The 144,179-nt window shown below is 42.3% G+C and overlaps 5 protein-coding genes across 13 annotated transcripts; 3 read left to right on the top strand and 2 right to left on the bottom strand.

The window, feature by feature from the left end:
• Positions 1–53,716: 53,716 nt before the first annotated feature.
• On the top strand, positions 53,717–78,212 carry fndc5b (fibronectin type III domain containing 5b). 4 transcript variants are annotated; one of them, XM_037094018.1, is made up of 7 exons: positions 53,739–54,265; positions 59,228–59,346; positions 61,347–61,545; positions 65,770–65,859; positions 68,778–68,970; positions 70,513–71,002; positions 77,470–78,212. In XM_037094018.1, the coding sequence occupies exons 1-5, from the start codon at positions 54,187–54,189 to the stop codon at positions 68,915–68,917; spliced, it is 627 nt and encodes a 208-aa protein (XP_036949913.1). In that variant the 5' UTR covers positions 53,739–54,186; the 3' UTR covers positions 68,918–68,970; positions 70,513–71,002; positions 77,470–78,212. The 4 variants fall into 4 exon arrangements, with proteins under 4 accessions (XP_036949914.1, XP_036949913.1, XP_036949912.1 ...); XM_037094017.1 differs by having other exon boundaries at positions 74,677–78,212; XM_037094016.1 differs by having other exon boundaries at positions 70,513–78,212.
• Positions 78,213–84,472: 6,260 nt separating this feature from the next.
• Positions 84,473–97,884, bottom strand: ldlrap1a (low density lipoprotein receptor adaptor protein 1a). Its single transcript, XM_037093743.1, has 9 exons — positions 97,669–97,884; positions 91,236–91,378; positions 90,678–90,790; positions 90,383–90,497; positions 89,572–89,644; positions 89,278–89,373; positions 88,207–88,334; positions 87,556–87,590; positions 84,473–85,387 (listed from the first exon to the last, which is right to left on the bottom strand). The coding sequence occupies exons 1-9, from the start codon at positions 97,751–97,753 to the stop codon at positions 85,243–85,245; spliced, it is 933 nt and encodes a 310-aa protein (XP_036949638.1). The 5' UTR covers positions 97,754–97,884; the 3' UTR covers positions 84,473–85,242.
• Positions 97,885–99,019: 1,135 nt separating this feature from the next.
• Positions 99,020–117,874, bottom strand: maco1a (macoilin 1a). 3 transcript variants are annotated; one of them, XM_037092361.1, is made up of 11 exons: positions 113,559–113,638; positions 112,041–112,182; positions 111,199–111,325; positions 110,916–111,039; positions 110,601–110,779; positions 108,422–108,959; positions 108,146–108,304; positions 104,941–105,123; positions 104,674–104,794; positions 104,156–104,330; positions 99,020–101,232 (listed from the first exon to the last, which is right to left on the bottom strand). In XM_037092361.1, the coding sequence occupies exons 1-11, from the start codon at positions 113,636–113,638 to the stop codon at positions 101,030–101,032; spliced, it is 2,031 nt and encodes a 676-aa protein (XP_036948256.1). In that variant the 3' UTR covers positions 99,020–101,029. The 3 variants fall into 3 exon arrangements, with proteins under 3 accessions (XP_036948256.1, XP_036948258.1, XP_036948257.1); XM_037092363.1 differs by lacking the exon at positions 113,559–113,638 and adding an exon at positions 117,767–117,874 and having other exon boundaries at positions 101,030–101,232; XM_037092362.1 differs by having other exon boundaries at positions 101,030–101,232; positions 108,422–108,956; positions 113,559–113,780.
• srfbp1 (serum response factor binding protein 1) lies at positions 113,793–116,718 on the top strand. The gene is made up of 3 exons (XM_037092364.1): positions 113,793–113,934; positions 114,456–114,911; positions 115,066–116,718. Exons 2-3 carry the CDS (start codon positions 114,456–114,458, stop codon positions 116,332–116,334), a joined length of 1,725 nt encoding a protein of 574 aa, XP_036948259.1. The 5' UTR covers positions 113,793–113,934; the 3' UTR covers positions 116,335–116,718.
• On the top strand, positions 117,082–125,527 carry e2f3 (E2F transcription factor 3). Of its 4 annotated transcripts, none has more exons than XM_037092367.1 (7): positions 117,082–117,427; positions 118,988–119,099; positions 120,470–120,710; positions 121,055–121,183; positions 121,391–121,505; positions 122,143–122,329; positions 122,448–123,257. In XM_037092367.1, exons 2-7 carry the CDS (start codon positions 119,069–119,071, stop codon positions 122,723–122,725), a joined length of 981 nt encoding a protein of 326 aa, XP_036948262.1. In that variant the 5' UTR covers positions 117,082–117,427; positions 118,988–119,068; the 3' UTR covers positions 122,726–123,257. The 4 variants fall into 4 exon arrangements, with proteins under 4 accessions (XP_036948262.1, XP_036948263.1, XP_036948264.1 ...); XM_037092368.1 differs by having other exon boundaries at positions 117,082–117,480; XM_037092369.1 differs by lacking the exons at positions 117,082–117,427; positions 122,448–123,257 and adding exons at positions 118,420–118,573; positions 124,789–125,527.
• Positions 125,528–144,179: the final 18,652 nt, after the last annotated feature.

Here is a 144,179-nt window from a genome sequence, read left to right as displayed (position 1 = left end):
GAGCGAGACAAGATGGGACCAAATGAATTGGGAATAGCCTGTCGGTCTCTGTGGATGTGAGGAGGAGAGAAAGACAAAGGGTGTATGAGTGTGTCCTGCTCGTGATGAAGGGGGGAAGAGGGGAGGAAGCAGAACGAGTAATGAAAAACCAAAAGAGGAGGAGGAAAGAAGTGCTTGGATTAGAAATATAAGAGTGTTTTTTGTGGTCGCACATTCATTCATTCTTTCGTTCAGTGTTGTAACATAAGGCCTTTAATGGCAGCTGTTGCTGAATATTAGTTCAAACATATCAGGTAGTATAGGTACATTACATTTATCATGAAATGTGTGAAGATGTTTTGCCTAGCAACTTGTAAAAGTCAGTGTAAAAGAGATGATACTCCATTTTTCAATTTGTTCTTTTCTTTGATGTGATTTAAAGCACTGTGATGACTTTAAAATGGACGACAGCATCCCTGATAATGATGTAGTACTCTGTGTTCTCTTGTCGTGCAATGCCACTCATTGTTTACCAGAGGAAGATTGTGGGAGATTACAATTGAAATTCACATACCATGTAGAGAACTTCACTTACACTGATAAGTGCTGTTAGCGGTGTGATGGTACACGCATCGGTCGCAACACCCTCATGGTACGTCACATTTCAGTGGTTGAAATCATACGAAGATCTTCCTTATGGCAAGTTCAGATAAGACACTGGAGCTGGTGATTACATCCACTTCTTTAAGTGATTTTCAGTGTTAAATATTCCAACAGTAGTCACTGTTTGGTCAGAGTGTTTGGCCAGTAAAATATGACCTTTGCCAAAATGTACGTTCACTGTTTCCTGCTTTTGGGTGCCTCCCATTCAGTTGCAACCACAACCAACAGCAAAGACGTGCGTGGTTGACCCTTTTACTGGACTACATTCCAGCAAACTTCTGTATGTCTCCCATCATGCACTGCTCACCTTCAGCACCTGCACCTCACTGTCTCAGGTGGGACTGGGTGGAACAAACTCAGACTTATCCAAGTGTCTGTTGAAAATAAATGAAATAAATAAATGAATAAAAAATGAAAAGAAACCCAGAATTTTTAATTTGAGATTTTCTTTGTTTATTTTTTTCCTGTTTTACCGAATTCGTACCAAAACCGAGGTACTAACTGAACTGTGCCCTCTATCATTACATCTGTTTAGTCTAATTTATCTATGAAGCTCTATTCATGATAATGATTTGGCAATGCCAACAACAACGTACATGTACAGAGTTTAACACATTGGTTTATTTGAGAAAATCCTTCTCAGACTTGATTTGTACGGGCACTACTGACACAACTTGAAAGAATGTGAAAGCAGCCAGACAGACAGAAGAGCAGAGCACCTCACTTCACGCTGCATTCAGCTGCTGGGGGAAAAAAAGTAACAAGAGATGTCAGGATGAAAGAAACTCTGGCTCCATCCTGTTACTGAGGTCGCACAAGATCTATGTGTACGTGCTTTTCCCCATTTATTCTCAACTAGCGTCCCGGCGCAGACTCGATCAATATGGCCTATTATGTCCCTGAGGACAATACATCGAGTGTGTGGCTGCCATCGCTCTGTGCGTGTGTGTGTGTGTGTGTCACTAAGTTCTGTTGTGTGTCCATGTACATGTGATTGTGTGTTCGTAAGCACAGACATGACGTGACTTGTATATATTCATGTAGAAATCTTACATAAATGGACGCATGTAAGATCTCTTGTGGTAATGCGATGTAGTTGGAATGCTCGCTGCAGCCACAGTTAAACATGCAAAAGGTGAAAACAGCTTCCACATCCTGACATGTGTGCAGCATTTAGGAAAAAAAAAAAACACAAACAGAAAACACAAGACGAAGCACAGCTAGCTGCACATGTGTGTTTTTATGTCGATGCTAACCAGCTAGCCTGGGTGCATTCTGGTGTTAACACTGGTGCTAAGGGTGTTAACACCAACACACACCTGGGACTACTAACTCCCAGTCCAGACTGCTACCTGGACAGCTAATGGAGCTAACTAATTCCAGGCTGCTACATTTAGAAGCAGTTAGAGGTTCGATGTTTTGAGTATGAATTTGACAGGTGGCCAATTTTTAAATTTTGCCCCTTTAAGCACCAGTGCATTGAACTCTAAGACCCCCACAGGTATGAGTACAAGCATGTGTGCGTACTTGCACAGAAGCATCATAATTTGCACACAAACTGTATGTGTGCATTCGTTAAATTCAACACTAACGAAGTATGCTCAGTGACACTTGCAAAATGTCAGCTGTCAGTGCAGGGCCGGCTCCCTTATTTCAAACTGAACCTCGACCAGCTTTACGCTGTATATGAGTGTTGGAGAAATATTGTGACAGCTGTTCCAGTGCTGCTGGCTGCAGTCTAAAGATCTGATGGAGCACATGGCTCACGGCAATGTCACACCGAACACAGAAGCTGTTATCTCTTTTTACAGAAAATAGAAAGTCAGATATGATATCTGCAGAGCGAAAAGGGACAAATCCATGAAAACAAATAATTTACACAAACTGCTTTTTGTGCTGTCGCAAGGGGGAAGCTGCATCCGTACGGCATCTTTTCGTATGCCCCATGTCATGGCTGTGACGGCTGGCCTGCTTTTACCCATCACCCTCCCTCATCCACACTGTGAAAAATTCATGTATCTTCCCAGCAAAGAGCTGGGAATGATTAAACATTCAGATTCCAACTCTGAAAATGGAGGCTGAAGTGGTCTCTCTCTCACACAGTGTGTGTGTGTGTGTGTGTGTGTGTGTGTGTGTGTGTGTGTGTGTTGTGTCCCGCTCTTTCCTCTTTCTCCCTTGTTATTGAGAATCATGTTTTTCCTTAAATGAGGCTCAGTGTAAATTAGTTTGTGTGTGCGCCCAGAATGAGGAAACAGTGAGGCGGAGGGGAAAATAGGTTGACAGAAAGAGAGTGAGACAGGGAAATGGAGAGATTGAGTTAAAAAAGACGAACAGGGCCTCTGAGAGGAGAGGACCGACTTGAACTTTGCCGGCTCCGGAGAGGGTGAGCGAAGTCGACAGCAGGAAGGAAAGAGAGGTTAAACTCACACATCGCACACTTCAGCTCCTTTGAACAGAGGTCGATGCAGGGATGACACACGGGGCGACACACACTTCATATGCAGCTACACCTGTCCACAGTACTAGAGGAATCTGAGGCGTTCACTGATTTCTATTGGTTACCGAGAAACGGCAACATCTACATCTCTGCCACTGTGTATTGTGACCAACGACTAACTGGTGCAAGATGCATAAATGATTAAAACCGGCAATGAATGCACGCTACCAACAATTACTGTCAGCGTAGCCCAATCCCGATGCATCGTATTCCTCTGAGCTCCATTGTCGTCCAAAATCTCATATCAACATATCAATGAGCCACACTGGATTCCTTCAATTCAAAGACCAGGGTGCTGGAGTTTATTTCGAGATGATCCCGCATATACAGTCCTGCTGCTGTAAATACCCACTGGTGCGCCAAATCCGCGTCCCTAAATAGTCCCAAACAAATGTGCATTTTAAGGCCTGGATCAGCCATTGGAATTCTAAGGCTCAATCCCACTTCTAAATTTTAACCCCGACCCCCTTGTTGTCGGGTGCCCCCTTGTCCCTCAGAACAGAGTTAAAAGGGGTAGTGGTTGCAACTTGCCCCCTATGAAATTAGAAATGGGAGGACCCTTCAGGACACTCAGGTGTCATGAGTAGTCATGCAACACTGTAATGCTTGACTGTCGCCTGTAACCGTCGTGCGCACAATTTAAATGTTTGCCGGCTCGCTAGTTAGTTACCGAGATATCAGCGAAGAAGTAGCGATTGTCCTGGGTGTGTTTCTCATGAGTTACTGCGGCAGTCCTGGTATAATCACACCGCCATTTTTCTGAGGGTGATGGAAAAAAAATGGATGCTCGCAATTCATTCAACTTCATTCAGCACTTTAAATTAAGTCTACACTGATATTAGAGGGATGGTACCATGTGCACTGACGTCACTGCTGGGCTTTAGTTTAATTTTGGGCGTCATATTCCAGAATGCAACATAGACATACTTCAAAAGGCAGGTCTGTCATTCACAAATCAGCAACAACAACGTAACATTAACTAGCTAGCTAGTTTGCCACAAAGTCATCAGCAACACATTAAAACAACAAAGTTCTTTTAACCCTCAGTTTGGAGGGAGAGTTGAGAGGCATGAAGAGAATTCGTTTGTGATTCGTGTGTCAGTTAACGTTGAATTACAGACATTCAAATTCGCCACTGGCCGTTACACTTTCCAGATTCCGTCTGTGTGTTAATGGACTGTCTTCCTCAGCCCCAGATGTTTGTGTTCTTCAGACATCGCAGCTTACCCATTCCCTTGCTACAAATTCTCTGGATGTTGACCTGCACAAATCACACATGGGCTCAATAAGATATTACATTAAGTTTGTTCTTGGGAGCTGGCAAGGTTGAGTTAATTCAGTGTCCAGTCCAGCTGATTGGGACATTCATATTCTTACAAACAGCTCCTCTGGTTATTGTCTAGATAAGTGCTGTGCATTTGTGAAAGGGACTTGCGGTTTCAGGAGATTGCTGAGTCTTTTTTTAAATTTTTTTTTATGAAACTATATAAAGTAGATACAGAGAGAGAGACAGAGTAATGCACTTTGGTTTTTTTTTTTTTAGTCCTTTCGTGGGATTAGTTGGCAATAACAGTAATTCCTGATCCTTCAATGGATTATGTGGGTGGTTTTGCATGTTTTAGCCCTGTTATTAGGATGCTGATATTAGCTGATATTTCCCAAGGCGGATCAAATCTTTCCAATTAAATTCTTTCCACGAGTCCCGTGTACATCCATTAGTAGATGCAGGCGAAGACTGGCAAATATGAGAACTGAAAAAGAGAAAAAAAGTTCAAACGTTTTCCAATTCTTCTTTCATTTTCTGTTGACGTTTCAACCACAAATGACAGCGAGGACGCTCCGACATCCGATACCTGAGAGCTGACAAATGTACAACAATCTTTGCTTTTTGTTTGTTCACTGATTTTTTTGTACAACAAACTGTAGTTTGCAGATAAAATGCCCAATGTGACCAACACTAAGCGTCTTTCTACACAATCACTGTTTTTCTTTAAATCTACAAGTTGTAAAGTTAAAGATAGAATAGTTGAAACTAAATTCAGCCTATAAAGACGTTTCGAGTGAGTAGATGAGTCTCCGTGTATAGCGTAATGATGTCTAATGGTCAACCTCTATAGTGTCATTTAGCCACTTGTTAGCAACCACTGTTTCTTTAAGACACATTAACGCTTCATAATTCAACTGTGGGACTTTAATTGATGTTTTTTATGTCATAGAACAAAACATGTAAATATCTTAAATCTGTGGTGACCACAGACCTCATTTCATGCATTTATCGAAAAACCCATTAAAAAAAATTGACTGTGAGACAGGAACTGGAAGCTCAAATATTCTAACTGCTTTCTGGGTTTAAGGACTCATAACTACAACACTTTATAGTCTTCAGCAATAGTCTAGTCTTGAAACCGCACTACCACATAATGATAATGTAACAGGTTTAAAGTTTAAAGTCACTGCAAGTGTCATAAACTTGAATGAGGGCTCTCTGGACTCAATCTCAGCTTTTGGAACACAATGAATGTAATGCAATAAACGCACAAGTAGTAAAACAGTTGTACACTGCAATGATTAGTCTGCTTTGCCATGTAATAAAAACAGTCTCAAAACCTCTGGCACTGACTGCTGAACATTTGGTTGTTACAGCTGTGTTGTCCTCCATATCAGCCGGACTCAAGATAAAAAATAAAAGGAAAAGAGGCTGACTGAAGGGCAGAGAAAAGCAAAATCAGGCACAGCTTATGTATTTGTGGGTTGTGGGATTTGATCTGACATGAGAGAATTGGGTAATCTATTAGCGGGCTGGTGCTATTTATCAGCACAGTATTAAACCCTGACGTCACATGAGCTGCAGAATAGTCTCAGATTACTGGGAATTAAGATTAGCCTTCAGAGTTTAATCTCATACAGGTGTAAGACAGTGGATAAACATTCGCTCTGATATGTGGCTGCGCTGAATGACATTCTGACAAGATGATCTGTAGTGCACACACACACACACAAACACACACACACGCAAACACACACTAGCACAAACTAAGACACTGCACTTTATGCATGGGATTTCATCCTGATGGTAAAGAGGACAAGTGCGCTCCCATACAGCAAACAGATGAACACTGATGTCACAATAAACTGAACATGCAAAACACACACATATTCTATCATGCATGGTCACACACACACACACACACACACACACACACACATACTGTATGCACAGGGTGGAAATGGACAAAGCAGCAGCCCCCAGCTGGAACACTGCGGGACAAGAGCTGGTTCTGAGTTAGTTCAACCTGTGAACCTTTTAAGAACCACTTAGCTTTTCCACAGGCATGAGAGCCACTGTGGAGTCACATAATTCGTCACTTAATATGTCTCCAATTTCCCTGCATTGTTCGGAACAACTATGGCGGGCTACATCGGCTCTTTGCTTCTTTCTTGTACCCCTTTCTCCCATAAGGATAAGAAAGAACACGTTAGACCAGTTCTGGCTGTTACAAATGGCGGTTGTAAATGGTTTTACTTGGTCCTCGGTTACATTATTACATTTATTCTTGCATTTTTTAATGGAAAGATCCAGTTCCAGAGTGCCACTGGCTCCAAACCAGCGCCTGAGGTAAAAAGGGGTGTGTCTGTGTGGATGTTGGAAGTGAGGTGATCTCGCACCACCACATCTTGTTAATCAGAATCTCGGCTGGTGTGATCCTGTCATAAGATGATGTATAGTTATCAAGATGAGACTGAGATCAGGATCTTACCATAACTTTAGCAGAAGTGCATCCTGGAGATTGAATTTGGCAACCGCCTCACATATGCGAATGTGTTTTCATAACCTTAACGAAACGGCTTAGTGGCCTGAAGCTAACCACGATCCTCCCTGACCACCTTCCTGTGACGGCACTGCGTTCCAACATGGAATGTTTCGGACGGTCACAGAGACATGGTGCGGGCATTAAGGAGAGTCGTGATGAGAGTCATGAGAGCACAATAAAAAAACAATGTACACAAATCCTGCAGATTATATTTCGTGACATTTTCATGAACTGCTGTCATCCTAGGTTGATGCATTTTGAATTCAGTTCAGCTTCCAGATAAGACAGTGGTGATTTTTTCGATGCATTCTCTTTTATATGATAGAGTAACCGCCAATTTCACACACTGCTGACGATGACTCATCAATGAATCAAACACCTTAACACATTTGTGAGAAATCTGTTTTTTTTCAGCAGCCGTTGCAGGAATACTTGGAAAAGTCTCCTGTATTTCTGTCTGAAATGAAAGTGCTGGGTGTGTATTTGCTGTAATTGGTGCAAATATCCAGGAAAGGACTCCTTAATAGTGACAGCGGTTCTTTGTACTGTGTACTTTACGATGTTAGCAGGTGTGTAATTAGTTTTCCCTGCAACAGATTACGTCGAGGTTAAGATAGTGAGAAGATTATGGTTCCCCAAAAACGAAAAACTGAGATGTCTAAAGGATGCTTTTCCTCCAGTTTCACATTGTTTCTTCTTTTCTCGCACTGTTCTCGTCCTGTCACAAACAAGCAGATGATATATGTAGGCCGTACTACAGTGAAGCTAAAGACAGAGCAGTCGCAGATCATAAAGTAATGAAACTGCTGTGATGGTTATGAATAAGTTATACAATCCCATGGAATCCAGTCATAACCCTACGCAATAACATCCTCATAAATCAACCATGTCCTACAAATCCTACATGTACAATACAGCTTCTGAGCGCCCTTCCCGTTCCCCGTGGCTGCGGCTGATAGAGTAGTGACCGGCGGCTGAAAGCGGGGGTGAATCGACCACTGTGGCGCGTAGACAGGGCTGCATTGTTTGTCGCTGACCGTAACAATAGGACCTCTGTCGGAGGGGATCATCTGTTTTCTTGGCAAGTTGGCCCGTTAATAGGGCTACTTATGCTGTGTGAATGGGCCGGAGCCAGGTCAGAAACAAACGGACGAATAAACAGACAAACAAGCGGGCTGGTGTGGGCGTGTGTCGCAGCAGCGTGTGTGTGTGTGTGTGTGTCTGTGTGGAAATGAGGTTTAAAACACAGAGGAAGTGTGTGTGTGTGTGTGTGTGTGTGTGTACAAGGATGGTTGGATGTGCCGGGATATATGCTAATCAGTAGAAAGAGAATGAGGCTTAAAGGCTTTGATTGCGCTGCACAATCACCTTTAACTGTCTGACAGTCTCTGGAAAAACACTTAGAAGTCTATTGACAAGGTAAGGGGGAGATGAAGTGAGGGAATAAAAGAGAGACTGATGGATAGACTGAAAGAAAGAAAGAGAGAATAAGCACACGCCCAACATTTTCCAGGTCAGCCCAGACGCCCCAGGCTAAACTCGCCGTTCTGTTACTGTTTTTCTTCTCCCTTTTTCCTCCCCTCCATCTCTCTCTCTCTCTCTCTCTCTCTCTCTCTCTCTCTCTCTCTCTCTCGCCTGGGGGCAAAGTCGAGCTGCAACAGGATTCAGCCGTTCCCACGGAGACCGGAGAGACGGTGCTGCCATGGCAACGATGCATCGCTTGCTCGCGCGGAGAGCTGCGCCGTCTCTCCGTCGTCTCCTTCTTCATCGGCACTCCACCTCTCACCCTCTCATCTTCTGTCAATTTGGGAGCCTTCCTCCCCCTGATCAGTCGTTCTGTTTCTCTTCTTCTTCCTCTCCACCTGTGTCTCTCCGCTCGTCCCGCTCCAGAATCCATTCATTCGCCACACTGGAAATGTAATTAGGGTGCTGGCGCCTGTCAAACTGCCATAATTAAACACCTCAGACAACAGCACTTCTCACAGAGATAGGGCCAGGCAGTCACTTCACACACCTCACCTCGCATCGTGCCTTCACCGAGTGGCTTTAAAGAGGAAAACATTGGATTGGACTCTCCAATCTCCATTACACTCTCCAGGTGCCAGCGGAGGTTAGAGCCTACAGGAAATGCTCTTTGAGAGGCTTTTCCACTCTGCCAAGAACTGCAAATCTCTGCAAATCCCTCAATTCTTTATGAATTTTTTATAGAAATATTTGCCCAAAAAAATGTGACTATTGTGAGGGCATCAGCACAAAAAGTGTCCAGCTACAGTGAGATCAGTTTCGGCTCGGTTACCCACCGAAATGAAATGCGTATCGCACACCTGACTGACTCACATTGAGTTTTATGTTCTTTATGTGCTGTGGGTAATATATTGCTGATATGCTTCCCGACCTGCACGTTCCTCACACTAAGTACATTTTAATGTGAAAGCCACAGTGTAGGTAATGGGCTGGCTTTTACTGCAGTAATCAAAGTGCTGACTTGTGACTAGCAAACATTACACTGCACTGACCCAGTATAGTGTTCCTATAAGTATATTTATATAGTTGTTTTTTTTTAAGAGGAAGTCTTATGAGGTCATGCACAGACAAGTTAATGTTTAACAAAGCTCAGTGAAAGAGAAGAGCTCGGATACAGAGGACTGGCTCCCTTTGTAATACAATTTAATGAGATTTTAGTCTGTGCGTCTTCGATCTGAGGTCCTAGATCAGGGCAAGAAATTCAGATATCTGACTTAAAGTTCCCAAGATGTCAACATCAACGTTTAAAGGGGCTCCGTGGAACTCTTTGGTTAGCTACTGTTCCCCTCTGATCGTGGAGTGGAGAGCTGCACTGACATGAGGCGCTCCGGAGTCGTATCCATCCAGTCCCTCATAAAGAAATCCACAGTCCAGCAGCATTAAACCTCAACAAATCGTCCACATATGTGTTTGTATAGGGAACTGACAGAATTGGGGGAGGTCTCATTTTCCATGAGAAAATACACTGTGTGATCGGTACATGTAAACCACTACAGACTGTTACATAGACTACCTTTAAGTATTTTGCATCACAACAGTCATTGCGCTCTATCTGAGCTACATGCAAGAATCAGGCCCGACAAATTGCAAAACATCTTGTGCAGGTATTTGAATGGTGTTTTTCGAAAATGATCTGAAAAGGCTGATGACTCATCTTGCATGGGGGAGCTTGAGCTCATTTTGCGTCCAATCCAATAAACGCTCTATTAATTCTTATGATGCGGCCACGGATGTATAAAAAGCAGGACGTTGCCAGAGCAGAGTGTTTCCGGGGACCGGGGATGGATTTCTGCAGTAAAACACAACTTAATAACTCGAGAGAAAAACAACAGTAGAAGTGTAATGACTGATTTGGGGGATATTGGATCATATTCTATGGAAAACGTATTCTCTGATGTCCTCCTACATGTAACTGCTGATGGCTGGTTAGCGTTCCTATTTGCTGACTCAGCCGCTTCGTCTTCTCAGAGCTGTGCTGTTGCATCCAGGTCGGGCCGTGTTTAATGGGAGCTGCCAACTGGGGCAGAGTCGGCTGACTGCAAGCTCCATGGCACATTTAGTACTATTGGCTACTGTAAACACCAATCAATATACACGCCAAGTCCCTCCCTAGCTGCCTGTTTTTGCAGGAAACATGAAACTATACAGAAGCAGGCCATTTTGTGGCAGCACTGCAGTTAAATTGGTCTTGATTATAAATCTCTGAGATTCATAAGGTCACAGGTTTTGAAGGATGCGTTCGTATAAATAAAATATCATCCGGAGGGGCTGCAAAACCTCAGATATGTCACGTATTTAATGCAAAATGTAAACTGTGGCCGAAAGTGTTACTACAAAAGCGATGAAAGGTATTTCAATTGAGCCCCTCTATCAATCTGCATCATTTGTAAATCTAAACTGAATCAACGGAGAGAGGCAGTAAACTGCGTTTAGGTTGACAGCCAGATTGATCCGCCTGCAAGTGGTCGATTGTGGTAGGTGTCAGTGATGTGTGTGATGTGTGGCTGTCTGCCTGCTATTAGCTTGGCTGTAACCCACTCACACCACCGTCGACGGCAGTAAAAAGCTATAGTAAAATGATGTGAGGTTGAATCACCGCTGTGCCGTGGCAATGTCAAAGAGGAGCAGGCATTTATGGAAATGTCACAGCTCCACCTGTGACACAGGGGTTGTATTGATACTAAACTCAGAAGACTCTCATCGACATCACTTCATCAAACCCAGCAGTCGTTCCCTCGCTCCACACCTCCCCGCTGACATTTCATTCACCTCGCCCTTTCGAGTTTGTTGTTTTGCTTCTCCTTACACGTGCCGTATATGAAATCCCTCCTCTGCCATCACTTACTTTTTTCCCCTCATCCATCACAAGTCATTAGCTGACTGACAGACTTGACAGAGGCGCGAGGTGTGTACGCTGATGCAAGTTGCCATGTAGACATTTGAGGGTGACACTTCATGTAAGGTCACTTAAAGGAGGTTTTGGCGAAAATGCGCACGACAGTGGGAGTCTGAACTTATAGATTATTTATATGGCTGTCAGGGACTCTCAGCGTCACACACAGCGGGGTTTGTAGGGTTTCTGTGTGAGAGTGTGTGTGTGTGTGTGTGTGTGTGTGCCTGAGATGGGAGCGCAAAAGTGAAAGAATTGGAGATCAGATGAAAGACGAGAGTTTGAGCTCTTCCTCAGAACTCGTATCTTAACGTTTGCTTGCAGCAAATATTGTCTGTAGCTTGTCATTATGTGATATGTGTACTGACAAGCCCCGTAGACGCGGCATGTGGTCTTCACACACACACACACACACACACACACACACACACACACACACACACACACACACACACACACACACACACACTCAGGTGTCGCTGAAAAGGTCGACTTTCTCCCCGTCGGTTCCCATCCATCAACCCTGAAGCATTTTGCTCACTCAAACACTCACTCTTCCTATAGCTGATACAGTATAGAAGTCTCTGTGGTGAGTTTATTTTCCCCACGAAGCTGCGTGCACTGTCACTCACCTACACATACATCGCTAATGGACTCTATGGATCTTTACATAAATAGAGATCTTATTGACCGCGTCCTATCGTAGCCATTAACAGGAACACAGTGACACATTTATGGACGGGGGTGTGAGTTGGGGGGCTTCAACGGGACTCAAAGGATCACTGCTGCCCCGGGACACCCTCAGAGGTCCCGTGACCATGCCTTGACAGGTCCGAGTCCAATCCACAGATGGTCCTCCACGGATCAGGCTTTGCACAATGCTCGATCTGATTGAGATCTGGGGAATTTGGGGGGCCACGTCGATGCCTTGAGCACTCTATCACATTTTTGGGCAGTTCCCGAGCAGTTTTTACAGTGAAGGCAGGACGCGTTGTCTTGCTGTGGGGGCCACTACAACTGGGGAGTGCCGTTGCCATGGGGGATGTACTTGGTCTGCAACTTTCAAGTGGCATCCACATGAATGCCAGGACCCAAGGTTTACCAGCAGAACCCTGAATTTTGTCAAGACAGAGTGTTTCAGTTCATTTTTTAAGACTCTCTTTAAATGTAACGGTTGGTAAGTGGAAAGGGACCACAGCAATTCCCCATGAACAGCACTGGGAGATTTTGCCATAATCACCACAGTCTGAATTGCACCCCCTGGCAGGGAAAAACAGTTGTGAAAACAATGAATACTTGTTGTTTTGTCAAAGCGTTTGTGTTTTAACCATTTTAAAATGTCAATTATTTTCTTGACAAGCCTCAGGATGTGAGCGTGATGTTAAAACCAGATAAGGCCTCTTACACATGCTATAAAAGACTTTAATGCGCATGGTCTGTGGGCCCAAGAACAAGAAAGTCCAAAGAACTTAGTCGGAACATGCGCCTGCAAGCAGCCTTTGGTGGCATGTCAGCAGAGTAATTGCTAACTGTAGCTGCTGTTAGCTAGTTAGCTTAGTTAGCCCTGCAGCTAGCAGTTCAGACTGGGAAGTAGGAAACCAGGATAATGTTAGTTTTATCAACCCTAACACAGGGTTTTAGGACTCATAACTCAACAGTGATATAAATCTGATATCCCTGTTGGTGGTCTTACTGCTACATCGGAATGAGTGTTTATCCAAGAATGTAAATGCATCTGATCAGTCCATGTTTTTCGTGACATCATAGCTTTGCAGCTCTGGGAAAAGACAGTTATCCTTGTAAACCCTGATCAAAAAGCAACCAAAAACCGAAAAGACACGGAAAACAAGTTAACTAATAAAAAATAATACATTAACAGCATATTACCCAATGTTCTCAATAGGACCCACATCTGAGTGAAAGTTCATCAGACCCACGGAGCCACAACAGCCACTTTTTCGCTCATTATGATGTTTTCTTTGAACAACACCGACACAGCTGCATTACATGAACTTCCGCAAGGTTGTCCTGTGTTGGGCGACGGGATGATGCTTGTTCAAAGCACACTACCAATTTAGCAATGTAACATGCGTTACATCAATGATTACTCATCGAAATGGCATTTCAACACGTCATGACACAAGCATACATTTGTCGACTGAGAGAGTGCAACCATGAGTCAATAAATATCTATTAATGGATTGCAGCAAGTGTATGGAGACCCCGTTACAATACAGACTAGAGACTCAGATGCACACTGATGTGAATCTTAACTCCGCTGGCATTAGCTTACGTTAGGGGCTATGTAGTCACGCCAAACCAGGTTGTATATAATAAGGTTGTAGCAGCAAAACCAATGAGTCTATTGAGTTGAGCAGCAGTGTATTTTATAGCTTTTGAAGCCAACATTTAATATTTCATGTGAATAGACTGCTTTATATTGTCTTTGGAAAGCATATGTAGTTTCACTATAAGACAAACTTTCATGAGTTTTGGTTCTCCCTTCTTTCTTACAAATGAACTTTCAGTGCTTCCAGTTACCAGGCACGTCAACACTCCTCGTCCCTTGTGCACCTCCGTGTGCAAAATCGATGCGCACAATCACAAGTACGCCGTGCTCAAACACACGCGGGCGTTCGCAGGCAGCACAGCACAATCACTGTTGTATGCAGTCACACATACACACTCACACGTTTACATACACACACACATATCCATAAACACACAAATGCCGCCACACGGCCCCCTGCTAGGTGTCTAAATAAAAATCCACCGACCACACCGGATGTGCATCATCGGTTGTCATGGCCACCGAGGAATATTCTTCAGGGTTGCCGAGGCAACAGCTTGGGGAACTCTTTGCCAGCCTGTCACTTGTCTGATGAGACGATGATTATATATGTGTTTTTTATTGCTACATCAGGGTTTGTGTGTGTGTGTGTGTGTATGTGTGTGTGTGTGTGTGTGTGTAGTGAAGGGTCTAAATGACAGTAATGCAGTAAGTGGGAGAGCTGTAGTGAATAGTGATGGGGGAGCGAGGGGATGAATGGATGGATTCTTGAGATGTAAAGTAGCAACAATCAAATAGGAATGACAAGAATTTCATGTTTGCTTCGTATTCATGGAACGATGCTCACACACACTGAGACGTCTCTGTTCCGAGGTCCCATTTTACGAGTTTCCACGTGTATGCCTGATGAAAAAGAGTGAGCGCGTGAAGGTGCTTATGTGTGTGTGCGACAGCGAGATGGGAGGCTCACCATAGCAGCAACTCGTATCAAACCAGCCGCCACTCAAACTGACGTAGACGGGGGGGGATGAGGCAAAAGAGAAAGTAGGACCCAGTTGCCATGGCGATGCAATCAGCTTTCAGTCGAAGCGTTCGTCTCCTGGGTGCTGTCAGCGGTCGATCTCACCTGCATAATAAACACATATATGAAACACACGCACACATACATATGCATACACACACAGCAGAGGGACAAACATGTAGGATCAGTGGAAATCAGCGGAGAGATGATGGAAACTTGTAGCTGCAAAGAGGAACCTGAACATTTCTGGTTGATGGTCATCACTCTCAGTTTCCTGAAGGGAACTCCCAGAGGTCTACAATCTTTGTCACTCAGTTGTTTCACACATTTCAGCCAAAATGAAGCTGTTATCTTTGCTGCTGCCTTCCACTCCTCATCACCCCCTCTGTCATTTTGTTTTCACTGTTCCCTGCTCTTCATCATCCTCCATATACTTCCCTCTCCTCCTCCCTTTCTCTTCCCCGCTCTCTTTCCCTTTCTCCTGCCCTATATTCATACTCTCTAATCCAGTCTAGTCGGACTTCTTGTCTGACTCCAGTAATCTTGTCAGGACAGATGGCACACACACACACACACACACACACACACACACACACACACACACACACACACACACAGATGCACATTCGCTCTTTCTCTGACCCACATTGGCCTGAAACCCACGGTGCGTCACGTTTCACACCGTCAGATACTTGGATCTCGTATTCCTCCCATCCTCCCAGCACACACACGGCCAGTCATGTGACCCATTTGGGGATGGGCTGCCGGCGATCAACAAGTCAGCAGAGCAGCAGATCAATTGTGGAAAATAACTGTGTGTTTACTTCCTCGGGAGTTGAGAAACATATCAGATTATTGGTGTTTCATGTCAAGGGTGATGAGCAGGGTCAGAATTAAAGTCTAGTCCCTGATTTCTTTTTTTTTTCTTTTAGATTGCAGCTGTTTTTAGCTGATTGCTATGCTGAGAGATGGTTCTTTAACTGTGTCTGTAAATTTGTTGTTGCCCCTACAGCTTCTAACTTAACCATTTGGTGAAGTGGTATAAAGCACAAGAGAAGTCCAAACATCGAACCCTCCTTCCGGAGACCGACGTTTGTGTCTCGTACGTGACCAAGAGTCATGGTTGATTTGTTTTTAAGTAAGTTAAGTGATGTGATGTAAGAAACAATGCAGTTATTTTAATCCAAAGTATGATCTTTTCCTAAACTTAACCAGGAAGTTTTGGAGCCTAAACCAAACCAAATTATTGTTCAATTGACTGCAGAGCGCTTTTTTTGTAACTCAAGGCCACTGGCTGCTGTATTTGATGTATGCTCTATGTAAGAATGTGTTGATTGTGGTTTTGGCCAAGGTGCCAGTTTTTTTCCACTGTTTGTGTCTCTGTCTCTCACAGTTTTTCTGTGCTGACATGCATCTCTGGGCATGCAAATCCACTCTGCATCTCACCAGGTCCACCCCACGCCTCCCTCTGATGATCAGCCAGCTCACCCGCACCCCGTCTTTCCTCAGTGTTCCTCAGTATTTAAACCCAGATTCCCCAGTTACTCATCGTCAGGTCATTCAGTCCACATTTGTGGTACAAACATTTAGGTCTACTCAAGCTTTTTGCTCAAGCTCTTAGATTCCTTTTGGTTTTGCCTTTTTTGCTTTTTTGCTGACTGAATATCTCTGATACTCTTTCTATATATATATATATATATATATATATATATATATATATATATATATATATATATATATATACATATATATATATATATATATATATATATATATAAAGAGTATCAGAGATATATATATTGGGAAAAGACAGTGAAAAAAGACTCCAAAGCCGTCACCTGAGTGGAAGCAGGAGCAGCAAGTTAGCAAGGTAAAAGACATCGCTAATGGATGACAGACTATTAGTCTTGTGGCTACACCATCCAGACAGAGCTAATCAATCTCAGGATCATTTGTGTGTCCTCTGGTGATCTGTCACACATTCCTAATGAGCTAATCCATTCAGCAGGCCCAGTAAAAGGATCCCATGTTAAACCAGAAAAAACTCAACACATGACTGAGGGGCTTTATGTATCCCATCGATTACCTTTGTGTGAGAAAAAGATTTCAACCTTAACAAAGCTGAACCAGGAAGTAAATATGAGTCTGCTTGTAGATATGTTTAGCTAACGTAGCTTTTTAGTCAGCAGCCACACCTGCACAGACCTTTACTCTCATGTGCTGGATTTAAATGTTTCTTTCCATTCTGGCAACACTCTCATTATACATTTTTTTTCTTTAACGTTTAGGCATCATGACAGTGAAATAAAAACAGGTAATTATGTTGTTGGCTGTATGACGGAGTGTCACGATTCTGTCTACCTGCCTCTGCCTGATTCCCTCTAACCTTCGGGGGGGGGGGGGGATGAAAGCAAGGTGGAGTGTGATGGAGAGGAAAGGTGAAAACGCAGATGAAAGAGGAGTGCCAGAGGGTAGCGATGGCCTTTAACACGAACTGTGATGGATCAGGAAGCTCGGACCAGAGCAATAAGACGATCAGGTCGGACAGAGCAGAGGAGAGGCGGCGGGCTGTGGTATCTGAGACGACTGGAGATGATGGCAGCTTTATGAAAATATCTCCACTCCAGAGGATTGCAGCAGCTGGTTCTAACAGCCAGGTGGTGTAATACCCAGTCAGAGTGCTAAAACATGTTTAATTCTCACTGCCAGGAACAATTACTTATCACCTTGTCAATGTTTACCACCTTTAATGAAGGTGAGGAAGGTCTGTGCTATAGCTTGAGGAGAAAATCTGCCTGAGCTGCTAACACACATGCATGAAGCATATAGGTAGTCAAAAAATGACATTCAGGTAATCCTGGTTAGTGTAAAAATGTCTTACATCACACAAGAAACACAATAACTCATTGTATTATTAGGCGTTTTAACACATGTGAATCACTGGGAGCTAAATGTCTTACATTATAACTGCAAGGATCTTCTTATTTGCTTTAATCACCATTCAAATACTCTCTCTGGCATCCACACAAAAGCCCGATTCAGAGTCCAGCTGAATGTTGTGCTGCTATGCAAATCAAAACCACAGTAAACATCAGATGCCTCGTCAAACAGACGATGACAACACAGGTGACTACACTTACCTCTTACCACCCCGTCAGGGTAAATGTCACAGTAATATATTCACAGTTAGTCAAATTCCAGTCACCCTACGGCAGATCAAACAACACATGAGAAAAGAGTCAGAGCCGTCATTAATGTTAGCAATTACACACTTATTACTTCTTGCTAGGGAGGGAAACATGGATGCGATGTAAGAGGTGAATCCCACGATCAGCATGTCCCTGTTGGTCTCTGTCTGACAGGAACTGAAAAGCCACCCCAAGCGAAAGATTTACAGGTCAGTCTTTGGTCTGGTGCTGCACCACCAGACTCTGAGCTGACAATATGAATTCAAGCATATGAAAAAGAAAAGGTTTGAGTGGAAGGAGCTGCAGGGCGACTCAAAGGGAGCCGCTCGAGTTGCACATCCAGATCTCCCTTTGAAGCAACACTATACAGTATGGGCGGGAGACTACAACTCCCAGCATGCCGTTGGCACAAGAAGAAAGCGGCTGGGGGAGAAAAGGGCACTACCAACAACTACGTTCTGTTGATTTATCGCCTGATTATGAGCGCAGCGTAATACTGATCCGTAAAAATCAATGAAGTCAGTAGAATAAGAGGCAAAGAACGGGGGAAAGAGAGGAGAGAGGGAGAGGTGATGTGTGATATTTGGGTAATTCATATCACGCCAGTCTGTCTTGGCAGCCCATCCCCCCCCTCCATACACTCCCTCTCTGTTGGATTTCAACTCTCACTTTCTGTCTCTTACACAGACACACACATGCAAACAGAAACGCACTCATGGACACGAGGGGTGGGGTTGCGTGGTGGTGGGGGGGTTCTGTTGTGGAAAAAGATTAAATGTGGCATAGTAACAGCAAGATACGATAAAAATAGATATATAGATTTGATGAAATTTGGTGTACGGCAGAGGATGGAGAGGAGAGAGTGGGGGGGTATTTTGGGAAGATGGATGATGTTGGGAATGGGAAACAGGAGGAGGAGGTACGGAGGAGCGTGAAGACGGGCAGCAACAGAGAGGGAGAAGTGGGGGCTGAGTTCATATTGGGGAGGGGGGCGGTGGTGGTGGTGGTGGCGGCGGCGGCAGCGGTGGTGGTGGTGGATGGTGGGAGACTAGGCTACATGACGTTTGTTTCCATGGTGATGGTCTCTCTGTCTCCCACACGCAGGGAGATGGTGCTGTAGTGTGTGTGTGTGCATGCGTGTGTGTATCTCTGGATTTGTGTAATGGCATTTTTGTCAATAAATAACCAACCTCTTGTTTGTTGGCATAGTGGCCATTTTACTGATACAGTAGCCTAGTACAGTAAAGCCACGGCTATGAATGATCCCAGTGTGCTCGCGGGCTTGACGCTGTGGCATACTGCACACCCTTGTTCTCTTTTGGTGAAGTGAGAGATGCTCTTTAGAAGCAACATACAGCTAATTCTAAATAAGGACAGCCTTTATGTCTAGTCCTGCCCCGGGAGAGGCTCTTGTGCCGGTCACAAGGCAATTCTAGCGGATGCAGCGAGGAGTTTTAACACATTTTTTCCAATGGAAAACTGCATAAATTCGCAAATTAACAAATTAAAATTAGTGGATTAACACTAATTCGCAAAGTGCTAATCCGCCGAGTCTACACTCAGGAATGCAACATTTGGGGCAATGAGATTATCCACGTGAAAGTATGCGTTCAAGTGCATCTTGTGCCACCAAACCTATTCAGCATTTTATTTTTTGGGGGGGTTTGGTTTCAGTCGGCACATCAGTTGCCATGAATCCTCTTCCACCTGAGCTCTGTGTTGTTGCCATCCAGTCTTTTTCACACACTGATGACAGTAATAATGGTTAAAAATAGGACTGAGTGGGCTGATGTCTTACCATTTGGCTTGGAAACCGTGCGATACGATGGGAGCCTTTTAACTTTAATGAAAATAGATGTATATAAGCTGCAGCGCGCTGTAGGACCCCGGACAAGGATATTGAATTTGTGTGTGTGTGCTGGTGGAGGGGTTAAAATGCAGGACATTGAGCAGGCTTGGAGATGTCTGTGTGTGATAGACGGCGTGCATGCGTGTAGGTGTTTATGGGAGATGTGATGTGTGTGTGTGCGTGCGTGTTGGAGAAACAGGCTGATATCTGTGTGGGGCGTGACCAGCATGGCGAGAGGATTCGACTGTCGCGCCGACTCCACCGAGCTGGAGAAGGAGGAGGAGGAGGAGGAGGAAGAGGAGGAGGAAGAGGAGGAGGGGAATGTGGCTTGGGAATGGTCTGGAGTGCTGAGGGCAACATCGCCATCTGGTGTCAGACTGAGATGAAGCGTGTTGATAATGAATGTGCATCGAATGAGAGTTTGAAAGACTGTAATGGTGTGATGTGTGTTTTAGTGCTGAAAAACATGAGGACTCTTATTTTCTGGATTCGAACAAAACACCTTGAAATACGTCGGTATCTCTGTATCCACCTGCAGCATGCACACACACACACACACACACACACACACACACACACACACACACACACACACACACACACACACCTTCATCCACATTCAGGCAGACAACCAAACAGTCAGTTGAGCATGCCGGACCAGCATCATTCATTCGGAGGATTGGCAGATTTCCATGCCAACACTGGAGCAGATGATTCAGAGTACACATCCGTTTCACTCCATTGACTTGATATATCACTGTTAACACCCGCAAGAGTCTCTCTCCCTCTCTCTCTCTGTCTGTCTGTCTCTTGGACACACACACACACACACACACACACACACACACACACACACACACACACACACACTACATAGATATTTGTCTCAGATTTTTAATTGGGTTTTTCCCCCCATTCTTTTCCAATCAAGCTCTGTTTTATGAGACGTTCTTGAATAAAGATACGACAAATTAAAAATGATGTTTTTTCATGTCCTTTTCGAGAGAATACATTAACCAGCTTTGGGGGACGGACGTGTCAGGATACCGCTGATTCTCACCTAAAGGGTGCAAGGATTACGGTTGAATTTCATTGGGAAAGAAAAAAGAATCGGCCTGATAATTGAACTGATGTGACGTTGTCGGCAGGGATGCGGAAGTCTGGAAACAAGCCAAAGAAACATTATACAATTTGTATCTGACCACACAGCAATGTCATTAGAGACCCCTGAACTCAATTCCATGTCCCATTACAGCAAGCAATGGTAGCTGGTTTGTGTTCCAATTGTTTGCACTGGCACTAGACAAGCTCTTGCTTTACCTGCTGATTATGAAGATCATGTTGACTGCACAGTGTCATGGCCAAAGAAAAATGACACCATCAGTGTTTAGATGGGTTCCCTATAAACTTCGCTTTCACTCTGCTGTTTTGTCTGCTACCAGGCACAAACTCTCCTGAGGACATAAAGGCTGACAGTCAGGCTTGCAGCCTGGCACCATTTCTATCTGCTCTCACTTCTCCATTGTAGATGATGGAACACAAAGAAATCACATTTTGTCCTGTGTTGGTGGTAGCTGCTGCTCCGAAGACAGTGGAAACAATCTGGTCGTCTGCGACGGCAGCGCCAACAATACTGCTTGGAAACTCTGAGGGTGGAAAGTTGTCTGTTTTCCATCTGAATTAAAACTCAAAATGTGTGCAACATTTCAAGCTGATATTCAGTATTTCTATCAGGACAATTAATCAAATGACGACATGTATGATAGGTTGATTAATTAATTCCCCTCAGATCTATGAAGCGTTTCAGCGACTTTGAGCTCATTGTTTTGGTTTTTAGGTCCCGCACCTCTCATCAGGGTTGTTTTTAGTATAAAAAACAAAACCAAACATTAACACAAGGGCAGACAGACAACACTAAGATCTAACAGGTGAACTTAGTTGAGCATTTGGCAGCTGGTTGAGCCCAAAGTATAGCTATAAGAAAAATGAATATTGGACTTAGATTGCGCAGGTCGACAGAAATACAACATAAATGCTGATGTTGTGTCTTTTAAATGTAATTGTTTGCATATTATATTAGACTGAGCAACCTTATAAAGCTGTAATATATCGATGTTTTGTTTACAGTATATGTTGCTTCTCAAGACTGGCCAAAAATCTACCTTATTACAGTTAGTGTACTATTATCATAATGGTATTCAGTATATTCAGTTTAAATGCAACGACACATCCTTGTTTTTGGTTCCATCATGTTGCAGTAAGTCAACTCGACTACGATCGGTGACGGATGACCAGTCAACGCGGCAGAAACTACTTTATAACTCAAGGTTTTCAAGCTCAAAGCCCTGCTGTGGCCGTCAGAACAGAGGAGGGCCCCAGAGTGGCAGCTAGAGGGAGCTCTCAGTCAGTGAATGTTTTCAAAGTGACACCCCAAGTCGGGTGCCCGCTCCTCCTCAGAGGCAGCTCTGTCCATCTGTTTAATGGCCTTCAGCACTGAGATTGAGCCCATCCATAGCTGGAAGCTGTCAGCTTTAACTCATCGGACGAATGGCTGAGATCACCCAGGAATTAGAGGTCACACACTGACATTTACCATCTGCCCAGGCTCAAGTACAGATATTAAAGGCCCGTCCAGTGTGTCTGATGCATGTACAGTCAGAGTAAATGTAGATGTATGTAGGTTAGTGTACTCACTCCACACCTGGGTAAAGAAAACACACATAATAAAAGAAGCAGGAGAGGAGTGAGTAAACTAATATACATTTTCATGCATCTTCAGATGTTTAAAGGGAAAAGACATACCTGTACAGTATTGTTTTGTTGATTTATTATGTATTTTGATCAAATATAGTACATTCGGTGTTATATGTTCTGTTTTACTGTATGTATGACTGGTACTCGAGCAGTGTTGCAGTGGTTGTACACTGTCACCTTTAGTTTGCTGACATAATAGTGTGAATGACCCCTGAGCCGAAGGTCGCACGCTTCATTTCACCAACTGATAGTGCATGAAAATTAGAGTTCAAGCTCTGTTCTCATTACGAATGAGATAAAGACGTTGGTTTTACATAACTGCGTTAGGATTTCCTAAACCAATGACAGACAAAATATGAGAAAAACAGCAGATGTTGGATGGATCGTCTTTAGCTGAGATATTTGTTTGCTGTTAAAACACCTTCAGAACGCCTGACCCACAGTGACATACAGTTTAAAGAAATTAAAATACTCGCTGTGATGAGGTTGCATTTGTCAGAAAGGATCGTGACTTTACTGATGCAACATTGCACTGCTAACACGATAGTGGTGAAATGTATGGCTAAGTGTATTCACTCAAGTGCATTTGAAAAAAATCGAGTCAAGTAATAGCATTACAAAATAAGTAAATTCTTCAATAAAAACACATGCTTTCATACAGTTCTTATCCAGTTAAAACCGTGTTTCTCCACATTAAAAGATTTTTTTAATGTTTCTGTAAACTGAAGGGCCAAAATTCTCCAGCTCCTAAAGTTGATAAAGTGGAGCGACGCTACAAACGTATGCAATCCTATGATGTATTTATGTCGATGAAGCTACTAAACGATATATCAAGAACTTAAAATACCTGCAACCAAGAAGGTGTACAGCAGTAAAATGCAACACACACACATCATGAAAACAGCAGTAATATTTATCCAAAAACATCATGTTTAATGGTGAGAAACTGACAGAATGAGTTGAATTTTTAATCGTTTCATTCTATTACTGAAATACATCTTTGAATGAGAAGCTTTTACTCGTCATTTTTGTATTATAGTGCCACTTGTGCTGATTCACTAATATCGATGATCATGATGAAGATTTCTACCAAACATCAGGGTAAAGTCTGACTGTGTAACGATTTCATAGAGCCTGATGATATATCAGTTCACCTTTATCATCCTGATTCCTGATTTGTTAATTTAATTTTAGATAGATTTTAATGTGGAACAAGATGTGCAGGGTAATTTCTAATGATTAAATTCCTAATAATTTCTAATGATGTAATTTTAGGAGGTGTGAGACAGGAGGTGTATACATACATTTTTCATGCAGGTCAATTTAAGGATTTTCATGGTGATTTCCATTAGTTAAATCTGTCAAAAATAAAGAAAAATAATGCTTTTTACAATAAGTATCTGTAAGTGAATGTTTTCTCAAAAAGTTTTTTTTAACACTTTGAGCCTAAAATCTCCACTTCAATAGCACCCAAATCCACCAAACTTTACAGTTTTTACCTTTATTCTGAAGGTTTTTACAGAGAGATTCAGAGCATGTTTTTATAAAACATCTCATTCCTAAAAACAATGGTGAAAATTTGTATTTATATTTAGTTTTTTTCTGATATATGGAGTGATAGAAAGAGATTTTTGTTAAAACTTTGTATATGTCAACAATATGATGCTTCTGAACCCGTGTTTCAATTCCTTATGCGTAATCAAACATACAATTTCTGGAAACTTGTAACACAAAAGTAATTACCTCAATGTAAGTTATCAGCTGGGGAAGTTTCATTGTATATGGTACATTTTTTTACCCACTTCACCTGCAGTTGATCCTTTATGACCGAATTAAAGGTCACATCACAATTTCACCATCTTGATTTGTATGTTTCCACATCCTGTTTTCTGGAGTCAAGAGCAAACGAGTGGCATTGAGTTTGCCTAATGACATTGGAGAGGGAGGGAAGAAACCGATAAAAGTAAGTGTATACGTACTAAATGTTTGAGAGAAGTCAGCACAAACCACGGAAACAAGAGCTGGAACTTTTCCCAAAGGTAGGCCTCTCTGACCCCTGTAAAGACCGATGATCTTTTACGTCGATGACCCTCAAGCTATCATACTGAGATTCAAAACAAATCTTTGCTCAACACTATTCCAGTGGACGTATTTAATGATCCAATCAGTGAAATTATTACCATTTTTTTCCATTACTGGTCCTCCAAAATAAAAGTCATTCTTTGGTATGTTGCAGAGAAATGAAGTTCTGCATATTTCTATTCCCAGGATGAAGAAGACACTACTGTTAGTGCTCACGCTCTCAGGTCAGAGACATGTCTGTCGAACACACCACCTCAAACTGCTGAATCACATTATCTCTAACTTTCTCCATAGGAAGGACTTGTGTTTGTTGCAGAGTTGTCGTATTGCATTAGAATACATGAGTGTAAATTAAAAAAAAAAAAACTTTTTTCCCCCCCATCAGGGCTTTCTGCTCTGTCTCCAAACATGTACAGATGTCAAAGACCTGGGCTGAGGCTCAGAGCTACTGCAGAGAGATATTCGCTGACCTTGCCACTGTAGAAAATGAGGAAGAAAGCAACAGGCTGATGAGTATATTGCAGGGCAGTAGCACTAGTGCGTGGATTGGGCTCCGCGATGACCTCACCAGATGGAAGTGGTTGCTGGGAAATGCAGATTTCAGCACCGGTAGAGATTTCAACAACTGGAGATCAGCAGAGCCTGACAATTACAACTCAGCGGAGAACTGCACTGTGATAACAGCTTATGGGTGGTGGCGTGACCTTGAATGTTCGACACCATACCCTGCAGTCTGCTATGATGGTGAGAAGAATTCTTGGATTACTTCTAAATGTCTTTATTAGAATTTCAACATGAGAATAGAAAACGTTCTGCAGGGGCAGTGCAAGGGGAAAAACTCTTGAGTATAGTAAGACATTTAGTTTGACTGCTGAACTAGTTTCAGTCTCATGGGACCTTCATCAAGGTGGATTAATGACGCGGTGTTTTATATTCACTCACGTGGTAAAATGACCAACAATCGCAATTAAAAGAGGCATCATATGATACCAAAACATTTAACAATGTAGAAATTAAAATTAAATGTTGTCAAAGTTCTATAGCACAGTATGATGATGTTAAAATAAAACTAGTTGCCGAGCTATTTCAATACGTTGTGTTGATGATCCGTCAGGTGTCTACCAGTCAGTGGGATGTATTTTATTTATGTTTTAATGTCACAATGAACATGAAAAAAAAAAAATAATTCAGATGAGGTTGACTGATTTGGAGTGAATAATCTAGGCTACGCAATCTAGGCAAAGTGTAGTTTTGTTTAGAATTGTCTGTCATTGAACTTGAAATTAGCTTGCCAGTTTGATTGGTGTGTCTACCTTTATTTGCCTTTATTATCACTGTCATTCTAGGTCAAACTGCCAACCACAGCTCAACCCATTTCCCCTTTTTTTCCCCTTTCTGTTCACTCTCAGAACAAGGTCCTTCCAGCTTCATTGTCGTGGCCTCTGAGATGACTTGGCACCAGGCTCAGAGTCACTGTAGGTCCATGTACACGGACCTTGTCACTGTGAGGACCGAGTCTGAGAATGATCAACTCACCAGAATGGTGTCGAGAAAACACTGGATAGGTCTTCACAGAGAGAGGTGGGCTTACTGGTCAGACCACAATCCCACCAGCTTCACTAACTGGAACATCGGTCAACCCGACAACAGTGGGGCCCCTGTTGCATCATGTGCCATGGTGGATGCGACCACAGGGAAGTGGCTGGATACTGACTGTGAGGAAAGCCACTTTTTTATCTGTCAAAGTCCACTTCTGCACAGGACCATGTTCAAACTGAAGTTTGAGTCTGACGCTGACCTGAATGATCCTGCGATCCAGCAGCAGATTTTGGAGCAGGTACTAGAGGTTTACTTTTACACTGAGTTATGTAAGGAGTTCTGGTAATAGGTCTGACAAGTGTTGGGCTGTAAAGTTCCCCAGAGAGCCTTACGTCCCCTTCCTCACAGTGGATGATCTTGCCATGAATGGGGCTTTTTCATGTATGATGTAACTCCTCAGAATAACATAGGAAGATAGTGATGTTCTCCTTGTCACTCCTGGTAACATTTGCAGCATCCATTACAGCAAATAAACATGTTTGAAATAGACACGGCTCCCACCCTGCTGTTTTTCAGTTGATCTAAAATTGATTTTCACCAAAGAAAACATTCAAATCACAGGCAAGTAAGTCATCTTTGGGCTTCATGTCCAACATTACATGCAGAGGAAGCACATAGGCACCCATGTGTCAATGGTTGGTCTCTCTATCTCTCTCTCTGTCTCTCTGAAGCTGCATGCTACGCTGGAAAAACATGGATTACCAGACGTGAAACTGCGCTGGATTGAGACGTAAGGTCAGACTTTTCACAGGGAACAAAAGGGCGAGGAAGAGGAAGGTATTCCACTTTGCCTCCTATATTCACTCTCTTAATGAAAGTTAGCCAAGAACATTGAAAACACTCCAAGATCTGTTCAGGCAGTAAGCAGCCCGTTAGCTTTCCTTAGATAGAGAAACAGCTCACATGTAAGTTGTTAATTAAACAGACAAGATATGACGTGTTAATTACTGAGATCGAGATGCTGAGAGGAAATTCTTTAACCACGGGACAGTGCCAGGCTAGCAGTTTACCTGTTTCCAGTGTTTGTGCTGACTGTCAGCTGGCTGTAGCTTTATATTTCCCAGACACATCAGAGTGGTATCAATATTCTTATCCAGCTCTCAATTAAAACCATCCAAGATGTCCCCAAACTACTCAGTTAAACTACACATGACTTCCAATTTCTGCTTTTTTTTTTTTTTTAGGATCAAGTGGCTGAGTGGTGATTCTGCAGAGGACGTCATGGTTTTGTCACACATTTACACGCAGTAAAGAGAGAAATTCTACTTTAAGTTTGAGTTTAGCTACACATTGTCTGTGCAGTCACTGCTAATAAATGGCTTTTGTTAATGTGTTTGACACAGCTACAGTTTCTGTTGCTTAAAATGCTGAATTGTATGTTTTGAGATTTTAAAAATTCAAACACACATTTCTGCTTGTGAATTGCAAAAAAAAAACTGTAGTGAGGTTTGAGATCAGTTTGAAAAATATTAATATGTTTTTGTTAATTACATATTTTATATAATCGATGAGTGTAGCTGAGTCCTGTGAAATTTCAAACCCTACAGAGATGCTTCATGTTCAGCAGTCGTTTTCTGGCTCTGTGATCCTGTTAATGATCAGCATCATAGTTAATAGTCAGTTGTGATTCTTAGCAATTAATTTCTTATTGATCTTTTATTGGACTGAAGGCCTAGTTTTTGCTTGTGTGTGGTACTTCATTAAATATGGAACTTTAAACCAATGTGTTGTGTTTGCTTGATAAATACCTAGAAAAATGAACTTGACTTTTAGAAACAGCTGCCACGTTCACCCATTCAGACAGCATGGCAACAATAAACATGTAACATGTATGGACCATTCACTGAGCGGCTGCTTCAAACACTAAGCTTCCACTGTTATCAGTTAAAGTGGCCACTCAAGATGTGACAGCAGCGCACAAGTGCTGTTTAAGTGTCATGGAAATCCACTCTACATGTGTAGAAATATGTGTCTTCTTTCTTTCTTTCTTTCTTTCTTTCTTTCTTTCTTTCTTTCTTTCTTTCTTTCTTTCTTTCTTTCTTTCTTTCTTTCTTTCTTTCTTTCATTTCTGTTATTAGATTCCACAACCTTACATTATTACAAGTTCCCAGTTGTTTCATCTAATGTAATGTTATCACTGCAGTATCATTTAAAAGATTTAAAGATAATAATAAAAAAACTCAATCTTACTGCCAGCGCTCATCACAGCCTCTACACCCTTTGTCCCTTTTTGTTTGCACTCACTTGTTCCTTCTTCATTTCATCCCTTTGTTTCTCTCCCTCTGTTTTAGTCTCATTTACCATCTTCCTTTCCTCTCTCCTGTCATGTTTCCCTTCTTCCTACCTAGTTCACTGCCTTTTTTTTCCATCTTAATTCTGCGTGTCAATCTGCCAGTAAAGCTTGGTGTGGAGTTTAATTAATGTGGACATTCTCTCAATAATCAAGTGGAATGGATTTAATTTCTAATTAAGCACAGACACTGCACTCTGTAATGGGCATCGAGTGGACGTACCGATGCATTTTCAACATAGTAAAAAAAAAGTCTGTTTTCACTTGTTACTGTGTGTCTTTGTGTTTCGGCTGCTTTCCAGAGTTCCTGCAGATCCTTGAAATCTTTGCAAGTTTGTGAAATTTGGGGGAAAATGGATGATAAATGAAGAGCTATATATGACCCATGTCTGTTTGTGTCTATAAACATAGACATGGGTCATATCAGAGATACCATGATTGTTACATGATAAATACAGTCACATTTTATTGTTATACTAATATATATATATATATGTATGTTATTTTTCTATATGTGTAATCGTCCTGCTGGATATGAATACAGTTTTACCTCATTTATCTGCTTACTTTAATGACAGAGGGCTTGTGATGGTTCTAAACTACCTGTCACCTTTAGTTTGCTGACATAGTAGTGTGAATGACCCCTGAGCAGAAGGTCGCACGCTTCATTTCACCACCTGATAGTGCATGGAAATTAGAGTTCGAGCCCTGTTCTCACTACCAATGAGATGAAGGAGCTGGGTTTACATAATTACTCTAGGATTTCCTAAACCACTAATGGAAACCAAATGTGGCTCCCAGTCTAAGACAAAAAAGTCAATTTGAATCGGATGCTTTTTGGCGAAGATGTTTGTTTCGTGTTAATGCGACTACAAATGCTTTGCTCACACTGATCATACTGTGCGGCATTAAAATTAGTTGCTCTGACTAATTAACATCCGTCTGAAAAGAACCCAGCTTTATTCATGTAACGTTACATTACATAACGTTACATGATTTTGAATGTTTCCTATAAAATTATCCTACCTTGTAAGTTAAATAAACTATTAACAAACCCCCAACACTGTACCTGGATTAGATTTGATGCTGAAAAATCCTTTTACTCTCACAAGACAGCATGGCTACAAACATAAGATGATCTTACAGAGTATGATGCATCGCTGTAGCTTAAATAACCCAGCAGCATTAGCACAAGCTAACAAACTCACAAAGCTACATACTTTTGTTACTAGTACCATCTATTTTTAAGGTCCCTCACTTACTTAAGTATTCCAATATTATGCCACTTTACACTTTGAGGTGTACTGCCATGTGTTTGTAACCATTTCGAAGGTTTTGTCGCAATTATATGGTCTTAATTTTGCATATATCAATCGATTAGATTGACACTTTAACTTGGATACTTGAGGTAAGTTTTTGCTCTTTATAGTTATGTATTTTTACTTGAATACAGTTTTGAATGCAGGGCACTTACTTTAAATTTTATATAGCGGTATTGTTTTCGTGTCAGGATAAGTTGGACAGATGCATGGGTTGTAAAGTCTTTAACGATCGACTTAAAGGTCACACTCACGCTCAATTTCCCCATCTTCATTTGTATGTTTCTACATCCTGAGCACAAAAATGAAAATGGCTTTGCATAATTACCTCAGAGAGGGAGGGCAGAATGGGATAAAAGTAAGCGTATACTGACGGAAGGCTTGAGAGAAGTCGGAACAAGTCACGGAAACAAAAGCTGGATCTTTCCCCAGAAGGTAGGGTTCACTGACCTCTGCCTCACAGCTAAGATAGTTTAATAAGTTTCCCTGACTGTGTAGAAAACAACAATTAGACATTTTATCTGTATGAAAAATGTGTCAAATTTGGATGTTGGATGTCATAAAATAACATTTAAGTGATGATGCTGAGTTCCAAAACTTTTCTCCAAATTGGCTGAACACTGATCCAATATTTAGATATCCTGTCCTTGAGATTCTTCTGTTCTGCAAAATCCATTCAGCTTTCTTTTTCCAGGATGAAGAGGACACTGCTGTTTGTATTCACTCTCTCAGGTCAGAGACATGTTTGTGTGTTACATTGTGTTTAAGTGTGAGGCTGACATACATAAGTACAGACGGTTGATGCACCGTATGATGAAATCCAAAGCAAATGCATGGTTTCTGTTTGTTACTGTGTTAAATTATGTTTTTGTTTCCCCCATCAGGGCTGTCAGCTCTGTCTGTGAACACCGTCAGAGAGTACCACTTTGTACACATGTTGAAGACCTGGGCTGAAGCTCAGCATTACTGCAGAGAGATGTACACCGACCTTGCAACTGTAGAAAATCAAGAAGAATACACCAGGCTGAGTGCGTTGCAGGGCAGTGGAGAGAATGCATGGATTGGGCTTTACGATGACCTGACCAGATGGAGGTGGTCGCTGGGAGATGCAGACTTCAGCAACAATACAGATTTCAGCAACTGGCATGTAGATGAGCCTGTCACGAAGGACTACAAGCAATACAAGAACAGCTGCAGTGCGATGGATCCAAGTGGGCTTTGGCATTCCTCCTTATGTATAAAACTACGCCCTACAGTCTGCTTTTATGGTTAGATGAATTTTAATTACGTTTGGTTGAAATGTACATTCTACTAGAATTTTATTAATCATATATACAGTGTACAATTAGGAGGAGACATTAGTTTAAAAAGCCAAGCAGTTTCAACCTTGTGGGATCTTCGCCACGGCAGAAATGGTCAAATATTTACTGAAATATTCAAGTTTAACACCTGGTCTTCTTTATGTAAGATTCTGACCTTATGATGTTGCTAGACACAAAGTTGTGAGATCATTAGCTATCACAAATGATTCTGAGAGGGACATGTATGTCTTTGAATATCACATTTTATTTAATCATCCAATGGTTGTTGAGATATTTCAGTAAAAAACAAACAGCCTCCTGATTGTGCCAGCAGGATTTATCCTCTGGGGACCATGAATGTCTGGACAAAATGTCACACTAACAATCTGTTACTAACAACTGGACATATTTAGCCTGTCATATGTGTGTATTTAATGTCAGTACTGTCAGTCCTTCAGCTATTGACTGTATCGAAGAATTGCCTTAGCGGCCCTCATCAGTCTAATGTCAGTCCACATCTCAACCCATTTTCCTTATTTTCTTGCCTTTCAGAACAAGGTCCCTCTCGGTACATACTGGTAGATACTGAAATGACTTGGCACAAGGCCAGGACATACTGTCAGTCCAGTTACACAGACCTTGTTAGCGTGAGGAACATGTCTGAGAATGACCACATCTCCTCACTGCTCTCAGAAAAAAGCTGGATCGGTCTCACAAGAAAAAACTGGGGTCACTGGTCTGACCAGAGCCTCACAAGCTTCACCAAGTGGAACGCTGGCCAGCCTCACAGCAATGAAAAACCTGTGGGATTCTGTGCTGTGGTCAACACCACCACAGGAACGTGGTGGGATGTTGACTGTAAGGAAAAGCACTATTTTATCTGCCAAAAGGTTCTACTTCAGCACAAAATGACCTTCCAATTAAAATTCCAGTCCAAGGCCGACCTGAACGATCCCACAGTCCAGCAGCAGATTTTAGAGCAGGTAATGTATATTTCCTACAGCTTTTTTCTTTCTTTTTTTTTACACAGAATAGCTGTTGAAAAAAAATTGGCATGTCGGCGCCAATTGGACAACATATACAGTCACACTGATACATCCGTGACAGGTCAACATCAGCTGATAATATGAGCAAACCAATATATCAGTTGAGCAAAGGCGTAGAGCCAAACTTGAGGCTTCAAAACAGAAGTAAACGAACCAATAGGTGACTCGGGTTTGCACCTGGCCTGGATGAAATGGTCTATTCCTTACAAGTCTGCTGTTTTGTCACGTTTAACGCTGGTGATATTCACATTTCTTTTAAATATATGTGTCTCTCTGCAGCTGCATGCTAAACTGGAAAAACATGGATTACCAGACCATAAACTGCGCTGGATTGAGACAGACGGACAAACCTTTCACAAGGAACAACAGAGCAAGAAGGAGGAAGGTATTATTTTTTGCTTTTTTCCTAAATAAGTCCGATATTTTTGCAGTGGTTCATCACACACGATCACACCTATTCACCTTCTCGCTGAGAGTTAGATGAGAAAACTGATAACACTCTCAAATTTGTTCAGTTACTACAAACAGCGGGTGAACTTAGTTTAGCACAAAGACTGGAGACAAGTGGAAGAGATAAGAGACAAGATATGTTGCTAGTTGGAACATTAAACCACATATGACCTCTATTTTCTGCCTTTTTAGGGTCCGGGGTCTGAGCGCTCATTCTGCTGAGGACATCGTGGTCTTCTTACAGATTACCACTCTTCAATACCAAAAACAAGCTGCTACTGTAACACACAGCTTCAATTCTATTTTACATTTAGGCATCATTGCATATTTTCCACACCACCACTAGTAATATATGGCTATTGTGTCTTCATATGCTTGGTTGGATACTGTGTAACTATTTTTTTATTACTGCTATCTCTTAAAATGTTTATTTTACGGGATCTTTTTGCATGTCGGCAACATGGGTGTCAGAGCCATTATACTAGGCTGGAACAAGTCCAACCTACTACTACTCTGAGTTTCTTCACCAACACTTTTGCCATGTGTCTGTATATTCACTCGCCTTCAAATTGGCAATTTCTCCAAATCAATGAAACTTCATACCACATTTTCACGTTAATTAGTCACTGATGCCCGAATACCAGGAAGCTGAGATAAGGCTGGTCACCACAAAAAGCCATGAGCTCAGTACATGAGGGTGGATGCGGGAAAACATGACAGGAAGAATGTAAACATGACAGGAAGATGTAAACATGACAGGAAAGAGGAAAGTAAGATGGCAAATGACACTAAAAGGGAGAGAAAGAAAGGGATGAAATGAAGAGGAGGGAAAGAAAGAAAGAAAGAAAGAAAGAACGAAAGAAAGAAAGAAAGAAAGAAAGAAAGAAAGAAAGATGAATCATAGAAGGCAGAGGGGAGCTTTAGTTGTAAGCTTTTACTTTTTATCAACTGCAGTGCAACCATTATGTTAGCTGATACAACTGGGCACCTGATAATTGTTTCACACCGTGAAATGTATTCAATAAAGAACGGCAGAAGCACCAAGCCCCTTAAGTCATAGTTGGTGAGTAACTCTGTCACACTAATTTAGATATCTATCTTTATTTTTTCTTCTTTATTTATATGATTTAGATATTTCATCTATGAGTTGAATTTTAAGTTATTTGCTGTTTGAAATATCAGCAGTTGTATTTTTAGCCAAGAGAAAAAAGTCTGGTCTGTGCTACAAAGCTATTATGGATTAGTCATCAAATAAAAATGCGTACTATAATATGCTTTTTAATAACTTCAAATATGTTTCTGTAAGAAAATGTACCCATAATTTGTCTCATGCCAGTTTATCCAGAGAAATTCAGAATCTTTTAATGCTTGATGTTGAGCAGTCTTTCTTCTTCTTACTGGCTTTGTGATCCTGTTATTGATCAGCATCAACAGTCAGTTGTGATTAAGAGTAAAGATGATCTGACAACCTGTTTTACCAAAGGCCTGTTTCTTGAGTGTGGAACTACATTAAATATGGAACATTAAGAAAGACTTTGAAAATACACTGACGCACGCACAGACACACACACACACACACACACACACCGGGGAAAAGAGACAGAGAAGTGATTGAAATTGTGCTTTTGTTACCTTCACCTTGTAGATGAGGGAGTGAAGTTCCAGTGTGTTTTAACAGAAAGTATAATTCATAATTTAAACAAGATAGCAGGTAGTACAACCTGTGCTGTTTTTATGATGACCTTGACTGAAAAGTGCAGCATGTATTCTCAGTTGTTAACAAGCTGTGATGCTGGTGGGGGGGCATGGTGTGTCGCCACAGAAAACACACTGTAAAAGATGTCAAGGTTTAATTTAGTGTGAGGTCTCAATAGGACCAGCATTCCACGAAAAACTGAACCTGGTTCAACCTCTGTCACAACGCAATGCTACATCATCCGACAAGGCGTCTGTGTTTACACTGTGATGGATGAGATGGATGTTTTGGCAGCAAAGTCCCACCAGTCTTTGATTGGACCCAAAACCAAATCCCCATCCTTTGACGGACAAGGTCTGATCTGATACTTTAAGTTGGCTAAATATGTATTGGACACATCGAAATAAAAAGTGTTGCCTTCTAAATTTGACCCACCCAGTTTTTTACAGATTGATGAAGGTCAAGGCTCATCGATCTGAAGTTGACATGACACAGTCAGGTAGTGAGAATATATTTCACTCTGGTCGAGTTGTTCTGATTGCAGAAACACTTGTGGTGGTTGTAGTGGTCAAGAGTGATGATTCCTCACCCTCATAAACAATCTTTGACTGAGTGGAGACCCCTCCAACAGTGGACACAAATCCAACTCACAGAATTAACGTTTATGGCTCATACTATCTCCAGCTAGTGACGTTTGTCATTTTAAGCAATGAAATTAACCCTTACCCTAAAAACAGAAGGTTCTAGCTGAGGGTTTTTGTACACTGACCTTTGTAAAGAAAGATATGGAAAACAGCTGTGTGACCATCTTTAGTAAATCCAATGCTAGAGAACAGATTCAGATTGTGATGGCCTTTATTTAGCTGATACTTTATTCAAATATTCCTCCATAGGCCCGGATACGTAACCGCTTGGGAAATTTCTATTCTCAGCTCATTGGTCTCTTATTCTAATCTCTTATGTCACAAAAATGTAGCCTCCTACATTTTTTTTTCAATGCCAAGTAAGGCCACATCCAAAAGAGTGAAAAAATACAGAGGGCTTTTGGCAAAAGGGATCAGGATCGCCTGCCAAAAAAGTTCAACCTGACTAGAGTTTGCTGTAAAATTATCCAGTATCCTCCGGCAAGGCAGTGTGCTGGCTAATCAAATATTGGCGCACATTCCTGGAGGGAAAATTATGTAAATATGAGTTGTTATTTGATTTTAATATTTTCTATTTTTATGTTTTTTTCTACCAAGCACTGCGTCAAAAAAGGCAACCTTCTCATTAATTTCTATGAGACCATCTGCACTTCAGCTTTGGGAACAGAGAGCTTAACTTGGCTTAACAAAATGGACCATCATTTGACCGGCTGTTGATACCACTCCAGGGTTGGAGAAAATCCACTCTCAGACTATTAAAGGAGACATATTATGCTCATTATCAGGTTCATAATTTTATTTCAGGTAACTACTTTAATAGGTTTACATACTTCAATGTTCACAACATATCAGTTTACTCATACTTTCCAGTGCTGCAGCTCTGTACTCCCCCTCTGACATAAACGATCTGTTTGAGGTCCTGTCTCTTTAAGGCCCTTCCTACTGACTACCCAGCCTGCTCTGATTGGTCAGCTCACACATGGCTGAAACCAGAGCTGCTAACAACAATGGAGCAGCTGTTCTAAATCACTTCTCATGTGCCAAACTAGCCCCCAGGCATAATTTAAGCAAATGAGCAACATAGCGACGTAGTGTCATGTGACAAAGTCACAGAATTAAAGGCAGGACTACTGACGAGGCGTTTCAGGAGCAGGGTTTTCTGTGGGAGAGAGTAGGTTCTGTAGGTGTTATGATCTTTTACAAGAACAAGAACATCCATCAAACAGTGAAGGAAAGGAAACAATGAAAGAGCATAACAGGTCTCCCTTAAAAATCATTGTTTTGGTATCTGATAAGCTTTCTGAACTTATAATCAAACCTGCATCCTACGATCATATGTCATTATTTTTTCAGCAAACAACATCACAGAGTCATCCTTTCTTCCTGCAGTGATGTTTTTGATCTGAGTGAAGTAGTAGTCACACAAAAATAAAACTAAAATGACCACACATAAAATCTGGAATGACCTGATAAATATGTGGGACTACTTTACTTTTAGATACTAACTAACACTACAAGAACTGGTTTAATTCTAAGAAAGCCCTTTGAAACACTGGGGGTATCAAATTAAATGTCCTCACTTCTTATGAAATATCCCAGCTACATATGGGTGCGCACGCACACACACACACACACACACACACACACACACACACACACACACACACATAAAGTGTACACAGAAGTTTGTTGTTTCTTTCTCTTTGTTTCCAGTTCAGGTCATTTTGTGCACCTCACCAATCACCTACATAGCCACACACACACACACACACACACACACACACACACACTTAGTGAAGGCTTCACCCATGTTATTGCCTTCTCTGTTTTTCAGTTCATCCTCCCATTGAACGTATAGCCGACAGGAGTGCGGGAGACAAACTGTGATTTAGTAGCAGTGTAAACCAGAGAGGCTTCGGCCTGCGGCTCTGCTTTATCAGCGGTGCTCCATCTTTCCGCGGGGGACACGAGAACTCATTTAGGGTGTTGCCAGAGATGGTCTCGCACCGGCTGATAGCACAGTTGAATTACGATCACACTGCTACCCTTTTATTTCTCCTCGTTAGTCTGCCTGTGCGTATGTGTCGGTGCCTGAGGGCGCGGCAGCAGGTAGAGCGACTTCTATTGTGTGTTGCAGCTATGTTGCAGTCCAAATTATAATAAACTACACAAACACATGCGCGCGCACACACACACCCTGAGACAGTGCTGATAATGAGAAACATAAGCCGGAGCCTGTCCCCCAAGAGTTTTGCCAGAGTTAACACATGAAATGATAATTAGAAGGAAATCCAATTTTGACACAAAGAGACTATTGTTGTGTGTGCATATGTTTCAGCATGCAAGTGTGTCTGTGTCTGTGTGCTGGTGCGATGCCTCATATTGTGCTCCAGATGGCTCTGGGGTCACCATGGAGACTGGTGACACATAATCTGGATGCGGTGGGTGTTTTTTGGCTTCCTGGGGTGCCGAGGAAGGGCGGAGGAGGAGCTCGGGGGATCTTGTTCGCGGTTCGGTTTTTCAAAATGGCAGTGGACAGATTCTTCAGTCACCCGATGAACCGCACAATGACGCAATGTACGAACGGATTCTCGTGCACGTTGCGCGGCACATTTTAAGTTTGTTTGTATTACATAGCAGAAGAACTGGGTTGGCACAAACTTAGACTTACAGCTACTTGACGAACAGAGAGCCCAGTGGGAGACCCGTCACAGTAGCTCACACTGTTTGATTGTCAGGTAATCTCTCACAAGTGCCCGCATGCAACCCCTCTCGTTTCAGGAGGCCTCCACTAATTACGAACAGCAGGAGTTGTTGTGCTGGCAGAAAGCTCTCTACAGTGTCAGCGAGGACGTTCATTTATAGACCTGGTCAGACGCTCCGTACTGCAAAACATTTACATCTGGCAACTTTAAAGGTGAAATATGTGAGTATGTATTCAAAACAAACAGGGAGCAGAATGTCACCAGACAAACCACTAACTGCTGCTAACTGTAGCTGCTGTTAGCTAGATAGCTCATTTAGCAGTGCAGCTACAGTGCGGACTGGGAGTACAGAACACTGTTGGTATTTACAATGGTAGCACAGGACGGGGACAAGCTATGACTAGCTGGTGTGCATTTTAACTTATACCGTCAAAACTGCTATTCCTTCATATTCTGTTGATAAGAATTTTTTAAAAATGTTTTCAGCCAGAATTCTTACATACTGGCCGTTAAAGATGTGGTTTCATGGTTAAAGTTAGCATTTAGGTGAGGTAACCCTCTTAAGTTGACACCGTTTCAGCCATTTTTAGCTAATTGTATTGGTCTTCGGGCCCACTCACATCAACCTTGCATCCAACCACAGCAGGAAGCTTTTTCTGTCAAATGTAAAAAGAAAAACTCTACACACATTCTGCCCAGCACTGAACAGCAGAGGGACAACATTCCCAACTAGAGAATGAAGAAGGTTGAGGTTTGAGCGTGGAACTCACGCCTTTTTTAAGGCAGTGTGAGGCAATTTCTTCATTTCCAACATTCAAACTGCATTTTAAACAGTAAATGCATTTTCTAGTTATACACTGGTCTACAGGGCCACATCATTTCATTTTCTTTCTAAAAGTTATAGCTATTGTAAGGAAGACGACATAGCAGGACCTGGAATAATAGATAGTGTAATAAAGTGACTGCACATATAATATACGAGCGATTTTGTTTATATAGCCCAAAATCACAAATCATAATGCCTCAGTGGGCATTACAAGCCGCACAGAACTCAACACCCTCTGTTCTTTTCTCAACTTGTGAAAGGGAAAACCCAAATAACGGGGAAAAAAGTTTATGCCAGTCCTTTTGAGGACAAAACCTGGACTTTTTACAGGGTCAGTGATTTATTCTTAAGGTTAAGAGTCGTCTTCTGGTTAAGGTTGTGTGTGAGTGTTCACTGTAGCAATAATTGTGCGATTGATTGAGCCTCCTCTTCTTTACTGTTCCTCGAAGCTGAGTGTTTTTTACGAGTGTTTTCAAAGCAGAAATAAAACCCTGGTGTTATTTCCAAAACGAGACTACTCTCATAAAGCCTTATTGTGGAGGGTAAGGTTCCCTATTTAACTTGGTTTTAAACCATAACGCTGTGCTCTTTTCATGAGCTGTAGCTGCTGAAACAACTGATCTGTTCCCTCCCTCTCCCTATAAGCAATTCAATAGAAGGCCTTTAATGGGACCAGTAATGGATTCCAGTTGACACCAGCTCAATCACCATTAGATATAAAGCTGCTCTCCAGCCCCCTCTCTCTGTTTCATTGGTGTGCCATAATGTATGTTTAATGACAGAGTTTAATTGTCATTCACACTTGCTATTGTCATTTTCAGTCATTACTGTTGAGGCCAATTATGACTTTAATTGAATATTGGCTCGGCACACATGCTCATTAGTGAGTTCAGTTAATAAGGTGCAAATCGGAAAGTAACTTTGCCAAAAGTCAGTTGGCAGCCATTAGCATCAGCTAGAGAAATAGCGGGAATGCTGGGCTGCCAAATCACGTCTGCTCTAGCGTGGCTGAATGCAGCCCGCACAAGTAACCAGTGATGACGACGAACCAAAAAGAAAGCAGATATAGGAGAGTATATGCCTTGATTAGGGGATTGATTAACACTTTGTAACATCCAAACTTGTGCTTTGATATATTAAGGGCAATCAATGTGATGTAAGTCTGTATTATTAGCGACACAAAAAGAAGGAATCACTCGCCACCTGTCAAACCAACTACTGAGTTCATTTTCTGAAAAGGAAAATGAACGCTGATTAGGCCTTTTAAACCATCTTTGTCTTCGTCACATGTGCACAAAGAGCAAATTCAGCTCCCTTCTGCGCAGAGTCATTCCTGTAAAACACATTCAGGTACTGCTGGGTTCATTACCAAACACTGGCTGCACTGCAATTAAGCCTCATTTCACCGCATTTAACACAATCATATCTGACGAGGGCTTTTTTTCTGGAGCCGTCACTCCGCTCAGCCTCGCCACTTCAAAAGCCCCTCTGTCATCATTTGAGGAAAGTCACCCATGAACTCCTTTTGATGGAGCATGCGTGGCGTGCAATCTGACTCAGTGTCACCTTTCACTCGCTGGCTGTTCAATGAAGAAAAGACCACCTGACTCGTGAGAGCGGGGGTATTTCCAGGAGGAATGCTTGCTGATTTATGTTTTTTGACTCTCCAACAATGCTGGTAGATGAACGAGCGGTACAGTCCTGACTCGAGCAGGAGGGAGGAGAGACATGGGTTACGACACTCTGTAGCAGTGATTATGGTTGGAATACAGAGCATTTTAACAGCTATTTAAATAAAACAAAAAATACCACCTATAGCAGCTTTAATAGAATGTTGATATACCTCTACTCCTCCACAGTTTCTTTTAAGACTAAGCTTTTACATAAAATGTATGATAAGGATAGAAGATGAAACGCGCCATTAAATATTAAACAAGTGGTTCTAAAACTTTCTGGCTTGTGATCCTTGTACAAAAAAGCAGTGCCTTGGGGCATTTAACATGGTTTCATTTAAAACAGATCGTTTTTGCTTCCTTCAGTGTTTTGTGTAGGTTCTTGTGTGTGTAAAAGGTCCTGAAAGTTATAAAGGAAAGTTAAAAGTTTGCACCAGCAGAAGCTCCTCTGTCCTTACAGAAAGCACTGCTGCTGAAGTGCCTGAAACGCCTCGTCACCTTTGATTATGACGACGATTATTATTGTGGTGTCACACGTTTGAATCATTTGTGCCTAGCAGCTAGTTTGAAACATAATAATTAATTTAGCACAGCTGCTCTGTTGTTTTTAGCGGTGCTGGCTCAGGCATGTGTCAGCTGACCAATCACAGCAGAGTGGGTTTTCAGGAGGAGGGGCCTTAACGAGACAGGAGATAAAACAGAGCGTTTCAGACAGAGGGGGAGCATATCGCTGCAGCACTGGGCTGTGTGAGACAACCGATGTGGTTTTTTAGCATTACAGCATGTAAACCTACCCTGGTAGCATTCCAAAATATTATTATGAATCTCAAAATGAGTAAAATACGTCTCCTTTAAATAACACTTTGAGCTCTAAAGGGTCTCATTATCCATTTCTAATCCATCCATCCATCCATTTACTATTATGGTTATGAGTATTATTACATCATTTTCATCTCACAGCTTCACATATTAAATCCCAGATTGGTAAAATCAACCACTGTACTGACTGTATGGAAAGTATGAAAAAGCAGCTTGACCCACAACAGCAGTAAAATACTTCTTGATGGATAACTAACAATCTCATCATCTCACATATAACAATATATATATATATATATATATATATATATATATATATATATATATATATATATATATATATATATATATATATATATATATATATATATATATATATATATATATATATATCAGTCACAGGGGCCATTCTGAGGACTCCTTAAGTACATTAAATTGATAATAATGATGCACTTTTACTTAAATAGGATTTTGAGAGAAAGGACTTCGAAATCAGTACTTTTAGGTTGTTGTATTGGTACTTTTATCCCGATCACGAGTTGCTCTTCCACTAATGAATCAGGATGCATAGTGTCTAGTTGACGGATGTAAGTTATGTGTCACTGTGTAACATTTCAATATAATAAAATAATACATTTTTGCCATTTTGGATGTAATTCCACATCCAAGAAGAAGAAAAAAAACAACCCTCCTGCTCCACCACTCGCAGGGGAATCAATGCTCTACCTAACCTCGCCCCCTGCTGGCTAAAACCTTAAACTACACACATTTTATTAAAGGAAACAGTAAGAGCTTCTATTCCTTCTCCTTAAACACTAAGATACTGCTTCAGAGAGACCTCGGGGAGAGTGTAGAGATATGTAGAGAAGGAGAATATAGGCGAAGACATGTGCATGTATGCGTGAATGTGTCTGGTGGCTTGTCAGGTGATTTGTGACAGCGCACACACTAAAGTCCTCCCACCGCTCACAAAGCCATTGTTGTGAATAAGTAATGGCTCCAGCTGGAGTCCCAGAGCTGGTACCTTTTTGATGCCTTGGTGCCAAATATAGAGACATTGTGCACAGGAGCAGAAAGAAAGCGGATTATTACATAACCGCTGACCTCTACCTCTGGACATCCTCTATCGGTGTACTGTAGGTGCAGCACAGTGTGAACTGAGGTTACGCCTGTTTTGATCTTTCATTAAAAATCAGACTTGGCCGTGCCGGTTTGGCTTTGCTGCCGCGGTGGTGGGGGGTGGATGTGCCTCCAGGTGGTTTTCACTGGGCATCCATGCATTCACTCACTCTGACTGTCCTGCTCGTGGTCAGGCACGTGCCCACTTCTCTTTGTCCTCCCCTCTCATCAATGGCAGTCACATACGGACTCCACTCTTTCCACTGTTACGTGGCTTTTATCTCTTAAAGAGAATAAGACATATGCATAAAGTTAAATAGAAATTATTAGAAAAAAAACAGGATATTCACAAAAAGACAAACATGTGAGTAGAAAGTGACTGATCAGGTAGTGCTTGAGTTGAACAGTCTGGCTGTGGGGTTGACTGACCTGCAGTCTCGCTCCTTCTTACACTGTGGGTGTCAGAGTCTGCTGCTGACAGAGCTGCTCAAGGCTTCCACAGTCTGGTGCAGGGGGGTGAGAGCTGCTGTCCATGACTGACGTCAGCTCGGCTAACATCATCCACCACCACAATGGAGTCCAGCGGTCAGTCCAGGACAGAGCTGAGCCTCCTAAACAGTTTGTTCAGTCTTTTCCTGTCCCTGTCTGTGCTGCTACCTCCCCAGCAGACCACTGCATAAAGGAGCGCCGATCTCACCACAGTGTCATAAAATGTTTGAAGCAATGTCCTCTGTACCCCAAAGGACCTCAGTCTTCTCAGCAGATGAGGCTTTGGCCCTTCTTCTACAGGGCATCCCTGTTGTCAGTCCAGTCCTGTTTATTGTTGAGGTGAACACCCAGGTATTTGTATTTTGCCACCATCTCTATGTCTAAACCCTGGATTTTCACTTGAATTTCTGGATTTTTTTTTCACTCAAGGACCCTGAAAATCAGAGTTTGGATCCAAACGTCAGTATTTAGAGGTTGATTTTGTTTATGTCACACAGGACACAGACAAAAATTGTCCCGGCTGACATGACAGGACCGTTGGCTGCCAGGTGCCTCTGGGCCACCGTTGATCGCCTTGTGTTCATCTACCTGACTGAGAAAAGCGCGCCCACCTGATTCAACACTGTCAAGTTGGTAATTTGGCTCCATTTCGTCTGTTTTTCATCCCTTTGTTTCCTATGAGCAAAGAACCTCATGCTGACAGCACTAGTGCAAAACCAAGCCAAGCAAAACATCCAGTGCCAAATGCAACTTGTCATCAGACTTCTTCTCAATTTGCATTCTGAGCAGAACAAGACGATGTAAACAGACGCACTGGCCTGTGTGTTTACTTTGCCTTGCTGCAGTGCTCGTTTTCATGTATACAAACTACTGAATACTGATTTCCTTCCGCGCCGACGCAGGATAAAAAAATGCATATCGGTGGTCAGCTGGCCAGTATATACCGAGCGTTCAATTGCATCTTTTACCAGGAGAGGAGAGGCGGCATAAAGCTTTCTATCAGCGTTGTTTTCGAAAATTGACTTTTGTGAGTTTTATCAGTAATTGCTGAGTTACTGGCAATAATACACAACCCCTGCAGGTATAATGGTAATGGTTTGTACTCTTGAGCAGAAAAAAAAAAAAAATCATACTAACTGCACCTTAATATGATACAGAAGACTCGCACATCAATACTCTTTTCCCACTGGCTGCACCGTTATTGCAATGCTAATGACGGAAACGCTCAGTGAACAGCAGGATCATTAAAGTGTGCGTCTAGAAGGAGGAACTCGGAGAGGAGTCTTGGTGAAGATGATGATGATGATGATGATGATGATGATGATGGTGGTGTCTGGATGTTTCCTTGATACGAAGGCTCCAAAACAAAACAACAAAATGAAAGCAACGCGAGGTATTTGCTCTGCTCAGTCCAGCAAGGATGGTAAATGTGTCCCCATTCCCCCCTAATGAGAGCACACTGGCAATAATGTTACAGCCTGGAGCCAACAGAGAGAGAGAGTGTGTGTGTGTGCTTGTGTGTGTTGGGGTGGTGAGTGTGTGTGTGTGTGTGTGTGTGTGTGTGTGTGTTTCTTGGGGGGGAAATCAGCGGCGTCTTATAGATTGGAAAACCGGCCTGTGTGGTGAACATAAAATGCCGCTCATTGTCGGCCGGTACTGGGGCCCAAGTCTTGAGAGAGAAAGGTAGAGAGACAAAGGGAGAGAGAGAGAGAACGAGAGAGAGAGAGAGAGAAAGAGAGGGAGAGAGAGAGTCGGGGCCGTGGCAGAATCTCATTCATCAAAAACTCGGAGCTCAATCTAGAAAATTTGTTTAGAACACTGACAAAAACCGAACAGAAACGGCCACGACAGTTGCTGGATTCATGTGACAGAGATGGTCACAGGCACACACACACACACACACACACACACACACACACACACACACACACACACACACACACACACACACACACACAGGGTCTGATTCTGAAGCGTGCTGTCAGCATCAGTACCGCAGTTATTCATCAAAGCCTCTCCTCCCTTTCGTCTCTCCCCCCATCACCTCTGTTCCTCTTCCTCACCATCTCTTCAGCCCAGCCTCACACTCTTCATATATGACCGTGCCCGATGAACAGAAAATATGTTATGACCACATTCCGTTCGTTTTCTTTTTGCTAAATTCACTGAGATTACAGTAGATTCACAACTGACAGTGACAGAGCGTTCACTGAGCCCCAACGCCGCTGGTTGCTGTTTTGATCCTGGTCAAGATTTTTGTTTTAGCACAGCACATGTGTAGTGTTCAAATGTTACAGATGTATGATTGAGTCTCTTTTTGGAAAAACAATACAAGTTGTGTCAGGATGCTAACCCGTAGATTTGTGCAACTGTTTATGGGTATTTTTATACGCGGGAAGTCAAGATTTTTTTGGCTTCAAGTGCCACTGAGCAGCTTTCAGGAGTGAAACGGGCGCCATCTCAAACATCGCTAATGAGAGCACACTGGCAATAATGTTACAGCCTGGAGCCATTATTTGATACGTCCGTGCATTAAACTTGCATTTGTTCATCTGCTCTGATGGGATGAGCTGACGGAGTCACAGCACTCTGGACTGAGCCATAAAAGAAGCTGGTGTCATGGTCTGGTCTTGTTAGCCATGATCAACTGCCGGGGGCGTTGCCAAGATGGCTGTCCAGTGACCAGACCTGCTTTGAAGGACTTTGCTTTCATGTTGACCTTTCAGTCTTCGACTTATTATTTTCAGTCTTTTCTGTTATTTTCATACTTTAGTCACAGTTTGGTTGGGTTAAGGCACCAAATCTACTTGTTTAGGATCAGGAATTGGACTGGTTAGGGTTACAATAAGTCAATCTTGAGTTTTATTTTGATAGCGGACACGACCAGCAGCTTTTATTAGCTTCTCCCCATTCAATAGGCTGTATTTACCATTGTCAGCACATGAAGTCATGCTCTATTCCATCTGCCAATCCAGGGTTAACATGCCTCTATAAACTACCACAAAACAGGTCCTTAATTAAAGACAGAGGCAGACAAAAGCCAGCTTCCGTGACTATCAATTTTGTGTCACCTGTTACTGTTACCCGAGGGTTTTGACAGCTATAGCTAGCTGGCTAGCTAATTAAGCTAACCTTAGCTTGACCAGTTGGCTGAAAAAACTGTCTCAGTCTGTATTATTTAAGAATGATTTCAGCTTTTTAAAATGACCTGACCTGACTGAAAACCTGACTGTTACAAACATGATGTTTTTCTAAAAACTGATAATAATACTGTAGGTCAGTTTCCTTGGAAAAAATGGAAGACAGCAATGTACGCCTAGTTCAGTAGCTATAGCTAGCCTAGCCCTGGTACTATCATAAGGAAAACATTACAAGAAAAAATAAGGCTTTGGGGACTAACTAATGAGTGGCAAATTGACCTCAGTCATGGATGGACATGGATCCTGTTAATGTCTTGCCTGAAAACACACTTTTTGGAAACCTGGTCTCAGGGTAGAAAAATCCCAAAATGCTGCCCTTGCATTCTCGTGTGGATGGTGAATCCGCCCCACCCCTCGACCTCTTGACCCCCGACGTCTCATAACAACAACAACGGCGGACTACACGCTTGTGTTCGTGCCACAGAGAATATTGAGCCTATCAGGGTTACTAGGACAAAATATTCTGCCCCTCTGCCACTACGCTGAGTGAAAAAGGATTATGGACAACTGACTAGCCATTTTTGTCTTCTTCTTCAGTTTCTCCTTCTACTGTCTGTTTGTATACAGTGCACAAGCTTTATGCATGCTCCGTCTCCTCTTCTCCGTTTTTGTTGAATTTCATGCCGAAGTTTTGATGGATTAGATAATCGAAGTCTGAATACGTTCCTTAAACTTTTGCTCTCGCAGTTTTATTTATTTTTTTTTTTTGGAAAAGCGTAAAAATGAAACAAGCTCTTGATATACAGTCTTACTTAAGCCCCTTGCATGCTGCTTCAAGTTGGGGGGAAATCCAAACCTTGACAGGCCCGCCGAGCCTAGTCAGATTTATATAAAGGCTTTAGGAGGACTAAAGAGATGGAGAAATGAGTGTAACAGCTTTTGATATAGAGGGATTCCAGCACCAGGGGTCCCTCAAGGGCTTCCCTGACAAAAGAAGAAAGTTTAATTTCACAATAATTTAATCCATGGGAGTATGTCCCATTAGCACCTGGATCAGGAGGGATCATTTCATAATAGAATTCACCATCATCACCATTATCTCCACTCATACATAGCAAACAGTTTAACAATTTAATATCAAATGATCATCCGTAACAATATGATGTTGGGGGTTGAGGGACTAATGTGATCAAATGAGTCCACTGGGCCTAATCTGAGCAACATATCCCATTCTACCTGAAATAAAGAGGCAGTAATGGCTTCATTTGACAATGTGTGGGGGTGAAAGTGACTTTTACTCAGCTATGCATGGACGCACGTGCACACACTGTTACACTCACGCCTGAAATGTCACTGCACCTGCAGCCAGCAGCATCTCCTTCCTGTTAGGTAACAGAGGGGTTTGCACCCTCAGCACTGGGCACCTGTACATGTCCTTGTAGGAAGAGAGACACAGAGGGGTGCTAAGAAAAGACGCTGACGTCAGATCAGTGGCCATTTATCTCCCTCTCTCTCTCTCTCCTGCACAAATACACTCTTTCTATCTCTCTCTCCCCATCTTTCCTCTCCTTCTGCCCCTCCTTGTGAGGACAGTCCTGCTACCTGATGCCAAAGCTACAGTCGGGACCACTTAAGGAAATAAGCTGCTGCCATCTTTACGCTGCTCTATGCTGCCACCATCACACACTGCAACCTGACCAGGCACACTGGTGCAAAAACAAAAAAAAAACACCTTAGAAGAATATGAGGATAGACCAAAATGTGCTGTGTTTATCCTTTATAAAACTATCATGTGTTCAGTTATAATAGATGCTTCACATGACTTTAAGTGATAGAAAGACAGCCTGTAGTAGCTCTCAAGATGGTTGGTAAAACTTTACCTAAAATAGTTGTATATGTATGTATGTATGTATGTATGTATGTATGTATGTATGTATGTATGTATGTATGTATATATATATATATATATATATATATATATATATATATATATATATATATATGTATACACACACACACACACATCATTTTTACAGTTTACAGTTCAGAAATATATACATATTTAAAGTAAAAATCCTTGTTACATCCAGTGTTTAGTGGTGTTCTGATAACTTTGATGGTAAATGCTTCAAAGACTAAAATCCACTTATACCATCTTTCAAGGAACTTTAGTTTGGAAAAAATGTGTATGATAAAATGTTTTGGTCTCGTTTGTGCTGTGAATCACACGTGTGGTACTTGTCTATTTAAAAGTTGATTTTTAGAGTCCAGAAAGTTGCAGTTTGTCGGATAAATAGTAAAGGACCATTTAGTTATGTCTGAAATTGACTTGTACAATATACTGTACTAACATGCCAACATGGCTGCCAACTCCCCACAGAGAAAAATGCCAATCTCGGGCCAGTCACTAGAACAAAATGTTGATAGTTTCTGCAAACTACTGTGCACAGTTGTACGTGTCATGTGCCACAGACTATAGCGAGACCGATACTGGATTTTAAGGGCTGATGTTTATTCCATCATTACGGAGCGGAAAATTCTGATATCGATATGCTGGTGTACACACATTTTTTGCAGTCATCCAACAAATCAAAAACTTGTGACAAAAATGTGTCACAGGGGCTGCACATTTTACAGAAACAAGAAACTTTTTTGTTTGTCTAAGATGTCATCTTCACTGGGAACATAGTAATTATTAATTACTGAGCTAAAACATTGTACACGATACAATAAATCTCCAATAGGCCAATGACGGCTGATAATATTGGCTAATCGATTCAGGGGCTGGCTTCTACTGTGTATCATATTTCCACAATACTTATCATATCATATATTCACATTATATATTCATAACCTGAATTTCTATAGTGCGGTGGAGGCGATGGTGTTGGAGGTCAGCGAAAAAGGCTGCCAAGCAAGTGACCACAGTTCGAGACGGTGTCTCAACATTCGTAACTGTGACATTACTGGATATTTTTAAGGAGACCCTCAAGACATCTCCAGCTATGTTTGCGGCAACCAAAGCAGGTATTTCAAGCCAAACATGATGTTGTGCTAACCCATACAATGTGGGTTTTATGCCTCGACCTAATCAGATACTAAGAATGTTTTCACATCATGAAATTGAAAATTTAAGAAAGGTAAAGATGAAACTTGAAAAATGTGAGATCAACATTAATGACTGTTAAGTTTTTTTTTGTGATTTTTTTTGTCTACTAACTTCACTCCTTCTTCGGTAGCTTGTGCTGTCTTGCTAAGATGAGAGTGTAGTGCAGCGTGCCTCACCTACAGCAAGGCACACTGGACATATGAGGAAGGTGAACCACTTAAGTCCCGTGAGATCGGCCTTAAAATTAAATTGCACGTCCAAGGGCGAATGGGACAGATATTCATGAATGAGAGGCGATCTGATGTTGTCAGCAGCTCTTTGCTGGAGCTTTCTTTTTTTTTTAAGGAAGGAAGCATGCATGGGCGTGTGCACGTGTGTGTGAGCGTGTGAGTGTATGTGACATTGCGGTGGTGCCACTATGCCGAGTTGAGCGGGTTCAGTTTGGCATCAGGGGGACTTTGGTAAGGTAATGGGCTGAAACTCCTTTTATTATCTCTAAATCACACTCCTGACATTTTTCTTTCACTTTTCCTCCTCCAGCATCACTCCCTCTGCTGGAATTTGAATCCTCTGCGGAGAGCTGACGGTCCTGTCCTTCTTTATCCTTCTGTCTGCCTCAACTTGTCTATTATTCAGATTTTCTCTTCCGTGCAATTTTCTACTGTAATTTCTCAACTCAATTCAACCGTGAAACTCCTTCATCTTCATTTGCATGACTCAACCATAAATATTCCTACGCCCAACACACATTCGCACAAACATACAGTGTAATTAAACCGTTCCAGGGGCAGTTTGGGGGGTTAGCTGAGAGAGGGGAAGAAGAAAAAGTGAGCGATAACGCCACTTCAAAGCTGCTGCAGACGCGCTCATTCCCCTGCAGCTTCAGATGGATTAAGGCCACTTCAGGCCTGTTTGTACCCCATCAGACCCCCTTCAGTTCCCACACAGAGAGCTCTTTAGGGCCAAATGTTTCCCATGACACTCCAAACTCTCAGCACCAGATGGAAAACAACCCATCAAGCAGAGTAAGTGGTCATCTCAAACTCATAGTGGGTAATGGGACTTCATTATAATTAGGAATATTAAAGTAATGTAATACATTTAATAATCCAATTTGAGGTTAATGTGTCAAATCTCTGTATTCAATCTGCTCAAGTCAGTTGATCTCAACCATATCTTGCATGGCTTTTTTAGGAAGCAAACAAACCAGCAGGACCATTTCCCAACAGTCATCATCTGGTCTGTCTCAGTGTATGGAGACTGGAGTCAGACTTTTTTTTATCTATCTAAGTTGTTCCTTTGCTTATACAAGACACTGGTTAATGGTGGTTAGTTTTAAGTCTTTTTTCAGTTGTGTTTATGCCCAACTGTAAGAGTCAATAGCAAAATGATTTTTTTATCATTTATGGCTTAGTTAGCGAGCCTCTAGTTCATGAGTAGATGCACACTTCCTTCTACGTGGTGATATGGACAGAATATAGTTACAACATGGCTGATATCGCCAAAAAAATGTAGGATAATCAGCACTACAGGTAAGTGACTAATTTTGGGGGAACTGTTTCTTTAAAGATGTCCAGTGAATTGCATAGTATGCATAAAATGTGAGCGCCACTGTAGGTCAAAGCAAGTTGGGGTTTTTTTTGCCAATATGACAACCAGATATAGAAAACAAAAAGCACATCACCAGCACCATCCAGCTAGAATTAAGATAAAACTTCAATGAACTCAAATTTCATACAAATTCAGTTTGAAATAAAACCATATGATGCTGTAATGAAATGAATGAAACTGTGTCTCTGGTCCTTTTGTGCATGTAGATTGAAGATATCACAAAATATAACTCAATGAAAACATCACAACAAACATTCTCAACATACAAACAGCTGAGGGGGTATCAACATAAAACTGATCATTAATAAGAAAAGTGACAACGATGTATTGCCTTCTGCGTTGTTACCTCCGACAAAGAGTTTGTTTTCCCTGACGTCTATTTGTTTGTTTGTCACCAGGATTACACAGAAACTGCTGTATGAATTGCCACAAAACTTGGATGACGGATGGGTCTTGGCCCAGAATAGACCCAACTAATTGTCGGTGCAGATCCAGGGTTTTTTCTCTCACTTTCTTTAACATTGTGGGATAAGGGTGTTTTTTAATTTATTTTGCTCACATTTTTGTTTATTTCACAGGGAATAATGCATGGATCATGATCGGAAGTGAGTTTAATCTTAGATCTGATCTTACATTAAGGTTAAGCAGTTATGGGTGGTTTAAAACTGAGGGTGATACAGAGCCACTGAGTTTGATATTGATATATTTGTATTTGTCTTATTCAGCTGGTATAAGATAAGGATATAAACTATAACAAAGACAGAAAAAGCACAACCAATAGTTCTCCGTGATAACAGACCTACTAGGACATTCAATTATTAATTAATTGCTCCATTAGGTTCTTTAAAGCTCTCTACTGAAGAGCCACCACCAGCCACAGTACAGGAGTAATATATTCTCTTGTGAATGGAGTGAGTTTGTGTAGAGGTCAAAAAACAATCATCCTCACCTCTTCTTTATACGGTGTTCCTTTCATTCCCTAACACCCACATCAAATCTGCATGCACTTCTTATCATTGCACCAAATGCATTAACCTCTACAGGAAGTTCCCCAAAACATATAAATCTCTCGCCATCGCGGCCCATGGAAATAACAGATGAGGCCGACAATAGGTGAAAAGGCAAAGTCGTTTAAGCGAGCTGGAAGTGCAGAAACTAGAGGTCATGTGAGGAGAGTTGACTCATCCCAACCTGAGTTGAGTGATAAAACTGTCAGCGGCGGAGCAGAGAGATATGACTGTTGTCGTCTCAAATCGGTCTCATAACCTTCAGCTGAAGATGGTGGAGAGCGAAGCAGAGGAGAGGGAGAGGGTAGCACCTCTGCCTCCGCTCATTGAAATGAAGGAGACATTAACAGGCTTCTGTTGGGAATGTTAATTGCGTATCGATCTGTGTAATCCGTGGGCCACTCTTGCCCCCAGTCCCCCTATATGTGTGGGCAACAGACATCATTGCTCACGCTACAGGAGAAACAGTGGCTCTACGTTATCCGAAATGAGGTGCACATGTGCTGTAGGACCTCGTTTTCTCTTTATCGACTGGACATGGTGCCTTTATCTCCTTTTAATGCACCATATAGGAGCCACATTTCTCTATTTGGATGAGCCATAAACCACCTGCTTCATTTTATTAACCATATGGGACCCATAGGTATTCTCCTCCAAGTATGACCTTTGTTTTATTCTCAGTGCTGACTTCCTGTTTATACTTGGCACAGCCTTGTTTTTCTTTATAGAGCACATATTATGTTTTATGGAACAGAAACAGGACCACTGATACACGCATACTACATCAGGAATCCTGTTTCCAGGTTACAGTCTAGACTCAAGGAACTTTGACCATGTGTTGATTGAATATGTTGGTCAAGGCCAGACAGACTGTGTGAAAATGATTTAACGTGTGGGCTTTTATTGTGTGGTAGGGCTTTCCTCTGCTGCTAAGCCTCCATTCTGCTTGGAAAATAAAACACCAAATGTTCATTCTTGCAGCTTTACTAAACAACGATGGCAAGAGGTAGGCGGGAAAATAATGGTTCTCACGTATAATTGGCAATAGTCTGCAATTCACTGTCTTTAAATCAACTAATCGACTAACTTTGCCGTCATGGTGGCCATAATAAACACATGGTTGACATTATGGGAAGTCATGATGTTTTGTTGACCCCTCATCATCGGGATAATTTGTTGTCTACATGCACACGGGGTATTTATTTTAAACAAAGCTTTTCATATGCTTTTTGGCCTTTCATACACACGTCAACAGCATATTGAGTCACAGAAAACTGACATTGTGGAAAACTCCATCCAAGGTGAGGATATTCAGAACCTCTGATGTTTGGAAACGATGATGCAGACATACGTTCATCAGTGTTGGTGGCATCACTGGCAAATGTGAACTCAGAGTATGTGTGATGATGTTGGAGTCTTTAAGTTTGTATGTGGACAGAATGGACATTATATCATTTGTATAAAGAAAGAAACAGAAACGGAAATTGATAATACAGGGAGAGAGATGAAAATCCTACTAATGCTTTGCTTTCTGTGAACAGAAGTCAAGCTGCTCCGCCTCATTCAATGTATTTTGTGCGTCGTAAGGATGGGGATTATCTATGAAACGCTCGTCCAGACTGGGAAGTTTTCGATTTAAAACCCCATTTCCAGAGATACCCATGTACGTGTGGTCTCGGTCTCAGACTTTAAAAAAGCTGCTGCAGGGCTGAAGAAGACATCATTCCGCTGTTTTGACTGGCTGAGTGGTACTCTTGATGACCTTCACGTGTAAAGCTGGTGGAGTGCTTTTTCTAATGACATAACTATCACAGGAATCTGAGTTTTTTTTTTTTTTCTTTTTGCCATAACTAACCCCAATCTCACTCTGCACAAAGTCACACAGGACTTAAAGTGGCTCTTGTCAGTTCATGTCGCCCAAAATATACATCATAAATGAATTAACCCTCAGAGTCAGAGAGGACTTACATAACCGAGACAAATTCAACATCTGGAGCTCCAACTGATCATTTTTATCATTGACGACTATTTTTTCATTAATTTATTTATTCATTTATTCAACTGGCAGTTTTTTTTCGGGGGCTGGTCTACTCAGAGATGCCCAAGATGACAAAGGCAAATTGCTTGACTAGTGGACCAGGACCCAGAGACATTCACTCCACTGTTATGTAAAACAGTGGAAGGCTGCAAATCGTCACATTTGAGGAGGCTGGAGGCAGAGTTACTTGATTAATCAATTATCAATCAACTCGCCAAGGAATGCTGCAAGTGTGTGTGTGTGTGTGTGTGTGTGTGTGTGTGTGTGTGTGTGTGTGTGTGTGTGTGAGAGAGAGAGAGAGAGAGAGAGAGAGAGAGAGAGAGAGAGAGAGAGAGAGAGAGAGAGAGAGTCATTAGCTGTGGCTGCACGTTGCACTCTGCAGCACTCTGCACTCCTCTCACGCTCCGCTCACCTCTCGCCGTAGTAAAGCCCCTCCACGCCGCCTCTCGTCACCAGTCTGCCGGACTCGAGTCGGCCGGTGGTCCGGGGAGCCGTCGAGCGAGCACGATATCGACCACCACCCCCTCCCCTCCTCTTCACCCCTCCTCCTCCTCCTCCTCCGGCTGTTGTTGCGCTTCTGCTGCAGCGACCAAGTTCAGGTGAGCCTCGTCCCCCGGCACAACAAGTCCCCTCCTCCCCTCCTCCCCTCTCCCTCCCGCCCTCCGGTACCGACCGGGATGCTCGCTCCAGCCCTGTAAACGGGATGTTATAGATGGGCCGCGCAGGATGTGAAGCCTCGCCAGAAGAAGCAGGAGGATGGCTAAACCAGGCTTGTCTGCGGCGGCGGTGCTGCCGCTCCTGCTGGGCTTCCTGTCGGTGTCCTCCGTTCGTGCCGGTGAGTTTTACCACAGGTTGACGGGCGATCAGCACCGGAAAACAGGCGTTGGGGGGGGGAAGGTGATGTAGTGCACCGGTCGATCAGACAACACATGCTGCTGGGTGGTGCTGGATCTATGTTGGGGGTTTTTCTGGGGGGGAAGGGGGGCGATCAGAGCTGTCTAATGTTGATGCATGTAGGTGAGTGTAGTGCAGCACCTGGCATGACACATTGTTACGGACGCATCGGCGTCATTTGCATCAGCCAGGTGGAGGCAGTAAAGCTTTGTAATGCCAAACATGGCTGACACAAGTTAGTGTCACACCGTGTCAGCAGATGTGGAGCTTCATGAAGACAAGTTTTCCTCTCTTGGTCTGGAGAGTATTTTTAGAAAGAAGTGTTATTTTAAAGCGACATTATGTAACTTTTTCACCTTAAAATAACAGAATCGGAATCACGTTGATGGGACAGTGTCTTGTAACAGGCTGAATGGTGTCTCTGTCTCAGCCCCCATCACTTGTTTTCTGCAGGATGTGACTCCAGAGAGGGTGGGATCACAACATGTTAACTTCGACATACAAGTTTTCAACACGTGACGTTGTTTTGTTTGTATTCAGCACCCAACATTACATCTGACAGATGGTGACAGACCTGGGATCTGTATTAAGGCACCTGGAGACTGTGGGGGTTGGGCTTGGGGGGGCGTGGCGCCAAATGGCACAATCTAATTTCTACTTAATGTAGCTTTAACCAGAAAGATTATCAGTGTAGGCTGCTTGTGCTTGATTTAAGACAGTTCTTTTTTAATTCTAAAGGGAAATACACCAGGAAAGTGTGCGTAATTCAGGAAAACAAGATTTACGACTCCATCAAAAACCAACTTGGTGTAACTGAAACGAACCCTTCTGCGATACCTGAACTTTGTGTATTGGTAGCTACACCTATAGAGTACCGAGTTTCACTTCATACTATGTGTCCAAGTCATTAACGTCCATTTCGGGCTGTTTTCTCTGAGTGCCTTTGTGCCCCTTATTATAAATCAAGCTTCTTCCAGTAAAACAATCAAGCAAGTTTCCTACCACGAAATCTGTAAAGTAGTAGTAGATCTGACGGGTTTCAGATGAGCTCCACGTCATATTTTGTGTCCAAGTTTTGGACATTCCTTTCATTTTGGGCTTACCGCTCTGTAATGAACTACAACAAGCTACTCAGCTTGCATGGATTTTATGTTATTGATATGCTTCAAGTGGCTTGTGTAGTAAAAAAAAAACAGTTGCAGTTGGTGCTGCTGGGATATAGCAGGGTTGTGTTTCAAATAAATGAAATACGGTGATATTGGATCGTTGCACAGCATTCTAGGCAGTATCGGAGGCATTTTTGATGAAGGTATCAGTATCACAACAAGCCTATACTTTGATGCATAAATCATCTGACGTCTCACATTTTAAGAAAAAACAAGGCCAAACATTTGCTGGTTTTCAGGGGTGTGAAGATTTGCTGCATTTATATGTCTGATGTGACAGCAAACCAAATCTCTTTGGCTTTTTTCGACTGCAGTTGCAAAAAAACAAAAAAAACCCATCTGAAGGCATGATCCTGGCCTCGGTGGGAATTTGTCATTTTCCGACACTGTACAGACAAACAGATGTCTTGATTTATCATTAGTATGTGATAACATCTAAATGTGAATCGGAGTCTGAAAACTTTCAGATCCCACATCCATCAATGTCCTGAAAGGATATAAAACACTATTAAATTAAATTAAAGAAGGATAAGATATTTCTGCTCCAAGCCCAACATGCAGCATGGATCTAATCATCATATTTTATGCATGTTGGATATAGTACCTCATCTATCTTTCATGGTATTGCATATTTTTAACCTGCAGCATCTCACAGTGATATTCAAGGAGGAAATAATCTTGAGCGTAAGATCTCGGTTACATTGCGTCCCGAAGATAAGCAGAAAGATGACAGGCAGTCCTTTGAAAAAAGCCGAAATCTTGGCGATAAGATCATGTGGGATTTATCTCAGCCTCCATAGATTTGATATTTGGGCTTCCTGAGGCTGGAGATGAATGTAGTTTTAAGAGGGGAGTTTTGTGATTCTGCGGCCAGCTCTTTGGCTTTTTGGCAGCAAACGGCTAAAGGATGGATGTGAATCCCTTTCTGCTATTGTGTTGTTTCTGCGTGAGTGCTGGAAGATAAACAGTGGGGAAAACAGCTCGGCAAACAGGGACTCATAGCAATGTATCACACACACACACACACACACACACACACACACACGGACGTGAACACACACCATCTACTCTGCATGAGCAAACACACACAGAGCCTTTGGGAGCCACGGAGAGAGTTTGGCTCCCACCTATAAAAATAACACACCAACACTGTGTAGCACTCCAGTTTTGTCTGCTGTGTGGTGGTGATTGTGTTAGCATTGATGGACGGAGGCGAACGGAGAAACGCAGAGTCCATTCTTCTTCCTGTAATGCCATTATTTGACTCTTTGAGTCCGAGCCCGGGGGTTCAGTATTTGCGGTGGTGTGAGACAATGTGACAATCTAATCAGGAAAAAGTGACAGACTGCAGCTGCTGCACGTAATCTGGTGCGTTAACAAGGAGCGAGGAACAGGAGCGTCGTATGATCTGATCTCGCACACACACAGACACACACACACACACACACACACACACACACACACACACACACACACACACACACTTTTAAATGCAGTGTAGAAGGCAGCACCTGGACACGAGAGCATACAAGTATTAGCAAGAATGAAACTGGTGAATTACACAACAGAACATGTCCTATTACAAAAACAGGAAGAACTGATAAGCAATGAAATGCATCCTTTCTCAGACACACTCAGGCATTTTGCCTCTACAGCCGCTCTCGGTTTAGTCTGACACGTTGTCCTTGGTGGCTAATGTTAACGTTCGCAAACTTCAGATATACATTTCTGTGTGTGTCATGTCCATTTTGATTTGAAATTTGAGCTAACGTTTTATATGAGAATAAACAATGTATAGCATAAGTAATGTACAACCGCAGGTAGTTGTTATCTTTGTCAGGACAAAATGGAGAATACTAGTTAGCTGTGCTAAATGGGTGATAACGTGATGAACAAGCAGGCTACACTGAACACGTAACGTAAGCAGCAAGCGATTATAAGTGAGATTGTTGACAAAGGTTTGTGCTTTTAAGAAACAGAACTGTTTTCAGTAACATTACCACAAACACAGATTTAAAGCCGGTGAAGTTGTCTCTCACGTGAAGCAGTGGAGGCACCACACTGTAGTCAAGCAGGTACGTGGGTTGGATGAGGTGTAGTTCTCAAACGTAATAGTACCTTAGTAGTCACTAAGTTTACTGACTTTATAACTCGTATCTACTATTTTAAGTTCCTTTTACACTACAATTTAGCATTTACCACAATATTCTAGCCACTTGTGTCCCAACTGGCTGCTGGTATGATACAGACATTTTAAACTGCATAAAAGGATTTTTGGCCACTTGTAGGAAACTGAAACAAGCACCACAACACTAAAATCTTATATAACCTTAAAATGTGAGTTTCCTTTTTTTTTTTTTTTACACATCCAGCAAATACTGAACAGATTTGACTGAACAGCACTTATTGGAGCTGCTTTTCTAGTTTCTCCACCAACTGCTAGAAAAAATCACACACACTAACTTTCACCAGTTAGTCTCCTACTTTGTTTGTCTTCTGTTTAAATCCAGGTGGTATAGCATGCAGCGAGCTTGTTTTGCTGAAAGTGATACTGATGAGAGCGGTGAGAGTGAACCAGAGGAGTGTGAGGCTAGAAAACCAAAACAATGTGCTGAAGGATGTTAAAACTCTCCATAGAGCTGAAGGGAACAGTGGGTTTGTCACTATGAGTGACCAATTTTACATACCAGTAGTCAGGTAAAGATACTGATAAGAGCTTATTTAAGACACAGTACACAGCTTGAAGTGAAGTAAACTGGAAGCGTGTGGTCTGCATGGTCCAGCTGATGTAGAAGCAAATTATGCATTTAATTTCCCAGAATGCCCCTGGCAGAGTAGGAGCCGTGTTTAGAGGAGACGTTAGAATTTTATTTATTTTATTCAGTGACCTAGAATTGTTTTATGTGCTCTTCCATTGGGAGTATCTATTGAACAGAATAGGATAAATGCACATTTCAATGCTAATCCTGTGTTTGTTTGTGCGCGCGTGTGTGCGCGTGCATGTGAGCAAGCACGTGTGTGTGTTCTAGCACAATGTCAAGGTCCGACTCTGACGTTGCTTTTACCAGTCAGGCTCATGGGAAATATAACCCTGACTCTGATCATAGAAGACCTTGACTTGGATCTGAGTGCACTCACACACACACACACACACACACTCATTACCCATGTGTTTTTTTTTCTACTCTGTGCTCCCTTTACAGTTAAGGTGGGAAGAAAGTAGAGCGAAACTGTAATTTAATCCGTCATAGCTAATCCCCTGATCAACAAACACTGCAATGATGTGAGGATATACATACATCCTCATGAGTCACACTTTAATGAGATGTGCGTGGGAGAAAGACGAAAGATGGGAAAATGCGTCGAGAGAGAGAGAGAGAGAGAGAGAGAGAGAGAGAGAGAGAGAGAGAGAGAGACGAAGACGAAGACGAAGACGAAGACAGATGAGAAAGAGAGCCTTTTCAAGGGAAACACCCAGAGATCCATGTGTGGTTAATTAGGCCTGGTATTAATGAAAGCAGAGAGATCAATTTGTAGGAGGAGAAGAGGAGGAGGTTTCAGGGAAGGTGGGGGCGAGAGAAGAAAGAGAAACATGAGTCTAAAGAGGATGTGTGTTCAGGTCTACATTGCAGCGTCTATTGTATGTATCACAAGGTGTCATGTCCGAATATTCATGACCTGTCACTTCTAATCTGTTTCCCGTTACCATGCTGAAATTGTGTGTGTGTGTGTGTCAGACACCCTGCTGTCAGCGCCGCTCAATGTGACCATCAGAGAGATTGAGGTCAACTCCGCCGTGGTCACGTGGGAAATCTCGGAGGGGGACCCCGTCATTGGATTCGCCATCACCCAACAGGTACCTCCATGTGTATCTTGAGAAAGTGAACTGGACTGAAGTTCACAGCCGAGGCTTTCAGACAGTGATGAGTGAGGTGAAATGGACAAGGGCATGTGTGTGAATCTAAAAGCAGCGGGAAGTTGGTTATTGTTTTTGGCAGGCTGACTTGGCCTTCTCACCGAGCCAGAATTGATTTTGGGTTACCACTCGAACAGGTTTACACGCTTTAATGCTCAAAGAACACATCAGTTTTTTTTTTAGGTTTTTTTTGCATACTGTCCATACTGCAGCACTGCGTTCACCACATTTTAAGTCCTGTCTCTTTAAGGGCCCCCCACCCCACCCCCCGTACACCCAGTCTGCTTTGATTGGTCAGCTCACACAAGCCTGAGTCAGCACAGCTAAGAACAACAGTGCAGCTGTGCTAAATAATTCTCACCTGCCAAACTAGCTGCCAGGCATAAATTATGATATTGTGATGCACTGTGATGTCATGAAGTCACAGAATTAAAGGAGGGGTGGGCTATGGACGAGGGGCTAGGGAGCAGTGTCTTCTGTGGGAGAGAGGAGCTTCTGTTGGTACAGACTTTGGGATTTTACATGCACAAGAACCTGTATCACATATGAAACACTGAAGGACAGGAATAAAATGAAAAAAAGGACATGTCTCCTTGAAGGTTCTTAAAAACTCTTAGCTGCATTTAGCTTGAAAAATACGACTCCTTCTCTGAGTCATAATTGAGTTCAATTTAATCACACATACTTGATACATGTACACGCATGTATACTTTTAGATACAGTGCGAATTGCACTTCCTGAAAATATCTTCCTTTATTATATTCACAGTGAATAGATTATCAGAAATTAACTTAGAAATCAGAGAAATAGGATGGTACAGAACTTGCCTTAAAATTATCATATTTTTAAGTTTTCTTCTGTATCAAAGTGATCCAGTTAAAGTTAAATATATATATTGAAAACAGGAACTTTTAATAGATAATTCGGCATACTTTTAAAGCAACAAAATGTAACTTCCTGGAAAAAAACAGTTGATTGTTGAATCTCATCCCCAGGTTGTCATGCCGATGTGCATGCCGACATTTGTCAAGACTTTGAATAGCTCCGATTTCCATAAAAATGCACAAAGGCCCATGCAAGTTTTGAGTCAAATTGTCTTAGCCAAATAGTGTTTGTTAGCAGATGTACATTTCGTCTATGTGCTGTTTAAATAGGACTGAATAGAAATTCCCTTCTTTAATTGCTGGAAAAATAAAAAACCCCCGAAGGAGACTGACGCTTGATCTAGCAGGAACCAATTGACCTGAGCAAGCAGTCCTCGCTGGATAATAATGTACATGTTAAGCAGAGTGAACGTGGCCAGAGAAGCACTCTGTTTCTTTAAGCTTAATTACACTGCAGGAAACCCCCCCGAGGCTTTATTTCAGCTTTTTCCCAACTGTTAACCAAGAGAGACGTGTATGCAGTTTGTACCATATCAGGCCCAACCAGAGGGCAATTCGTTGTATTTTCACAAGGGGGGTCGTCAGCAGGAAAATCTGACTTTGCCGGCAGAAGTCTGCATTTGATAAAGCATTCATCCCAAGAAGTTTTGCTAACAAGAAGAAAACTCTTACATTGCCTGGAGGGAACATTGAGAAGCTGAACCTGTGACTTCAGTTGAAGTGATACAGGCTTTCTGATTACAGATACCGTGCGCCAGTATTATCTTGAAACGTAAACTATTTTTTATGTCACAGAAATTACAAGTAGTGGATTTCTCAGAAGTTTCTTCTTGACTTGTTGGAAAACGCTTCAGGAACGTTTAATATCAAAAGCCACCATAGTCTGCAGTCACGAAATAACAGACTGTGGCTCGGTGCATCACTTTAACCCTGACTTGTGACTTCTCCACTGAGGTGCTGCCAAAGAAAAGGGTGTTTCCCCCGCAGGGATCGATAAAGTTTCATATTACAACGAGCCTCCTGGCCTCTGCTCTTCTCTTCCCTGCTTGTCTGCAGAAGAAGGATGTGCGAATGCTGAGGTTCATCCAGGAAGTGAACACCACCACGCGCTCCTGTGCATTGTGGGATCTGGATGAGGACACGGAGTACATCGTTCACGTTCAGAGCATCAGCATGGGAGGCAGCAGCCCCCCCAGTGAGCCAGTCCTCTTCAGGACGCCCAAAGAGTCGGAGAAGTTGGCTTCCAAGAGCCCAGGTAAGAGATGATAACATGTCATTTAAACATTTTGGCAGGGGTTACTAAGGAACTAATTTGTTTTGATCACCTGCTGTTACAGGAAGCGTGGGATCAGTGCCCTCTTGGTTCCAAAGGGATGTAAAATCAGTGCAAAAACCCTTGAAGTTATGTATTCCCTTTCAAAATGTAATGAATTATATAAGAGAAATTTAAAAAGCAATGATAAACATGCTGCAAACACACACACAGGTTGGTAGATTATTAAAATTCATGCACAAGTTCTGTTATTCCCTATTCCTAACCCTACACACAATATCTGCATGCAAAGACTATATAGCTAAAAGCAGCTTTTTAACCAGAGGCAGTGGCACAGCAGAGTACTAATGTTCTGTTTGTGCATCCAGGCCTCATCACGACAAAGAAAAAAAATAGTTATTTGACAATTTAATGTAAATAAAGTGCAGAATCTGCTGCCTTTGTGAGAACCCCTCCACACCTCCCATACAATTGCATTGTTCTAATTCTCCAATGCAGAGGCTGCTGTTATCTGGAGCAGCTTGCCGTACTTCCAATTTTATCATGTCCGACCCAGTTACAGTGCCGAAAGCAGCTGCTTCAGAGGGGACACAGCAAATGCTAAACGCTCATCAGCAGCAAGGCAGCAAGACGATAAGAGAGGAAACAGGGGACATTAGGGAGCAGTGTATTCCCTAGAAACAGCCCTGTGTGGGAGCTCGTCGAGGTCCCTGTGAGGGCGAAAAGTATTTGAGAGTGATATACGCTGTAAAGCTGTGAACACTAACAGTACATTTAGTCTCTACTGGAGCATTAAAGCAACATTACTGGCAAACTTTCTTCCAGTAAACGGCCATTTTTCCTCCAACTGGCCATCTGTCCCTTTCTACACTTGGCAAGCCTTCCTGTGGTGTCCACGTCTCCCAGTTTGTCCAGGTCTCAAGATGGGTTACGTGAGTCCCAACAAATAGCTGTAAAACACCAAATAGCCCTGATTATCAAAACTCAACCCCGTGTTTCACCGTAATAAGATACTAATAATATTTTACTTGTTTTCAGCATTCACACTTGTTGTGTTGATCATGTTCTGTCCACTCAGTATTACCTAACCCAGTGTATAAACTTCAACAATACACACCACACATCTGAATCGTCAACCAATCAATGTGTCATTGTTGCAGCGAGTCATTGGCCATGATGCTTGTTGCTCTCTGATAAAAACATCCATGCAGAAGATCGAGCTCCACGATGCTGAGGCTGCTCCTTCCGTAGTAACGTGCCCGGCAAAGAAAATGCTGCGCCCATGGCTTTAAGTTCCACCATCTTGCTAAAAATGCTTATGGTACTCATTTAACTGCATGAGTGCATACATAAACATTTGGTAAACTAAGGGCCCGTGTCCCCATGGCGTTTTATCTTTTTATTTTCTCGAGAAAACGCTGGCGGTGCACTGGGGAACGCTGGGATGGGATCGATTGACATCTGCTAACGCTACGGTAACAGAGGGCTGGCCACACAGCTAATAACAAGCTTTGAGTGCGTAGGGTGATGATAGCGCAGCACTCACCAGCAACATTCAGGGTACGGACAGTCTGCTTCCACAAATGCACTTTTCTGCCTCTGTTATGAGAGTTGCCATCTGATAAAGCTCGGGGAAGACAGAGACAGCCGGAACGAGCAGTTATCACAGCCATCAGTTTATGACTGTGGTAACTGATCAGATGCAAAACCGTTGTAACTTTCCAATGTGAACATCATCAATATTGAAGGTACAGTACAGGACACACTGTTTCTGGAGACACTTTCACTTTCAAGATTTTCAAGATTTTAAGGCTGGCGTTTGTTACAATAGCTGTTGTTTTTTGCAGTGTGAGGTCATGTGACGCAGGTGTTTAACGGGACAATTTGTCTTGATGTTGAGGGGCCGACTCGTTTTGTTTCCCAGACTTTGATGGAAGTTCCCCGTGTGTGTGTGTGTGTGTGTGTGTGTGTGTGTGTGTGTGTGTGTGTGTGTGTGTGTTTATGGGAGCATTCATTAGCTGCCCTGATTAAATCTCCCAGCCATTACTGCTCTCCTCCCCTTCTAAGCAGGTATTAATCAGCCTGACACCATTCAGTGTCTGCAGGCGCAATGCAACACACCACACAGCCTGCCTGTGTTTCCCTCTGTTTGTTTGTCTCTTATCGGTCTTTACATCTGCCTCTGTCTGTTGCTCATATTCAGTAACAGCAAAGTCGTGCAAAAAAAAAACCCTGAATGTGCTGAAGTTTTTATAATGCAGTGAAATCTTTGGTGGCTAGTGTTGACGTGTAATGTTTTAGTGTTGGTTATTACTTTATACAAGGTGCAAAATCTGCAGTTTTGTATATCAGTCTTTTACAGCAGTAAAACATTACAGAGCTTACTTTCTGTCGGAACTGTTTTCACCTTTCATTGATCTTACACAGTGCTGCAGCAGCAGGAGCAGCTGGCTTCACATTTACATAGTCGCACACATTTTCCCAGTACAACCACAGTTCTCTGCTCTGCCCAGTAGAGCTGCATTAGTCTTTGTCCTCTAAACAACAAGCCTTAAAGGAGCCATTTGTGAGATATGGCCAGAATCTTTAAAACATGGACAAAAAGTACCCACATAATCAACACAATGCAAAGAAACAACTGTTGATATTATGTCGAAGTTGAGCTGTCTAATGAAGTAAGCATGCTAACCAGCTAGCCTCGGTGTGCCTCATGAAATACATCAGTCAATACACCATCAATGGATTTTCTCTAATAACTCACTTCAGTAAAGATCGACATGAACAAAATAAAACTCACCAAAACAGTTTCTGTTTGTCTTGCTCTGTTTTGGTCAAATTAAATCCTCAAGTTACTGAGTAAAATGTCAAATTGTTTTGGCAGTACGTCCGCTGCTGCTGCTCCTCTGCAACCTCCCCGGAGGTTGTTGTGTGGGCAGCTAATTGGGCCACTTAGCTCTAACATCAGCCACAAAAATCAAGCGTTGGTCTGCCTCTAATCATCACAGCACGGCTAGTAATTAAGAGAAAGCAAAACTTGTTTGTCGAGGCGGCAGCAAAACAATTTCCAGCTACAGTTAGCACTTGAGTTTTCTTGTACTGGATATTCAGAGACTTTCCGAGAGATGCAAACATCATTTCCAGCTGACACTGGCTGTCCATCAGAGGTCTGCCATTGCAACAGAAACATATAATCTGCTATTACCGACTTTACAAGAGCATACCTCCCCCCTGCCAAGCCTGAGGCCTCAACTTCAGCTCAGAGAGAGGATCACCATGGCAACAAGAGACCTGAGAGCGAGCCGGACCATCATCCTGGACTCATCAGGACACTGAAGCAGGATGGTGACCACACTCGAGGAGGACTCAACCTGTAATGAGCTGAAGCCATGCGTCGGTAGCATCTCTTCAGCTAGCCTCTGTTCAATCGCTGCAATTCAGCAGTTCTTTTCTCTTCACGTGTCATTGCTTCTAAATGTAATTACCAAATTAAATGAGATACCATCTCACATTTTTAAATTAATATATTATCGCATGGAGATTTTATTGCTACTGCCAGTCCATAAACTGCAGCATTAGACTGTAGTAGTAAAGTAATGCTGGATGTACGCTATAATAACTTCAAAGCCAACGTGCTTCAGTTAGTGGGTTCTGGAGATTTCCTGCAGGACGACCACTAAGTGACAGTGATGTCCTGACGCCATCCAAGCAACCACTTTGATATGATATCCTGCTGTGCCAGGGAAATCACCCCCTGGCTGGAAGAGGGAGCCGGTTTGTCCAGGGGAATTGTGGGTAGCACGAGGCCTGCTGCTGGCAACAGAGTGAGAGGTTGTAGTCCAGACTGTGTTCAAACCTCTAACCCTGCGATTGGTGTTACGCTGCAGCTGCCAGAGTCCCATCAGCAAGAGAAACACAGTGAGTGATTGGGTTGGGATCCAGCTCTCTCTGTCTCTGCAGACCTCTGCTCTCACTTAGCTTTAATTACAGTGACCAGAGAGGAGGATTTACACCGGGCGGCCTCTCTGCTCTCCTGTCGCCCTCTTTTATTCTTTTATCTTTCCCTGCAGATGCTCAGAGTGGCTGCAATTTCACATCTTCTCTCTGGGACAATGAATCGCAGTGCTCACAGTGGCACTTTGTTGACTGTGTGTGTGTGTGTGTGTGTGTGTGCGTGTGTGTGTGTGTGTGTGTGTTCTCTCCCTCCAGACGAGGTGACGATGGAGGAGGTTGGTCAGGCTGCCCAGCTGAGAGCTGGAGAACTCATCATCATTGTAGTGGTGCTCATCATGTGGGCAGGTAATATTTCTCTTCAGCGATGCACATTTATCACTGCCGACCGTATAGGAGTCCGCTGTCTGTGGGGCAAATAAGCTCTCTGACTGAGGTCAGAAGAGACACACTCACACACTCACACACTGGTGGTGTTATCATCTCTCTGTGATGACTGTGTTGTGCCCTGCGGTGCTAGGATGATGTGATGCTGGTTTAAAGGACATTTTTGGTGATCAGTACAAATCAAATACAGGTTTAAATTCTGTACACCCATCCAGGTTCTTTAAAAAATAAACAGAATGTGTTTTAGTGAGTGAAAGAGCAAATAATCTTAGTTTCAGTTATGATCCGATTGCTTTTGTTCTACGATCAAGAGGTATTTCAGTTGGAAGTGTCTGAGGCTCAACCCATCAAATTCAGCAAATAATTATGTTTAACATACAGTAAGATACAATAAAAAGTCAGATACTTTAAACATCCCTTATCCAAATGTAGGGTCTAAGGTAAATCTGTAATTGTTGATTATGTTAATTTGGCCATAACTGTCAAACCAAGTGTTTTATAACACACATCTGGCAGACAGGTACGTAGGTATGAAACCATTGCTTTTTTCCCTAAACCTGACCAGACCGTAAGCTTATTGTTGTCACAAGAGATTGAACCTAAAGAAACGAACGCCGCCAACTACCAACTCGGTTGAAGAGTCTGCAGCCATGGCAGCATGGCTCTCTGTGGCTGTACTTTGTGCTTTGACCTTAGTCTTACATACACTTAATGAAAACATTGTTCAGACATTTAACCCGAAATCTCAAAGTCATCCTCGTGGTTGCACTAAAAGGAAAAATATTTCACCAAAGTCAGGAGGATACATTGTCTTGAAACTGAATAGGTGTGCCTAATTTCACTCCAGTCCATCGAGTAGATGTTGAATTGTTTCACCGAGCAGGTGAAAACTTTTGGGGGACTTTGTTATGTGCATTTCATGAATATCCTCACCAAACTTCTTGGCGTTCTGGCCATAATTTGATCAGATATTTCACCAAATAGTCCGGAGCTCACCAAAGTCGTCCTCATCCTGTTCAGTCAGTGTCGGCTTTAAACTCAGAAACATCTGACTTTGTTCACTTATACTTTTTTTTTTTACCAACTCTGACTCACATATTAGAATTAGAACATATTGATATCAACAAAAAAACAGCCATATGTGGATAATTTAGCCAGAAGCTGCTGCTCAGTCAGTGAGAGAGAATGCTTATCAAACTTAGATTCACTGAAAGTTTAAAAAAAAAACCTCTCTTGATCATCACAACAACAGTAAACTGTTAGTCCTGTCACATCTGTACAAGCTACAGACTACAGCTGCTTCTTATTTAAGCCTCACAGTCATTATCTCTGTGTTGCAGTTATCATTTTGTGCATCTCAGCACTGTTTTGCATTGAAACAAGTAGCTATAAATACTCCTTCCTAACCCACTTCACCAAGTGTAATGAGATACAAATATGGCCCATACACTGTATGGAGTATACTGTAAAAGCCAGAACTCCCTCGCCAATTACCCGTTAGAGCACGAGAGGCTGAGAGGGAGAAGTGGGGGGGGAAGAGTGAAAAACTGAGTCTTAAGAAGAGGAAAAAAGGAGGGCAGGATGGTGAAAAAAAAACAGAACGTGAAGGAGGCGAATTGTATTTTTCTGCTTTTAATTGGACCCGTGGGGCATGCTGGGGGATATCACAGTGAGATATCCCATCTTACCCTTTGGTATTGCAGTGATCAGATGAGCAGCGGCTGACATAAGCAGAACAAGCAAGACTGAAGCCCGTTCAGGCCAGATTCCTCCTGCCATCACCCTGCACGCGCCTCTCCACCGCCATGAATTATTCCCTTTCTTCTATTCAGTGCCTGCTCTGTATCTCTCTCTCAACATCCATCTCTCTCGTCTGCCAGGTTTTTAATCTTTCCGACTGAAGCTGCCTCCTCACGGCTATCTCATCATCAAATCATATCTCCGTCTGTATGTTTCACTGTATTTGTATCCCTCTTTCTCTCGCTTCAATTTGGTCGGCTTTATTGACGTATAAAAAGGTCGTTGGATGAATAGAGAGATATAACTCGCACATATCATCGCTTCTACCGTCTGTAACTGAAAGAAATGTGTTGTCAGTATTTCAAGGTTTGGGACTGGAACCCAAATTCATAAGAACTCAAAAAAGGGAGAAATAAATCAATAGGCTATCACAGGGGGTTAATGCGGTAGTAGCTTTAAAGGTGCAATATGTAAGAATTTTAGTTTAAAACATTACTGAAGTTAGCATGCTAACCAGCTAGCCCCAGCCCATCCATTCTTGTAATACCAATCCAAGCTCCACTATGTTTCAAATGAAGTTTGCCCAGTCATCACTTAACTGGAGACGCTCAAACTTGCCATCATTCTCAGCACTCTCAGGATTTCTTGAAAGATAAAAGTTGTGATTGAATTTGATAATTTGTGATTAATTTAATGCCAGCAGGATAGGGTTCAAAAGCCCTCTCACATCTGTAAAATCCATGAAAGAATAGTTTGACATTTTTGGAAACAAGGTTATTTGCTTTTGTTTCCGAGAGACAGATGAGAAGATCAATAGCAGTCTCATATCTGTCCAATAAATATGCAGCTACAGAGAGGTTAAGCTTTGTTTAGCACAAAAATTAGGAACAGGGAGACATGTCTAAGGTAAGCTAACTGCCTACTAGCTCCAGCTGCATATCCTAAACTAATCCAGATATGACAAAACTATTTATCCTGGTTGAACCCTCAAGAAAAACCCCAAAAGTCTGACCTGTTCCAGGATTGCTGCTCTAATAGCTGATCTTGACCTTTGACCTCACTGTGGAAAAAAAAAAAAAAAAGGAGTTTAACAGCCACTATTATCCTAACAATAGTTATCATGTCCATTCGTCTCCCAGGGGTGATCGCCCTGTTTTGTCGTCAGTATGACATCATCAAAGACAACGAGCCCAACAACAACAAGGACAAAGCCAAGAACTCCTCAGAGTGCAGTACTCCGGAGCACCCACAGGGGGGGCTACTGCGCAGCAACGTCTAAGACCAGCCCTGCATAGCCTTGTGCAATAACCAACTCCTTGAACCTCAGGACAGGTGAGGAACACTTAATCTTTATTGTACCCAATGTAATACCTCATACAAATGCTTATACATAATTGTTTCCCATTGCTCCATTTGGTATATATGCTCCTGCATACGCTGGTCCTGAATATCATTTTTCGAAAGCTTCCACGGCAGGGAGGGGAGCACGCTGTTCTTTACTTTGCTGTTAGTGTAATTAATGCAAACCAAGGACCAAGCAGGGAAGACATCAGCCACTGTCTGTTCCATTACTACCTCCAAAGACTCGAAATTCAGCTTGAGAAGTGTTTTCAAGGACGGTTCTCCCAGTTTTGAGACTAATTAAACGGCACACAGCAGCTCTGTCGCTCACCTGTTATCAGTCTCTTGGCCCTTGTTCAATGTAGCAACGTCTACTTCCTCTTCAGGGATCAAAAGAAAACAAATGAAGGGCTGTGTCTGAAATCATTCACTACCCACTATGTTGTGGACTGTAAAGAGCATTTGCCACTTTGTAGTGCTGTCCGCATGTATAGTGAGATTTATTGTACCCTATGTAGTTGGCTCAAAGTGTCCCCTTGTATGGTCTCTAACCAAACATCATACTGTAAACCATCATGCAAAATGACCCAAGCACTGTCCAAGTGTTTTTTTTTTTCATTTGACCCATGAACTCCCTGCGTGTGTGAGCAGGGAGCAGTGAAAGATTCAAATACCTTAGAGTCATGGAAGCATGCACGTCTGCCTTGTTTCTGCAACATCCTAAACTCTCCTCATAAATACTTGAGTTTCATCTTATCCTGAAATGACCATCGCCTCAAAAACTACTGTCTTCTCTCTGACTTCCACATCTTCTATGATATGATCTACAATTAGAAACCAGCCATAGCTTGCACCATGACTGGGCATGGCAGGCGTGTCGTGCGCTGGAGTTTAGTTTTAGCAGAAGTGTAAGGAACGACTCTATCAGCACGTCCCTGTAACGCAAACTGCAAATGTTAGCACTAGCATCCCTTTTAACACCGAGGAGCACAATATTATTGATTAACCTTGTTTACGTTTTTTGAGAATAAAGGCTATAAAAAGGCCTCATGCATAACTAGCACGTTCACCATGTAGTTTATGTGTAGAAGCTGTTCCATACACTGCAGAAACGTGTATATTGAAAAGTATGTTTGTCTAACTTCTAGTTAAAATATGTCGCTATACTTAATTTAAGACCCAAACACTTTGAAAAGTAGAATTGTAGTGAGATATGGGGACTTTTCACCAGTGCAGTAATGTCAATTCCAATGCAAAAGAGCATATCATGTTATTTCATAGGGTTACATATTATGGTAGAAAAAGCCCTTTCAGGACCGATGCATCCACCGTATAGGAGCCAAGATGCCACTATATCAGAGTATAGAGTTACTCTTCCATGTCGTCTGCATGTCAGTGACATGCTTTAGTCTTATATGAATCACATATGTAAAACCCTTTTATATGCGCTTGCCATTGTATCCAATTCTTACAATATCCGCACTGTTGCTGTCCTTTGTGTCTCATCAAGTACAGTGAATGTCTTTCTTCCAGACCCTGAGACCAACAGAAAGCCATTCTCAGACACCATAGTACTGAGGAACCGATAAACCATTACAGCAACTCCTCTCTACACAACGAAGAACTCTTTAACAATGTCACACCAAGTGGACACAAAGCCGAACTTGCAGAGAGGCTGCAAGCGGTCGAACCGGACTCAGAAGAGGACTAAACTGCATTCACTTCTGTCGTGACCAACACTGGACACAGCCAGTAAAGACACAGAGGACACACAATGGCTGTCAGTCCAGGAGACGGAGGGGACGTCACTTCTTCTCGACAAGAACTGCTTGATTCATACGTTCTGGTTACTCTTCATCGGTGGCATCCAATCCAAGGAGCGGATCATCAAACATGAATGTCTCAGTGGATTTTTTTTTTCGTTTTTGTTCTCTTCCACTTCAGGTTTGTATCACTGGGCAGAGACGGCAGACGAAGTGTGGGTTGCCCCCCGTGAGAATGGCTTGAAAAGCTTCAAGTCCAGGTAACAGTCGGCACACAACTCAACCAACCAATCCCTGTTTGACACTGAGGACTTTCTCTTTTTTCTATCTCTCCATCCACGGTCACTTCTTTCTGTCCTTACTACAGCCCTTTGTGTAGCAGCTCATTTCTCTCCGTCTGTGTCGTGTCTCCCTGCGTTTGGTGCTCGTCCTGTTGTGGTTGTTTGAGCCCTCACAATCCCAATCTTGAGTATGAGATCGTTTTGTTATTGGGTCGGAAAGAAAATAGCACACCGAGTCTCCTTTCTCTCTCTCCCTGTGTGTCATCAGCGAAATGATGCAAATGTTTCTCCCTCGCCTCTCTGAACTGAACATTAACGACCCTGTCAGTTCAGGGACTCCGTTTTTACAGCGCTCCGTCTTTTTTCTTAGAGTTGGATGATGCCGTCTGAAGTATCGCCGCGTGTCTCATCACTCCAAATCAAACTTAACAAAAATCCAAAAGTTAAGTACGACTGTCAAACTTAAAAAAAAAAAAAAAAAAAAAGACTGTCGTGGCTGTAAAATGACTGATTTGGTTTCAGATTGAGGTTTTATTGTTCATCACTGCATATTCAGCACCATATGCCGCCTGTGGTCTGCAACAGGATGTGCGGGGAATAAGGATGGAGACACGCGGGGCATTACTCCTAATGAAACGTATACACTGGGCAGAGCTTGGCTGGGCTTCCTCTCTGGGTTGGCTGCAGACCAGCAGCGACAGCAGGCTGTGGAAGGGAACACAGATGAACCTCTCGGCTGTGCGGCTGAACGCGGGTTTGAAATGTAAACCGTTTTCCCTCGGAACTATCATTAACATGCAGCGCAAGTAGTCTGAGTGTGATGGGATTGAGAGAGGTGTATAAAAAGCCAGGTGTAAATTCCAGAGAAGCTCCGCCGATTCGCCAGCGCTATAGAGCCATCGCTGACTGGCAGTATGATTAAAACTTACATTAACTTACCCTTTTTATAATCATTTGCGGTCATTCGAAGCCATCGTACTGAACCACGTCATACCATGAACATGAGGTGTTTCCTGCAGACGTTGCTGGTAAAATGATTATGGGCGATACTGCTCGGTGGACCCAGCGTAAGTGATTCAATAATAACTGACGCTTTGGCAGCACTTAAAAGGCTTTAGAAGCGTGAGCTACGTGTGCTAAGCAATAATAAAAGTGTTAATAGAATTTAATCTACAGAGTGGCTAACCTTCGTATTTTTAAATGAATGATATGCCGTTCCAGTTGCTCTAAAAAGGAGGATCAGCATCCTTTTCCCATTAAGTGACAGGATACAATAGAAGTTGCACCCATAACTCACGCAAGGTACAAGCAATTCAAGTGCATCACACTGGGGTCTGACACAACACATTTGACATTTTCTAGAGGAAGTATTGAGACACCTGGTAATTACTGATGAGAGGAAACATTTAGAATGCCAGCAGCCTGAACCTTAAATGCAAAAACAAATGGGTAGATCAGATTAATCACTGAGGCAAGCCTTTATCATTGGCAGCCCTAATTCACCAGCACGCTCGGACATCCTCTTGTTAAAGGAGTGATCTCAGCGTGCATATTCATAACTCCCCCACTTCTGTAGTTGCTACTTCATCAAGGGCTTTATGTGAAGGAGGAAAGGACTTTCATCAGAATTATGCAGCGAACGATAAAGCTTCATTATCGCGAGTGGGGCTTCCTGTTCAATTATGATGTGCTTTCCGTATAATTGCAAATATGCTGGAACCCCAACCCCGGAGCACCGGCGCTCACCAGTCGAGTTCACTCGAAAAGTCAGACAGAAAAGCGCTGCGAAGCTGGACTCAGCGGAGCTGCAGCCGTGTTAGAGATAATGAGCGCATGTGTGAATGGCTGGCTGGTTGAGATGACTGCTAATCAGCGCCACGTACATACACGCTGGATTTAAACACTGTGCGGAGAGAGGCAGCCATTACTTTCTCATCTCACTCATCAGTTCTGCCAGCACACCAGGCCCTCACCCTGCCATCCATTTTTCACCCTCTGCGTTCTTTATCCGCCTCCCTCTCTCCCGCACCACCTCCAGAAACCCTCATCCGCCTTCACTCTCCCATTTACGACTTTCCCCTTTCCATCCCTTTGTCGCAGTGCTCTCTTTCCCATATATCACTCCACTCTTCCTCGTTTCTCCCCTTCACCAGTCTTGTCCTCACTTCTCTCGCCCCCCCACCCCCCCCACCCCCCTTCCAGCTTCCCTTTCCCCTGTTTCTCATTATATCCACTCTCAGACTCCCGTTAGCCGCCTTCTCCCTCTCCGCATCAGCTCTTCTCTCTCTCATTCGGCCCCGGCTCGCTGCCTATCCCTCGCTCCTCTGCTCATTTATTACCTTTTCGTCTCAGACCGGCCTGGATGGACACTCTACCTGGTAAACAAGTAAGGCAAAATGGACTAAAGGGAGGTGGAGAGTGAAAGAATTGATGAAAGCTGCGAACTGGCAAAGGAAAAGTAGAGATAAGATCAGTTAGGATAAGTAAGCACCTTTTTACACTGTTAGTAAGCACACACCTTAAGGTTTTATATGTGCTTTGAAAAACATATGAAATTAGAAAAAAGAATCAGATTTAAGAAGGTTTGTATGGATTTATTTTCATATTTAAACGCTGTGTGTAAGAGCTGTGTCAGAGTGATATTCTGCATTTAAAGAGTTTGGCGGGTGACATATTTTATAGTAGCATTTCCTAAACCAAAGACACAAGAGGAAAAAGTGCAAATGATTGATTAAACAGCCTAACGTAAGCTGCAAATGTTAGCATGGCCGGCTAACTAGAGTACTAGCTACGGCAGTAACCAAGAGTGTCACTTCCGAGGCCAAGAAATGCATCACTGACTAACCAGGATGTATTATTTTTTTGTGGTAACCGATAACGTGACAATAGATTTTCCAAAATCCACATTTAACACAAACATATACACTGTAGTATTTCCTCACCATGGGGAAGCCAGGCTGGTCTCTGCCAGCTAAATTTTAGCTTAAATCGGAGTTTAAGCTAACTTTCGGAGCTCTGTTATGTTTATTTCTGGAGTTGCGGAGGTATACCAGAGATATCAGAGATGCCAGAGATACAGCAGCATTACATTTGCCCCAGAAATGTCTAGAAATAAGTTATTGCTTCTTGTAATGCTAGAACTAAAAACAATATTTAAAGGTACAGACAAGAAGGCCTATGTTTGGAGAAACACCCGCATCAGCTTGAATATTTCCTTATTTACAGTCTGAGTGCTGCACTGAAATACAAGAAAAACTGCTGTATTTGAATTTCATTCCTATTTTACCTGCGATATGTAGCATTAGCCTGAGCCCGTTAGCATGATGTCATATACAGTATGTCGTGTGCATATTCAAGACGGTGTTACTACGTTCTTAAAACGAGTCAGCTGGAAATATTTTCAACCAACATGGATTTTACGTTGGCTTAATCAGCTAGCTAGCCACGGCTGATATAATTTGCCAGTGGTGTCATTTTAATTGACAGTCGCTCATTTTCTTGATTTCAAAACATTTGAAAGTGGCGGGAAATGAAAGATAAAAAAGCCCTCCAGGTCAAAGATAATGAAAAAAATGGTCAAAGAGTAATATAACACCTCCTGAAGATCTTGTCGTTGTTGACCTCCTGTGATTTAACTCCTCACCTCGTTGCAGGTGTCCTCCAGAACACCATCTGGTCAGAGGTGATCAGGCTTGAAATGATCAACCACAGCGTGAAACACTGCTTTTCAGCCTGGTGTTAAGTGACTCTCACACTTTCACTCTCACAGCACAAATGTGAAAATAATCAACGGATTCATGCACAAATCCCTCAAACTACAGGAATGAGTGTAGGACAAATGCATCTAGAGAGGAAAGAGCTTAAAAGGATGAATGACTGCTCGGAATCAATAAGTGACTCAAGTTGCGGTCTATTAAATCAAGCGGACTGTAGAGAGAAACCACCTGACGCTGAGAAAGAAATGATCCGCGCAGAAACAAAGACAAAGAGCCAGAACGAGCCGGCTTGGGATTCTTGAAGCATACGATACTTGAAGCGTTGACAGAAGTGGGGCATCACGGCTGGCCTGTAGCACACAGCAGAATTAAAGAACAAGCGTCTCGACAAAGTAGACGCTGGGGATCTGAATGTCAGGCTTTTTTCCGAGGGGGGTGTAGCTGGAAGCGTCTGAGGGAGCCTGTTTGAAGCTGGAGTCAGAGTGGCAGTTGTTGCTCCATATGCGCAGATGGACCAAGTGGAGGGAGACTCAGCAAATATGGTATTTTTAAACTGTACCCCTCTTGCTGCTCACTAGGACAGGGACATGGTTCTGGTTGTGCAGATGTTTGCATGCATTTATTGGAGTAACTTGCTACTGTTTCTGTAAGGGGCCAGTATCCATAGATACAGAAACCCATTCTAGCCCCGTGAATGAGTTCAGAAACATTTTCCGACAACTAAAGACAACCACACTGCTGCTGATCAAGCGTACCACTGTCCTTCCTCCAACGTTTGCTCTTTAAAAGAGTCTACAAACGTTTGGTATGTGCTTGTCTGCCGTCAGATCCGTCAGTCTAAGCTAAGCTAGGCTAACCGGGTTCCAGGCCTCTGGCCAAGTGGCTAATATTCGGTTTATCCCTCTGCTAACTTGAATGGCAATAAAACAAATTAATGGTGTTGCTTTTCGAGACTTTTTGAATGTTATGGGACCAAATGGCTCAAGTTCTCCTAGCGACACCAGTCACTTTGTGAGGGTCGTGACGCTTTTTTTTAGGCTGGTGTGCATCATGTAGCGTTGTGATTGAACGTTTGGCCACTATGTCAAATTGGTTTCAATGCCTGGTGCTGTTGCTGGGGGCTTGGTTAGAATCACAGATGTATATATTAACTAGACACCAGATGCAAAGATGTAGCCAATTCAAACCAATGAGAAGTGCTTGCCCAGAGCATACGCCAAAAAAGCTTTCTGGCCACTGCATTTACTTTGTGGTAATGCAACCCACTGGATATGCACAGCAGAGTTTCCCCCGCTGGTCCCCGCCTGCAAGTTCCCGCTCAGCTTATAAAATTAATATTGTGATGAAGTCACAGATTTTGAAATCGCTTTTCTCAGCTTATTGGAAGTTTTACAAATATCAAACCTCCATGGATCCAAATTTCGAAGTAGAAAGAGTCATAATAGCTCTTGATTACAGTTTTTGGGGTCCCATCAACAGTTTTACAAAAGTCTCTTTGATACTGGCGCCGCTGTGTCATTTTTTGCTGCAGTACCGCAAGTGACCATCGGGACAGATTGTAAGCAAGGCTGATCGGCAGCCTCCCAGGCCTTGTTAGGATATGCCCTATGACGCTAACTGGTTAGCTTGCTAACTACAGTAGATGTCTCATCAACACAATGCATATGTTTCTTCAAATGACATTATGTTTTGATAATTCATACATATAGTAACTTTAACAGTCGACTACTTACAGATATGTGGTCAGGATTAAAACTGGGGATGTCACCGTGTAACACAGCTGGGAAGCTACGTAGCTACATCCATGAAGGGCATCCGATATGCCAACAGACGCGTGTTCATTAGAATAACTTTGGTCTCTCTTTGAGACCGAACAAAGGAAAGAACCACTGTTGATGTTGTTCTTGCATCAAAATGACAAAGTGAACTTTTCTCAATCTCTTTCTAAGCTGGGTCCTTTGGGGTTAACATTATCTGGATCAGTGAACATTAATCTGATAAAGTGGGTGATAAAAGCCTGAATGTGCTTACTAGCCGTAATACTATAGAACCTGAAGTGGTAATTTTCCTGTAGTGGTCTAATCCAAGCACACATACACACACACTTAAACACTCACTCATGCACCAAGCCCATTCTCCGGCTGGCTGCGGTCCAAACTGACACACTGGGGGGGGGGGAGCAGCAGAAGGCAAGTCTGGCCCAGACAGCTCTGTCTCTGTCTATCTGAGGCTGCAGGAGGCGACTCAACAGCTGCTCAAGGTGAACATCCAATGAGGCATGTGTGAAAATGGAGCCCGAGACCGGCGGTGAGACGTAAAGACAGACAGAACGAGAGAGGGAGAGAGAGAGAGAGAGAGAGAGAGAGAGAGAGAGACGGGAAGAGAGAAAGGGGCGATGAGTCAGAGAATCAGAGGGTATGAAATTGGGAGTGACAGACACAGGAGGAGAGAGAGAGGATCATGACACCCAGTGGGGTTTGCAGTGTCGAAGCTCAAAGTTCAGTCCGGTGTGATCAGATGTTGGAGCGTTTACAGGTGTGTTAGTGGGTTGTGGGAAAATGTGGACACGGCGCGAGGCCAAATCTGAGCCTCTCTCGCGCGCTCGCCGCTGAAGGAAAAATTAATGTTGACAGAACTTTATTTGGAAACCATAAAACCAAACCATAATGCATCCATCGCGACGGCCAAATATTAACTGATCAATGATCGCATCACTTTGTTCCCGTGCAGGTCCTGGAGGCAAATTGTGTTTGCTGCAGGCAACTTTTACCATCATGTAGAGGTTTAAGTGATGAGCATCCCTGGGTCTTTATTTATTTTTATTTTTTTTTTCCAAACAAGTGCGTGTTTGCCTTTGCAGTCTCTCCAAAGTAAGACTATTTCATTTGTATGGATGTTTTAGGCCCTCAGTACTTAAATGAAAAAATAAAACTATAAGACGAGAGATATCTTAACATTATAAGTAACCCCGTAGTGCAGTTTGTCCCCCTGCAATGCCGTGAGCTTCTCAGTAACCCCGGCCCTTAAACCAAATTCGTGCTTATCTAATCATCCCGTGCCAGCGGAGGACTGCAGAGTGGTTGAAGTCATCCCATCCACACTGGTTTGCCTGTGCTGTAGATGACTGGCTGAGTGACTATTGAGAATGTTCACCCTAAGGTCCTGCACATAGTAAAGAATAGGGCCGTTTACTTATGGCATATATTTGTACTTTGTGTCGAAGCAAATAACCAAGAAGCATGGATTTACAGCCGAATAATGGAGTCAGTGTTTTATGTACAATCATGACGTCTGTGTTTGAGCCATTTTGATGTTCATGGGATAAAACCTGTTCATGAGGGCTAGCATGACTCTGCTATCGTTCACAACCATGGTATATATATATCTATATATATATATATACTGTTTCTATGGAAATATAAATGTCTAATTATGTATTAACACAGGAAAGAAATAAAATATTTTCAATGCACCATTCATGTGTCTGGGTGTTTACTGTCAGAGAAATGATAATAGAATATTAGAATTACAGAAAACATTAACGGTGAGAGGATTTATAGTTCATCATTTCAATATTTCTTTTTGTTTTTATATTTATGTAAATATAATGTAGTTTGAAAATAAAAGCGCTCTAAAAGGGCTAATTTAATAGCTGTTCTGGAGCTTTAAATAACAGTCCGGGACCTTCTTACCTCCCACAGAGTTGTGGATCTGCAAATTTAGTTTTTTAAGAGCACTTTAAAGGCCCCATATCGTTGAAGTATGGGGCTTTTACGGGCTTCTTATCCATTCACGCAGGCTTAAAAAGTTCAGTGTTCATTCTTCTGAGTAAATGATCTCACCGCAAAGTCCTTTTATGAGCCTTTCAGGAACTTTTAAACACGTCCCACACTGATCCAGCATTATTCCTCGACCCCTGGAAAAATTGTGATGGGGACTTCTGTGGCATTAAAAGACAGTTTCGCCTAATATATCTGTATCCTGTCGGAAACATGCTGATAGAAAGTCAGGTACGGTTTCCTGGCCCACGGTTTGTGGAGCATAACAGTAGAATAATGTTTCAGCGTTCTCTCTGAAGTACACAGGGACTTAATTTAAAATGTAAAATGAAAATAAAAAGTCAGGGCGTTTTTTTTTTTTTTGGTCGAGCAGTTACCGTGCAGAGTGAATAACATTTTCTAATCAATTTGGGGCCTCGGGGCTGCTGGTGACTTGAAATACATCAGACAAGCTTTCTGGAGCCATTTTATGCATGTTTTGATTTCTCAGTTGCTTTTTTGTTTTACATTCTAAAACAAGTCTCCACTTCAGACGTTCAGGAGAACGCCGCAGCACTGTTTCACTGTGAAGCTCTGGAAGCATCACCTGACTTTTCCTCTGCAGGCGAGTGAGTAGATTCTGACTACATTTTCACATTTGGGTGAACTTATCCTTACGAGTTGGCAGATTTATTAATTCAATGAAAAATGTTAAACTTTTGTCCAGATCTATCCTTTCCCATCACATTGGTGTAAGGCGTATGAGATGGAATAGCTGGTTAGTGAACCTTGAGTTAAAATTATTCGTAATAATTAAGGATAATTAGGCAACATGCATGATGTCAGTAGTTGACCACATCTGATCGACTACTTTTGGCCCGATATATCGGATCACTTGAGAGTTCCTTAATGATTTCTCTTTGAATGCTAATGAAGGGCGTGGGTGGCCCGAAGTGGCCCCCAGCATATGGGGCGTGACAGGGTTAGATTACAATGGATGTGGCCCAGGTCTTCAAACCCAAGGCTGGTTTATGAGGCCGGCTCAGCAGCCGTTGTACATCAACATAACAACCCCTAATGCGCACACACACACACACACACACACACACACACACACACACACACACACACACTGAGTTGCTCCCGCCCGTCCTGGGTGTCCTGTGGAACAGAAAACATAAATTAGACTGCGGCTCCAGAGAGCATTCGACCGCAGGTGTTCGCACACGTAGGCCCACGCACACGCACGAGCTAATGGCGCCGTGTCAAATAAAACGGTGATATTTGCTTTGTAGCGAATGGGGTAAACAGTGGTGACAGATGATGACTCAGTAGATTGTCAGAGGAGGCTGATGGAGCCTAATGATGCAGATGCTGCTGTTCCTGGTTCTAGCCTTGGATGGCAGTGAGAGCTGAAGTCTGTCTGATGCGACGTGGACGTCAAAACGAGGACAGTGACGCGCACACACACACACACACACACACACACACACACACACACACACACAGTACACACAATTAAACTCAGCTCTTGTCCCTGTCCCAGTCTTTATAGCCCGCCTCTGCTCCTCTCTCCCTCTGCACTCGCTGCTGTTAATCGGCAAATCTAGATGGAGGAACGGTGAAAAATTAATGTCACCATTTCTCCATCCAACCACTCCGATACATTATGGCTGGCAGGTCACATCATGCATGAAATTTACGGGATGCGTGAATTAGGAATGGCATCGATCGCAGCCGCCGCAGATGAATCCTCTACGAGGCCATACCTATGGATTAGTTTAGCTTAAATGTTTATTCGATGCCAAGCCAGTTTTACTGCAGTGCTCGTCTCAGCTAAACAACAACACAAGCACACGCCGGCGAAGTTGTTTGTGTGCATGACATAAGCACTGTGTACCCTCTCTGACCGCTGCAGAGTCTGTTTACCCATGAGATCTGGCTGTTGAGTGAAAGACAGGAACTTCCAGGCATGTCTCTGTCAGCCTGTACACCTCATGCGTATGTTAACAGGGTTAACATGTATGTACGCCTGTGTGTGTGTGTGTGTGTGTGTGTGTGTGTGTGTGTGTGTGTGTGTGTGTGTGTCTGTGTTGTCAGCTCTGACAGCATATTTGCCCTCTGTGTGCTTGCCGTAACGCATGTCAGCTCCAGGAAATGAGAAAGGGTGAGAAATAGTTTGGCATCTCGGATCAGCAGACCGGCATCACCCATGTTTGTACGATAAATACACGGAATTATGTAAGCAGCTAGCTAGTTTACAGCTACATGTGCACATATAATGCTATTTGTGGCATGTAATTCAAACCCAGTGATCAGATTTACTCAGGTTATGGGCAAAGAAGTGAAGCTTGGGTCAAGTCAAGTCAAATCTATTATCCCATGGGGGGAAACTAAGTTGCAGCCAGGTACAGCTGTTGCAAGCAGAATGAGGCCTGTTTACCACAAAGCGACCACCTAGCTCCAAGCTAGCCAAAGCTAACTAACTGTGTTCACACATAAAGAAAAATTGCTTTATGTTACTCCATTCAAGCTGCTCATATTGTATAAGTTTGATCACGGGATAATCAGCCAGAGTGTGAGAGTGGTGTTCAGTTCAACGTCAGTTCTGACAAAAGTCAGCACTCACCAGGGACTCTCTCCATCTCCTCTCTGTACACTCCAGAAAAAAAGTACATTTGTCTCTTCGTTGTACAACAAAACAAAGAATATGGTACATTATGCTACATTTCGGCACCTCTGCTGCTCATTGTTGCAGACAGGTTGAGAAGAGAGAGTGTAGAAAAATTCACTATCTATTCTGTAAAGTTTAAAACAAACTTTGCGCAATCATTGACTCTGGAGGGTTTGTTCCTCCAGAAGCTCCAGGCTCTGCCCACAGCAGCTGTCTGCCAGGGTTACACCAACGGGTCGCTCATTAATCCAAAACACTGGCGTCTGTCCCTCGGCTCTGTTCTGTTGGTAGTGCTGTCAGTCTGTCTCTATAATCCCATTTGAATTCCATTCCTGATTATCTTTAACTATTTGGATTGTATTCATGTTTTGTAATGCTCAAATATAGGCAATTATGGGTATTTATTATGTTCTTCAGCACTGAATACACAGACCTGTACATTGCCAGTGCCACTATCAGCCTCCATCCACTAGAGGGCGTTCACACATTAGCAATATAACCAATATAAACTGATAGCTTTCTTGCCAAGTTATGATTAAGTTAAAGGTCCCATATTATACTGTTTTTCATCAATTTCACACAGCTGTCAGAAGTCCAACAACACTGTATTTGAAGTGCATTGCCCCAAACCCATCCGTGGTCCTGAATTGTGAGTGAGCTCTGCTGAGAGCAGGCTGTTTCTGTGCCTGCACATTTAACTGCTAATGAGCTCCGTCTGTCAACGCCTGCCATGCCGTGCAGGAGGTACAGACTCTGCGGCTGCAGCAGGACGTTTCAGAATGTTTAGTGTGTCTTAATATGTTACTTAGTTTGTTTGTATGTGTTGTTACATTGACTACCATGTAGCAAATGGCTAACAGCTAGTGAAAGCTGTGTTTGTCTCCAACACAGTCTCTAAACTCTTGGACACTGTTCGCATCGTCTCTGTCTCCAGTCTGCACCAAGCTCCCTCGTAATATTATTAACATTAAACTCGCTTCAGAGACCATGCAGGAATCGTTTGCTTTCTCCATTCTGAGAGTTGGCAGTCTCAGGGAGGACCAGCTTATGTATGTAGAGACCAGAGAAAATGTGTTTTTCATAATATGGGACCTTTAAAGATACTGAGGAGGGAGGCAGAAAAGCCCAAACATTTGTTGAACATTTAAGTTGGAAATTCTAACGTGGGCTCTTTCGGGGTTTGCCTCAAGGGGCCATTCGAGGGAGTGCAGTTGTTGGCGCTTCTGTTTGCATGTTAATGGACAGATATGAGAGTGGTTTTGATATTCTCAACTAACTTTAGCCGAGAAACTAAATATTTCCCCAATTGTCAAACGTCGCCTTTTAACCACTCACAGATTTCCACACCTTGTTTTTCTGTCTCCACATGATGAGAAAGAATACAGGCCGAATGTTTCCTGCTGGATATTTGATTTCTGTGTATCTCTCTGTATACATAGCAAGACAGTTTTCACTCACTTGTAACGTTTCTTTGAACAGGCCAGATGAAAAAATGTGCAGAAAAAGCCTGAATGAATAATTTCCACCATCGGAAATTGAATACAACTTGTGTGTCAGTAGAAATAGACCAACACAAAAAAGGCAAACCATACTAAATTTACCTTAAATATTGCTGCTTTTATCGCCCCTCAGTCACTTGACCTTGATGCCAAAAACTCACTTTGAGTCTTTATCCCTTACTGCCATTTCAGTGTGTGCGTGCCTACAGTATCTGTCCTGTTCTTTCTGACAGAGAGGAGACTTTTGGCTGGCTGTATCTCGCTGTGCACGCTTTCATCAGACTTACAAAGAGAGAGACAGAGAGTTGGAGCTCCCTTTGAGGGAAAGACTGTTAAATAATGCAGATGGTTAAGTAAGCTTGTCGGGACGAATTGTAAAAACGCGCCTGCTTCACTGAGCCGGAGCCTGTTAGAGAGGGAAGGGAAGGGAGGTGGGGGAGGCTGCGTGACTTCCAGCCCTCCAGAGTCCTGTTCAAGCACACGGGTCGAATACAGAACGTGGGCAGCTGTGCTGAGGGAGCCAGGCGGCCTGAAGTCCCCGTGTGCTGCTCCCCTGCCATCGTGCTCCCTGCTCGTGGTTTATAGATCAGTCTGACGGAGCCGACACTGTTTTTTACTCCTTATGACGACCTGTCTCTCTGAGATAATAAAGTTGTATTTATTGACCTTTTCTATCACTTTGAATTTAGGACGGCGCAGGAAGAGGACTGGACAGAATCAGACATTTTATAACGTCATTGTCTGACAATGGAGGGTACAAACTGACTGTCTAGAGTCCAGAGCTGAAGATGTGACCAGCATCAGATGCTGACACAGACTCAGATGGCACTCATCTCTACTGTACTGTGTTGGCTCCACTCGGTTGGATGGTCCAGCGCTGCCCCCTGCTGCTGGGAAAAAGCTGCACCCTCATCGCCTCAAAACTACATCAGTATGTCATTCCATACCCAGGGACTGATCGTTCAGATCAGTTAAAATACAGATGCAACAGATACATGTAAATATGTATTGCATATATTTAACTTCCGATTTGTCGGTATGTAAGCGCCATTCTACTGGAGCTTGTTTTCTAATCACTTACGACAGTCTAGAGATCCCCAACCAAGGGCCCTCCAAAGGGTCACATGAGAATACTAAGGGGTCATGGGATTATTATATGTTGTAGAAAAATAAAAACAAAGACAAATTGCTAGATAAATTTACATTCATTTGGGGGATTATATGCTTAACTTAATTATTTAACCCAGTGGTCTTAAACTGATCCAGTAAAGGGCCACTGTGGCTGCAGGTTTTCATTCCAACCAGGCAAGAATGGACCTGATCCAACAAATCAGCTGTGTAAAGACAATTCAGTTGATTGAACAAGTCGAGTCAGGTGTGTTCTTGTTTGGTTGGAATGAAAACCTGCAGCCACAGCGACCCTTTACTGGATCAGTTTGAGACCACTGATTTAACCCCTTTAGGCCTCCAGCAGCTATTCAAATGAAACTATGTTTTTTAATGCAAAATCTTAATCTTAATCGGAAACGTTATACGTTATAAACGTAGGAGTGGAAAGTATAATATTACCCTGTGAAATGCACTGGGGCAAAAACAAAGTAGAAAACAATGGGAATACTCAAGTAAAACACAAGTCAACAAATGTACTTAAGTGAAACTTAGTTCACAAAAACAGCTACTTCATTGACCCTGTTGTGAAACTGTCAAGAAAGGACTTTACATTCTCTTATATACTAACACCCAGTATGTGAATTTAGTCATTGTATTGTTAAAACATTTCATCAACATACCAAAAGAGTCCATGTTTTTACTCATGAATATATTTAATTCTGTATAATGCTGGTGGATTACAGTGTACATGAAACGGCCATAAAAGGCATCTGATGACCTTGAACACATCACGGCTTCTGTCAAAAGAACACTGATACACTGCAGTGAGCCACTGCTACAAAGAGCTCATATAAATACAGCACTAGTTGATTTTTTTTTTAGACATAAAACTATTTTCTGTTGATTTCCAGAGTGGTGGAGGGACAAATCTCACACCCACTGAAACTGTATTAAACTTTAAGTGTGTCTGATTGTCCTGCTGTTATTAAGGCCTGTTGAGACAGTCTGCACATCGGTCTGAATTAAACCCTACTCTTGCATTCACACATAAAAAAATAATTATACACCTATAAATTATAACTAAGCACATATACAAAACACTGATTATGGTGTGAAAACTACTGAAACAGAAAAATAGAAGCAAGAACAAGAAATACTGACATAAGATGACGTGGTGAACACAAGTTTATACTGACGTCTGCAGTGTAATAAAAGGATATTATTGCTTTGGTGTGTTTCCACGAAGGAGGGAAGAACTGTCCGTGTGAAGAGTGCAACAACAAGGTGAAGAGAGGCCAAACATTTTTTTCACAGTCCTACAGTTGTTCCCTTATGGACTTCCTGTCGCCTTGTCTTAAGTACACAGTGATGCCTTGTTAGTTCACAGGAAGACGTAAAGACGGCCCTCCTCCCCTCTGTTGTTGTCGTCGTCGTCTCTCTCTGCTGCGTTCGTTTGAGGTGGTCAGAAGCCGAAGATGTCGTCCCCGAACGGGCTGAGACCGCTGGGAGTGTTTCCATTGGTGCTGTCCCAGTCGGGTTCAGTGAGCCAGTCCTGGGGCGTCACCCCAATGTCCAGGACCTGGGGGTTAGTACGCGACACTGCCAGGCTGAGGAGACAGAGGAGAAAAGATTAATGGATGAACAGAGAAGAGACTCAGAAAGAGCTCCGGCCCAGAGTAAAAAACGTTAAACCTTATGAGGAGAAGGCTGGTTTTATTCAATTATCTTTTCCCATTTGTCACCAAATCCCTCCGATAGACCAGAACCATCAGGGGTTCGTCCATCTCTCAATACTTTGACAAAGAAACTGTCTGTGGCATCCAAATTGATGTCTGTTGGCTCCAGCTGAAGATGCAATGGCTCATAAATAAACTGCTCAGTAGTCTTTAGTTCAGCCCTGCTCAATTATTGGGGCTGTTATTTTCCACTGTTGATATGCACACATTTATTGCAATTATTAAAATGTAAGAGAGGCAGAATATTTAACACTAAATTAACAATAAGTCTTACTATCTAACATGACACTGATAAGACAACTGATATATTTGTCAGGCACCAGTTTTTACAAATGTTATCTTCTATAGGCGGTGCTAAAAGGACTAGTATGAAAAATAATGATTACAGAAAAGAAACAAAAGTCCAGATAAAAAGAACTGACAATTGTCACTTGAGTAAATTTTCGATGTGCATGGCGGTGGAAAAGAGACAATAGAGCACAGAGGCTGGACGAGTTCATCACTCAGTAACACTGCGGCTAACTGGGGGGTCTGGACAACAAAGAAGCTCACAGAGGAATGAGGTATGTCAGACTTTGTACACACAGACAATATTTGTTTGTGGGATCAATTCATTGAGGTTTTTGACAATTAGGGAAATACAGAACATCACCAGCCTTACCCTGCAACACAGCAAGAATGACAGTTATGACACAATCAAGCCGAGCCAAAATGGTGTAAGATGAAGACGTGTTTTCTTGCAAAGGAGATCAAAAAACCTCCTCGACAAAAGGTGATTAAAATGTTCTGCAGAGAAACCAAAGACTGAGGCTCATTAAGACAAAGTATTAGACACACGGTGGCTCACAATGAGCAGGCCTGGGAGGCGGCAATTATCTTCTTGGCTGAGCAGACGTGTTGTCACACAAACAAATGATTAAACACACAGAAATAAAAGAATATCTAGCAGTCAACAAAAGTGGTTAACTAGCTTTGTAGATAACAGAAAAGGCCAAAATGACTGTCTTTCTGGTTTCTAAATCTTCTCTCCCCCTCTTCATCTTCCCTGGACCTCGGGCGTGTTATCACTTAAGCAGAGTAGATGTTACTCCGGAGCCCCTTTATAGTTGGGGTCAGACAGTGATTTTAATGCAGCAGCTCAGCCTCCCAGACGTGTTAGTACAACTAATGCCTCAGTCTCCTCTAATTACGCTCCCTCGGTTTGGCTGTGAACTGCCTTTTGTCTCTGGGATAGTAATGTATACAATGATCCGGGTAGAGGTCAAAAGGATTGCTCCAAGATGTTCACTTCCCTCAAGCTTGATCTGCGGTTCGAGTGACCCACTGCTCCACTTTCAAATCAGCAACCACAAACTGAATAAGTGCACAGCGGGTGTGTAGTGGACTCACATCCTCTCATTCAACGAGAAACAAACACAGACTATAAAAGGGGGGGGGGGAGAGAGAGCAATTTTTGGTGATGGTGGGGTGGGTGGAGAACGACATTTTTCACTCTGACTGAAACTCAATACTTTGAATCAGCTCTCTCCACTGAACCCAGGCGACATTTTCTGGGAGGAAATAAAAGGAAACAGGAAGCTACTCCACACTACAAATACATTACTGACCTGTGAACAAAGCTATTAGGTTTGGTGGTGATTGCATGGAATGGATTACGGTTAGGTTAGTAATTAGGACTACTACACTAAAGTAACAGTGGTACTCAACTTTACCTGGATATGAACCATAGCTATCCAGAGCACAGCTGGAGACACAAACACACAATAGATTGAAGACAGTTGAAAGTGTAGCGATCTAATTATCTCTCAGTGATTGTATAGTTTCCCTTCTTACCCCCAATTTCTACACAATCAGAGTGGAGGATTTACATTCTGCAGTATATTGAAAGCATCACTAAGTGGCGCTGGAGAGCCAAGCAGCGGGAGAAGTACAGCAAACAGAGGGATTTAACAAGGCAGAGTTTGCTTCATACAAGCAGCAGAGAGAATAACCTGACATTCATTTCAGTTCATTATAAAACAATTTAGACAAATTCTCACCTGGAGAAGGCTTCATCCAAACCATCTTCGATTTCCTAGAAGAAGAAAAATTCACCCAGTGTTTATTTTATAAAACAAAGTATGTTGTAAAACAGTGTTTTTTGCAAGACTTTATGTTAGAACTATTTGAAAACCTAATCTCAGAAATCGCATGTTACTTCAGGATGTCTACATGTATTGGACACATCAGTTTAATAGATTTTCAGACCTCTTAAGTAGTAAATATGTGGACCCATGCAGATGTAGGTTTTACATAGGAACATGGTTATCAGAGTGAGCCGGGTTAATCTACATTTTGCATTTTTAAAAAAAATATTGGATTAGGTTCAATAGTAGGTTTAACGATCTGCACCATCAGAAAAGAGCATGACATATTTTGACAAAAAGAAATATATTATGGAAAATTTTAATAAGATAAAATATTTGTGGAAATCAACAAAACTCAAATGTAATACCATTGTATGAGTTTTGAAGGGGTTCTGTAGAACATCTGTGTTGTGCTGAAAGTTGCTCGTCAGTTTATCTTAGCAAACTCCAAACTAAACTAATGTCAGCTCTCTATATTTTTAACAATATTTAAAAAAATGCTGCTACACGTTGTCCAACATTACAACACAGAGTCAGAGCCAGAGCAGGAGATGAGGATCTTACCCAGGCAGCATTATTATTGGTCTCAGACAGCCTGTGATTATCCAGCTGATCCTCCCCTACATTCCCATTGGTCTCCACAACCACGTTCACACTGTCGTCAAAGTCCAATAGGTTGTCTGTGGCAACATCTGCATGAGAGGAGAGGAGAGGAGAGGAGAGGAAAGGAAAGGAACGGAAAGGAAAGGACAACCTATTACTGTTGTAGCACCCACAGGTGATCTGTGAGTACAGAATGAAAAATCTACTAATGGAGACAATTATTTTCTGGTATCAGAAGAAAACAACTAAAATAGCAAACGTCTGTCCTCCATCTGTATTTATTTTTAGAACAATGCCACAAGGTAATAGTTAAAAGTAATTAGATAGAAGGTGTCTGTGATTATACTTTCCTACAATTTAAAGTTTTTTATTACCATATTTAAGATATGTTGGCACATTTTGTCTGTTTTGATGGTTGTTTGGGATGGATTTGATTGTGTGTAGGTATTCAATCATGAGTTGTGCTTTAGGTCTTCTTTAAAAAAAAAAGGTGTTACTGACAATACTCAGCCTATAACTGTGGCCTTCCATCTCCCCCAACCACTGCACTCACATCACGTGGCTGCTGTTGTTCGAATCATCTGCCCCCTCAAATGGTCGCTAGTTTGTTCCAACTACCTACATGATGCTAATGCAAGATAGCTAACGTTAGCATTGCCGATGCCAGCTAGCTAACGTTAGTGTTGCAGATGCAAGCTAGCTAACGTTAGCGTTGCCCTCTACAGTATGCAGAAGTCTAGTGACTTTTTACCACTTTGCATGGATATTTACTTCTGATCAGCATCTTGCTACATGCTCTGTAGATGTTTTTTTTTTTTTAAGTATGTGTCTACATAAAGATGTTATCAATTTGACCTTTTAATTATGTCCCTGCCAAAACACAATTAGGAAACAGTCAACATCAGTATGTAATTACAAATTCTATCTACTGCCTCAAACTTTCACCGCTCAGCTCAGAATTTATTAAATTAAAATGAAAAAACATTGATGCAGTTTAGAGTATTTTGTTTTTTGTGCTTGTGTTTTGTTCACCTGTCCCTTTCAGGCTCCCCAAGCTGTTGGACCTCTCTGAATTGGAGCTACTGCTGCCTTCTCCAGCTGACCCAGACTTTGCTCTTTTCCCTTTCTCTAGAATAGAAATGAGAACACAAGCAGGTCACACCTTGTTTACTGCAACGGCACAGCTCATATCTATGTCCTTGGAGCATCAAGGCTGATTCTGTCCAAACATAAGCAGTCTCAGATGCTGATAAAACAACTCTGCGGACAGTGCTTGTGTCTCTGTGTCATTTCAGGAACGTGGGGGATGTGTAGTGCAGTTCCTACCTTCTTTGGCTACTTGCCAGAGTTCAAACGCTACTGTGAAAGCCTGGGCTACTGTCAGAGCCACCGCCTGAGCCTGGAGGACAGATGGAAAACACACTTTGTTACAGAGCATGGCAAACAAGTGTTGACCATTCTCTGTAACACTCAGCAAAGTATTTGCTCAATCCAAAAACTGATAAGCACCATCTGAAGCAGATATATTTAACATGTGTCACAATGAAACCATGGTCCTTTTAAATTGAGAGAGCTGTAGAGGACATAAGGAGGTCAAAACCAGTGTCTCATGATAGGAGAGAGGCAAGTATTAAGGAAGTAGGGTATTATCATGTTATCCTGGGAGAAAGGGGGATGAGTGTGGAAGCAGGTAAGATGAGAGGAAAAGTGCCCTTCTGCTTTTCAACACACATACACACGCATATACACACACACGCACACACACACACACACACACACACACACACACACACACACACACAAGTACATGTGGGATGAGTAGAAAGGAGAGCTGTGGTGTCAGGAAGACACAGAATCAGAGCAGGATACATGGTGTCTATTGCTAAAAATACTTGAGACCAAAAACAATTTGATTAATAAAGCCCTTGCTGGATCTTGAACATGCAAACAGACATAGCATTGCTTTAGAATGGACCAAGAGGGATAGAAGCAAGTTAAATTAAAACATTAGATCATCAACCCCAAAAAAAAAAAAGGTACACTTATACTTAAAGGCAGCAATTTATAACACACTGATGCTGGGCCGCATTTATCATCATCTCAAATGAAATAAAAACAGCGTAGTCAAGCTACTCACCACTTTCCTCTTGGAGCAGAGGTAGGCGTGGCACTCCAGGGTCCCACTGAGGGTGTTTTGTGCAATATAAGCAAACACTTTATCGTGCAGTTTGTCCACCGTGCAGTAGGATATTCTGTATGCCAGAGGTGTCAGGTTAGAGAAACAGGAAATTCACAGGTCAAAGGAAGTTCACAGGGTGGGGACACATGCCACATCAATCACAAGCAAACAGTCTTACAAAGTTGTCAACTAAAGTGCAACGACATTGTTAACTTGACATTTATCTGCAACACCTGTGCTGCTCTGCAAGTACCTGTATATGGAGATGTTTTCCAGGAGTTTATTGGTCAAGCTGTCGTGCAGGACGATCCCTTGAGGGGAAACCTTGAGAGCAACCTTCTGAGGCTTCTTCCCACTGGCTTTAGCCTGTTACAGAAACAAAAGAGAAGTTTGTTTTACTGCATGTTAATGTGTTGAACTATACAATCAGGAACAGTATATAGAGTACTTACATAAACGTAAAGTTTATCTGACTTTCTTTAAATCCAAAGGGGCAAAAATGAAGCTTAATTTTCATAATAATCAACTTGATAAACCAGCCACACTGGGCATAGATACCATATATCTTAATGATGTGAGTGAAGTGCATTTGCGCTAAATGCTGCTAACTGTAGCTGTTTGGCTCAGTTAGCCATGAAGCTAGCTAGTCTTGAGTATGCCAAGACTGGGAGCTCAGAACAAGGAGGGAGTGTTCGTCTTAACTGGCGGGGCTACATGTAGCACTCTAAATATAAAACTAAATATTATAGATCTAGAGTAAATACAGAAGCAGTTGTGGTGTTGACATCGCCATTGTTACTTCAGCTCTCACCGTGGCAACAATCCTCTTCACTGCAGCAGCCGACAGCTCCTCTCCCTTGGGCTGGTCCACCAGTGTCATGCCGAGGTGACGGAGGTTGAACGTCATGCCCTCTAAGATGGTCTCTCTTGTGTCCGTCCAGTTCTCCGGAAGCTCTGTGGAGAAAAACACGTTTTCAGAGAAAAAGTGGGTCAATAAATTGATGGATTGAGCAGGAAAGGTTCTGGTTATACCCATTCATCAAGTTTAAAAAACATCAAATATTTCTCGGTTACAGCTTTGCAGCTGACTCGCCTGCTTTTCCCGTCTGTGATCCAAAATAAATAAAATAAGTCGGAAAGAACATTCAAAGAGCTTGAGCAAAACAGAAATCAGAGGAAATGTAAACAGCCTATGTTGTAGAGCCATTTCATCTGATCGCTCCCCGAAGAGCAAAGGCAAAAACAGGATAATCTAGGTCAGAGGTACTGTCGACGTAGAGTAAATATTTCAACCCAGAAAACAACTTATAGGACTTGACAATTAAAAGGCAAAGAGTTAGGAGTCAGTATACATGGACTCTGACATACTGTGATAAGAGGAAAGTGTGGTTTACATTTCTGAGAGGAACATAACAGCAAACTAGGCCAGGGATGTCTCGCTAAAAAGTGCATCACTGTCTCAACTTAGTGTTCTTTTTCAGAGAGTTTAAAGGTCGGCGCGCTGATCTCCTCGCTGACGAAGTACGAGGAGTGTAAGAACTGTAACTGCTGAAGGAACAGCTGCTATCTCCATGTGGTTCCTTATCAGTTTTTGTGCGGTGCCGGCCGGCCCTGACCTGCTGGCCGTGTTTACACAGATTTCCTGTGAGAAAGAAAGGAGGGGAGAGGGGTTGAGGGAAGGCGAGAGCAGAAAAACACGGCCATTACCTAGAAATTCATCCTCCGAGCATTTACCTCCTCTGGGATGTAGAGCATACCACATACTCATGCAGACACATGTTTACACACACGTTCACGTGAACACACACACACAGAATGAGGGAAGACTGCAGCTGAAATAGGATCCATTTAAAGGGCCAGTTGATTATTCTGAAATATGACAATTTTCATACCAAAAGCTTTCAACATTTCTAAAAAAAAAAATTAAACAGCTTTTACTCCAAAGCAGGTACATGCTCACACACTGTTAACGCATGGATGGTTTTGCTGGTGTAATGTCTAGTTTATTTTCCATCTTAAACTGCCGTGTTAACATGAAGCAAAAGGTTTATTAACTGTTTTGTGGATAACCTTAAGATGCCATGAGCTTAGATTCTCCATGTCATGCTGGACACATACAACATGTTCTACTGTGCTTGCCTTTGGAGATACATCCTGGGGTTCTCATCACAGAAAGTCTGAAATCCTATCATGCCATTACAGAAAATGTTTCCAAATTGCATTGCATAGGAAACTAACTGAAGAATTTCCAAAGTTAGGTTGCCATAGACACTAAATTCGAGACAACTGCCAAAAGTGTTAGCATCATTGTTGTTAGGCCTGTGCAGAAAAGACAATGCAGATGGGGAGCAACATGGATGCTGAAAAGCCCTCATGCCACATTGAAAGACATAAAGTTACAAATTCAATAGATGAGAGTGGTGGAACCAGTGATGTGTTTGGCTCTTTAATAGCTACCTAATGGCTTTCATTATAGCTTTGGCAAAACACTTTTTACCCTGGAAAACAATTACTGACATCTCCTGCCAACAACACAAACATGGACACAAACAAGATTTCAAAATACAGGTTTCGGCAAAAAAAAACCATTTTTTTGTGCCAAAGATTAGCTTTTAGGTTCAAACACTATCATAACAATTCTAAAAATAACAATTATTCAATGTCAAGTGCCTCCAATACAGCAGTAAATATCATGGGCCAACAAATGTTCCATCCCCCACAGAACTTCTTTCTTTTAACAACTCTTTTAAGTCTTCAGTGGAGCTGGTTTAATTGCAGGTTTTACAGACTGTTCATTAAAACCCTCTCATGCTATTCTGGACTAACTATGGTCAGGTCAAAACCATCATAACAGAAAAGGGCAGCAGTGAATGGTCAATGTCATATCTGCAATAAAATCCCAGCAGCCCTTTTCAAAGCAGTCAATCCTGAGAAAACAGCAGCAGAGCAGGTACCAGGCACCGCTCGGCCAGCTAATGTGGAGGGCTTTCTGATCCGAGGTCAGCGCCTTGAAAGGAAACAGCTGTGGGCATGTGTGAATTCAGACCAAGTAAAACCAGGTGACCCTGCTGTAAATACAGGTCGACCTCGGCATCTGTTTTAGCGTTAGAGATTATTTATTGGGTGTGAAAAAAGTTTTCTGATGGCAGGTAAGTAGAAAGGTCTGACATGACAGAGGCAGAGAAAGACAAAGAAAAGGAAATGTAAGAGCGGGATAAGACAACAGCACAGTCCTCAGCTCCTCAGTCATCCATCAAACCCAACACTAATGGATGAGCTTCCATTTCATATATCAAAGTACAAGAAAAGCCTTTGTTGTACACTGTGACAAAACATACTGATCCAAAAGGGCCCAACTGACAAGCAATTCACGACCTGGCTGATTTGTGGGTCTCTACCAAACACTGAATCACTGTGGAAACCACCAACTGTGGCCCTACAACTTGGATCACTCCTGCCACCATTTAACTTCTCTTTCAACTCCACCGGTTTACATCCACACAGCTACAAAATTTGCTGTCAAGGACTCCAAATTCATCTGAGTTAATGTCAGGGTTTCTACTGTTGCAGAGAAATATCAAGCGACAGCGTGCTACTACTCTGGACATCTCTACAGATATAAAGTTAAACAAACATTTCAGAGGCATTTGGCTTCAAGTTCACTTAGCAGGCTGGAGCCGAATAAACACAGCACAAATCAATGAGAAACAACTCGCAGAACTGTTTTTAAGTGAAAGAAAACCCCATCTTAAGTCATTTAACTTTGGAATAACTATAGTATATATCTCTTTGCTACTAGACCTGATTCCGTTCCTTGACAATTGAAATTGTGCTCCAAAACTTCATCCTGGTGCAGCAGTATGGAGCACCAGTGCTACTAGTGGGGAAGTGAGTCTATAGCCCTGTACCTGGTGAATAATTGAAATAGTTAACAACTAACTGATTAATTGTAACCCCTTACCCTAACCCTCGGAAAAAAACAAAAAACAAAAGACAATGATCTGTCGGTGGAAGATCATGCATCCTGTCTCTTCTGCTAAAGCAGAAACACCATAAATTCTGAAACCACAGCAGCTCTAAATCACTCGTGGCAGCTGCAGAACCAGTGTGTTCAGAGATCCAGCTCAATATGCAGAAACCAATAGGGAGATTTATAAATTAATTTAAACTCTGGAATTAATCTTTAATCACTCAGCTATCCTCATTGTAATTATTAAGTGCAGACACATTGAATAGAACTGATCAGCCATGCCTAATGCAATAGGTCAAGGCACTGAAGATATTGTAATCTTCGTTCTATGATTGCCTGTCGATGCATCGTCCTGCATCTGTGCTCACAGTGCGAGCCAGCCTTGACGTCTCTTGAGTCTGACTGGTGGCCTCCCATTACTTCTAATCCAAAAATAATGTTTCCATCCTCTGAGCCAGTGATTTTAAATCCAGCCTGTCACAACGGATACCACCTGCTGCATCTGAGACTTGGGAGAAGTTTATCAATTCCATGTGGTTCTAACTTCCATTAGGGTCTTTTGTGGACAGATGTGATGCAAACTAAACTGGCTTCAGCAGCCATCAAACATACCATCTTTGCCGGCGCAGTATCTAACTGAAGTGAGCGTGTGAGTGCGGCAGCTGATTGAAAACAGTTATCATCGCCAACTCCATCACAAAGCAGAGAGGAGGATGGGAAAGTCCAACAGTAATGGCAGAGAATAATGATAGAAACAGGAGAAAAAAAGGCTTTTGTAGCCAGACTCCTCACCTAAATAGAAGAGGTGAAATAACTTCATAATGGGGTAGAAATATTCCCACCCTGGTGGTGGTCTGCCATACTGAGCATCGCTGTGTGCAGGCAGAACCACGTGCTTCCATTTGAGGAGGTCAATCCCTAGAAAAAGGCTCTTTGCTTCAGACAAGCACCCTCTGGCTGGTCCTCGACACTGGCAGTGTGCCGCTGTGGGTCGTCTAGGGCGACCGAGACAGGGCAATAAGAGCGAAGAGGTGGATAAGGAGTGGGGAGGCCTTTGCCATTTAAAAATAGGGCAGTCTCCATTTGGTTGAATAGGTTTCTCCTCAATGCAAACTTGCTCACAGTATGCAAGATGAGTGTCTATGCCTATAGGGTCCCTTTAAAGGAGATTTCTGTGTGAAATGCTGCTCCGCAGGTGCTGCAGCCCTGTTGTGTTTCTGTCAGGTCAGTTCACTGCATTCACCTGACTCTCCAAGTGGAATTAATTCCCTGTGAAGATAGAAATGTAGGCTGATCCCAACTTGGTCCCGCAGGCCAGAGTCAGACGTGGAAGTCCGGCATGGCTGATATGGGTCAGCACTGGTGAGGAATGTGTCCTGCAGCCCAGAGAGGGCCTGGTAATCTATACTACAATACACTACTTCTATAACAAGTGGGTCACCAGCTGCAATCACAGGAAGCTTTTAATTCAGCTAATGATCAGAGTCAGAGCCAAATCAAGGTCAGAACACCTCAATGAAACACCAAAGTCTGAATAAACTAGCTAATTTTACTGCATTTAAACAGAGGCTTGTTTAATGGAAGTGAAAATGGATTATTTGATTGAAAGTTATTACAGGACTGTCATCTGATTCAAATGTTGATAGTGCAACACGTTGGTATGCACCCCAACTGAAGCGGGTGCACAAACTTGACTGCATGTAGAAAGTGTCAATGATATCTTTTCAAAACTATTTCAGATCCTAGAGTTTCCTTAGATGTGCATTGTGCTGGACAAACTGTATGGACCCTTTTTGTTTCTCTCTTTTTAAGATAGTCTCCATCTTCCTCTGTTGTTAAGAAGCGTTGTTTTGCTGCAAAGCTCCAGAAAAATCTTTTATGGACTATGAAACTTCATCTGACTTTCCATCGGCATGCGGCGAGTAGATAGGTGGGTGAACCTAACCTTTGAATCAAGTCAATTTGCTGGTCAAGCACTGTAAATACATTGTATTTATTGCAAATACATGATCTCATTTAGAAGGAATAATGGTTGGATCAACATGTTGGACCTACATTATCACCTGACCCTCCTCTATTATTACCAACATGTGCTGGCTAGTTGCGTTTCAGCACGTAAGAGCATAATCTCAAATTCCTGAGGCATTGCTATTCTTCCAGGTAAGGTCCTAAGGTCACAAAGTAATGGGGGATATTGATGTAATCAGCGCTGTATTTTCTAATGATCACGTACTGTACCCTTCCTGAAAGAATCTAAAATAGACCAGCTTGAACTCATGCCAACAGAGGCCATGCACTGACTGACTTGCAGCATTCCTGGCTTGTCCTCATGGTTACGGGCAGGGGAGCTTTCAGGCTGCCTAAGCCACCCCGGTCATTCCCCCAGAAGTTTACAGCCGGGATCAAGTGAGATTTAGCTTACAAAGTGGCCCTTGAGTCCGACAATGGGCACCCGAGTGCTGTAAAGGAGTTTCCTGTTAATGTTGCGGTGTGGACAAGCTCCTAAACTGCTGAAGGGCCCTTGAGCAAGACACAAAAATCACTGTAAGTTCTGGCAATGACCCTGACCTCTGTACATCCTCTGGTAGGAGGCTGTGCTGGAAAACTGGGATTATCCACAAAACCCAAAACACTGTAGCTGTTGTCAGTAAAATAACGAGGACGGCGATAAAGTGTCACAGCCTCGCAAAGAAAACCTATTTAAAATATTATTCACAAAGCCTTAACATCAGTAACAGTATACCAAGGAGACAATTCGTTGGCACTATTTACAGTATCAGGTTAAAAACAAAACAAAACAAAAAACTGAAAAACATTTATTTCCGGAAAATTTCTCGAGCTGGGTTAACCGCAATGCAAACGAGCAGCTTTGCACAATCTCCGCAGGATGCCAAAGTCACATATTTTCCCCGTAAACATGAAGATATTCGAGAGGGAAAGGCGCTTCTTAAATTAGCAGTTTTTGTAGTGGGGTTCTGCGCTTCTGTCAAACAAAAGGGCAGTTTAGAAGATGTCCAACCTCATATTTTGAACTTTGTAGCGTCAGCCCAACACCGGTAACATCACACTATTTTGGCGTTTTCGTTTTTGAAACAAAGCGTTAAAGTTAGACAAAGTTAGACAGATAAATGCAGCATTGACTCTTTGTCGCAGCAGTAGCTGAGGTGAGACGCTCACAGCGGGAAACAGAAGTCAACTTTGGCACGGTTCAACTGGAAAACGCAGCTAGCATTTAAAAATGCAATTTCTAGTTTGTTTTTTTCTTTCCTCTTACTTCTGTGTCTGCCGGCGGTCCACGACTGTTTCGCCATGCTCGGGCTCCGGATAATAGCTCTCCCAGCCGACTTGAGGGCATCCATGTCGGTTCTTCTGAGGAGCTGAGAGTCGCTGAAGTTTGCTGCTGAGCCCTGAGGAGAAATGTTGTTGACCAGACTGCTGATGGGGAGGATGGACTTGTGCTGCCTTCCCGTGCTGTCAGAAACCCCGCTATTTACGAGCTCGACGCACGTGAGCGAGCTCAACAGAGGCAATGCTGCATTTGGGTCAAATGGGACATGATAGACACCGTTACGGTTCAAGTGGATGTTTTTAATCAGAACTGTATTTTTTTTTAAAATTGAATATCGTGTATTAGGTCTCTGTTGTCGAACATTTATGCCCAGACCGCAGTACGCCAAAGTCTCCACAACACTTCTATTTTAACCACTTTTCTGACAGTTTCAGAAGCCACCCTATTTGTGTACCTGACTTGTGTTATTTTCCTGGAACTGGGTCGTATTTACCTAACATTTATGTCAACCTGTTACAACAGTCAGACACACACACACACTTACGTAAATCCTATATGATAAATAAACACTGTGGTCTTCTATCTCTATAAAAAGGCTTATGTGGTTGTTTTGTCTGTCTGAAAGGGCCAAAATGAACTTGTATTGACATATTTCTTTACTGAGAAATTGCTTTTTTACAAGGCTCCTTGAAGGCAGCATCAAACCACATGGAACCTATATTTTTCTGACTATATCCAGAGGTTGAGCAACAAGGTTTTAGATACTGGAATGTGAACAGTATTCATGTAGCTGGCTTCCAGGTCTGGGAAAGAAAGAACTTGAGTAGATGGCATACATTGAAATAAACATGGAACCTCTGAATTGAGAAAATATGATGATTAAAGGCGCTACATGTGGACTTAGACACCTGTTGAATTCTAGACAAATAGGGGTAGCACATCACCAGAGTAACCACTAACTACTGCTATCTGTAGCTGCCATTGACTAGTTAGCTTAGTCAGCTGTGCATTTAGTGGGCCAGACTGGGAGCTTAGCGAACCAGGGGACTGTTGGTGTTTATACTGCACAACACAATACACAGACATCTTAATGTCAAAACTGCCATTTCACTTTCTGTCTGTCTGATTTTTGTGTGTTTAAGTAAAACATATTGCAGCTTTAAAGTAGAATTTGTTTGTAATTAAATGTCATTTAATTTTTCCTCCAACTTTCACTGTTCTCACATCCCATATGTTGTGGACCACACCATCCCATGGTTGATTTTGTGTTAAAAAAGTCTGGCTTCTTGTAAGCATAAAAAGGAAAACTGGACACACAGATCATGACACACACAAGCAGACTTAACAGCTTGCATTGCCACCAGCAAGACTTTCTTTAATAGTGATGGCCAAAGTGAACAGTGTGACACAGCCACCATCACTTTGGTTCAAGAAAATAAACATAGTGGAACAATGAAAAGATAAAACAAAGCACTTTTTTTTTAAAACCTTCTTCCTTCTACACAAACTTAGAAAAGCAACTTGAGAATTGAATTCACAACACCAGAGCGATCCACGAAAAATACTTTTTTTTTTTTTTTCCCCAGGTAGGCAACATGACAGCACGACATGGTCAAATGGTTTGGGGGTAACCTTTTCCCAACACAACACATTCACAGAATCCTTCCTGGTAGAAAATATAGGAAATCAACTGAACATGATGGGAAATATCAAGGAGATGCCACTCAACAAAAGTCTGTAACAAATAAATTAAATGTGTGAATTAACACAATCAGTCCAACTGACCAACTGCTGCCTCGTGATGATCAGCTCAGAACCTTGTAAACACAACACCGCCTGAATACGTTCTAATGACGGGAAAGAAAACAACAGCACTCCTCGTCTGCAAACATTATGCTAGCTACATCGACCAAAGTATGGATGGAAACTGAACATCAACACTTGGCACTTAAGAACTGAAATGAAATAAACAAAGAAAACATTCCTCAGTATGTTAATGTACATTGTTGTAAACAACTAAATGCCAACTGTCGGGCACGATAATAGACAATCAGTTTGGTTGGTGTTTGGCATACCAAGACTGTGTCACCATGAAATGACATGCACCATGTCCAGTGTAATGTATTCCCTTTTTAAGTCTGCAAAAATTGTGAACAATTTGTTGGAAAAATAAACACTGAATGTGTCTATGGTGACACTGTTCGGTCTTTGAATACTGAAATGTTGTAAGAATGTGAGAAATCTTGAAGGAAAACCAGGTAAATCAGCATTGGAGAGAGAAACGCGGCTTTGAGGCTTGATGCTTTTAGATCCAAGGATTGCAGAGTATGTGGTTTTTGCATCTTAAAAAGACAAACTGCAAGGCACTGTAAAATCTGCAAATAATGGTAACGACCGGTTACCTCGACATCATTAAATCCAGTGAACGATATGTCCTAATGGGTTCTAATTTGGTCCATAGGGAGAGGAGAGGCGTCTGCAGCAAACAGGTGGACGTTAATGCGATATTTTGGCAGTGCCAGGTCAAATCTAGCAGTGGAATTTTTTTTTTTTTTTGAGGACGGCAATACATCTGCTTCATTCACTTACTGATAATCCTGGAGACTTTACTGTTCCAGCACTAAGAGAACAAATCGTATTGGAATATCCGAAGAAAACAGCAAACTAACTGTCCAATATCACATTGTCATAACCAAACTGAAACATTACAAAACAAACAATCACTGATTTAAGTTAATGGTGATAGCAAAACATGAACAGTTTTACATTCACATATCTCTCACAGGGCTTTACTTTACAGGTGAGATTCAGACTCCGATCTGAACTGAAAACACGTCTTCTTGCCTTGATATTAACCATCACGAAAAAGAAAGCCAATTGTATTTGAAAAGAAAAGTCTGGGTATCAGTTCACTAGAGAAGAAAATATGGCTGTGAGGGGAGCTCATACTGACACCAAAAGAAGACTAACACGAAGCGATGCACGATGGCTCTTCTGTAGACGCTGGGCCGACAAACTGTGTGTTCCTTTCTCCCCCTTCAAACAGATCACTCTGTCTAATGGCTAAATCCCAAAACTCAACATCAAAAAATAAGGAACTCATATTGTACACAACCCCATCAAAATAATAGTTCTCATAATAGAACCAAAAAAAGGGAGCCAAATAAGCACATGTAAGGAGGGGTTGTGTGCACTGTGTGTGTCATTATGTGTCTGTTAGAGTGCAAAAACTGTCGGGGGCTGGTAAACAAATCAAAACCAAAAATAACCCAAAACTGAAACTGAGAGCTTCACCAAGATAAAGAAATAAACAAAGTTCTGTCTGACAAAAGTGTGGGTGTCACAGTCACTTTTTGAGGGGCTGGTAGACTGAGGCGTTGGGGTCCAAGGACGAGGGACTATTGTCCATGAACTTGGAGGAGTAGTGCGGGGTGACAGGGCTGAGGTTGCTGCCGTCCGAGGAGTAGGACAGGCTGGGCATCACCGCCATCACCTCTGCTATCTTCTGCTTCAGCTCTGCGATCTCCTGCTCCCTCTGGTGGATCTGGCCTGGAGGAGACCAAGGAAACAGAGACGTTCGTGTAACAGCATGGAGGGCGGAATAAGGGGGACATTTGTTCTGAAGTGTCCTTGCAAATTGAATCCTTGACAGATTTATGACTTTCCAAACTAGGAGGGTTTAGGAGGCTCCTTCCTATATGCTGGCATTAAAGCAGCAATGATTAATCAATTAGTCGTAAACTTAAAAATGTATCATCAGCAGAAAAAACTGTTAACTAGTTATCTTTAGGCTGTGGACCAAACAAAACATTGAACGACTTCATCTTGGCCTTGGGGAACACTAATCAACATTTTTCAACCTTTTTTTTGACATATCAATTAATCGAGAAAGTCACATGCAGACTAATCAACACTGAAAATAATTATTGGAAGCCTAGCTGTCACAGGGATGGGCAGTATGCATAACATGCTTTATCTTGGTTTATAACGCTTGACCAACTTGTCGCAGATACTGATATAAGGCAGTAAACAACCAAGATAGAGCTTTAGTAATGTGAGTGGAGGCAGGCATTTAAGTAGAGAAAGTCAGCACAAAAAAATGGTGTTCAATATTTTTAAAAAGGTAGTCTGATCTGATCAATGGCCTACACAATGTGCAAATAGACTTTAATAGAAGCTCAGAATCTGCTACTTCTTAGCAAGGCTGCCACATTACCATAATTTGAAACCTTCATACAATACCAGTTTAAGCAAACAAAACTCAAAACCTCTTATAGTAACACAGCAAAAGGATATTTAAAATTCATAGATGAAAAAAGAAGATATTTCAGTTCAGTTTTTAAAACACATGGTACTGAAAAAGTACACACAATTTTGACATCCTTCTCCACCACATACTTCACTGTAAGACAGAGCTACTATTAGCTAACTTGCTAGCTAATACTAATAGTGTTAGCTACTAATAGACTGCTACACTGCTATCCCATTTTAGAGCTTATTTGACAGCTCACAGCAGGCAATAGCTAATCATATTAGAACCAACTGCCCACTGAATGGAGCTGAGCCATCATTAAGGAGATTCATGTCACCAGTACTTTTCTCACCATGACAAGTCAGAGTGTCTGCTGGGAAAAAAAGGCCCATTACAGTTACATTACCTCCACAGTATAATGACAACAGTAGAGTGTTTCATGTACCACAGCTCTGGATTTTAAAAGATTTTCCTCAGGAACTGTAGTGATATCAACATTATAAGTAAAACACTAAGCACATCACATTTTTATCTTTTATTATTAAAACAGCAAAATAGAAAGATCTGAATTTCCCATTTCTAATTAGAGCATGGAGACTCGACCCAAACCTGTTGGGACCCACGGTTGAGCTCGTCACCTCAGTTCATATTGTTTCTTTCAAGTTATTTTACTGAAAATATAGTTTTGCCAGCATCCTGTCCACCGCCACCTCCTCCAGGGTTGGCCATGTCACCCTGGAGGAGGTGGCAGAGGACAGGATGCTGGCAAAACTGCTGGCAGTCATGGACAATGCCTCTCATCCTCTCCACAAAACTCTGAACAAGCTTAAGAGCAGCTTCAGCAACAGACTCATTCAACCCCACTGCCTAAAGAACAGCACAGGAAATTGTTTTTTTCCTGGTGCCATCAGACTCTCTATAACACACAAATCATTTTTGCACTTTAAATTATTTCAGTGACTAAAACTGCATCCTCTTACACCTCATGTTCCACTTACCTTTACTCCTCGATACCTCAGCATTTTTTAAAAAAAAAATCTATCTATCTATCTATCTATCTATCTATCTATCTATCTATCTATCTATCTATCTATCGTAAAAACAAGTAATAATAAGTGTTTGATCCATTGTATTTGTTTGAACTACATGTCTGTTAAGTGATGGTGTGTCATTTACATGACAAGGCTTTAAACATAACACAGAGGCTATTTGTTACTTACTCTGTACTTGTCTGTGATCAGGGTAAGCTATAACAACGGTAACAACTTTGGCCTGGCATGTTCAAGTCAGGCTACTCTGTTGGACTCTCGGTTTTGGACAGAAACATGAGGTGCAATCACACTCCCAATACTTTATCTAAACTTCAACATACTTATGTACATACGGTCTACATTTCACTATTGAGTTTTTAAGAGAAATGTGTGAATATCTAGGGTGAGATGAGATGATACATAGTCATCTTTAAGTGTTACAGTATGCTGTAGTAGTAATATGCTGTGTTTGAATTGCTGGCTTGAATGTAACTGTTGGAGGTGCTGGTCTGTTTGAATTTAATAAAATACACTCTGACTTCTAAAAAAAAAAATCATAAAATGTTTTATGACATTAATAAAAACTAGCAGATATGAGATCTCTGCTGTAAACATTCAGATGTGCTGGGTTAAAGTGTTGCATAGTAATCATTTAATACTGTGGGTCTGTGGCACTGACAACAGCCAGAAAGGCACACAGGAAGAAGCCACTGTAAGATGCCGCCAGCAAGCTATCAAACAGAAACACAATTAGTGCTGCAGTGTTTGTGGCTTTGTGGTGGGGTGGTAATGGCTCTGGCTAATTGTTTCAATTTCCAAAGCATAAATGATTATGCACAGACACTAGGTCACACCTGGTTAGAGTGCAAGGTTGGAAATAGTTATGGTAGGGTCTGGTGTAGTCTCAGTCGCTGCTTATTTGTTCTTGTGGCTTTTTAATATTCCACTATCTGCTGACTTGATGATGATGTTGCCTCTAAGCTTAACAACTGCAAACTGTTCTTATTGCCTTCTCGTCATCATTTATGGATGAACAATTTCACCTTCTGGTCACTGCCTGTATAACTAAGAAAAGTTATTTTTTTTTAACCTCTCCTCTATTACATCATTTGTTGCTCCCATCAAGAGCTATGCATAATGAGTTACCGATAACCAAAAGTAACGTCACAGCCCTCCAGCCAACAGCTACCTTGTGCTATCTCCAGCTGTCTCTTGGCGTCCCCCAGTGCAGAGAAGAGGTCCAGTTTGATCCTGGTCTCAGCACTCAGGCTGTTCTCCAGGTGCTGGGTCTTCTCCTGCATGGCTGACAGTGCTGACATCAACACCTCTGTGTCCTTCTCATTCTCTTTATACTTCCGCAGCTCCTGTAAATTGGCAGGACAGGAAAAGGAAAATGAATGAGAAAAACAGATAAACACTGCAACTAAATGGTCTTATTTTCTAAACAAAGCTGTAACTGAGCTAAATGTCTGATGCTCTCCAAAGGCACAGGGGGGCTATTCATTTAATTACATCAATTACTCAAACTTAAGTGGCATATAATTTGAGAGAAGTGATCGTGTTTGTTTCAAAGTCAAGTACTGCAGCAGCTTTTTGATGGCAGATGAGAGCATATTTACAGCTCCACAGCACTTAGATAATCTATTCTACAGCCTGTTTATCTTTAACTATAATTGTTTTCTTATCAGATGAGTTATTCCTTCTCACCTGACACTTGCCCTCCAGATCCCTTATCTGCTCCTCCTTAAGTTTCATGTCCATGCTGAGCTTCTTACACTCTGTCTCCAGCTCTCTGATGCGACCACGCAGAGAGTCAGTGGACTCCACTCTATTGGACAGTAGAGAAAAAGAACAACTCGTGAAGAGCCAGAAAGACATTGCAACACCTGTATTGATATTTAGGGATTCCTACTGTTCAAATTTTAAGTTCATATTGACAACACAAAGCTGGGTTAGATAATCAGATCATGATACCTGGTTGCAGCAGCTAATGCTACCGCTCTGGCAGCAGTGGCCTCTTCCATCTTCTTCCTCTTTCTCTCCTCAGCCAGCTGTTTCTCAGCGAGGGCACGGGCCTCCTGCTCAGCCTTTAGCCTCTTCTCCAGCTGGGAGATGGTCTGCTTATCTTTCTGCTTGGCCTGGACGGCACTGTGGAGCCTAAAGAGAGGAGAAGATCACAGTCAACCTGGCTGGATCATGAGATGAACACACGGGCTCAGAGAAATGTTAAAAATTCAGGTTATTTTCTTAGACAAGATTAAGGTTTTCTAATTATCAAACTCCCACATTGTAGCAGTCAACATCTGTCCTGAGTGATCTGATAACAAGAGGACACCTCAAGACCGTCCTTTCACACCTGGCATTAACATACACCTTGAGGAAAGTAAGGTCACCTCTTGTGATTACACCAAACTTTCCTGCCCTAGATGCATATAAACATGATAATCACTTGAAAAACAGAAGAGATGTGATATTTGTGTATAAAGTTTTGTGAATTAACAAGAAGGCTCAAATAGTTTTCTCCATAGCCAGTATTTCACTGAATTGAAAAGATTTTCCTAACAACTCATAAAATTTAGCTATTTTTTTTTTATTTGTAAAATTCAACATTGTCTTTTGTCATAATTTTAGTTTGTATGTAGGAAGCGTTTTAGACACAGACACGGACAGGCTGGTACAGCAATGCTGTTTTATAATGAAATAAAAAATATATATATATATTGAATTTAAGGCCAAATGTACAACAATACATGAATGATTCAGAATTGACCGTAGCTGTTCAGCAACTCTTAAAATCACATTATTTGTAAGGGAGCCTGAGATATCACGGTTACTAATGCAATGGTTAATTGAAACAGACAGTGTATTCACAAATGTCTGCTGCCAACATTGGCAGCTTAAGAGAGCCCATTATATACATTACAGTGAACCTCATGGAAATCAGGCAGTGTGTAATCCATTCTGCCTGTTGTTGTGGCTTCTTGTTAGACATCAGTTGAGTAGGTGGTCCTTCAGTGTGCTAACTCACTGCTAAAAGAATGTACTTAAAGATGTCCACTTGTGATCAGATCAATCTGGACGGATGCTGGTAACAGGTCTGACAGTATACTGTCATCTACTGTATTTGTGGATGTGGCATTTATTTGAATTTTTTCTCCGCCCCTTTACTGTCATTATATCTCTAAGTAAAATCCTATGATAATGTTTGTGAATACACCTCAGATTTAAAAGGTTTAACCTTTAAGTTTGGTCACTGAAAACAGATCATTACACTCGCAGAGAAAGCAATGTTTGTGTACCCAGGCTTAGTCAGAGACCTCTGGAGAGGGAGACAGGTTCAGTTGTTACATGACCTATGAGTAACTTACAGAGATAAAGGTCAAAGACTTGCTGCTTTTAAACCCCCTGTGCTTCAAACACAGTAGTTTGTGCAATGCGTTCAGCCAAAATTGAGATATCATGATTCTCTGTGACTTTTTTTGCTCGTTTTTCAAGAAGGAAGTAACACACTATGAATGGTAGCTGAGCTTATAACAGTGCTCTCAGTCACAAGTGAGGGGGGCACAACTGCTGACTCCTGATTTGTCAGGTGATTCAGTCAGTTGTGTTTGACGGTATCATGTTAAAAATGTGTTCGTACATGTGCTGAACTCCTGTGTAGTCTTTCCTCGAAGGCATTCATAGTGGATAGAAGTAGTTGCATGAAGAAGCCAAAGTATTTTTCCTCCACACAACTGACTTATCATGGTGTGAAGTGGGGCATGCTTGCCAGAGTTTCATTTTTCAGTTTATGCGGTTGGCAGGGTGTGTGTGGGGGGTTTCAGAGGCTATTCGACAAATTTACGCGTGCTTCGATTGAAGCGGGATGACACCTTTAAAAATACTCTCATTTACATTAAAACCACTCCGATTATTTCAGATTGAAATGAAAACTATCTCTACGACTGTTGTGGTAAACAAAATTCCTCTGAGATTATCAAGGATGGCTGCAACAGTGCAGAATGCTGTAGCGCAATTTTTCTGTTTTTGCAGATGACTCATATTGTAGGAGTTCAACAGGATAATGTTTCATCTTAGACAATATTTCATTTCAGTTCCCTTCCTGTCACCTGTACGCCCTCTCCTCTTCCCCTCTGTGTCTGCCAGCAAGACGCTGTACAAAAAACTACACACTGTGGCCACAGACCTGGCAGTATTTTCTACTAGGGCTGCTAAAAAATATGATGAATATCGGTACTGATTATTTTAAGCTGTCTCAATACTCATATTCCACAGCATTGATCTTGATACCAGCTGTGCTTTCTCACTCTCTCGTTTCTGATGTAACACGTGCACACACACACGCACACACAGCTGCAGTGTCCACATGGGCCTGCCTCCTCCAACTCATCTGTAATTCTTAATTTGTCTTAAAAGCTGTTGTGCTTTACACACAGTACACAAGCCTGGTCATATATATCTTTATTTAAAATCTAAATCTGTCTGCGCTCAGTGCCACAGTATGCCATTTTTTCCCCTGTGGTATCCAACAGTGTATTGCATTTTGTCATTTTACAAATTCCAGTATTGTGACTCTGTTTCAGTCAGGTATACCAGGCTATGTGACATTTCTCCTGTGTGGTATTGAAATACTGAGCAAAATTCAGATTTGATTCTGGGACACTTTGTACTTTTGATTCTGTGAAATGGGCGACAGTGGATTGCAGAGAAAATCTTCTTCTGTTTTACACAGCGCTTTTACATTTGTGAATCTCTTCAGCGTAGCCGCTCTGGGACGCTTCTTACAGTGGTACTTTTTAACATGATGTGATGTGACGTCACATGCTGTCGTGGTGGTAGTTTGTAAGCCCCTGTGGGTGGTTTGTCATTATCTGGTTCACTCAAAAGCCATACATCTACATGAACATTATGCCAGGAACAATTCATGCTTGTACAGGACAGAAAAATGAAGAGGGGATGAAAATACATTACCAAAGCTACTGCTGTTCTACTTCGATGCACTGTGGAGATCATGTTTTTGAATACACCCACAAAACCCTCCAAAAGCCAGTACTTTGCTCTTCGTTTGTTTTTTGTTTTCACCCCTTAACTAACCAGCTCCCTACCTCACCATACTGTCGAGGAAATTATATTTATTGCGTAACAACTTCATTGTCTGGGTTACTGTACATGCACCCACTTGTTCTGTAGCAGCTCGTTGTCCTGGCGGAGCTGGCCAAGCTCTGAGCGAAGGCTGCGGTCCTGGCTGCTCAGAGAGGAAAGCTGACTACGCAGTTCTGACTCCAACTGCCTGTTGGCCTGAAGATCTGCCTTGAGACGCTTTACATCCTGCTCCAGCCTTTACGGAGGAAAAAGAGAGGGCCATGGCATTATCAAAAGGCCGCTACAGGACACCACATCAACACAGGCAAACAAGGAGTGGGTATTTGAAAGGGGTGAACAGTGGGTGTCTTACCGTACGAGAGCATCGGGCTTGCCCAGCTGGTTGTTGGGGATGCAGTTCTCCACTGGGTCCTTCTGCCCCTTCCCTGCCCCCTTTTGCTTCTTCTCACTCTTACTGGTTGAGGAACCTGGCGGCACGCTGCCATTTGAAGAGCTGTGATTCCGCGGAGACAAGTTGGAAATGTTGCCCCCGCCTCCGCTGGCGTTTTTGTAGTTCTTGCCCCCCATTTCCTCTTTAGAAGTAGAGTGTGTGTTGGTTTCGGCGTGTGTGTTTTCTCCTGCCAGGTCGTTATTCAGTCTCTTTGCCCCGGCGTAGTTCTCTATGTACTCTGTTTCCTGTAGTTTGGAGTCCAGTGCGTGTATAATACTGTTGTTATTGATTCCAACTGTGTTTTGTTTTTTGCCCTCACGTTCTTTTCCAGTACTGTCCTTTCCTTTTTCCCGGTACTCCAGTTCTGGTAATGGGACTGTGGTGCTTTTCTTTCCAGGAGGTGCTCCGTTTTGCGATATTACTGAGGGCTCTACCTCTGAGATCCCTTTAGCTAAAGCTGCTGAAAGAGAGCAAATACAGGCAGTGTTAGAAGACACATGAAAAGACACTGGACAGAATTAAGCAAATCCCAAATAAAAAAAAAAAAAAAACAGACTGGGTGATGGCCTTTTGAATTTGGTTAATTGGGCTGGTGTGACTGCTTGAAAAAGGTGGGTCCCAGTCCGCTTCTGAGCGTGCTCTGGTACGGTTCATTTGTGGTGTGAAAGCAAGGATTACACACACCGAACACAGGATTTCTGATAATAGATGTGATCTTAACACAATCATAAAAGCTATTACTAGGAAATCTGTTGCTTCAAGAGCTGTTTGTGACACCAAAGAAAAATAAACACATAAGGTTAAGTAAAGGGCAACATGAGTTTTCCCAAGCTGCTCCATGTAGCCCTGCAGGATGAGATCACTACAACCATCTGGTTAATGAGTTACTTGACAGTCTGTAAGCCATCATAATTCTCCTCTCAGTTCTGCAGTTGTTGATTTTTTCCCCCATTGGTCCACACCATATCAACAGAACTATAGATATGGAAGCAACAGGGCTGTAACCAAAGCAGAATATTGTCAGTCAAATCTACATCAGCCTAGATGTGACTCTTGTGAGAATATCAGATTACCAAACATTTTGAAAAAAGTAAAAGTGTGCACCCCTCTAAATGTTCAGCGACAAAATTCAAGCGCACCATGGATCCAAAGTGTCAAGCACAGTTGACAGCAGTAGTGGAGGACGTACCACCATCTGGTTCAAAAGAAGTTTAAGTGACTTTTCTGACAGTCATCACTGGAGCAAAAAGAATGGAGTTGTGCTGCCCTGTGTTTCACCCCTCTCCACTTCAGTAGATAGTTTTGTGGTTTGTGGTCATTTTGAGACTCTGTCTATGGCCTGCTGTCCTGTTGCTCCTGCACTGTTCTGTGTTCAATGACGCAGCTAAAAAAATCAAGGGTGCAATGATTCGACTGACAAAATGTGAGTCAGCGCTGGGCCTTTTTCAGTCATATCATTATCAGACTTTTAAGGGGCAGCCCTAGAAGGCAACGGTAAATGGACAGTTCACCGCAAAATCATGAATACGTATTTTTTCACCTCGATAATCTGGGTCATTATTTTTTATAGACTTCTATTGAATCTTTCAAATGTAATTTCTGGTGAGCACCACCAGCCAGGTGCCATATTCTTCCATTATATTCAAAAGACGGATGTGTTCTTGATTTTAGGTCAAACCTTCTCTTTGATAATCTACATTATATTGGATATAAAAAAGGTAGACAAATAAATACTCTCTTCCGACACCATCAGGTACATCTTCTCTATAAAACCTAGTGCAATCCAGTACAGCTGCTCTGTCAGGTATTCTACGTTTATGAGGCTTTTTGTTTAAACAAAGTTACATTAACTATATGGTATAACGGAGGTCACAGTAAGTGGTTTTGATTGTATGGGCCTAGACACAGTCAGCCACTGAACTGGTTAAGTAACACACTGCTTGTTCATCTGGTAATATTTGCACCCTTGTTCCCCTCTCATAGGTGTCCTGACAATACAGTTACAATGGACCATTCCTATTTTCATTTTTGGTTCAGTCTATTGTGTTTTAATTTGATAATTTATTTTAAAATTTGTTTTTCTCTTGTGGGAATGTCTTACCCTCTTCTGCCTCCCTCTCTTGTCTCTGCAGCATCTGTTGCTCTGGAGGTAAAGCCTGCTGTAGAAGCTGCATGTAGAATTCGTTCTCCTTTTGCACTTCCTTCTGTTTCCTCAGTCGCATCTTGTAGCTTACGTAGCTCTTAAAGCCAAAACCCAGAGTCACCACTGGATAGCCGATACTGGGTGGTGAAGAGAGACACAGCTTTTTAAAGATGAGTATCCCTATATTGTAAGCCATTAACTATAAAAAGGGCACTATAAAAAAAGCACTTTGTTCCTGACAAAAGGTTTGACAAAAGGCACAATGCCATTTACCAGTGAGCAGCAAAGGGTCGACAAAGGTCTACATGAAAGTTCTTCAGATCTTTGAACCGTATGGCAGCCTCGATGTACACAAATAGGATCCACAGCGACACAGTGGGTAGACAGACTCCTCTCTCTGTGTGAAAGTAAAAGACGAGGCAAATAAAAAATAAATAAATCAACACTCTTGAAGAAACTTGGCAGCGGTGAATTTCTTGTGCACAGAGTCTTTGAGGTGAAAGTGTCTGTGTGGCTGGCAGAGATAAAAATCAGTCGGCAGAAAACTTGGACTAACCTGTGTGCCAGACATACTGGACCCATACGTAGGTGCTGGCAGCGAAAAACAGCCATTGGACGGGGATGAAAAGGAGGCAGATGATGTCTGACGTAAACGCCACACATACGAAGAAGACAGAGAACGCCTAAGCGTAGGAGATAGAGACAGACAATTAAACACGCCTTGACTGTGGTGCAGCAATACAGTAGTTTCAGTATGGAAAACATGTGTATACACATATGCATTAATGTAGAGGCATGTATGCACAAGTATAGCCCAGTCACACTTACACATTAATATGTGCATTAACAACACAGTCAAAAACCTCATATTTTCCAACCATCAAGTTTTGACAAGTATGATACCACCTAACAACCTTTATCCGACCTTATTTGAATGCTTCTTTGCTACCACATGAACATTCCAGTGGCTATAGGTTGGGTAATAATGCAATTTATTATTATTAAACTAGGTAGTTTTGCGAAGAAATTCTTATCATTGATTTTCATTGACTGATTTTTAATGCCTTAACAAACTTAAAAAAGCAAACTCTCTTAAATGGATTAAACAAACTGATGTTATAGGACAAATAACTTTCATACCATGTAACTTTGTTCATATTTGGCGGACCCTGCCACCTTTCTAGCTGCAAACAGTGTTCTGGGGACCTTACATTCCTCTGAAAACAGCTTCTTTAATAAGATTTCGAAAAATAAATATTGCAGACTTTTTACTATTCCCTCATTAATATTGAAAATATTAAAATTCATTTTTTTTAAATTTCTTCTCTAAAATGACATGGTGTTTAATGTTAATGTAAAGGCAGAGAGGGGTTCAGGATCATACAAACAGGCTCTTACCAGTCCCTGATATCTGAAGGAGTCGTAGACACTTCGTATGAAAAGCCAGAAGGGCCACAGGTACTCAAACCTGAACTCCAGCACGAAGTCGGCCAGCAGAACTAACACCCACACCACCAGGAACTTCAGGTACAGGAATGTGCTGCGGGAGGGGACAAGATAAAGAAATTAAGATTGGGAAATAAACATGGATGACACGAGTACATGACAAAGAGATGATGCTGAACAGGGTTTATACAGTGGATTTAGATGGTATCAGGACAAGCGTCAGGTTTATACAACAGTCTAATGTTTATAAGAACGACATCTAGGCCGCATCCCCTCAAGGTCTTACTAGATTATACGGCAGATTAAATTGTAGTTTTGGAGAACAAATTCACTTAACTCAGAAATGATATCACAATATAAATGAAATAATAATACATATTCATAAGTGAATAAACAATCTGAAAATAAGGTCCCTAGAACACTGTGTGAAGCTAGAAATGTGGCAGGGTCCACCACACATAAACAAAGTAAAACAGTATGAAACTGTGTTGCCCTTTAAGGTCAAAGATAGTTTGTATATTTATTTTGTTTAGGCGAAAAAAAAAAAAAAGATTAAAGCTACATACAGCACCTTCTAGGTCAAGTCTACAGTTCAACCAAGAGCATGAGTACAAATCTGAATATTCCCACTAGTGTGTTTCTATTATGAAATTAATTGACTAAGATAATTATGGTTTAAAAACAGTAGAAGAGAGGGGCAGAGAGAGGTAGCTAGAAAGCGACGCAGAGAGAAAGGGAGAGTATATCCATACAGGGAGATGTCTGGACATGTTTTTTAAAGCACAGCTGGTTTCTTTTTTTTCTGGCTCGCCATCAATCAATCAATCAATCAATCAATCAATCAATCAATCAATCAATCAATCAATCTATATCTACAGAAAAACAGCCTGCTATTTTGATACTGCATCTCCTTAAGTATGCCTAAGACGTGCGCTTTGCGTGTCCCAGTTGAACCCAACTGCTTTCCAGGTAATGTTTTAATCGGCGCATTCAAGGTTCAGACCTCTGCCAAACAAAGCACAGGTGAGACCCCCGCCATAGCATCACCCCGGACTTCAGAAGAAGCGCTCCAGACACTGCTGCTGTCAGCTCGAGCTAAAGCTTCATTATTCTAACAGGTTCATGCTATCTTTGTTTTAGCCGAGGAGGTATTTACATCGTGCAGAATGTGTTACAATAATTACTTAATTCCCACAGAGTCAGTCGGCCAGCATTCATTTTTTACACAGCCAGAATTTGAATGAAAAGAAACGTTACCTAGTCGGGCACAAATCACGCACGAGATGCCTTCCAAGCAACGTTAGGCCGATAATTTTAACAATACGCGGGCATGTTCAGTTAGCTCCTGCTGTGGCTCCTGACCAAAGCGTGCTGAAATATGAATGTAGCACAAGCTGGCAGCCCCGTCTTGACATATGCAGCGAGGCGCCATTGTTATACAATAACGTCCCTCCAGCCCCTTTTTTGTACCTGCTATATATACCCTCGGGGATTCGGTTCCGTTTTAACGGCCGTCGGAGTTTGCTGCAGTCCGCATTGCGCCGCTTCATCCTCCCCCTGTTGATTCACTTGAGATATCGGTCTGGTAGCTGGAACTGGAAATGTCATTCGCTCATCCTAATTTTCACACTTCTTCAGTTATCCACCATTGTTGTTGTTTTATGCACATGAAACAAAGAAATAAATAAAAACAGTCCGCGGAAGGCCCTCCCCTTTTCACGACACGCTGCGTCCCCTTGCTTGCACTTGACGTCATGACGCCGTCAGTGGCGTAGGAAACATGGCGGCCTCCAACGAGTCGAGACGTTTCTCTGAGTTTTAAATATTTAATATTCGTTCCCGGACGGTAAGTGTGTCAATAACCGCATATATAGAGGCTGTGCTGCTATATAAGCTACCGTTTGTTATGTGTACGCCACTGGTGCACAAATTAGGCGTCCACACACGATATTACGTGTTAAAACTTATCCATGCTGACTCCACGTTTGTTTGGCAAACTTGGTCAGGCATTTTTCTGCTCTCTTATCAAAAATGTATTTTTCCTCAAGCCTACTCAGCAGCGAGTTCATTACCACATCTAGATATAAATATAAGTTCGACAAAGATGTTTGTGGTGTAATACCAATGCATGTTGGGGAGGTTTGGGTAACAAATGGGACCAGGTCTACAGTGATTAAAACACTGAAAGACATAAAGCAGTTACACGTTTTAAATGAGCATCTCTCATTAAGAGTGAAAACGCAGTGCATTTACATTCATGTCGTGGTTTTTTTTTTTGTTTTTTTTTTGCTTTTGTTGTTTAATGTGGTTGTCCCCAGTGAGGACAACATCCAATTACCGATCTATCATGGGTATATGTTTCAACAGATGATGATGGACAAGGTAGAGAAAATGGAGCCATCTGCTGAGGAAATGGAGAAGGAGGAAGAAGAGAAAGAAGAAATTGAAGACGAAGGAGGAGATGATGTTTCTGGCAATGAAGAGAAAAATGGAGATGATGAAGAACAGGAAGTTAGAGATGCTCCGGAAAAGGCAGAAGAGGTACCAGCTCCACAGCCCGCAAATAAAATTGGGAGAAAAATTCCGCCGTTTGCAAAACCCAAGGAGAAAAGGCCAGATGATTGCCTGAACCTCAACAATGAGGTGGTGAGGATGAGGAAAGAGGTGAAGAGGGTGAGGGCTTTGATCATCAGGAAGCTGACGCGACAGATGGGCGCCCTGAAGAAGAAGAAGGGGAAGGACACGGAGATTGAGAGGAATCAGAGGAGAGCTGCCAGACTGCTGGAGGAGATCCATGCCATCAAGGCGCTATCACCAGACCTGGTAAGTTGTCTAATTAAATCTGTGTATTCATCATTTTTGGACTATTATTCTGTAATATATTTCAGTGCAAATTTTCAAATCTGAAATTTATGATTCTTTTTCAAAAAGGTGAGACACTTTTTTCTGATTCGATAATCTATTTACCCGTTGCCAGGTGACAAAGACAGCGATGCAGAGGGATTTCAACTTTGAAAAGGAATGTAAAAACCCCAAATCCACTATGTCCGACCGGGCCATTGCACGCATCGCCACCCACCCCCAGTTCAACAAGAAGATCCAGGACATTAAAAATGCTGTGAAAGCATTCAAAAATGAGCGGATGAAGGGTGGAAAGCTGGTAGAGAGAGTAAAGGTGGAAAATAAAGCCGAAAAGGTGCAAAATAAGGCTGAAAATGTGCAAATTAAAGATGTTGGGTCGACTTCACAATCTCCTGACAAAAGAGTGGAAAGAAAAAGTGAGAAAGATGAGGAAGACATTATAAAGGGGGAAAAGGAAATCATTCAAAGCGAGGGAGGAGACTGTATTCCTATAGACACTATGGATGCAACTATTGCTCAACCTGAAAAGGAAATGGTCAAAGCAGCCCATTTGGCTGTTACTGCTGATGATGAGAGGAAAGAAATGCAGTCCAAGCCCAAAAATGTAAGACCAGCTGTAGTAAAAAGTACAGTAAAGGACATTGTGAAAAACAAACCTCAAAGTAAAGATGCAGAAAAGAAGCCCAGTCTTAAGCCTGCACCTGAAGTGCTTCAGAATAATGATACAGATGAAGACGAGAGTGATGTGGAGTCATCAGATGAAGAGAAAGAGTACTTTGATGACAGCACCGAGGAACGTTTCCACAAGCAGTCCTCTCAGTCAGAGGAGAGCGACGAGGATGACTTCTTTGTTGGAAAAGTGAGCAAATTCAAGAAGAAGAAGAAGAAAGGTGTAGAAGAGGAGAAAGTGCCTGAAGTTAAAGTCGGCCCAACAGACGAGCTCCAGAGTAAACTTGATGAGCTTGAGTCTAGGCTTAAGTCCAAAGCTACCTCGCATCAGTCTGTGTTTTATTCTTCTCTCTCTGCGTCTAAGCCTGGTGGGGGCAGGGGTTCAGGCAGAGGGAGAGATGGGGATAAATTTAGAGGCGGAAGAGGTGGAGGTGGTCTAAATAGAGATTTTAGTCAGCAATCCAAGTTTCAAAAGCAGGAGAAGGGAGCAGACAGAAATTCAGGGTCCAAGTACAGCAAGCCAGAGTCATCAGAGAAGGGCTTTTCCTCTTTTGGTAGAGGGAGGGGACGAGGCAGGGGCGGAAGTGTCTTTTCCCATCAGGCACCACAGCAAGCACTGCATCCATCCTGGGAAGCCAGTAAAAAAAGGAAGGAGCAGCAAGGACAAATCCTGGCTTTCCAGGGGAAGAAGATTAAATTTGATGATGATGACTGAACTGTTTCCTGCGTGTTCACTAATGCTAACTACCTTTGGTCAGGTGTCTTACACGCCATATAGGGGTGATTATTGTGCTTTGTAAAGGTTTACCATTTCTTTCTGTTGTGATCTCTGAATAGATCAGTGATGAGTTTTGATGAATGAACTGCATGTTTATTCTTATGGCTGGGAAAAGACCAAAACCTGCAGGTTTTTGTATAAAGCATCAATAGAAATGTGTTGTCAAAATATTTGTAATGATGGCAGTTCTTTAAGAAATGATAAATATTGTTATTTTAATGATTTAACCTTTACACAATTGAACTGCTTTGTCTGAAAGCTTCAGTTATTGTGTTGTGCATATGTTCTGAAATTATGTTTGGTTGAACACATGCATATTGATTATATTCTGCAGGGTTAGACATTCAACCAAATGAGTTTCACTGTTCTTGGTACCTGTCTGTCACAATTGTCTGACCATACACAATACAACGTTTTTATTACAGCTATGGTTTTGATGTATTTTGATGCCTTTGTATCGAGAAAAACATAATTAAATCGTTGCTATATGTTGCTTCATTTTTAAAATTGTAAAAGCAGCACATACATTAACATTATTCCCTATTTTACTGTTTATTTTGTAAAATTATCTACTTCGTTGCAGAGCTCTGTAGCCATTGGTCGGCTACCACTACGTCACACGTACACGGTGCCCTTTACGCCTTGACGACCAATAGTAATTCACATGCTAATCTGCTTTAAAAGTGTAGCGGGGAAACTGAGTCTCGCACGTATAATAAATGTATACATTTACTGCGTTATTAAGAAAAGTGATAAACAGGATGTGGATGGATACAGGCTGTTACACACTGTGCATGCGGTGGAATCACAAGATGAGTGGAAAGGTTCCCTGTGTCCGGGAGACCTCTGTCGAGATTCACGCAGGGTGTTTCGAGAATAGCACGCCTTCCGGACCAGAAGTACTCAGTGTACCCTGGGCAGGACCGTCAAAGTGGAGGTCTATCCCCCCGAGCTGAGTGACTGTCTGAAGTACAGCACACTCCCCGGGCTCCTCACAACCGGGACTGGGCAAGAATCCAAGCCCGCTCAGGTAACGTCAAGGGAAAAGGTTGTAGTGGAGCTGGGTCAAGTTGGATATACACGGTATGTCAACATGCTAGGTGGTCGCTGGGTAAAATCCCGAACCGCACACGTCCATTTTAATTTCACATAACATCGCCTATTTTATGTGGATCCAAACAGTTCGTGTAGCTCACGTTCCAAGTGTTGAACGTTAGCCCCATTAGCTTTACGACACATCTGGGCGAGTTTATCATTTAGCTTCCTTACCGGGCTTGTCCCTCGTGATCGGTTCATTTTTTTAAAAACAACATGTTGTATGCCTGGTGACATGTTATTGAATCTAGGACGGCGTGTTTGCATGGTTTACCGAATAAGCCACCCGGTGACACGCAAGGCCAGTGTTTTTTGTTTTTGTTTTTTCTCTGACATTAGCGCTGTTCGTAACTCAAAATGCAACTTAAGTTAGCTGCGTGAAGTGCGTGAGGTTTTCATTGGATGTTGGCGGAAGTACTCATGTTGTCTTCAAAATAAAGGCAGATTGTTATTCAAAATATACTGTACTGCATCTGTTATAATGTGGTAAAAATACTAGCTGCCTTGTATAAGCGGGTTTGGAAAGGGCGTTTGACATTCATGTGTGAATTACAACCCCTGATATAAGTGTAGATTTTCATGTGGATGATGTCTTTTGTTGGGAACATTTCATATTAATAAATTTTGCTAATGTAAAATCAATCATCAAATCAAACGTTTTTCCTTTAATCAAACCCAAAGCTTTAGCTGTGGTATAGGTTCTGTATTTTCTGGAATTATACTGTGGATAAGTCCGTATTAATGTTTATTCGTACATTGACAACTAAATCTTCGCCCCATACTACTGTCTTTAAACGCTATGCTATGCATATAATTATGTTCCATCCAAATTCCCTGATTTGTGTAATCATAGTTGTTCAAGTAGGGGCAAATGTATGATGGCGTGCTCTTATTTTGGTGATGGTAAATGTTTGACTCTACGGCTACATTTCTGTATTTCCGGTAACTTTCCTCTTGATGTACCTTTGGCTGAGGCATCACACCGCGCCTTGTCGGAACATACTTTTGCACACTTTGGTCTTCGGGTTTAGCATACGCTGACAGCGCCTTTTAACTGCCGCTTTTCTCAGGGAATACACTGGTAAGGAGGTGACTGTAATCTGTAATGTGTTCATGTCTGCCTGAAGCGAACTACTGTTCAGGGCCTCTGGTGAGCATGGGAGGGGGATGGGGAGGTGTTGCTCCAGCGAGCTAAACACACTGGTGAGGGAAGCTAGCTTATATCCCAACCCCCAGGTAATAACAGTCCTCTAAAACGACGAATAACCAGCTCCAGCTGACAGAATTAACTTAATATTCCACGAAGAGGCTAATGCATTACTTCTGGTTACATGTTGCTCAAGGCACAAGTGAATACAATGGATTCTTGACAAGTTAATACTGTATTGCTGCCCAAGATGGCTGCCCTGTGAGCCACAGGGTTCAATGAGATAGCTGCAAACTAAAAGTCAAAGTTGCATGACCGTTGTGATTAAGTATGCTTTCTCTCACTCAGGCAAAAAGAAGGCTGGAGCTGGAAGCCAGTGACCCCCAGGACCTTCAGGATGGTGGTGGGCCTGCCAAAGCCAAGAAGCCGATGTCCTCTCAGTCTCAAAGTGGAGGAAGGGGTGAGACTCTGTGCTGTAGGGTTTCTTGTATTGAATGTTTCAGTGCTGGGTGATAGAAGACGTAGATACTAGCCTGTACTTAAATATTTTTTTTGTGTGACAAACCCTCAAACGATGATGGGGCACACTCTTATTTTGTTCAACACACATACTCAAATGAATGATGATAACTTACAATGTCATAAGTGGTCTTTGCTGGTGTTTAACATATACATATCCAATGGCACAAACTGAGTTTAATGGCCTGGTGAGCTAGTTTGTGATTTGGCACTGTGTGTACATGTGCAACATCCTCTTCACAGTTGTTTTTGAGTATTTGTAATCCATTGGAAGCTTCCCAGAGTTTGCCATTTGGCTTGCTTCAGACCAAATCAGACATTGCGATGATTTGGGCTGGCGGGGTTGTGCAGTGGTGTTGCAGAACCCAACGGGGAAACTATCACACCACTCTGTGACCTCTGACTGCATTTCTCCTGGTTTCTGGCACCCATCGGAGGAGCACCACTCTCCAGACAGGCTTTTTCCAGTGGCAGCAAGTTTGCAGAGGATTTCTCCTCCCCTGCTGTGGCAGTCTCCTGGCAGCACAGTGTTTTTTGAGGCAACTCAGAGCAGTTTTGCAGACCTCTAAATGTTTGCACATATGCCCTTTTTGGCCCCATGACGGTATCTGATTCACCCAGACACCAAACACGCCATGTCAACTAGCTCCCTTAAGAGAACATGAATAACTTCAATTACGAATACTATAGTAGACTAATTTCTTGGGGTTGATTTATACATTTTGTGTAAAAGGTTTTAAAAACAATTAAAGTTGACTAGCTGTTGTGATCGCTGTTCACTGCAGTACAACATCTTTTAACATTGCTTCCTCCCACACCACCAACACTAGAGATAAATGGGAGAACTGGTGCTATCACCACAACATCTGTTATGGTCTGAACCAGGATTCAGTCTGCACCGTTCTTCTGCATTCTTCCTCAGTTCATCAGACTTCCTCGAGGTCCCCCTTATACTCTCTTTTTCATCCTTCAGAGCCATATTGCCAGTGAAACTCAGTCCCCTTGATGGACTTTTGAAACATGGTTTCTGTTATTAATTTAAGTAACTTTTTCTAAAGTCTATTTTCCAAATTTCTTTGGCAATGCACTCTCACATCCAGTTTAAAATGGATTTATGATGATGAAAGAGTACCAAATGTCCTATGACATGGGAAAAGCATTTTGATTTTGTTAGATTGTATCGTAGTGTAAGGCCTAAGGACTCTCCCTGCATCCATTCCAAGTCAAAATAAGCACACTACAATGTGACATATTTAAACTCAAATTTAAACACAAATTTTAAACTCTATCAATCTTCACCCCTTTTTCCAGCTCCCGCCTCCAGTCCCATAGCACGCAAGGCCCTGTTTGACAGGTCGCGCCTTGACACCTCACTCGGTCGCTTGACACGGCGTTTTGCAGAGATGATGATGCGCACCGCTGATGGTGTGTTGGACCTAAACACAGTCGCTCAGGAGCTTGGTGCCCCTAAGAGGCGTGTCTACGACGTCACCAATGTCCTGGAAGGAATCCAGCTCATCAAAAAGAAGTCTAAGAACACCATCGAGTGGTTGTAAGTATGAGAGGATGTAACATGTAGTGTAACAGTGTTGCTCAGCTCAGATCTACACATTATATTTGCGTCTGCTTTGTCAGTATGCTTTGTTGAGATATATTTTTTATTTAAGAAACAAACTTAACAAGTTAAAGTCAATTTAAAAGATCTAATTTAAGGCTGGCAGGTAACAGCAGGTTAAACTGCCATTAACACTACCTATGTTATGTGTACAGTTAATGTTATTGTTTCTCCTAGTTCTTACTACTTCTCCTATTCAGAGTTAGAGTTTAAGGTTCAGTTCGATGTCTGAAGTTTGATCTGGAGTTAATCCTGTGCCGCTGCCGGATGTGTGTGCACAGGGGCGGTCATCTGACCGGACTTATAGATGTCGAGCTGAAGGCTCTCGAGGAGGAGGAGAAGAAGCTGGATGAGTTGATCCAAAGCTGTACGCGGCAGGTTCACCAGATGTGTGAGAACGGGCATCAGAGATATCCTTTTGCTTGTGAGTAAAGCCCTAAGTATAATGTGAAAATGATTCAATCCAAACCAACAGCTTTTGTGTCTTGGTGTGGATTGGACCATTTATTGAATGTGTATCTTAGGATGTGAGCTCGGAGTTTTTGTCATTGAGTTTATCCCCAGCTGTACACAAACACCAGTCTAGGTAGAGTATGTTCCCTAACCTTGAGGATCACATTTGCCTACTTGACTTACGAGGATGTCCAAGGGATTCCCAGCTTTAAAGAGCAGACTGTGATCGTGATCAAAGCCCCCGTGGAGACAAAACTGGAGGTGCCACACCCAGAAGAGGTAAATCTTTCTACATAATATGATAATAACATTTCTTTCTTGTTAGAAATCTGTCAATATCAAGAAATTAAGATAAACGACCTGCATCCTTTTCATGAATTAATTAATCAGTTTGAAAGCATGCATGCGTGTATGTGGACAACAAAATAAGAGAGGGTGCTCTGCTGTGTTATTAAAGTCCAGCAGTGAGAGCAGCCTCTCTAGTTAGTAAGGAAGGGGATCCATTAAACAAGGCGCTGATCAGGAGCAGGGTTTTTCTTTTCTTCACCACAGAGTTTAACGCGTTGAATGCTGCGGTGTTTGTTTGGTAGCGGTTGTCAGCTGGTCTCGTTTGTTACAGCCGACCACTGCTCCAATCTGGTTACATTATGTTATGTCTGTTGCTGGCATAAAAAGTAATCACAAAAGTAATCCAGTTATTAAGTAAAAAAAACCCATTTGAACAATTGTGAACAGATTCTGAATCGTGGGTGACAAGAATCTTGATTCTTATATGAATCGATATATTTCACCCACTGCTATTGCCAAAAATTTAATTTTCTTCCTCTCTGCATCTTCTCATAACACTGTATGTGTCCGTTGTAGGCTTATAATCAAAGACCATCTCATAAAAGCACTCTACTTATTCTGTGCCCAGAGCCTCCAGGTCCACCTCAGCAGCACACAGGGGCCCATCGAGGTGTTCCTCTGCTCTGAAGAACCAATCCCTATGGAAGCCACAGACGACTGTCTATCCAAGGACAGCCACTTCTACCCGTCCACCAACAGGAACGGCTCGGCACCCTTCTTGCCTTACTCGTCCTTCGTCCAGGTGTCTTCCAAAGGTGAGTCTTTCTTTAGAAGAGGAGGAAGAATTTCTTACCCTTCTTTTGTCCATTTTGCTTTAGATCTTTTTTTTTCTTGCCCCATGTTTCCTCATCAACAATTCCTTAATCTTTCCAGACAACGCTAAGCCTACTTCTGGAATCAATAGTATCTCGAACCCGCCACTTGAGCGGACACAACACTCATCACCGGCTACCATCAACAATTTTCCCCCCATGCCTACCTCCCTCCGTACCCCCTCTGAAGATCAACAGAGCTTTGTAACTCTCGCTCCGCCTATGGCCTTCTCTGTGGATGGCAAGGAATACCTCCTGAGCCTGACTGAGGATGAGGGCATCACTGACCTCTTCTCCTCTGTTGACCTGGACCAGTTGCCCCTGGATATGCCAGTCTGAAATGCCAATTTGGAAATGCAGTAGTTTTGGAGGCATTGGCCATATGTGTCCAAAGTGGATACAATAACAGAATGAGCTTTTTTTTTTTTTATTTTCCTTTTTTATATGTTACATTTGCGTCTCGTGGACGATGCAACTGGGATTTACTGACTCTCAAGTATCAGGGGGGAGGTTATCCAAACCCATCACATTGGCGTTGGAAGAGCTGTACATTGGAAAGACAGAGCGAGATGCTTTTATGGATTCCTTATTGTCTTTGACTGACCTGGATGTTGTTCGACACTTTGTCTCAGACCCTTAATCGGTTACACCTGTGTTTCCTTCCTAAGTGCCCTTCTTCTTTACGTCTCAACTCAGGACTTACTCTTGAATAGGAATGTCATAACATCCTGTAGTGATGGTGTTGAAAGTCATCATAGAGGATATTTTGCATCATGATCACCGAGGACTCTCAACAAAGCCTGATGATTTGGACACTTGTGTAGCATTTAAGAAGTGATGATTAAAAGCATTAAAAATGTAGTGACCCTCATGTATTATGTTGGCTGTGCTAGAAGGACTGCACTGATGCAGCTGTTTATCACTTCATGCAGATTCAGTTATGTATACTCCGAGTATCATCTAATAATGAGTACAAGGCTTATTTCAGTGCTGTCAATTTTGCAAGGCCAGGGATTTATGTGGTACTACAATCTGAGTTGGCAGCCTGGCATGACTTAATGACCTGACATTGGACACAAAAATAAAATGTTTTTAGACCAATGTTGCGATCCAAAATATATCTATCTCCATATTTTGAAATCTCTTTAAAGCACTTCATGAATCCTAACCCTATATATCTATATATCTATATCTATATCTATATCTATATCTATATATCTATATATCTATATATATCTATATCTATATCTATATCTATATCTATATATATCTATATATCTATATATCTATATATATATATATATATATATATATATATATATATATATATATATATATATATATAATATATATACCAAATACCTCCATTGATATTACATAAAATAATAATTTTGTAGGGATGTTTTTTGGTAATGTTCTCAAAATATTATATTGTATATTATATTAGTATTAAAATAAGGCCAACATTCTGGTAAGTTAAGAAAACCAGAAAAAGTCAAGGGAAAACCCTTGTATCATACGATGATTGAACAGTATCCAAAATCTGAGAAGAAGTGTGATTTCATTTCAGGAAACAATATAATATTGATGTATTACCAAGCGCCACTCTTATTAATGAAGACAGCGTCATCATCAAACTAAATGTCCATAGATCCCTTCATGGCTGATACTCAGCCCATATATTGAATTAATTCAGTTTTCCACTTCACAGTTTTCTCTTTAATGCGGTTGCCCTTAGTTTGACATTTAATTTCTAAAAATCTTATGCCGTCCGGAGTGGTTTGTCTATCAGCTTTCCTCTTTAATCGTCCATACATCTCGGCCTATAACATGCAGGTACAGTAACACAGCCTTTCTTCACCCTCGTAGCTGTTTAGATGCCTGGAACTGATAATATACTAAACAACTAAAAGCAGACTTGCCTTTTCTTTGCTGTATAAAAACAACAACAAACTGTCACTTCTCGATCACACAGTGACTGTTTACTATCCGTTTCTAAGTAGCTTTTGAAAAGCCCGTTTTGGGAAAAACTATGTGATGTTCCTTTTTGGAGCAGGGCGGCATGCATAATTTGTACATCACAGGTATTTAATGGAGAGAGAGGTGCTTCGTTGTAACTTGTGCTAAAATGTTGACATTATTTTGACCACTAGAAAAATGTGGCGCAAGGAGTTCAGTGTATATTAAGGACATGGAAATAAGAAATGTCAATTTGAATTCTAGATCTGAGATGAGTGAAGTCCAATGTCAGTGTTTTAGAAAACTGTAAAACTACTGTGGGTAATAAGCCTTTATCTTTCTTGAATTAATAACAATGCCACCTTTGTTCTTCTCACTTTGTTTTTCATCTTATTTCGGTTGGACCTGAATCTCTGTCCTGAACAACTAAATTCCACCGCCAGGAGCTGAACAACACCTTGAAGTTTAAGACTAGCTTCAACTGGCCCAGCATGATCCTGTTTAGCCGCATACCAGGGTAGTCTGCTCGGACATTTTCCAGCTTTAGTATCAGGGTGCCATGAACTGTAGGAAGTTTGAACATTCTGGAAGTCTTCTGGACTTTGATCTGTTGGTGGTGAGAGGGGTCATGAGTAACGTTAATCAAAATTATACACTGAAGGTGAAAATTCTGAAAAACATCAAACCAAGGTCTTATCTAGACTTGTAATGGTATTTTCTTTCAAATCTGTTTAGAGCTATGTGTCGGGTTTTCCCATTGTATACCTCACAGATTCATTTTTTACTAGACAAACCACTTGGTGTATCAAGTACTATACACCATATCTGTACTTTTATTCACGGTTGTGAAGCAGAAGACCTTGAGGGCTCAATGGCTTTTATGTAGCTAAAATGTTCCGTACTGGTGAAAGGAAGTACAGTAACGGACTGAAATAAATGGAAACATTGGGTTATGTAAGCTTTTACTGTACATAATTTATTATCAACTTATTACCACATTTATAGCACTACAATAATTGCTACGACTGTTACTTTGAAAAGCATTTCACAGCAAACCAATTACCCATAAAGGCATTTATAATTGTTTATATGTTTTAGAGTAATGAGTAGTTTTATTGCGACCTGCATGTTTAATGACAATCTTATTGGTTCTCATAATAAAACATTTTCCAGTACTCTAAACATATTGATCTCCGAAAGGAAACGCTAGATCTTTGACCAGTCATCATACATAAATATGTTTAGTAACCGTTTAGCAGGCATTGTTTTCACCAGCTGTGATTGGCTGTGTGAGAAGGTGGGGGATTGCTTTGCCTGTTGTTTTTTTTTTTTTTTTTTTTTTAAATAGGAACCCTGAAAATTAGACTTTTGTCTTAGTTTGACAAGAAGAGAAGCAAATTATTCAGCCAAGCAGAGGAAATGTTTCATTAACTGCCAAATGTTTTTTACTCATTTAACATTCATTCACCATCTGACAATTTTGGCCTCACAAATATGCTATAAGTGACTCCCAAAACTGAACAGCATGTGGTAAGCAGTAGTTCAGCATGTATATCAAATGTTGAACTATGGACTAATTGTGAATGATTCTGATGAATGTGTAGTGATTACACACTGGTTACGTGCGTATAACTTTGCATATGTGACTTTCCCTGCTGCTGAAATCAAATCAACCAATTTCAACCACTGCCAAATGAATGTGTCCAACTCATTTGAATTTACTACATATAGAGTAGACACGTTTATTCGCACATTCACATGAGCTGTCCTATGTTGAGATCACACACCGATTCCCAAAATGTAGTAGTTTGACGTGTCCTTTGTCACCGCCTGCTGCATGAAATGATCAGTCATCATGTTCTGTTCTTAGCTCAGGTGTTATTCGGTGCTAATATATATGGTGACACTAGGAGGCAGTGTGATCCCACACAATCCCTGCCACAGTCACATGGCTGTGATGTTTTGAAACTCTGTGACAAAGTGTTCTCTGTCACTGTGGTAACCCATCTCATTCTGGGAATTTTACTTTAATGAATCTAGCGTCAAGTGAAATGTTGTTGTGATAGCTAAGCTCACCTGTAGAGTGTTTGGCTGCCGTGTCCATGACAATGTAAATGTTGCATGTTCAGTGCCATCCAATGGAGGCAATTCTGAAAGAAAGTCTCCTCAAATTGAAGTGTAGAGCTTTGTTTGATCGCCTCTTAAACCAGTTATGCCACAGCAAGACAGACACATGCTGACGTGAAAATAGAGGGTTTATATAGAAGATCAGGTCTTCCTAGTGAATCAAGTAAATGGCTTTTGCAAGAAATACTGTGTGATATTTCCACATTAAAATGTCTAAACACGAAAAAAAAAACTTTTGATACATATTTTGTTGTGTTGTGTACTTGGATTATTCTAAATGTTTCCAACATTAGTCAAACATTTACAGTAATTCATACACTGATGGCGGCAGCTGCCCTGCAAGCTGCCGTCCAGCACATCAGGAGCAGTTTGTGGTTCAGTATCTCGGCCAAGGACACTTCCTCATGCAGACCAGGGGAACTGAACCTGTGAACCTACCATAACAAGACACTGGCTCTACCCCTGAGCCACAGCTGCACAGACCTGGAAATATATGTAATCTTAGGAAGTGTAACAGTGTGTTTGATTTGGTCGCCTGTTGCTCTAACTTCCAGGAGAGATTTGGGAGAAGAAAGACATCAGGCAAACGCGACTATACATGAATAACACACCTATAAAAATGACCATGTCCATCAACATATGTGCCTCATGTGTGACATAGATACATTTTCATCAGTGCTGGTGTTTGTTAAACAATGAAGGCAACTCCCATTAGTCCGCACATTTATATCTTTTGTTTTGACTTGAGTAAGAGACCTCGTGTGGCAGAAATTAGAAATAGCGTCAATACACATGCAACCTGTTCAACAGCATGTGATAACCCTGTTAATAGACTGGGGCAGAAGGGGTTAAAACCCACGTTTGACTGACATAATTTCCTCTACTGACCTGACTGCTTTTCCTTTCATTGGTCTATTGTCCATGGATATGAGACAAGGTACTTGGCAACTGGCTTGGTTGTCAGGTAGATTGGTGTATCTAAGATATCGAGGGTACATTTTTTTGGGTCATAAATACCTCAGATTCAAATTTACAAACATTTATTACAAAGGTTGTTGTTTTTTAGGGAAACCAGTCATTAGCCCAGATGGCAGTTACTGTCAGTGGATTTATCAAGTCTTCATTTATATTTTTTTAAGTCATGTACAGATGTGAAATATTACATAGAAGTCAGAACCAAAAACTTCCATTGCCTTTGTCCTGTATACATCCACATAGGTTCTCTCAAACTTTCTCCTATATCTGTCCTCTGTGGAGTTCAAATGTCCCTGCTTCTCTTTGTCTGAGCCTCAGCATCTGAGAAAAACACATCAGTGCCCTCAACATGATGATGTAATCCGTCAGGAGCCAGCAGCCTCGGGACCCGTCCATAGATGGCAGTGTTGTACCTCAAAATCGCAAATAAACCCAGTCAACCCAGTTCCCCTCAAAATGTGGCACACACACTTTGAGTTCATGGAGAGTCACTGGATCACCGCTGTTATTGATTTGTGTGTGTTTCTGTTGTTTTTTTCGTCCTCTCTGTGCCACAAAGATTTGCGCATGTAAAAAAAACAAAAATCAAAGTGAATATTGAGTTGGGTCATATTGAATTAGGCCTGACGTCAGCCCCCTCGCATCTCAGGAGGGCTCTGTTAAAGATCAGTCAATATAGCTGCCAATCGGCCGATCAATTGGTCAATGAAGTTTCATTTTTGGAGTGCTTTCCCCCGTCACGCGCAAACAAGTGACGTACAGTCGGAGGTCTTAAAGCGTCGGACAAAACACACAGATGGCTGGGCTTAAAGGGCGAGATAGGACTAGGTCACCACTTAAGACTCTATCCCTCAGGGAGTGTAGGAGTGACTCTGAGCAAGTGCAATCGGCTCTGAAAGTGTAGGGTGACGGTCCTGTCCAGCTGCCACCTTACCCTAAAATATGGCGTTTGTTTTCTGCGCTGCGCTCTCCTCAGCCAGGCTGTTGTTTTGACTGCTGTAATGCTCTGAGGCAAGGAGTGAAAGAGAGAGAGAGAACCAAAATGAGAGAAGGTTAAAGAGGGAGCATGAAAGCGAGAGGGAGAGGGAGAGAGCGTACTACTGGCCCCTCATTGGCTGCTGAGAGCACGCCGTCTTTTTGCGTAGCGCGCGCCCAGCCTATCGGCTGCCTTAACAATATTTTGGGTTTGTGAATGAAATGAATAGTGAGAGAGCAGGACAGGAGTAGTTTGATTCATCACCCGCAGCTCGTGGTGTGCAGAGTATACCAAACAGATAGGTGTGCTTGTTTGCAGTGCAGTCTGACTAAGCGGGCCTCTGGATGTGGATATGGGGAGAGATCAACAGTTGACCACAACAGCACATGTGAAAAGCACCTGCAGGCACTTCTCCATCTGTCTTTCGTAAACAAGTGCTTTCAGTCTCAGCGGCACAGATTTCAGCGCAAACCTGTAGCTCGAGCAGCACTGATGGACGGGGATGTGGAGGAGCGACTTCCTCAGTTGCGTACCTTTCTTAGCAACCCCTGTGTAAAGTCGCTTCATTTTGCCACAAATTGATTCCACTTGCAGGCTATCGTGCTAATTGCAGCAGCAGTTCTTGGCCTTTTTCCAGAGAAAGAGCGAGCAGCGCTGCCCTCCAGACAGAACACATCTGTGCTGCCTCGTCCTCCACGCCCCCAAAGTACGAGACAATGTCAGATTCTGTCTAATCAACATAGACAAAAGCTTAAAAGATGTAACATTAGATGTTTGGGTAATTTCTGGTACTTTCTGAAACCGACAGTCACACACCTAACCCAGAGACTTGTTGGTGTATGAAAGGAGAATGCAAGCTCTCCATGCAGCAATTTCCCTTACTATTTGTAAAATTCTCATGTCTAAACCTTCTCTATAACTTTTCAAGGTTGGCTGTCCAGAACAGCTGTAAACACTTGGGCTCAGACGCTGGACCCGACTGGACAGCGGTTTGGATCGTTGAGCTTCTGTGGCCCTAGTTGTTGCAGCGCGCCCTGCATCGTTGGCAGTGGTCGGCCGTTGTTAGTGGCTTTTTGGCCGTTTGAGCGTGTAGAATTGGTAGCGTAGCCCATTTGTGTGAAGCGTACCCTGGCCTTAAATGTTTGGGGCATATCTGTGTCCTCTCTCCTGGCCTGGTCACTCTCCACTGCAGCATCTGCCCGAGCTTCTATATTATTAACTAGAAGATTAGAAGTGTGGACAAAAACTTGGCCATCTGTGGAGGAGAAGGACTCAGGGGAACGGGAGTCACTATCGCTGCTTCGGGTTGCAGTTATACTTTAGTGAAATGCGATCCCCTACTTGATGTAGACAGCTTTATTGTATTTATCCGATCCTTCAGATGAATGTGAGCCACAGTGAAAAATGTGTCTGAAGCACACAGACAAAGGGAAATGTGGAGGGATTGCTGGAGCAAAGATCTGTTGTGGCTGTGAGGAGCTGAGGGGGGCGTTCAAGCTGAAACTAGGTCTTACATAAGGACCTCTTTAATTGTAGTCCATGTGACCTGAGAGTCAGGACAGCATTCCAATTGGTTGCGTCATTCCTGGTTAGTTTCTGCCTTGTAACCTTTGATGCATGTCATCCCTGTTGCCCTCTAACCAAGTCTCATGTCTTTCTTTTCTGTCAAACTCTAATTGAGGCAAAACTTTGAAAAATAATGCGTGCATCACTACCAACAATTATGCCAAAGGGTTGGTGGACCACTGTACTGGGCAAGCTAATGTCTGAAAGATCTGATACACCAGGCCGATGGTCAAGCGTCAGCCATGTCAGGGCCATCGCTGAGCTTCAGTGGCCCTAGTTGTTGCACATTGTCATCAGTGGTCGGCCATTGTTGGTCGGCTTTTTGGCCAATTCAGGTATGTAAGATTGGTAGCATAGGCCAGCGGTGAGAGAAATCTTTGTGATTGGCTGATCCATGAAGCAATTCAGTGCACGTGAAAGGAAGTGGAAAATGAAATAAAAAGTCCCTTGAGCCCGTTGCTGTAGTGTTCATGATTTCATCAATTTAGCGCAATTTCTCCATATTTCTCCCTCACTTCTTCACCAGTGCCATCTGCGACTTCTTGCCAGACATATTCATCACAAGCGATTATATTAATAAGAGTCTAAAGAATAAAGACTACCAATACCTAGTGGTGTGTAAAAAGAATTTCCTCTCAGGTAGCTCAGCTATAGTCTTCGCAGTGTATGCAGCATTTTAGCCAAGACACACATGACGTGAGGCTTTCATGTCAGTGTGATGTCTGGGCTGGGAATATACTAGCATTAGTAACAACTGTTTTCAAAACTTCTTTCTGCTTTCTCCATAATTGGGTTGTTTTAATCTGATGCTTGTATACCATTTCATAGGGACATGCTGTAAAATGCTTATTTAGCAAGAGTGTTAGCTGGTCACACAGGTCAGTCAGGAGTATTTGCGGCATTGATTCCTTTCTCATAACTAACCGAAAGCCATTTCAGTTTTGTGGCGCAGCTTACACTCGGATAAGTGGGTTTTATAAAAGTCAGTGGTGTAAACGGCTAAACAAGGCAGGATGGCTTCCTTCATTTTGTGCTCTCTGTTCCTGAAAAGGTCAGCGCTGTCAAGATGTTGATGAAAGGCCAGGATTCTCATGTCAGTGATGAAATTGACAATAAAATGATTAAACTGATTTCACAGCTACATTTCATCACACTAAATGATGAAGTAGAAGTAGTTCATAAATACAAAACTGTTACAGAACCTTTAAACCTTCAAATGTTTCTTTTTGTCTATAGAATCTCATTCTCAAAGTATGTCATCTTATAATAACTCATGCTCTGGCACATTCTCCAGGGGACCGCGTGTGACTGATGTTTGTGAATTATTCCCTTTGAAGTACACGTATGCACAAAGTACAGTACAAGTTATCTAAGGTAACGTCCGCATGACTCATTCTTGAGCTGTACTGCTTCAGGGGGTGGCCATCAGGGGATTGAAGTGGAGTAGGCTGATACGTCACCTCACCCCTGAGCAGTTTGCTGCGGATTCACCATAACGTCACCATATGTTCCCTCTGCTAGTCTCATAGATCGAATTGACCTAATGTGGAACAGGCATTTACCAACAATGGACAAGCAACAGATTCTGGAGGTGCGTTGGGACCGGGACAGTCTTGGCAGCGTGTCATTACATATTTAGTGTAGAACTGTGGCCGTGATGGAGGAGGAAACTTGAGTGGGTATAGAGCTCAAAGTATGAGGGAAGTGCAGGATATAAATGTGAGCCAAAAAGGAGAAAAGCAGTAGTTCCTTTACAGCTGTCCATAGCAGAAGCTGGCACTAGCTCCTTTCCACTCGTGTTGATGGTTCAGTGAGGATGGAGAGGGATCAATTAACCGCTCCTGCCCGCAGGAATCCATACAGCAGGTCGGTGTATCTACTGAGCATTAGAGAAACTGATTTTCCTCTGTCACATGGCCTTTGGGGGCTTGTCTGTACAAAGGTTTGACCTCTTCACAGGGGGCTTTCCCCTCAGATGCAACGTGACGCTTGCCAGATATGCCATTTTTCTATGTGTGCTTTAGAGGGCTTCATCTCAGAAGTGAATATACGAGGCAAGGCTCCAGATGATGTAGGAGTTGGCTGGATCACACACAGCTGGGCCCTGGCTTTGGTAAATGTGGAGCGGTTGGAATGTAATGTCTACTTCCCTCTTGTTCTCTGGTTTGAGGTCTGTATTTTTCCTCTCCTGCACCGGGCCACGCGGTGTGGGTGTATAATGCTTCAGCTGCTGTGATGACAGCCTCCTGACCTGTTGTGAACCTCCACCCCTCTCTCCAGTGGGTATTTACTTTCTTTAGTTCCACTTGGATACGTCAAATATTTGCATAGACAAAATCGGACGAGAACCCAAGCCCATAGGCTCCTACCCTTTAGCCAATAGAGACAAAGACCGTCAGTTGTCATTTGCATGTAATTTGCATCGAATCCCCCCCGTGACTGTTTGCAATGTCAGGAGGCCAAATTAACCAGTGTTCCGTTTTAGCCAGATTTGCATCTCATTTGCATTAGAGTTGCTTAACGAGGGTTACTTAGCCGAGTGACCCTTGTGGAAACTCCTTACCTCATGCGCATTGAAGGAAGATCGGCTAATTTCATTAAGGGAAACAGCCGTTTGACTGAGAGAGTGCCTTTGGATGTAATCATTAAAAGGGGACGAGGGCTTGCAAGCTGTTTGTAATCAGGCTGTTTTCGCGTGCATATGGACATTGTGTCATATTTACTGTAAGGATGAAAGATTAGGCATGGAGGGGATAGCGGGCAGCATCAATCTCACTCAGCATCTTCGAGCAGGCACATTAATCATCCCATCTACGGAAAATCATCCTCATCAGACTCGGGGCCACAGTGAGCACACATGGTGATGATCACTGGATGCAGGAATGGACAGAAGGAGAGTTAGTGGCTGACTGAGCAGACGCACTGCAGCCAATACTTCTTCATTGATCCCAGGGACTTGGATTGGATGTTAGACGGTGTTTTGTCCTGCTAATGTGTTCATATGGCAGCCCCTGACTGCGCAAACATCCCAGCAGGCCGGGTGGCTTCACACGCGGGCCAAATCATTTAAGTTCCGCATCCTCCCAGGTTGATCAGTGCCTCCTCCTCCTCCTCCTCCTCCAGAGAGGCTCCGGATTTTTCCCTCTTCCTCTCTCCTCTCTCCACTTCCACCTGGTTATTTGTTTTCATTCTCTGATTTATAGAGAGCAAGAAAGCTTTGTGGGCAGATGGATTCCCTCAGATATTATTTTGTGGATTTCAATAAGGAGAATCAATTCTGGCTCTGTTTGTGGAATCAGGCCGCACTACAAACTAATACACCAACATCAACCGGGGCAATATATCATCCACAGAAATTTCATCACGTTTGTTTGCTCCGGAAAAGAAAAAGTCAAGGAATGAAAGTCAGAAATCAGGCCCATATTCCACGAGGAATTGTCTCGCCGTTGCTCAGAAGTGTTTTTCTATAAGCATTACCTGCAGTGAAGAATGTTACATCCAGAAAATGTGATTAAATCTCAAGGATTCATCAAATGCTTTCATACATATTGTATACATTCTCTGGGCATGGTTCCAACTGCATTTTCTCTCCTGCTGAGTGGTTTTATTAGGAAAGTTTGACTCCTTTCCTCTGTATGTGCGCTAATCCCATCCATACAGGGGGAATGAAAATGCCCTTGTTGTCTAAATCTGCAATTATTCCCTCTGTAAGCGGACTAGCCAGCACTCACACTCTCATTACCAGTGTTTAAGTGTTTAGTGTTGTATGAAGTGCTTAGCCGTGAACATGTACTTGCACATGTGCTCATACATACACCCACACACACGACGAGGCCGGTGGTACGTCTAATGAAGGAGAAGGCCTTGAATGGCTCCTATGCTGTGATGCATTAAAGCTTAATAACCTGTCCTTTCAGCCTGCTCTTAAGAACATGCTCCAGAGCTGATAATTGCAAAGATATTTCCATCTTTCTCTTGCTCTCTCTTGTCTCTTTTGTCTAATGGCTGCTTTCAGTTCACTTGGGTCTATAATTTGTTCTTGAAAGATTCTTCTTCCTTTTTCCAAGTCATATTTTGGCTCTTTACCCTCAGCTCATGGATGAGGCGAAAAATGTGCGCATTGAGGTCTGCAGTAGTTGCTAACCTAACATCCGTCAAATGCCGCCCGTAATGGCAAATGAATAGACGTTATTCAGAAGTAATCAAAAGGCCAAGAACATTTTGGTTTAACCAAATTAAATCGAGAGCTGACAACACCCGAGTGAAAAAATAACCTGAATTAGCCTAAATAATATCAAAAAAGGAATGTCATCCTCTCTGCTGTTGATACAGTAAATGTGTCTTGAGTTATGAGTCAAGTTCAGATAAGCCACCATAGCCAACAAAAAGAGAACACCCAAAACTAAAATGATGCATGAAATTTATTTTCATATGGTGGATATGGTAGTTTAATAGGATGATTTCAACTCAAGGGCTTTCAACTCTAACCCCTGATTAAGCTACTGGATTGCACGTCAAAAGATCCATCAATCTGTCCAAGGCCACCACTGGTGAAGACCGTGTAAGATGGGGAGAGAGCTATACCGTGGACCTTGAGTTAGATTATTATTATTATTATTTTTATTAAACTGTTATTTCCAAATCAATAATGAACCTTGATGCTCAACTGTAGCCAACGTTCTAAAAGTGCCATGAATGGATCCTTGACCTCTGCTGAATTTGCACTTCATCAGATCCATCTCCCAGACTGTGAGTAATGAGCAAAAGATATTGCTGGACCAATTTGGAAGGAATGTATCCTGATACCACGTTAGAGCCATTCTGGTAGTAATCAAATCAAAATTCAAGAGGTTACCTTCTGCCATGGCTGCCTGATGATATGACTGAATGCTGAAGTGTGCCTGTCTGGGCTGCACATGACTGAACACGTACAGGGTTAGTTTCTGTTTTGAACTGACCTCCCAACAGGAAACTGAGCAATACAGTCAGTGTGTTTGCGCAAGTGATGCACAAGTCTGCATTGGGTGTTGAGATTTGGTAGGTGTGGGCACCAATCTTTTATGATAGCCAATAACAGTCGTTTTCTGTGTTGAAAGGAGAGTACCACAGTTCAGTCCTCAGGCAGTGTGGAAGGGTACTTCCACCAATTTCACACATTAAAATTAGTTTACTGCACATGAACAGCATCGGTTCTATTAAGTCATTTGGATAATGCCTACAGGGCAGGGTTAGGGGGCTGAGTACTGTACCAGCAACATCATGATTTGAAAGGCCAGAGAATGCAAACAGAAGTTTGTTGCTGCTCTATTATCTACTGTTGTCTTCATGTCCCGTTGTGAAGACAAAAACCCTGTAAACCCGACACAGTGAAGCATGTTGCATGCTTGCCCGGCTGGATTGTGAGACATGATCTAATTCCCCTCGCTAGTGACAGGAGAAAGTTTTCTTGGCTGGTGGAGAAAGTTTTCTTGGCTGGTTCAGAAAGTTTGAGGTTGAGGTTCAGAGAAAAGGTAGAATGAGAGAGGGACTTCAGTGGTCCACTGATGAGCTCCTGCCTTACAGCTATGTCTAATTACTCAAGTGACATCACCCGTGTGTCAAACCTTTCGCATGGAGACCAATACCTCTACAAAAAGCCTGCCATACTAACAGAGGGTGCAGTTTACCAGTTGGGACAGCCTGACTAAAAGACGCTACCACGTTGCATCATAGGAAATGAAGGATCTATCACTGCAGCCTGATGCACACTGGTGCCTGAAAGTCATGATATCTCAAACTCTCTCAGATTTCCTTTTAAATCTCAAATTCTTCCACTTTATGGTATTTACACTATTCAACATGTCATTCTTCAGTGTGTAATTCTTCCCTGTGTGATTGTCTTCCACTGAGTATTGGTGGAATTAGGCCTCATTTTACCACCAAAGGCTGAGTGGCAAAGGCCCAAGATGCTTCTCAGACCAGTCACGCACTAACCAACCTTAGGAATGTGACATGAAACTAAACTAGTTCATGCTGTATGCCCCGCTGACAGCAACTCAGTGACAGTTGCACATACCATATATATTCCATACCATGTCCTGTATGTGTTACCTCCCAATGTTGACGCCCTCAGCGGTGTTCCTGGGACCATTACTGATGAGAGTTAAGGTTAACATTTGTGCCAGTCAACACACACTCCACTGCCGGCTTCCGGCTTCTTAGATGTAGGTCTGTGTGTTTCCCTTTATGCCGTGGATTACAATAAAGGCCAACTTTATGTGTTGACGCCCTGAGCAGTATCTGTATGGCTCGCAGTAAGTGCCTAATGTGTGGTCACAGTTGGTAGAAGCCTGTCCACATTGCTGTGTCGCCACAGGGCCGTGGACGACGGCAGTACGGCTGCTTGTTTAATGCGCTTTGACCCAGAAACTAACAGTCTGACCTCTTTAGCTTCTGCTTATAGAAAATGTCCCTCCCTCCCTCCGTCTCTCTCTCTCTCTCTCTCTCTCTCTCTCCCTCTCTCTCTCTCTCTCTGCCCTATACACCCCCGCCTCTCTCTCTCTTTCCCTCTCTCAGTCTTGTGTCTTCTTGTTATGTGACGTTACACCTTTTACCCCTCCCTTGTAAACTGTCCTTCTAAATCAGACTTGGCCTTTACAGATTCTGTTTTTTTTTCCCTCCCTCCTTTCATAACACCTTTTCTGCAACCTAAATGCATATTTCTTAGGACATGCTGATATGTTGAATGTCCTGACCGATGGTCCTGTTGAATTGCTTTCACAACCAAAAGCACCACATCAGGATATTTTATGGCGATAAACTAGAAAATGTAATTGTAAATGTTATTCTTTTTTGAGGAAGTCTGTTATTTTCCTCTCTCTGTGTGATTACCAGCTACATGAGCCAGTTAATTATATGCCCTGACAGTATACCACTTTGTGAGAACACTGGCAATCAATAGCCACAGAGCTCATCTCGCATGGCTGAGATGATCAAGCTTGAAAGAAGCAGGTTTAATGACAGGCCGTCTGTTCATTTGTGTGGCTATTGTGATGAAGACGTCTTGTTCTAGTTGTGCCTGCACATTTTTTGACACTCAACACTAGATTGTAGTCTGTTCATTCAGACACTTAATCCGCTGATTAGTTGCCCTCATTAGTCCGCTACCTTATTTGATAAGTAGTGACAAAGCACATTTACTTTGGGCGGACGCATTTCACTACTTCAGTTTTGCAGAATGATTTTGTTGTAGGAAGCCAAAAGTCAGAAATGTGTTGTATATCTTGGCATTTTTGTACATTTGGCAACATTATAATGACAAAAAAGCAGATATCCAAGTTCTGCTTTTTTTTTTTCTATCTACAACCACACAGTAAGTTAGCCAGGAGCTAATTTTAACTGTCTGACAGTGACTCAGCAATTGTTGGAAAAACATAGAGGATCGCACACTGGGAATCTTCTCTGTTGAGCGATTCTTTACAAGTGGAAGCTAGTAAGCCTTTCTTGCTAGCAAGCACTTTCTGATGGAATAAAACCTGATACTGGTTAAATGGGACCATTTATAACTGTGAAACAAAAACTTTTTTTTTTTTCGTTTATCTCTTTATAAGAATTCTGACTGTTGGCTCTGCTGCCAAAGTTTGCGAACCTATAGTAATACGGTTGCCCCGGTTACGTCAACATCAACAGTCCTGGAAGTTGCCAGTTTGTGGAGGAAGAAGAAAAATGTTGCAATGGCTGAGTTCTATAGTATGCTACCGTACCGCTGTAACATTAGCTAGCTTGTGACGGCGATGTTAACATTTGCCAGTGTTTGCAATTTTATGTTAGCTAGCTGTAGCAACATTAGGCAGTGCAACAGACTGGCAACCACTTGAGGGGGCAGATGACGGGAACAACAGCGATGATGCAACGTGAATGCAACGGAAGAGGGGAGATGGAGTGACACATTTAGAGAGCGTGTTGTATATAACACCTTTTAAAAGTCATTGTTGTTGCGTTATTCTCCCGGGAGAGTACAGGAGAGGAAAAATATGTTTAAAGCGAGTGATTATATTCTTTAAAGGAAAAAACATGTTAGGATGACGCAGAAGAAGCCACATGGTGTGAGAATATACCGCTTTATTTATCATTGAGATGATAATCGAGCAAAAACTTGCAGTTCACTTTCTTCACACACACATATTCACACACACACAAACACAAACACACGCCTCTTGCCCTCTCCCCCCCGCTCTTGTTATTATGACTTATATAAGCTGTGTTACTGTTTCTGTTTGACCTCTCACTGTGGTGACAGTTAGTGCTGTGAGAACGCCGCCCAGTCCCATTCAATCAAGCTCAACAGATACGTGTGTGTGTGTGTGTGTGTGTGTATGTATGTATGTGTGTATCCATAAGTTGGAAGACCCTATTAAATATTCAGCTCAAATAGGGCAAACATTTCTTTGGTGAAGTATAAGTTTACCAGAAGTACGAGCGCTCCTATGGGAAATTATGTTTGAGTAAAACATAAGAATGGTGAGAACATTTTGGGAGAGTGCAGGACTTTGTAAACGCTCCAAGCCTATAAAGTGAAATAAGACAAACTTTGACTATTGAAAATAGTTCAACATTCTTGTGGGTGTTTGCATATGTTTGTGAGGATATACGCTATGAATGTATGATGTGGATGTGTAGGAAGTGTACACACAAAGCACTCAAGTTATAAACCCCTTGGCTCGAGTTAGAGTATGGAGTTCTGGGAGCTTAGATAGGAAATGGAGTATGTGAATAAGAAAGTGGAAGTTCTCCAGAAACACTGTCAATACTGCAAGTTTATCCAAGAATGATTAATTAGAGGAACACCACTAAAAGTGTGATGTTTTTAAGGGCAACTTTGTGTGCTAAGGTGTGTGTGTGTGTGTCCTCATCAGCATGTTCTTGTCATCACTCCGGACCCCCTGTCTGGCCCATACCAAATGTCATCCCCTCCCTTCGTGCGGCGCGAGAGATGTTACGCAACTTTATCCCGACGAACGCTGCTCTCTCTCGCAGCGTCAACAAAGCCTACCGGCTGCAGATCTGTCCGCGACAGCCTGTTGTTTTTGTTATTTCCCTCTCTCTCCGTGATTACAGATTACATTAGCAAGTTAATTATACGACCTGACATGTACCGCTTGAGGAGGCTCGCGCCGAGAACGCCGGCACTCGATGGCCAGGGAGCGCATCTTGCACAGCGATGAAAAACAAGCTGAACAGAGGCAGGCTCAGTGTTGGACGTCTGTCTGTCTGCCCATGTGTCTCAAACTTGTGTGTGATTCGTCCTCGTTACAGTCGAGCTCTCACATGCCCGGGCTGGGGATTGCACTGTTTGATGCCTTTCAAGGCCCACTTCTCTTAGTTCTCTCTCTCTGTATTGCTATGTAACCGGTGGCCTGGTTGTTGGGTTCTTGTGCACTGAGTTCACCTCTCTCTCTCTCTCTCTCTCTCTCTCTCTCTCTCTCTCTCTCTCCCTGGATGAGTCATCACAGGATAATCAGGCCCAGAGCTTTACGAGGATAACTCAGCCCGACAGCATAGACACGCTTTAACCACCATCACCACCCCGTCAAGCAAAAAAAAAATAAAAAATGTATAGATACAAAAAGCGATGAGAGAAAAGGAAAGAAATTGATTAAGAAGCACGGAAGAGGGGGATGAGTTTATTTTGTCTGTGTACACAAGATTTCCTCTCTCCTCTACTGACTTTGTGTATGCATGCATGTCTTTGCATAAATCGGCCTGTGCATGGGTATATGTGTGTGTGTGTGAGACAGTGTGTTCCTTCCCTGCTGGTTTTGGTAGGTCATCGGGTGCAGTGAGTTGGCACATCAGGGTTTTCCCCAGGTTAGTGCCAAGGCCAGTGCCCAGGATAATTATGGTATTATTGCGTGTGTGCGCGTGTGTGTGTGTGCGTGCGTGTATGTGTTTATTTTACCAGAACATTCTCTCCTTCCCTTCATTCCCCTCACATTCCCGCTCTGCACAGTGTCTGAAGCCAGTGGTGCCATCTGTCAGTTTTGTGTGTGTGTGTCTGTGTGTGTGTGCGCATCTTGGACTTCAGAAGGAGAGAGTATATTATGCAAATTAGAGAGAGAAAGAGGAAAAAAAGCAGAGGGTGGCAGTGGAAGGGCGGAGGAAGGGGGAGAAGTGGAATGGAAATGCGTGTGTGTGTGTGTGTGTGTGTGTGTGTGTGACTGCAGTGCAGTGCAGTGTGTATTTGTGTGTCTGAGCTTCTGCCCGAGAGCTGCAAAGTCAGCCATTAATTTGACCCCTTCCTGGCAACGTGATTGTGTTGTGGTTTGACACTGTGTGTGTGTGTGTGTGTGTGTGTGTGTGTGTGTGTGTGTGTGAACTGGAAAGTGGCTGGTACCACCAGTTCCTTTACTGGAAGCACACTGTGAAGCTGGAGCCCTCCAAGTGTTATTTGGTGTGCAGGGGTGGAAAGAGCAGCGGCAGCAGCTGCAAAACTGTCCCACTCCTGCAGAAGTAATGTTTTGGTGAATATTACTTGATTAAAACTGAACTCGCCGGCCTTGAAATGAACCAGTTTAGGATTTGATGACTTGGGCCCAATCCCATTTCCAAGTGTTACCCCTTCCTCTCATTTCAGGGTAACAAGATTAGTGGTTAAAATCTCCCCTTTTTAATTGGGACAACCTTTCAAGAACCTCACACTTCATCAGCCGACATCTATGGTGTTTATATAATGCCCAGACATTTCCAGTATGGCAATCTTGTTATCATCACAAATCCATATATCTGATGGACATAGAAAAGCATGACTGGCCAGAATTTGCTTACAACTTCTTGCTATCAATCAAGCCATCAAATAAAAATGACTGCCTTACTTTTGTCCAGCCTGCTGCCTGTCCTTAGCCCCATCTGTCAATGTACGCTTTGCCGTGACAGTGTGCCCCACAGAATCAGACTGTCTGTGGCGGTAGCTGTCCAGCTGGTGTGCAATAGAACATGTGCACTCGAGACTTCCGCCGAACGAGTCGGCTAACTTCTGGTTAGCTCAGAGCTAACTTGGATGGGGATAAAATGTAATTGGGCGGCTCTTCTAGCCACTCCAAATTTTATTGGACCAAACTGCCCAAATTTCAAAACTGTAGAATGCATCATCTCACAGGGTTGTGAGGCTTTTTATTACTGTTTTACAGATGCATCTTCCACAATGTTAGCTTTTAGGAAAAAGCCCCAGTGCATGACATGACGATGTAATTACCTTGATCTCAACGATGAGGCCAGTGGTCTCCTTTGCAGAGGGAGTTACGGTCAAGCCAACTGCGTTAAATAGTCCTCCTGCTTTTCGTCGCTGGTTTTCCCAGCGGACTACAAAACACACCGCCATCCACTGGATTGGAGTATATAACATCATGCTATTCAATGTCTTGTGTGAGTGAGAACTGGACGAGCTGTTCCAAAATAGAAAATCAATATGGGCCGGCCAATGTTGATATTGTGGCAGACCGCCACAAAGAAATGAATGTGGGAAACACTGCGTGATGTCTGCACAGAGCGTGCCAAGCTAACTTCTTCTTATAGCCAGCTGAAGACCCATAGTGGGTGGTGTTTGATGTTGTGCCGTAGAGTGTTAGGTCTTACTTACAGGAAGAGTGTACCGGCTCAACCCAAGACATTGTACATATTGCAAGAAGAGACACTCAGTCTGCAGGGTGGTAATGAAAGAGGCACCATTCTCAACTCAGTGTACCATCAAAATGACTTTTAAACTGTTATTTTACAGTGAAGAAGTTGAATAACATTGCTTTACATAAGTACTCAGCTGATTTAGCTCAGCCTGATTTGATTTTTTTACTTTGAGAGTAGCACAAAATGGATTAAACCAGCACAGCAGGACTGCAGATATCATATTTTTTTAATCCACATATCAAACTTCCTCGTCTAAACATGCCGCTTGCACTACCCACAATGCAAATCGGCTTCCGACAGATGGGCCGGGGATCCGACTGCCTTGTGCTAGTAGCGGCTAGCGTAGCGTCCAGATGCTAGCCTCAAGCAGTTATGAGGAGCGTGTCACGGAGGTCTGCTAAGCTCACTTCTCTTTGACTTCATCTGTAGATGAATGTTAGTGTCAGTACTGTGGACAGATGAGTGGTTGATGATCCATAAGATCAAGAGCCACAAATCTTTATGAAAATTTGTGAGCAATTGATGGTGTTCAGAATTTCCCAATAATATTATTCCCCAATTTTACAAGTTAAATCAACCCAAGCTAAATAAATATTAGCGTTTGACATCCATCTTTCCAGCCTTGTTTAATAGCACCAGCAGTACTAGCACCATATTCGAAGGCTGACGGGCCTTTTAGGTAATGTTATACAGATGTGTGAGTTATCCACCAGCCCTAAACACAACAACATGCATTTAAGGATCAGCGATATCGGAAAGTATCAAAACCTCACACACAAAATGTAACCTGAAACACATGTCAGGGGGATCTGATCCCAGATTGTTTTCATTATCAAACTTGTAGTCTTCAGCCCCAACTGAGGATGACTCACGTGACATGACTTGAGACCACAAAATGATTTAAACAGCTGTTTCCACATACACAGTAATACTTCCCAACACCTGTAAACAGACTTTGATGTGAAAAATCATCAAACAAAAATCATTGGACAAAAAAAATCTGTAATGTGTTGATTTTTTTGTTTTGCCTGTACTCTAAGGAAAACATTTTTTTTTCTTTTTTTTTTCTTTTTCTGTTGGTTAAGGATGCCCTAACAACCTTCAGAGCAAACTCTAAACTGCACTGGTTTCAATCTCAAAGTCTGGTCGTTTGGTTTCTGAACAGATTGCATTTGGGGAACACAAGGTCGATCATCCGGGCTTCAGAGTTTCAAGTAGCCGATTTTCAAAAACAAAAACCACAAAATAAACTGGACAAACAACCAGAACTGGAATCAGCGCACTCAACATGATTGCAGCTGGTCAGTCGATGACGTGTATGAAGAGCCTGCAAGCAATTTGAAATGAAGCAAAGAAAAATACTTTGGTCAAAATATACCTTGGAGCAAAATTACAAACTTCACGAAAAAAAAAAAAAAAAAAGCCAGATGGTTACAGCTGAGCAGAGTAATTGAAATTTATTACTTCCACCCTTGGGTCGGGCTCCTGCTACATCACCACAGCACAAGCCCTGTTTGTTGCTGCCAGTGGCAAAATGTGGTCTGAGCTTTGGTCATGTCAAACTGAAAACATCTTACAGAAAGAACTACTCAGAGTTTGCCACATCCGCCCTTGTGTTGTTCTGACTGAACCATTAGGACTTTGTTGCTCCTCATTCTGCTTTTAGACCTGAGGGGTAATTACATAAAGTGCTGAAGCTTTCCTTTTGACGTGAGAAGTTAAACATCCTTTAGACATTGACATTCGGTGTGGATATCTGTCAGTCCATCACAGGAAAAACAAAATAACAGAGTGACGAAGCATTAAGGCCCCGACACACCGCCCAGACTGAAACCAACAGCCGGCTGCCTTTATCCGACCACTCTGTTGCCTCTTGTCTGACCCGTTTGGCAGAAAAGTTGCATTGAACACACCGCTTCGACGTGCTGCCAGCACCACAGTAGTGTGCATGTTCTGTGCTTGCGCGAGGTGCAATAAGTAGGTGGCGCTACATGAAAACAGGAAATGATGGAACAGAGTGTATCGAAAAACAAAGCCCACACAGTGTTCCGTCCCTCCCACACGCCACGCTGATTCGCTAGCGCACCGCCAATGAGAATGGTCGTACAGCTTGCACACAACCAATCAGAGAATCCAATGGCTCAGATGGCCAACATCCAACCCTCTTAGACTTCCCATGTTGAATCGGAGCAGACAATGCAGCTGCACACACCGAACATATTTGTTCTCGACCTTGTCCGACTCTCCCCAAACGCTTCAGATGTCCAATGATTGGGCCAGTGTGTTTCTGCCTTTAAGAGCACAGATGCTTCTGCATGAATACGATGATCATGCAAATAACATAAATGATGTGACTATGACAATGACTATGACCTTCAGTCACCACACTTCTGTTATAATATCATCTCTATTATTATGTTAACTCTTTTATCTACCGTTCTATTGAATGACCATGGAAAGAGATTCTGAAATCATTCTTCTTCAGAATCACTTATAAGTTTGCCCACATAGTGTCGTTTAACTCGTCTGGCT

This window comes from Acanthopagrus latus, chromosome 3 (assembly GCF_904848185.1).
Source record: "Acanthopagrus latus isolate v.2019 chromosome 3, fAcaLat1.1, whole genome shotgun sequence".
Taxonomy (NCBI): Eukaryota; Metazoa; Chordata; class Actinopteri; order Spariformes; family Sparidae; genus Acanthopagrus; species Acanthopagrus latus.
The sequence above is the reverse complement of the archived record's forward strand: the minus strand, read 5'-3'. Positions and strand labels throughout refer to the sequence as shown.

What these genes read in the sequence shown, in the direction of transcription:
- ldlrap1a (XM_037093743.1), bottom strand. Translation starts at nt 97,753, where the DNA reads ATGGATGCCCTCAAGTCGGCTGGGAGAGCTATTATCCGGAGCCCGAGC. An exon ending in GAAAACATCTCCATATACAG is followed by an intron (nt 90,498 to 90,677) that starts GTACTTGCAGAG and finishes TCTGGCATACAG; the next exon opens with AATATCCTACTGCACGGTGG. An exon ending in CCAATAATAATGCTGCCTGG is followed by an intron (nt 87,591 to 88,206) that starts GTAAGATCCTCA and finishes TTCTTCTTCTAG; the next exon opens with GAAATCGAAGATGGTTTGGA.
- e2f3 (XM_037092367.1), top strand. Translation starts at nt 119,069, where the DNA reads ATGTCCTCTCAGTCTCAAAGTGGAGGAAGGG. An exon ending in TGTGAGAACGGGCATCAGAG is followed by an intron (nt 121,184 to 121,390) that starts ATATCCTTTTGC and finishes CTTGAGGATCAC; the next exon opens with ATTTGCCTACTTGACTTACG. An exon ending in AGGTGCCACACCCAGAAGAG is followed by an intron (nt 121,506 to 122,142) that starts GTAAATCTTTCT and finishes TTCTGTGCCCAG; the next exon opens with AGCCTCCAGGTCCACCTCAG.
- maco1a (XM_037092361.1), bottom strand. Translation starts at nt 113,638, where the DNA reads ATGAAGCGGCGCAATGCGGACTGCAGCAAACTCCGACGGCCGTTAAAA. An exon ending in AGAGAGGGAGGCAGAAGAGG is followed by an intron (nt 108,960 to 110,600) that starts GTAAGACATTCC and finishes GCTCTCTTTCAG; the next exon opens with CAGCTTTAGCTAAAGGGATC. An exon ending in AACGAGCTGCTACAGAACAA is followed by an intron (nt 105,124 to 108,145) that starts GTGGGTGCATGT and finishes TCCTCTCTTTAG; the next exon opens with GCTCCACAGTGCCGTCCAGG.
- fndc5b (XM_037094018.1), top strand. Translation starts at nt 54,187, where the DNA reads ATGGCTAAACCAGGCTTGTCTGCGGCGGCGGTGCTGCCGCTCCTGCTG. An exon ending in GGTGTCCTCCGTTCGTGCCG is followed by an intron (nt 54,266 to 59,227) that starts GTGAGTTTTACC and finishes TGTGTGTGTCAG; the next exon opens with ACACCCTGCTGTCAGCGCCG. An exon ending in GTTGGCTTCCAAGAGCCCAG is followed by an intron (nt 61,546 to 65,769) that starts GTAAGAGATGAT and finishes CTCTCCCTCCAG; the next exon opens with ACGAGGTGACGATGGAGGAG.
- srfbp1 (XM_037092364.1), top strand. Translation starts at nt 114,456, where the DNA reads ATGATGATGGACAAGGTAGAGAAAATGGAGCCATCTGCTGAGGAAATG. An exon ending in AGGCGCTATCACCAGACCTG is followed by an intron (nt 114,912 to 115,065) that starts GTAAGTTGTCTA and finishes ACCCGTTGCCAG; the next exon opens with GTGACAAAGACAGCGATGCA.